Genomic DNA, 112,388 nt, shown 5'->3' with positions numbered 1-112,388 from the left:
TTTCTTCATTAATGTTGATTTTCCTTTATTACTGCTCAGTATTAATGAATGTTGTTGAAAGCATTGTTATTGCATGCATCCTCTTTCATCTATTCTCAGGCTGCTCAGATCTTCCCGCCCTCTATTTCAGGCTGCTTTGAGGTATGCTTTTTGAGGTTCATTCTCACAGACTATCAATGCATTTGCTTCTTTCTGAAAATTTGTTGAGCCTTATATGCAAATAGTGCCTTCTGTCTGGTGGTGTGTCCACTTTTGAAAGTATTCCTCCGGTGAGATTTAACTTTATGCTGCTCTGGTGTCCCTTAATTGCCGTCCAGCGGTTAAATGGTGGAAAACCAACTACTGTAGGAGAAAGTAACAGTTCAACCTGTCATTTCAATGACAGTTTCTCATGCCTTTTAAAGAAAAAGATTAGAAAGGCAACAGTGTGTTGATGTGGTGAAGTTATGGTACGTTAGGCCTTTTTCTTAGTATACCATATCTGGCAAGAACCATCATGCTACAAGGCCTTTTGTGTCTCGGATTATAGTCACTTTGGGCTATCTTCCTGGTGGAAGTTTTTTTTTTTTTTTTTAAGAAATGGTAAAATGGACTGCCGGGGGGACATAGTATACTACTGTATTGAAGTTATGGTACGTTAGGCCTTTTTCTTAGTATACCATATCTGGCAAGAACCATCATGCTACAAGGCCTTTTGTGTCTCGGATTATAGTCACTTTGGGCTATCTTCTTGGTGGAAGTTTTTTTTTTTTTTTTTTTAAGAAATGGTAAAATGGACTGCCGGGGGGACATAGTATACTACTGTATTGAAGTTATGGTACGTTAGGCCTTTTTCTTAGTATACCATATCTGGCAAGAACCATCATGCTACAAGGCCTTTTGTGTCTCGGATTATAGTCACTTTGGGCTATCTTCTTGGTGGAAGTCTTTTTTTTTTTTTTTTTTTTTTTAGAAATGGTAAAATGGACTGCCGGGGGGACATAGTATACTACTGTATTTAAACCTTGTGGGAGTTAGCACAAATATTTGGAAAAATCCTACAAGTCATTGGAAAATCCTGTAAAATTGTAGGATGAATGACCAGTCAAAACAATTAATGGATACTGAACTTCAAATTTTCGTTCAAGGGGTTTCATTAACGGAGCTACAACCTTTAGTGGTCTTGGTGCTCGGTAACTTTCCATGTTTTACATCTGATTCTGAAACCAAGAACACTGGCAATTTGAAGCTGGTCGCTGCATGTTAATATTCTCTAAGACTATGCCCCAATAGCATATAAGAGTATTAACATGTATCGATGTCCATATGGCCTCCTCTAATTAGGGTTTATATATTTTTCATATAAATAGATCATTTAAACAGAGATTCTATATAAAAAAATGCAAGTCTCTTATATTCATTTACAATTAATTAAAAAGTTATTAAATTATAGTAAATGAATGAAGTGTTGCAAAAATTAGCATGGTTCCCTTCACTTCTTCAGACCCCTCTCCTAACAGGGACATGTCCACCATGGCATTAACTAAAAGCATCTGTGGTTTTAATTCTTATTATTATTGTACTGAAAATAAAGATCCCTGCTACAGCCCTAGATCACGGCTTTGTATTTAATGCTCGTGTGTTCAAAAAAACAGCTGAGCCTCCGCCGGCCATGGTCCTGCGCCGGCGCGCCGCCCATATGAAATTATGCAGAATTCAACCCCATTTGGTTTGGGAAAGGGGGGGGGGGGGGGGGGGGGGGGGGGGGGGGGCTTTTTGATGTTTCACTTCAGAAAATTGAAACACGAATCTGTCTTTTAATTTTTGTGTCCGAAAATTATATCTTATTTAGAGTAAGTAGAAATTTTCGGCATGCTAATGTTAAGAAAATTAAATTCTTATATAGAGAATATCAAATAAAAAATGTTTTCACATTTTTTTTATGTAGTTATTTGAAATTTTTATTGTTTCAATTACATTATTAAAATTTGTATTTTTGAGTTAATTTTATTTTTATATTATATTTTTTTGTGTGATAATTTAATTTTTTATTATATTTTTAAGTCAATTTAATCTGATTTATATTTTGTTATTTTATTTTTTTGCAAATGAAAGTATAGGGAATAAATTAATTTTAAAAAATAAATTTAGAAGTGTAATTGAAATAATGAAAAAATTATATTGTCGCAAAAAAAAATAAAATTAAAGTATAAGGATTAAATTAATTTAAAAATTATATTTAAGAATGTAATCGAAATAATAAAAAATTTAAGTAATTAAATATAAAAAAAGGAGAAAGTATATAAACAAAAATATGAATTTAGTCTATAAAAATTATGCAATTTTTCTAGCAGTAAAATAATGAAGCGATTTTGGTCATTCACTTTTTAACATTTATACTTTATCCAATACTATATAGCTTAGGCTTGCTAAATAAATAAAGAGAAGCTAATAATTCAAGTACGACTTGGCCAATGAGTTTTCAAACATATTGGAACTACCATTTTTCTTTCAATAATTCGATCCACCAAGCAAATAACACACACACACACACACAGAGACATATTGCCTATGCTCATAGAACATGTGGCATAGCCTTTGTGTTGTGGGCAGGGCTCCATTGTTTTCAAAATTCCCATCTGAAGTGAAAGCAAACACAAAAAGGCAACACAATTGATGGTCCAACCATTGCCATATGTTGGATTGTCTGCTTCATTGGCTTTATTGGATCTCTACGGGAAATGTTACGGTTATAAAGGTGGCACGGGTACACTGGGGGCAATCAAATGCTGTCACTTATAAAGGTGGGCAGTTTTTTAACTTGGATAGTCATTTTTTTTATATTTATTTACACTCTAACCCAAAAATTTTAAGATAATTATAATATAGTCCCTAAAGTTTACAAAAATGTAAGATTCTAAAATCACACAAATGTAAAAAAAAAAAAAAAAAAGAATGGCAACATCACTGCCAAGATGGGTTTTTTCCTATTTGCCGACCATGGAAGAGAGAGAGAAAGGGATCATAATTTGGGTTCAAATCCAAATTTGGTTTGGCTTGAAATTTGTTTCGGATTTGATTTAAAGATCAGAGAAAGAAAAAAAAAAAAAATTGTCAATATCAACATCCTTTGTATTGAAATTTAGATTTGTTTATAGAGATTGATTTCTCCAAAAAACCGTCACTGGCAAAAGAATTCGGTGATCATCATCAGCCTTAAATCAGTATTTTCTTCTACTTCAATTTTTTCTTTTTCTTATATATATTATATCTATGTATACACATACATACATATATATGACTAACTTGGTTAGTCAGTGTTTTTTGTTCTCTTAATACTTTTTTAAGCAGATAAAGGTGTAATTTTTAGAAAAAGTCTGAGGTGGTAGTAAAATTGAGAGAAAGTGTAATTTTGAGAGGAGATGGGGGGCAGTATCATTAACTGGTTGAGCTGGTCACCAATGGCCATCATTTACCAAAATCAATGGCTCGGATTATTTGTAGTCCATCCAAATGGTCAACATTGCAAGGTATTGGTACCCTAGCTGGGTACTCATGTACTCATTCCTGAATATTGTCTGCTAATATATATATATATATATATATAAAATGCCCTGTCATTTAAAAAAAAATGTTTGTCTTATGAATTAGGTCGGACAAATAATAGAATGAACAAAATCCTTACTAACTTTTAAAATTATTTAACTATGTCGAATTAAGTGATGAATTATTTAGTGACATCCTCAAAATATATATTTTTTCGTGAATATAAGTAGATACATGATATGTATAAATTTTCTATACTTATTATGACAAATAAGGTGATAATTGTCATTTATTATTTATCATGTGAATCTATGTCGTTTGATTCGCAATAAAATATTAATCACCTTCTTAATAACAATGCATCCCGTTGTCGAATAACCGAATAATTAAAGGCAATTATATGACCATATATACACATGCACTATTAAGTTCAAGCTTTAATGTAGAAAATAGAAATTTCAACATTATACTAAAAAACATGCATAAATTTCATATAAATGGTACAATTTATGTAAATTTATTAGTCAAAAGTGTGATAACATGTAAATTATAGGGTACTAATCCAATTTAAGCATAACGAGTTTTAAGTGCAATAGTTTAGGGGTAGAAGTGTCACCTACACAAAAGCCCAGAACTTCCTTTTTCAATCTGCTGCTCACCGTCGGCGATGCTCTGGCACTTTCTGGCCATCTCAAATGGCTCATTTTCACATCAGAAGCTTCGATCCCTGCAGCATTGCTGATCATCGCCGTCGTCAACCACCTCCCGTCGTCGAAAATTATCAAAGAAAGCTTGAAACGTAGCCACCATATATAGCTTCTTCTTTGGCAACAAACCGATCGCGGGATCAATTTTTTCAGGCACCAAAAGCCTTGGTTTTCCTTCATTTTCCTCCTCTTTTCTTCTCGCTCTTTCTCGCTTGATGCATCCAAAACTAAAGAAAACCTTGACTTTTAGTCGAGTTTGGTGACCCCAATATGCCACCACCATTACTGTCGCCACCTAGCATACACTGCCGCTATCATCACTGCTGGCCATCTTCACCTGTGCAGTCCTTTTGCCGCCCAACCATGCTTATTCATTACGACCAACAAATCTAAGTGATTGAAGAAGCTTAGATTGTCTAGTTTTGGTGAACCTAATAACATGCCACCATCTCCTCACCAATCACCTCTGCCACTGTTTGTTCTCCCCTAAGACCTCCATCGTCATTGTCAATCACCTCCGCCAGTAGCTGTGTATCGTCCTTTCGCTGCCCATCCATGTTTGCCCGACCATTCCTCAAATCAAAATTATTCTAGTTTTGCATACATATACAAACGACACAGTCAGATTTTTTCCATGTTTAGCTTGATTTGCTTTGGATTTCTTATAGATTTTCTCAAAGTTCTGCATATCGTTCTTGTATATATAGCCGATTGTGATCAAATTTGAGTGATTAAGGCTCAGATTCAATCGAGCTTGCGTATTGTGCAGCAAACACTTCATTGGTTTCTACAATTTCGTTTTATTAATTATTTAGTCAATTTTTAACCTCCAATATATCTTATTGCTTGTCATGCCATCTACGAGTGTTGTAAAATAGTTCTATCTAGCTCCAATTCCTTTTTCTCGGGATTTAATTATAAGCTCAAAGTGGCTTACTTGAGTTGTTCATTATGTCTTAACTTTTTCACAATCTCCTAAACTCAATATTTATAATTTAATGGTTAATAGTGAGAGTTGGATGTACCATCATGCATGTTCTCGATTATCCCTAGATATGACAACCATTTTTCGATTTGTTTCAACCTGAGACCATTCGGACTCAAATAACTTTTAATTTGTGTGACAATTTTCAACGAACTTGAGTCCAAATCTAAGGTCGCAAGAGAACAGGGCCAACAAAGTGTGACTGTTGGTTGGTGGAACATATATATATATATATATGTGTGTGTGTGTGTGTGGAGTAAGCAAGTATTCAAATGCCTAGCTTGAATGTTAAAGAACCCTTGACGTTTGCAGAAAGTGAGCCATTTTTTCAAAAATATGATTTTCATCAGTTTTAAGTTAAATTATTATGCTTGTTTCCCCATATTTTATAGTTTTATAGGGAAAAGTAAACCCAAATTTTTTAGACAAAATTCCCCTTTTTAGATTTATTGCCAAAAAAATAAAAATAAAATCCTAATATTATAGTACTTCGTTAATACTTTAAATATGCTACTTTATTTTGGTATACAATATGCAATATGTATTTTATTATATGTAATACTATATATTAAGATAATATTATATATATTATATAAATAAAAATACATAATAAATATTATATAATCATAGATATATAATATAATATATTATTATTACTATACAATAACATAATGTGTATTATTATATACAATAATACATATATATTGATAAATGATATATTATATCATAATGTATTTAATATATTGCAAAAATAAAATATATAATAGATATTTTAAATATCTCTTAAAACCATGAGATTTTATTTTAACTCACTGGGGGTATATATTCTCCAGGTTTTTAAGTACTTTCCAATAAAAATAATGTCGAAAATACTAAACATAATAATGTTAAATTCTTAGGATTTCAATTCATATTTTTTCATGCATACCAAACACAAAAATGTTTTTTTTTCTTTTTATAAAAGCGACTCCTCGCAATGACAGTTTCAAACCTCGTATTCTTAAAAAATAAAAATTGAGAAAACAAATTAACACCACTAATTTAGACTATAAAAATAGTCATGTCATGTCATCTTATGTTTTCAAATATAAAAGAAAATATCCAACAACGTAGTTTTTTTTTTTTTTTTTTTTTTTTTTTGGGGGGGGGGGGGGGGGGGCATGATTTAGGCTATTTGTAGACCTTGGAAATGTAGTTGTAGTTAACTCTAATAGTTTTAGATTAAAGAATAGTCATATATCATCTTCATTAATAACGAACATCGATCCTTTCATTTTATTTTTATTTTTACTTTTTTTTTGGGGGGGGGGGGGGAGGGTGGGGGGTTTCATTTGGTAACATAGAAAAAAGGATGTGTTTTCCCGCAAAACAACCATATATTGTGTATTTAATTGGCGTGGAAAAATAGAATAGAACTGATCTCTATACTTAAATGGGGTACCTTAAATATCAGTTACAGTTTCTGCACTCCCTTTTATGAGAATAATAATACCTTTTTCTCTCCATAAATGATCTCTCTCTGCCGCTGATCAAACTGACCCAGTAATTCAATGCCATTCAGATATATTACGTACACATATATGCAGAGAGAGAGAGAGAGAAACTTTAATTGTTTTGCCTACTGCAAGTCAATTAAGGTCTGGAGGAAGGAATAGAAAAGTCATCTTCTTCTCATCTGCTGGTTTCTGTCTAAAATTTTGTCATTTAATGGAGGTGCATGCAATCCAATACTGAGGATTGGAGAGCTAGGTATCATTGCATGTTGCCAACTTAAGCAGCTCGTGTCGCTTCCCATGTTCTCTTTTGGCCTCACCTGTGTGTGTGTGTGTAGAGAGAGAGAGAGAGAGAGAGAATTAACAGTGTTGCTGAGTATGGAAGAAGCAGAAGAAGTAGTAGTACGACAGTGAACGAGGCGTGGGAAAGGGAAGTCACAATGGCAGTTGTATATTGGCAGGATTTAGGGGACCAGATTGAGACCTTTCATTTCTCTCCCATGTACCCCTTCCTCCCCCAACCGACAGCACCCCCCTCTGTATATCTCTCTCTGTCTCTCTCTCTCTCTCTCATAGTGTTCATTGCTTGCACCCTAAAGCGCAGTATGGAAGAACCTCGCAGCTCTCTTTCTCAATACAGTTTGTTCCACATTCATGCATAAAAAATGTGGAAAAGTGCTCTTTTTTTATGATCTCAAATCTGCACTTATGCATGATCGAGTTTCATATACGTACACAAATATATATAATTGGGTATAGTTTAATTAATGAGATTAATTGTGATTTTTCTGTCATTATTCACGCGATGATAGATATATAACTGGGATTTTGCTAGAAACATACATAAACGTTCTGTGCAATTAATAATGGTATTCTTTTCCAAACTGCACCAATCCATTGATCATCTCGGGCTACTCCATTCTGTCCACTGTTAATTTTCACCCGAAAGGGAATCTTATATTATATATTATAGAGAGACGTACATACAATTGTCTTAATTTAATATCACCAACAGTAACCGTTTCTCTTCCATTCCCCCAACCAACCCCCCTCTATCTTTCAATTTAACACTGTTTTCTTGCCCCCAAAAGTGAGGGAAAAAGCTCCACAAAAATCTTTCTCAATTTCACTTTAATTCACCCTCAGAAGAGGACTAGAAAGCTGGAAACCCTGCCTCTCTCTCTTGTACCACACTTCTCCCTCTCTAGTTGTGGTCCAAACCAACTGTTCAGTCTAAGATCAGAAGACCCAGTATAATATATAAATATATATATATATATATATATATTGCAGAACTCTATGGGATAAATTGGAAGTGAAGAGAAGAGAACAAAGAAAACAACAGAATAGCCAAAAACAAAAACATGGATTGGAACGGAAACCTGCTGCTAAGACCCTCTCTGGACAATTCCTTAAGCTTTCTCCCAACTTATAACTACGACAACCACTACCCAGGTAACCCCTATCACTTCACTTCACTTCTCTTGTGTCTTTCTTTATTTGTTGTCATGCATTAGGAAGCGGCTATTTCAGTTATATAAGAACAAACATTCGCTCTCTCAGTATATATTAGGCTAATATATATAGGTAGACTTCAAGAAAATGTCTGTACAAATCAAAGAACTGGAAATTTTTCTTTACAGTGTGATCTCAGTATATATTAGGCTACTATATAGGTAGACTTCAAGAAAATGTCGTACAAATCAAAGAACTGGAATTTTTTCTTTACAGTGTGATATATATAGACACACACGCACGCACACTTATATCCTCTTTGGGTCTTCTCCATTTTTCATCCCGATATATAGCAATGAAGAATCAATATTATGTGACCCATGTGAGATATATATAATCCGCTTTGATTTAAAGGTATCCTCGGACGTTGCCGCACGATTTTTTCTTTAAAAGGGCTCACTTATTAGTCACAACTCTCCTCTACTTTGTCCCATATTGGATTATCCCTTCCCATCAGTATTATAGGAAGTCATTTTACATGGAGGGAGAGCTAGATTAGATATGGGTTTATATAAGCCAATTTGGTGGTTGCTTCTGAATTTGCAGGCGTAGAGATGAAGTATCCGGTGGGGGGGGCGCTGCCGCACATGGTGGTGACGGGTATAGGGAAGAGCAATAGTGGTTATAGCGGGAATGAGGAGCAGAAGAAGAAGAAGAAGAAGAATCGGCTGACGAGCGAGCAGTTGGAGTTATTGGAGAGCAGCTTCCAGGAGGAGATAAAGCTGGAGCCGGAGAGGAAGATGAGGCTGGCCAGGGAGCTGGGGCTTCAGCCTCGCCAAATAGCCATTTGGTTCCAGAACCGGCGCGCCAGGTGGAAGGCCAAGCAGCTCGAAAGGCTCTATGATGCTCTCAAGCACGACTTTGATCTTGTTTCCATGGAGAAGCAGAAGCTCCAACAAGAGGTCCTCTCTCTCTCTCTCTCTCTCTCTCTCTCTCTCTCTCTCTATATATATATATATATAACCTAGCATACAAGATTAATTACAAACACAAGGTGCCCTTGTTAAAGAGAGAGAGAGAGTTATAATCTTGCAGAGCTTTTATGAAAAAATTATAGTTTCCCAAATTGTTATCTTAATTAGTTTTAGTTTAGCATGAAAATGATATTCTATATATTTAGGATGTCTATAATTAATATATGCAATTGTGCTTCATTTTAATTTTCTTCCAAAGTGGGGTGGGGATATAATAAAGAAGTCGTTTTTGTATAATTAAATTTGGATTAAATATCACTTCTGTTCTGAAATTTTAGCTGAACTAGCTAGCCATATCTTTTACTGCAAAATTAAAATACATAAAAGAGATTAAATTATACAACTCCAGTTCTCTCACTATATAGTCTATATTAATTAATTCCTTTCTTTGAAGCCAAATTTTATGATAGTGATTTATAATTATAAAATGGTTACTATTTTATTTTTTTTGTCCACAAAAAATTAGATAGCAAAAAATACAAAAATCCCACTAGAAATAATCTGGTACATTTTTGAGTCTATTGGTTTATTTTTCTTTATAAAAAAAAAAAAAAAAACCCTTTTTTAGTTGCAAGAAGAACGACCTCAGTATTACATCAGTAAAGAAAAAGAAATTACTTCTTTCAAGCTTTTTAATTTCTTGCTTTTTGTTTGCATTTAGCATTACTATTATTCTTAAAACAAGAATTTGCTGCATTAATTGGAAGTAAGTGGGGCTTACTGTAAATTCATAAAATGGATCATATATATACAATTAATTAGATTTAGACCTTGTGTCACCAAACTTTTCAAATTAGTGACCAAACTTTATGAACTAGTGACGTCAGATTCTCCTAACATTGCAATTAATATTTTTACTTTTTTGGAACACATGCATCTTGCATTCTCTAACGTTAAGTAGCTTACGATTATTTCGATCAAAGGTGGAGGAGTTGAAAGCTAAGATGAAGGAGCAAGCTTTCAAGAGCCGGCAACCCACCGAAATCTCCATTGAAGAGACAGTCGACAGCGCATCGGTGGAAAATCGAAACTCCAGGAAACCCGAAACAAGCCATCGGCAGACGGCTAAAGGCGACTACATTTTCAACGTCGAGGACTACAATTCGGTGATGCCGCTCCCTTACTGGGGTGCTGTTAATCTGTCCTCTTATCCATGAAAGGCTGCTCTCCTGTTCATAACAATAACTTGTAACTTGTCTTAATTAGCTACTTAATTAGTTTAGAAATTAGGTTAGTTATTTGACTTCTAGCAGAAATTAGGTCGACAGAAAACTCAAATCTATTGTATTACGCTGCGGCAGGCAATGAGCTCTTGGTGAGGACCTCCAAAGGATTGTTTGTTGGTTAATCGCTGATATATAACTTGGAAAATGGCTACTTCGGCATTTCATATTACTGCCATAAAAGGGCTTATGATTATAGACAGACACTTCTTGTTTGTGTAGTTTATTAGCTCACATCTTTTACCAGTTTGACGCATTCATGCTTTCTGAGCAAACACAAATACTCTCGTAATGACTGCAAGAAACATATAAGACGAACACCCACGTGTTTGTTCTACAGTTCCCCTCATCTAAACTTTCGTTACAATTCCAGTACAATTATCCTCCCTTGTCCCAAACACAGTATCACCACCACATCCACGGCAGCACTATTAAAACTAACATATTTGTTAAGTTATATAGTCTTCTCTCTACATGCCCAGTCCATCCATATCATGTTCTGGAATACTATCTTATCTGACATTATAGGTTAACTTAATTATCAAATCACTATCTACCAAATCAAAAGGGCAAAAGGATCTCTTTTCTTGCTGAGAAGAATCCAAACATGAATACTGAAATTAAATCAGTTATTCTAATTCTCTTTAAGCAAAAATAAGTAGAACTGCAAATGCAACAAACCTTTCACTGACATAATACTGAAAATCTTACAAGACCCAGAAAGAAGCATACATCCTACTCACTACTATGGTCTAATGAAGCACTCGTTCAACGCTTCCCTCCGCCACCTCCAATTTTAGGGCCCTTTGGTGCAGCACCCTTGGGAACATTTCCCCTGCTTCCGGCCTTTTGTGCCTTGGACGTCACTTCTGCTTTCTTCGCCTTCTTTTCATCTTTTGTTTTCTTGATCCTCTCCTTAATTTCACTGCACAAAACAAATTAAGTCAAACAAGAAGACAAAACTAATAAAATTCCTCAGAAGCAACACAAAAGTAGACGTGAATCGGAAATAAACTCTGGAGTGCCCATAAATTAAATAGGTCATCTAACAAAACTAGTAGGTAACAGTAACATACCGGAGCGCAGCTTCCCTAGCTGCATCTCGGACTTCAGGCTTTTCAGTTCTTTTCTTCTGGATAACTTCCAAGGTTGCACCCACAATGGATCTGGAGTAAGGCTTCTTGGTGGCACGGCGCCTCTTCCTTACAGCTTCCTGGGCAATATCCTGCAAATGACAACAGACATAGTTATGCATAAGCATATAAGCCAGAAGCAACAATGAAAATGGGTTAATTCTCTCTGTTTTCACGAAATGCAAACCACGTGGACAAACACCCATCTTAATATCAACTAAGAAGCAAGTCTCAACAGGGACAAAACCAGCCACAACCACTACTGATGGGAGGCCTGTTAAACAAAAACACATGCACAAACACCCATCTTAGCGTCAATTACAGAGCAAGCCACAACAGGATCACGCCCAGCCACAAGTACTAGTCACAGAAAACCTGTTGAACAGCATAGTCTAGCTCTAGTAATGTACCTTGAATAGAAATGATGCCTATAACAACTAGTTATCCCTACCGCTCAGTACCTAATATCATATGGCTTCAGCTCATAGTGGACAAAGCGCACTAAGGCATATATTAGTGCTTGGGGCCCAGGCACGAGGCCCTCGGGGCCCATGCTTGAGGCACGAGGCGCTTGGGGCCCAGGCATGAGGCACAAAGCAAAACACGATCTTTAAGCACACATGAGGTGCACATTTATTCAAAATGCTTATAAAATACCCATACACTATTCTTTTCAGTATGTACATATAAGGAGATAGATACAAACTCAAAAAATCATAAATGACAACTAACCAACCCTACAAAAAAAAAAAAAAAAAATTAGTTTCTTTTGCAATTAGTTTCTTCCAACTGCAAAAGAGACTAGAGGGAAGAAAAAATTATAGCAGAACACATGCAAAAAAAACAATTACAAGAAAACAATTAGTTTCTTCTAATTTGTTTTGCAATTAGAATTAAAAACATACAGCATAACACACAGCAAAAAGGTTCCAAAAAACAATTAGTTTCTTTTAAATTGCAAAGGAAATTAGATGAGAAAGAAAAAAATTAGTCGATCACACAATGAAAACATTTGTTTATTAGCAATTAGTTTCTTCTAAATTGCAACAGAAATTAGAACCAAAAAAAATTAGAGTAGAACATAGCGAAAAACAATTACAACATAGAATTAATTTCTTCTAAATTGAAAAAAGAAATTAGAAGAAAGAAATAAAAACGAAGCAATGTGCAGACTGTAGTTCTCTAGCAAGTGAACATCTCTTACACCGCTAGGTTTTGCCTCTCACCAATATACAAGAATATGCAATCAAATCCACAAGAAATAAGATATAAGATGACAAATGGACAAGAAATAGAGTTTTAATACACATATATATACAAGGAATGCGCCTCAAGTGCCTTGAGCCTTGCGCCTTGCATGAGGCACGCACCTCATGCGCCTAGGCAGCACCTCAAGCATGGCACTGCGCCTCAGTGGTGATGAGGCTCCTCTGTGCACGCCTTTGATGACTATGCTGCAGCTATCTACTTAACAATGATTTTTAACTGAAAACACTAGGCAGAAAAATATATAAATGAAATTAAACAAATTTAACTTGCCTTCTTATGCTGCTTCCTGTACATTGCTGTCCAAGTAAGTTTTGAAGGCTTCAGTCTGTTGTGGAAGTACCTCTTGCATTTTGAATTGGCAAACAGGAAAACCTAAATAGATCAAAGCAAGGCCACAAGTACTCAATAATGAGTAAGGCAAGAGAATAAAATGAGAACTAATTGATTTTGCTTGCTAAATGAACTCAGACCCAAAGATCAGTTCAATATTACCTGAGAATCAGCACGAACGAATCTGATACCCTTTCCAGGGTATATCTTGGCTCCACTGAAACGACAGAGTTCAGTCCTGAAATGCCACAATTTAAGACAGGTAATGACTAGCAAATTCAGAGCACAGGTGTCTTACATCCCACCAAAGCTCAATTAACCCAAGAGGGAACCATGTTGAGCATGTAGCAGATAAAGAAAGCAATCATGGATTAAAAAACTCAAAGATCTTTAGTACAGTTGACAATAAACCAAATAAGGGGCAACCTTTGACATTGACATAAAACTAATCCACGGAAGTCAACCATGAGGCATCTCCAAATTGTACCTGGTAAACTTGACCCCATTTAGACTACAACCAACAAGGTATATACAATAAATTTGACTAACATGTTTGCAATTTTTCCTGGACGTGGATGGATAAACATCACAATAGAGTACATCAACTTTAACAAAATGTCTTTTATGAGTGAATAATTATTCAAGTAAAATCATTTTTAGCTCATGGTAAAAAAACCTAGGTAATTTTGATATGGGTTACTAACGTAATGTACTGAAAAGTGCTAAGCAGTGCAGCATAAAAATGTAGGCAGGAATCATTCATATTATGGCCAATGAACGCATTCTAAAAATATATTTTCAACGATTTAGACCTTTCCAGGCTCAAGATCAGCTAAAAAACATGTAAATAACTCAAAACATCTATTGATGATGGAGCTCCATTAAGTAGTGGGAGCACATGTTGCTAGAAAACTAATAGCTAAACAACCATTTCATCCATCAGGTGGATATTAAAGCCAGCCACTCTACCTGCCTGATCAATTTCTTCACTCTCCATTGTCTGTCGCCACTCCATAACACTGCTAACGACTCCGCTCAATTCACTAGAACATTTCCCAATTAATTGGGTTGGCCATATCTATCCATTTTTTTAATACTTTGCTTTATGAGGTTACAATTTCAACTAAACTGCAACTTGACAGTACCGACCTACTACTGACAGATCCTTCAACACACGATCAGTTTAAACGGCTTCGTATCCATTCCGTATGAGTTGAACTTTCTGAAATCAATTCCTTTCTCAAAATTACATTAAATCCGATAAATAGCAGGTTAGGAACAACTAGTGTATTTGTTATATATCTCAAAACTGTTGCATCAACCAATCACACACAGATAATCTAACAGAAATAATACATAAAAAACCACGCGTAATCAAACGACGGGAAACATAAGCAAATACTCTTATGAGAACGTATAAACATATACAGAGAGAGAGAGAGGGAGCAATAAAAGACCATACTTGAGAACCATGGCTACGGATGTCGCTGTTGTCGATCTTCCTACTGTGCCGAGTCCTCTGTTGGGCGAACCCTAGAGAATGAAACCCTAATCCCATTTATATAGATTCTGCGGACATCAATAATTGGCCCCCCTCTAACAGAAAATCTACGAAAATGCCACGGGTATACCGCTGTTTAGGCCTGTCACTGGGAGGGTTGGCCCAAGAACTGTCGCTGACCCGGAAAACTTACGAATTCTTTAATCTGTGTTCAGAAAATTCAGAACATAAATAAGAGAGCTTAATAATTTAGGGTTGAATTAGTATGTATTTTTATAAAATAAAAAATAAAAAATATCTATATTTTTTGTAATTTAGGTTATTGGTTGAGACACACTTTATAGTTCAGAAATGTTAAACTAGTCGATGGTTTAGTTTTTTTTTTGGAAGAAGACACTCCTTAATTACTAACTCAGTTAAATTAACTAAATTATTTAATTAAATTAAAATAAATCTTCGCTAAAACAAAAATAAATAAAATTGTTGGTTGGAGCTGTCGTCAATGATAGTTCCAACTGGTCGCTAATGGGCTCTAGTACACACACACATGAGATTTTAAGTAAAAATACAATATGTTAAAATTAATGTATAATTTTATTTTAATAATATATGTATAACTAATATTAATATGATTGTAAACAAACACAAGAATCAAAGTAAGTAATTACTTAAATTTATAACTTTCGTATTATGATATCATAATAGAGTAAAACAAATTAAACATTGAACATATATCAAGCAATCGCACTGAACAATCCCACGTTGAAGCAAATCAAGAAGTATTGAAACAGTCTCTAGATCACAGATCAAGTGATTGGGTCATGATAAGTTGGGAATGATGACCGAAAGCGAAAGAACAACAAGTTTTGATGCATGACGGGAACTTTGAGATTTGAAAACACAAAGAATTGAAAGAAGAAAAAACAAAAATAAACACTAGAGTTTGGAACTTATATTATATAGTGGTGTCTTTAGCACTATTTTCTATAATTTGTAAAATGCTCTTAAACGTTTTGTAAATTACAAAAAAACCCAAAAAATGCTTTGGATTGTCTTTGTCATTTCTGAAATGGAAAACAATTCGAAAACACTTAAATGGCGTCTTCGAGCCGTTTCCATGCTTCATGGTTGTTAGACATTGCTAACAAAAGGCTATAATCGATGTTAACAATAGTTCCAACGAATTAATTTTTTTATTTTTGTTTTAATTTTGATTTACTTAAGATTTATTTTAATTTAGTTAACATTTAAATAAAATAATTAAAGTTAACCTAATGAAGTCAGTAATGATGAAAGTGTCGTTGCTAAAAAATAAACTCTAAAGATTAGCAGAAGTATTTTCAAACCATAAGATATCTAACCTAATAACTTAAATCACAGGCGATTTGACTTCATTTGACTCTAAAATAAATAAAGATAATATTAACTATTGATGCCCCTTGAGGCCTAATAAGTGTGTGTGTGTGTGTGTTTTTTTATTCATCTGGGTATCTGAGTTTTGCCTAATTAATTTTTAAGAACAGATAATCTTCATTTTGATATATTTCTCGAGTAAATTTAGATGCAGATACAATTTATACACATTTAAAGTTGAACATTCGATGTAATTTATGTAGAATTTGTCTTACAACAGACACAATAATTTTAATTTTCAAATAAACGCACTAATTCAAATCCCAATACTCTATATAACATTTTAAATGTTTTATCATTGCATCATGCTCGTGGGGCACAATAAATGTATTTTGACTTTAGACAATATATATTTAATGTATAAAATTTTAAACTAATTAATTATCTTAAAATGTGATCTATATATCATCAATTAATAAGATTGTTTTAAAGTTGAAAATAAAGCATAATAAATGCACATTGCATGAAAATAAAATATAATTTTTATACCTTAACATAAATTTTTAAAATAAATATATATTGATTAAAAGCGTACAAAATAAGATTAATGGGATGCCTGTGTGCTGTGTAGGGAATCGGTGTTTTATATTTTTTATTTTATAAAAAAGTTGTAAGGTGTAAATAATTATACAAATAAATTTATTTAATGATTGTCATTTCTTTTATTTTTATTTTTGGTATTTGAAGGAATTTGTAAAATATAAATAAATTGTATAGAATTTTTATAATAATAATAATAATAATAATAATAATAATAATATTTTTTTGAGCTTCTTTCTCTAAAAAATGTGAAAAATATTATTAAGAGAAATTTGTATGGTTCAAATAAATTCACTAAAATTAATAAGTGAATAATAAGTGTTTATAAAAAAAATATTTTGAAAACTTTGAAATTGTAAAATAATATTTAAATATTAATAATGAATTATTCTGTACTTTTGAGGACCGCCGGGAAGGAAGGGAAGGGAGATTTATAAAGTTAAATGGGATTTCTGTTATTTTTGATAAGTTAAAGATATTTCATGTCGTTTTACTAAACTTGAGGCGTCATGGGTGCAATTTACCAATAAAACCAAGCAAAACCCCGCAAATATGGTTCCAAGTTCTCGCATTTCAAACTTCTTCAAACACCTATCGTCGTTTTCTCGGAATTCTACCGATCTTCATTGGAATCGAATCATCGTTAAGGACTTGAATCTTTTGTGAGGATCAGAATCAAATGGATGAAAAGAATGTGAGTCTTCATCACCATGGGGCGGCGGAAGTGGGGGAGGAGGAGAATGGGATCGGGAGCAGCGACTGCACGTCGGAGGGCGAAGGGACTGAGGAGAATGAGATCGGGAGCAGCGACTGCACGTCGGAGGATGAAAGGACGGAGGCTTACCGATGGGGCGGCTATGACGCCGTCCGAGTCGGTGACACCTTCAAGAGCGGCCAGTATGTTGTTCAGAGCAAGCTCGGGTGGGGATTTTTCTCCACCGTCTGGCTCGCTTGGGATACTCTCAAGTCCGTACGTCCTCTCTCTCTCTCGCTTCTAACTGTTGTTTCAGAAATGCCTCGACTAGGATCTGAATAATCTGATTGCTTGTTTCTTCTGTCAATTATTCTTAAAATCTGTGCTCGGAACTTGGATTTCTGGATGATAAATGAAAAAACGGAAAGCGGAAATATAGGAGGAACAAATGAATGAATTGATGCTAGAGTTATTATTTATTTATTTTTCTGGTGGGTGAGAAAATGAGAACCAAATGAGCTGGAGTTTTGCCAAAGAAAAAAAATGGTTATTTGACAAAGAATAATGATAATTGTGCGGATATTTTTGACGGAATTAATGGGCGGACTGGAAGATTGTTTGATCGGCATTTGTTTGATTGCTGAAGCAGTGGAATAAAGAAAGAGGAAGGAAGTTTCTATATGTTCTGTCTATTCCTCTGTTCTAAGAACTTGAGAGGTAAACCCAATTGAGCGCGATGCTGTTTTGTGCTCAGCTCAGTGGAACTGTTAATTTTGCTTTGATGGATCTTGTCGTGACAATGTATAGAAACGAGAAGCAAACAAACAGATAAAAGACAAGCAAACCCAAGATTTACGTGGTTTGATCACAATATGCGATCTACGTCCACAGGGAGAGGCAAACAAATTCACTATGAAGAAAACGAAGTAATACAATCTCTTGATTTCTCTCATACCCAGAAACCCTGATTACACCCTTAATCCCTTTTCACCTCACACCCTAATTACACGAATGAGAATATATATATATATACATATCTGGAGATTAGGGCTGCTCCATACTGCGGGGGGCCCAAGCCCTCCACTACCACCACAACTCTCATGAAAAATTCACATTTGGATTTTGTTCCAAATTATCCAGGCTGGGTCAAATAATGGGCTTCATTCTGGAAATTAAGACATACTTCAACAGATCCAAAATAATGAAGCCTGTATATCAGGTTTTCTTTGTTTAACATATGGGCAGTGCTTTTCTTTCTATTTAGTATGAAACAAAATCTGTCTGGCTTTGGACTTCCCAGAGCAGGGGGGAAGTACCAGTGAAATCCTAGCCAAAATGGTGTATGAGATTTGATGTTTACTTTCTTCATCTTTTTCGTCTCTGCCTCTGCAATCGAGTGATGAGCTGGACCACGAGTGAGTGTTGCTTATTATTATTATTATTATTATTATTTCCTTAGTTTAATGTGTATAATTTATGAACATTGCAGCGGTATGTAGCGCTGAAAGTGCAAAAGAGCGCTCGGCATTACACGAGGGCAGCAATGGATGAGATTACCATCTTGCAACAGATTACAGATGGTGACCCAGATGATAAGAAGTGTGTAGTGAAGCTTCTGGATCATTTTGAGCACTCAGGTCCACATGGACAGCATGTTTGTATGGTTTTTGATTATTTGGGGGATAATCTACGTACACTTATCGAGTACACAGATTACCGTGGGCTTGGGTTTCCTATTCAAAGAGTCAAGGAGATATGCTACTATATTTTAGTGGGTTTGGATTACCTGCACAAACAACACTCAATCATACACAATGATTTGAAACCAGAAAACATCTTGTTATGCATGATTGATCCATCTAAGGATCCTAGATGTTCTGGTGTTCCTCTCATTCTTCCTCCTGCCAAAGCAAATATGTTGTCAAAAGATGATGGGATGAAGGGCGAAGGGAATGGAAATCAATTTCATAAAAGAGGAAGCCAATCTGCAAGGCAGAATCTGTTGGCATTGGTTGATCTCAAATGCAAATTGGTTGACTTTGGTAATGCTTGTTGGACTTACAAACAATTTACAAATGTTGTTCAAGAGGGGCCATATTGGTGTCCTGAGGTCTTCCTGGGGTCTACATATTCTACTTCAGCAGATCTCTGGTCTTTTGCTTGCATCTGTTTTGAGCTTGCAACCGGCAATTTTCTTTTTGATCCTTATGGCGTTGACAAGTTAGACCGAGATAAGGTATGGATGTGTTGCATTTCCTGTTACTGTTTTTGCCATTGTCTTCTTGTTCCCTTAAGTTCTTAGTTACTTGAGTCCTTCATGACATGCAAGTAGGGCTGCTGCGTAATCTAAGTAGCTTGACTTTGATGCATTTAGACACTTGTTTGAACTAGTTTTGTAAAGTACCAGCATTTTTAGATATATTATGTTTGAGCAGGTGTTTGCTCAGCTTGGTTTCCTTGTAAGCCTGGGCTCTTATTTTTTCAAAAGGTTATGTAAATTTTGTAATCAGTTGTATTTTTCAATCTTTCTTTGATATATTGTTTACCTTATTGTATTTTTACAATGTCTTCTTTATTTATTTATTTTTTGGGCATATTTTATTCTCACGTATCTTTTATATAACGTTACATTTTTCTTCTTTATATTATGAGATCTTATGATCCTTGATCCAAGCATGTCAATCCTGATTTTTGGCTCTTAATTTTGAGGTTTCTCTTCACGAGCTCTCACTCTGTATCTTATAAAAGCTTGGCAGGATTAATTACTGGTAGTCAGAGAAGTTAGTGCCAAAACCAAGGACCGTCCAATCATGGGTGGATAGTGGCTGGGAGTCCCCAACTGAAGTGAAAATGAAAGATATGTTTAAATCCTTCTTACACTCATGGGGTTGGGCTTGTCCATGTAGGTTAAAACATCAGTTTTGGAGGATTTTTCCTTTTTGTTTCTGGTGGCTCATTTGGTGTGAGAGGAATAAAAGTTCAGATGTGTAGACAGATTTTTTACCTTAGGAGAACCGTTATTGTCTTTTGGGTGAGATTGGGGATCTTCCCCCGTTCTAGAGTTCTAAGTTCATTTTTAAACCATTTATTGTTGTATGTATCCCGTGATTTTTTTGTTTTGTGCTTCATTTGCCCCTTTAAAGTGGTTTTCTTTTCGATTGACACTTTTACTTGAAAAAAGAAATGTTGAGATCCCTTTTCTTATTACGTTTCTTTAGTTTTTTTTACTAAATTCATGTTATGTTTCTGTCATGCCAAAAGTAAGAGGATAAGGGATAGGAAATGGAGGTTCCATGAGCGTGAATATTTACAAGAGAGTGTTGTCCTAGGTTGAAAACCAAGCCAAACACTTGTTTAAGCAAGTTTTATTATTCTTTTAACTTTTGTTGTAGCAAACAGTCATTGGAAACTTGGGTTATGTTTCTATCACTTAAATGAATTAGACTTTTGAACTCAATTGGAACCATGAAAGGAAACCTTGGGTACTTCAGGCCCAGCCAGCAGTTCGCAAAACTAGAACCACAGTGGCAGAACTGGGGGGTTCCTGTTTGGAACACCGCATCAGCCAGGGATTGTCTCCTGTGTCCTCTCACCCAACCCCAATGTTTCTGTTTGACACAACAACAGTCTTATTTAAGGAAATAGTTCGGTTGGAGTTTTAGTTTGAATTTTGTATCTGTAGGAAGTCTTAATTCTGTAAACAAACAATCATGCAACTCGGTTTTTGTTGATCAATATCAATTCCTCTCTTGACAGGACCACTTAGCATTGATGATGGAACTTCTTGGAAAGATGCCACGAAAGGTAAAAGTATCTTCATAAATCATAAGTTCATAACCATCAGAAGTTGGTTACACTAGGCTCTTAGCATCTTACTTTTGGTATGGTGAGAATTTTATGTAGGCTGCATTGGGGGGCCGTTATTCCAGAAATTTCTTCAACAGGTATGGTGATCTAAGTCACAGCCGGTGCTTGCGTTTCTGGCCCCTAAATAAGGTCTTGATGGAGAAATACAAATTTAGCGAGCAAGATGCAAATGACATGGCTGACTTCCTGGTTCCCATACTTGATTTTGCCCCGGGTAAGCGACCAACAGCAGCCCAATGCATACTTCATCCATGGATTAGTTCAGGCCCTCGCCTTTTAGAGCCCTCAGTGCCATCTCCTCAATCTCAAGCTGCTGGTACTGCAGATTCTGAGAAAAAGAAGCGCCACAAAGAGTAGAGGGAAGCCATGGAAGTCGAAATGGGGAACATGGCCAGAAAACAGGTTAAGATTCTCAGTCTAGTATATAGCAAACAGTCAAAGGCATGTTAACTAATTTAAGATCTTTGGCTTAACTTATATTTCACCTTTTAACAATAAGGGAAGCTTAAAATATACCGTACTCATTCCAATAGAATTACACCAAGTAATAGAACACTTGAAACACTTGAATTACACTAATTTGTAGTCCTTTCTTTGACGCCTTCTTGTTGTCTATTCCGATCTTGTTGTCTTCTCCTTTGTTCTTTGATCTTCTTTCTCCTGACTCTTACTTTGTGTTTGTATTTTTAGTTATGGGAATGAACCTATTCTTTACCTTGTTAATGATGGGCTTGCAGTCCTCATAGTTATGGGAATGAACCTATTCTAATGGTTGTGTATTTCAAAAGAAGTACTTGACTTTTTTTTCTTTTTAATAAAAGTTGCTCTTGTTATTAGTTATGATGTACAAAAATATTTTAGTGGCACCATTTTAACGTTTGAAAACATTTTTGAAATGCCAAAAAGATTAAAAAAATTTGTTGGGTTCTTTTTATAATTTTAAAAATATTTTATAATATTAAAAATATGTCCTTAAGATGTTAAAGGTTGAATAAGTTAATTTTTTTAAATTTATTTTTTATTTTTAAAAATAAGTAAAATTTTAAATTCATTATTTGTATTAAGTTTGATTATTTTTTTAAATTTATTATTTATTTTTAATTAATAAATCTTAATTCTATAAAATTATATTTATATTTATTTAAATACATTATGAAATTTATGTTTATTTTTTATTAAATAATTATTTTTATATTATAAATTAATAAAAATATCGTCATTTTTAATTTATTTTCTTGTATTTTAATTTTTTTATCTTTTTAAAAATTCAAAATTATAGCATTGACAATGTGATAAAAAACAATTAGTCAATTATGATTTAAAAAAAAACAAATAGTTAAATATAGATAAACTCATAAAAGAATATTTTAATTACCATTTTTTGGTTAAAGAGAATATAATTTTAAATTTTAATATATACTTATTTGATAATATTATTATTTTTTTAAAAAAATACTATTAGTATACCTTTATGTATACTTTAGACTACATAAACGTGTATCAATGATAAAAAATTTTCTCATAAGACGTATAAAGGCGTGTGAGGCGCATGTGAGACGTGAAATATTTTGATTATAGTACTCCCTTATATAGTTCAAGAAATACAAAAAAGTTGTACATTTAGCATTATTCTTTCTTTTATCTCAGCAAAAAGAATACTTTAATAAAAATATTTGTGGATTTTAACAGAAATACTTTTCCTCCCGAATTGCTCTCCTTCCATTGGACCCCGAAAACCTCCAATATAATTCCGATAGTCTCGAACTCAAACCCTAACAATCCGAGAAAAACTACAAGTAGAACCCCCAAATTTTCTTCCAATTTCTCGCTGTCCAAACGCCGATTGTCGTTTTATTCGAAATTCTGACGATCCAGACATCGATCTTCATTGCAGTCGAATCACCGGTAAGGGCTTTGGAGTCTTCTGTGTGGGATCGGAATCGGATGGATGAGAAGAATGTGAATCTTCATCACCGTCGGGCGGAGGAAGTGGAGGAGGACGAGGAGGATGGGAGCGAGAGCAGCGACTACACGTCGGAGGACGAAGGGACGGAGGAGTACCGCCGGGGTGGCTATCACGCCGTCCGAGTCGGCGACACCTTCAAGAACGGCCAGTATGTTGTCCAGAGCAAGCTTGGCTGGGGACACTTCTCCACCGTCTGGCTCGCTTGGGACACTCTCAAGTCCGTACGTCCTCTCTCTCTCTCTGACCTTTGTTTCGGAAGAGCTTCGACTTTGATCTGATTGCTTGTTTTCTTCTGTAAATATTCGATTACTTTTAAAAGATATGCTCGGAACTTGGATTCCTGGACGATAAAGAAAGGAAACCCAAAAATATAGGAAAAGCAAATGAATGACTTGATACTAGATGAAGAAAATGAGAAGCTAATGAATTATGAGTAGGAGATTTGTCAGATAACCTTTCTTTTATTTGTATCTGGTTTTAGTCCATAAAAATGAAAGTGTCAAGTGGTGTTTTCCTTTTATTTTTGTTTCCCCTAGACAAATCGAAGTTCCAGACATAGCACTAGTGGCATGTGTTTTTAGATTGCCTTCTTTGGTCACTTAGGAAATTGTGGAGTTTGCAAATGAAGTTTCCAGTTTTCACTACTTTGATTGATTGTTTGATCAGCATTTGTTTGATTCCTGAAGCGGTAATGAGGGAAGCGGAAGGAGGTTTCTGTATATTCTGTTATTTCTGTGTAACAAGAACTGAGAGGTGAACTCAATTGAGTGCGAGGCTGTTTTGTTCTCAGTTGAGTGGACTGTTAGTTTTTGCTTTGATGGTTCCAAGATAATGAATCTTGTGTACAAGGTTTTCTTTGTTTAACACACGGGCGGTACTTTCTTTCTATTTGGTACAAAACAGAATATGCCTGGTTTTGGACTTCCCAGAGTAGGAAGTACTTTTGAAATCGTAGCCGAATGGTATATGAGATTTGAGGTCTACTTTCTTCATTTTTCCTATCTGTCTCTGCAATCAAGTGATAAGATCAAGCATGAGCGAGTTGCTTTTTTGTTATGTCTTCCTTAGTTTAATGTGTATAATTTATGAACATTGCAGCGGTATGTAGCCCTGAAAGTGCAAAAGAGTGCTCAGCATTACACAGAGGCAGCAATGGATGAGATTACCATCTTGCAACAGATTGCAGATGGTGACCCAGAGGATAAGAAATGTGTAGTGAAGCTTTTGGATCATTTTAAGCACTCAGGTCCAAATGGACAACATGTCTGTATGGTTTTTGAGTATTTGGGGGATAATCTACTTACACTTATCAAGTACACTGATTATCGTGGGTTGCCTATTCAAAGAGTCAAGGAGATATGCTACCATATTTTAGTGGGTTTGGATTACCTGCACAGACAACTCTCAATTATACACACTGATTTGAAACCAGAGAATGTCTTGTTGCTATCCATGATTGATCCAACTAAGGATCCTAGATGTTCTGGTGTTCCTCTTATTCTTCCTAACAGGAATAGGTCTGTTTTTGAGACTAGTATTGCCAAAGATGTCAAGACATCCAATGGGGATTTGACAAAGAATCAAAAGAAAAAGATAAAAAGAAAGGCCAAGCGTGCTGCTCAGGGTTGTGTGGGGAAGGAAGCTTCAACAGAATCTGGGACAGAACCTGAAACATCTGGTGGTGTAGAAATCCCTAACAACTCAAATTCAAATGTGGGTTCTGCAGAAGACCAGCCTGCTGGTTCTGTCAAAGAAAATATGTTGTCGAAAGAAGATGGGATGAAGAGCAGTGGGAAAGGAAATCAAGGCCATAAAAGAGGGAGCCGATCTGCAAGGCAGAAGCTGTTGGCATTAGTTGATCTCAAATGCAAATTAGTTGACTTTGGGAATGCTTGTTGGACATACAAACAATTTACAAATGACATTCAAACGAGGCAGTACAGGTGTCCTGAGGTCATCCTGGGGTCTAAATATTCTACTTCTGCAGACCTTTGGTCTTTTGCTTGCATCTGTTTTGAGCTCACAACAGGCGATGTTCTTTTTGATCCTCATAGTGGTGACAACTTTGATAGAGATGAGGTATAAATGTGTTTCCACTCTTGTTTATGTTCTTTATCCTTGTTCCTGTCCATTTCCCTTCAAGTTCTTAGTCACTTAAGTCCTTTATGACACGCAAGTGGGGCTGTTAGGTTTCCAATCAGCTTGAGTTTGGATCATTTAGTCACTTGTTTGAATGGTTAACAAAAATACAAGCATTTTTTGATATACCAAGCTTGACCAAGTATTTCTTTGGCTTGGTTTGCTTATATGCCTGGCTCTTTTTCAATAGTTTATGTGAATTTGTATTCAGTAATATTTTCTATTTGTTCTTTGATTAATGTTTAGCCTATTGTATTTTTGCAATGTCTTCTTTAGGGTTTTTTTGGGGGGGGACATATTTTAGTCTCGTATATGTCTACTTTTTATTCTCTCGCTAGAGGTTTGCATTAGGAAGGGCATCTAGTATAAAATTTTGCCTCGTTCTTTTGCATGCATTTTTATTGTCAATTGGACTTTTAGAAGTCAATTGACCTTATGAATATTATAGCACTGATCCTAGCTTGGTTAGGATAAGGTGCAGTTGATGATAATGTTGATATGTCTTCTTTTAATGGATTTGTTCATATATAACATTAAATTTTTCTTCTTCATATATTTTATGAAATCTGATGATGCTGGATCTGGTCACATCAACCCCTAAAAATCCGACAGTAAGATCCTGTTTTTGAGCCTTATCTTTTATGTTTCTCTTCACGAGCTCTCACCATTTATCTTAAAAAAGCTTGGTAGGAATGATTACTGGTAGTAAGAATCTAGTGCCAAATCCAAGGACCATCCAATCATGGGTGGATAGTAGCTGAGAGTCTCCAACTGAAATGAAAATGAAAGATATGTTCTAATCCTTTTTGCTCTCATGGGGTTGTGCTTGTCCAAGTAGGTTAAAACATCAGTTCTGGAGGATTTTCCTTTTTGTTTGTTCTATCTCATTTGGCATGAGAGGAACAAAATTGTGTAGGCAGGCAGATATATATATATCTTTATCTTAATAGAACCGTACTAGTTTTTTTTTTTTTTTTGTGTGAGATTGTATCTTCTCCCTCTTGCTAGAGTTGTAAGTTCATTTTGTAAATCATTTTTGTATGTGTCCTCATAAATTTTCTTTGTACGATGTTTGCCCCTATAAATTGACTTTCTTTTCTATGCGTATTTTCACTCAAACCAAAAAATAAATAAAAAAACTGAAATCCCTTTTCTAATTGTGTTTCTCTCATATGCCAAAAGTAAGAGGAATAGGGATTAGGGATAGGAAATGGAGGTTTAGTGAGCATGACTTGATGCATAAATATTTACAAGAGAGTGTTGGACTGTGTTTAAAACCATGCCAAACACTCACTTAAGCATGTTTTATTATCCTTTAAGTGCTGTTGTAGCAAACACATATTGGACACTTGGGATATGTTCCAGTAACTTAAATTAATTAGACTTTAAGAAAATAAGTTGGACCTCAGTATAAAACAAAAACAATTTATTTTTTTACCTATTAATTCTTTTTCATTTAGAAATTTCAACTTTAGGGAAGTTGATAACAAATATTTTTAATTTGTTTGCAAATAAACTCTCTGAACAGATAGTTGCAGTTTATGTTTGCTTGTCTTTCCTAATTTATAGTATGTGAGAAACAATTTCTACTATAATGACAATAAATTATGCATTTATCATCATACAGGAAAATAAATATTTGTTACTATCAGTTATTTGCATTAATATGTATTTATTAATTAATCTGTCCCTGCTATATTGAATTGTAATCCCTTTTTGGTTACCATGTTGGTGCATTATTGTCATGTTATGTCATGTTCAAGTGCTTTCTTGGTGGCAACATCGTGTTGCTTGCCTTTTCATTTTGATGCAGATTGTAGGCTTGCCTATTATCCATTACGATGTCAGACAAATGTTTGTTAGCAGTGCGCTCTCTCTCTCTCTGTGTGTGCTTAATGGGCAAATTGGCAAAGAATTTACTCCATTATTGTTTTTTTTTTTTTTGGGGGGGGGGGGGGGGGGCAAGAATCTGTATGGACAACAATGGAGCAAGAATTTCCTCAGGAGTGTGCATTAGAGTTACCTTGTGAGATTCAATATGATGGTGGGGGTTAAATTTGTCTCACGGGCTAGTCATTGAGTGGTTTCTTGAATTGGGGTAGCTGTTTCATATGAAGTTCGTCGTTAGTTGTATCAGGTGTATGCTCATGCCATAAGTGTTAGGATTCATCAAATGCTTATGCTAAAGGACAGTAGGACTAAACTACAACTCATATATTCTTTAGAATAAATATTTCATTTGTTTGATGAAATTGCTTTTATAAACTAATCGGGGCCCTTATATCCAAACACTAGGAGCCTTATCCATACATCAGGAGTCTTATGCTTAGTTGCACGTTGAACTATACTTTTTGGATCTTTAACATGTTTTACTAGGTGTGTGTCAAATTAGACGTGTTGGAACACATATCCCAAGCGGGAAGTACCCATAGACGTAGTTTACAAATTTAGAAAAGTTCACTTAACATTATTGGTGAATATCTACCTTGCTGAGGAATATGGTTTATGGAAGAAGATGGGCTGTTGTGGTTTGGATGTAAAGTAAGCGTGTGTGTGGTTTGAGAAACCTCTTGTAGGGGGTGATGGGTTTCTTCATAACTGCGGTGAAGGGAATTCAGGAAGACAATGGAACATGTGCATACAAGCAAGAAATGAGCATGAGCATGGTTTCATGAGTTTTCTGCTGCACCTTGGGTGTCTTGTGTCAGGCCAGAGTAACAGTTCATTTTTAAATATAGGGATGGCACACAGTTAAAAGGGGTAGTTGTATGAACGTCAGGCAGAAATCTGGCAGCTATTTCTAGTAAGAGCAACAACCTGCCTCTCCCTCCCCCTCTTCCCTCTCTCATTAGACTCCAAGATTAGGTTGGGTCTTTTTGGCCTGTTCACCATTTATGAAGGGAGGACTGCAAAATGCTGCCGCTTCCTCTCCAATGCTTGGTCATTCCAAGATTAGGGGGAGGCCAGGGCTCTGCTTCTGTTCAGAGTATTGGCGTGAATTTCAGTTGAATCAGTTCTTACATCATTGGTAAGGATGTTTTTGATGCGGAGTAGGGTGTGCAGAGCGCTTGGAAGAATGTGCAGGATTGTGGAAACGAGCAAACTGGGGTAATAGTTGGGCGGTAATGGGTTGGTGTCATGGGGTTGGTAATTGCAAAGAATTCAGGCTGATCCCGGGTCCTCTCCTTCTCAATCATAAGACAGGATCGTGATATTTGCATGAGAAGGGGTCTTACAAATCTTACTATTCTTGTAGTTCAAGATTTTGATCTCTCTCCTGTTACAGCTGGAAATAGGGGTTAAAGCATGGCGTGGTGATGTATCTTTGATTTAAGATAAATTTCCTCTGCTTTCAAAGTTTCGCTTGTTTTACAACTAAGATCTTTGAATTACACATGATTTTGCAAGTGAGCTTGTTCGCTAAATCATAATTAGTTGCACTTATATCTAAAATGTTAATTTAGAAAAGAATTCTTTAAGTTGAAATGACTCGTACAAAATCTATTTTGACACAATACGTAAGCCTGAACATTTACCATTTTACGTACAATTTTTTGAAGGTTATCTGCATTCTTTTATGTATTAAGCAATTAATAAACTCACTTTTTCCAGTTTTTGTTGATCAATATAAACTAAATACTCGCTCTCTCTCTCTCTCTCTCTCTCTCTCTCTCTCAGGACCACTTAGCGTTGATGATGGAGCTTCTCGGAATGATGCCACGAAAGGTAAAGAAGTATCTTCATGACCATCAGAAAGAAGTTGTTTTCACTGGGCTGTTAGCATCTGACTTATGTATGGTGAGAAATTCATGCAGATTGCACTAGGGGGCCGTTATTCCAGGGATTTCTTCAACAGATATGGGGATCTAAGGCACATCCGCCGCTTGCGTTTCTGGACCCTAAACAAGGTTTTGATGGAGAAATACGAATTTAGCGAGCAAGATGCAAATGACACGGCCGACTTCCTGGTTCCCATACTTGATTTTGTCCCGGAGAAGCGACCAACAGCAGCACAATGCCTGCTTCATCCATGGATTAGTTCAGGTCCTCGCTTTTTAGAGCCTTCAGTGCCATCTCGTCAATCTCAATCTGCTAATACTGAAGATTCAGAGGAAAAGAAGCGGGACAAAGAGGAGAGGGAAGCCATGGAGGTCGGAATGGGGAATATCGACATCAATACAGACTCCAAACAGGTTAAAGATCCTGAGGTAGCCATAGGAAGTTCATCGAGGTAGGCTGACCTATCTTCTGTTTGCAACCTCTTGATCAGCGGTTCGATTCTTGCAAGGCATGGTTTCTTCCGGCATTAGTTTGGACTGGCATTCGGTTTCGGGATAACTGGTTGTGTTCTAGTAATGGGTGGGACGCCAAAGGAGACATTGCCTTAATGCAGCTAGATGCTGTGATTGATGGGAAAAGTGAGAGCCATTGCCCTAATGCAATAGGTGAGAGATGCGTGCCGGGAAAATTCCGATGCTTGGTGACTTGTTTGTAAAGGGATTCATCTGCTATTATTTTGGAACTTCTACTTATTCTGAAACTGTTTTACTGAACACTTTCTATCTGGTCAAATATTGCTGTATTTTTATGTGAGGTTTTACTTCTCACATAAATTCCAGTATTGTGTTTACCTTAAGTGGCAATCTGAGCGTTTCCTGGTTACGTTGCTTTTTGGAAACAACTTGGTTATGGTACACACTTAATAGGCATTCTGAGATGTGCCCCCGTCGCTCAATGGCACCCCAGATGTTCGATGAGAATGTACTGAATAAGAAACTACGAGCAAACTTGTGAGAAAAGCACGTACCAACGGCCGTGTATTACTACCTCAATTGAAGACACTGGACTGGGGATAAATTCACTGGGTTCGTCGTGACTTCATTTAAACATTCTTGATTTTACATAACCCCACCCATCAGTAACGAGAAAGGGGGAAATCTCATATATCAGTTGTCGCCCCGGCCAACGTTGTCAAAACTCATCCTCGTCGTCGAGGTCTGAGGTTGCAGCTTCGGCCGGGTGTCTCCTCCACGTCCACCAGCACCTTCGCCACCTCCGCCCTCTTGGGGCCGCCGTACTCGCTTGCCGAGCGGGTCTCCTTCACAATGTCGGTCGGCATTGTGAGCTTCTCCTCGATGGCCTCTTCCACGCTGCCCTTGGCACCGTATATGTTGCTCCTTGCTGCCGTGCCCCTACCACCCAGTTCAGCAAAGTGCGCTCGGCAGTTATAAATAGAAATGATGATTACCGATGAACTAGAATTCATATATTATTATGTAATGGGATAACGGCTTGATTGTTTTGGCAGTACCTGTTGGCTGTAGTTTCCCAGTCTGCCTCGGCTCTCCTTCTATCTTCATCATCGTATTCGTTTCCCTCCTGTTGCAGCTTCAGTTCCTGCAACTTCCTTCCGGCTTCATACTCGGTGTCAGCCCCAACTTCTCCACCCTTGTAAACAAAACGAGAAAATTCCACATCAAGTACAGGAGCCCCTTAGCTAGGTTGCAAAACAAGATAACATTAGATGCATTAGTTTTGTTTTGTTTTCTAGGTCCCACGGCTCCTAAACAAAAATGGATTTCAAGTTTTGGGAACTCGATTAGGATTTTAGAAAAAAAAAGAAAAAAATTAATTGATTTTGAATACCACTTCACCTCAAAGGCCAAAATCTCTCTCATAAACTATCAACGTGTAATTTAACTCTTTGGAGTGGTGTTGAGAGACTGACCTCGGAATGGTCAGCCGCCTGATCCTGATATGCCTTGTGCTTTATCTCTTCCTTCTTTCCACTCAACACATAATCCATGGCCGTCTGGCCGCCAGTGACGGCCTCCTTGGCGTGCTCGAAAGTGCCGGCGACCGACTTGTAAAGGCTTGCAATGACGCCGGATTTTTGCTCCGGCCGATATGATCAGACTCCATCTTAACTTCTCCATACCCACTCCTTTCTCTATTAGAATCACTGACGTCAGATGCTCCGTCCTCCTTTCCCTGCAATATTGATGATGCCATTACCATTAGCTGCTGCAATCTTCAAAACAAAAGCCAAACATTTGGAGAAGAAGGATGTGGGTTGATTGAATTTTGTGGAGGTGACACGTGGAAGAGAGTTTATTACGTGTTTGACAGGTGGCAGCTGGGTATGGTTGATGGACGCTAGGCTCGCCATCCATCTATATCATACAAATTCTTTTTGTAAAAAAATATTGTAGCAGTGAGATGATGATATATACTTTTATAATCTGTTACCATATCATAAAAGTTTTCTTCAAGTTTAATCATTAAATTGATTTTTTTATTTAACTAGAAATTAATAAATATATATTCCAAATTAAAAGTTATTATTTCCCTCCACATTAGGTGAAATTCGTTTTCGCATTTATGTGTTTTGGAAACACTCTTACTATCCCTTGTGCTTCAATTCCGTGAACATCCTTTAATGGAAATTAAAAAAAAAAAAATCATATTATCCCTCTTTATTAATAATAAAGTATATATATATATAGGGTAAATTACAATTTTTTCTTGACATTAGATGAAATTGGTGTGTTTTGGAAATACCCCTATTACCCTTATATGTTTCAATTTTATCAATATCATTTAACAAAAATTAAGAAAAGACTATATTATCCATTCTTATTAACAAATTATATATGATTTATACAATTTCGTATGGATTGTATGATAATTATATATCTGTAAGTTGTTTAAATTTATTGCATCATCTTTTAGTATAATATTTTATATCTTTTCATCAAAATAAATTAATTAGATACTGTAGTAATTAAAATATATATAGACTTACCAAAATTTGGTATAATTAATATCATATTTAAGTATTTCTCATCAATTTTTTTGTTTTTGTTTTGTGTATCTTTTTCTCATTAAGAAAAAAAATATTTATTCTATTTTATCCATTTTCTTTCATAAGATTAAATATTTATGTGTGTAAAGTTTATCTATAGATTTTTTCTTTAATTTTTTTTTTCAAATTTAAGTGTAAAGTTTAAATCTTGTTAATATAATTTTTTTTATTTTATGTTTTTACAATTTTTTTGATTAAAGAGGAGGGCATTTATGAGATTATTGGTAATTTATTTTGGGATCCATTTGTCATGTCAACAATTTGCTAGCATATACTAATGGAATTGGAACATACCATGCCATGGTAATAGGGATATTTTCAAAATTACACAAGAATGTGATTACAAATTTCACCTAATCTTAAAGAGTAAAATAGTAATTTACCCTAAAAGATTATTTGGCACAAAGGATTGGATCCGAATCTAGATGTAAATTTAGGCCTAAATTAATTCTCATCAACATTAGGTCATGGGTTCAAATCCAATCGCCTATGTGATATATCATAATCATTCATTAGACTGATAAATAACTGTTTATATGTGACACAATCATAACCCTTTATCGATTTTATAATGGGCTTGTACGAAACGTGAATTTCAAGAGTAGTTAAGTAGTTCATTAATTACATCATTATTGTATCACTTTATCCCAAATCTTGCTAAATTGACTCAATTGTCTCAACACATAAAAAGAAAAATATAGCCTTGCCCTCATTTTACAGCCAAGCAAGTTTCTAGGCAAACTCAAGATCAAGTACAATTTTAAGAACATCTCATAATTAATCAAAGAAAATTAGTCAGAAAACACAATATAGTTGAACGAATGTAATAGTGATCGACTCCAAAACATCATTGACTTATTTTGGATGTGAATCAGTTATGTGGCTTCCTCAACTCTTTTGCACAAGATATATAATACAATTGGGCCTAAATAAAATATGATAAATTTGTATTAATTAGATATATAGCCAATAAACAACCAACATAAAAGTTTTGCATCTGTTCATGAATTTTAAACAAAATATCAAATCATACATATGGTTGAAATGAATTTAATTTCAATAATTTTTTATTTATTTCTTTCATAATTTTAAAAAATAAACAATTTATTTCATAATTATATATACAAAAATATAATCATTTGAATAAATATCTGGGGGCAATGCATTAATTTCTGGCTGGATCTTCTCCAATCTTATATATCTAATATATATGATGAACCACAAAGAAGAACAAACAAACTGTGTACAAGCCCTAGTGTTGTCTCTGTTCATAGACATTACACATTCTTCTACAACATTAATGATACAACTTACCAAATGAAATAAACAAATTATTTCAAGCTTTGATCGAGTTAGTAACTAGGGATTCTCATGCTTATAATATTGGGTTTTTCAATTAATGTTCATGAACCCTAATATTTGGGGTTTTCATTAATTAATGTTCATGAACCCTAATATTGAGTCTCCTAAGCCAGATAGAATGAAGAATCATATGGAACACATCAAACCTCTTTGGAGGCGAATTAACCTCAAAATGCCTCCTCATTTGCAGTCCCCTCCTTTGCATCTTCAAATACTGGGTTGAAGAAATACCCATCAGAATTCTCTTCAAGTTTGGGATATCCTCCACTGCAACTATCACTGAGAAAGTCTCCCAGTTGAGAACGTCGCTGAATGGAATGACATAATGGTCCTTGATAAGCACTGGAACACAGCCCATGTAAAGGCCCTCCACCATTCTAGGGCTGGCAACTTCGTAGCCGCTAGGGCAGATGCAATACTTGCTTTTTCTCATCATCCCGTAGTATGAGACGTTCTCTGGGAGGTACTGGTGCACTTGGACATCCGGGTCCTTGTTTTCCCAGTGCTCCAGCAGCACCGGCCGGATGGGGCCATGGATGCCACCTGTTGGGATTGTGAGATTTCTATGTGACGTGACTTTGAACCTAAATTTAACAATTAAGGTTTGGTAATACATGCAAATTAATTATATATAGCACCCACCCGCATAGAACACTAGGACTGGGCGGCGGGACGGCGGCGGGCCGCCGAGGATGCCCTCCGTGGTGCCCGTCGGGAGGTGGATTTCTGGGATGGAGACGTCTCTGGCGGGGTTGAATTGCTCCGAGGTGTTGGCGTTGCATAGCGCTCTGATGGAGTTGTTGTATAGGTTTGGCACTGCAAAGGAGATTTCAGGCGCCTGCGCAACGCAGTACACATTGATTTCATTTGATTCTAGAGTCTACCCAGACCCATAAAACCTAAACATAATTTTCTTACCCAGTCATGGCAAGCAAGGATGAAGTGATCGGCTCCTAGGCTTCTGTTCCAGTAGGGATACTTAGCGGCAATGAGATTGACATAATCCATGGCTGTGTTTTTCATGGAAGACCAGTCATGGGAATTCACCACGTAAACAACTTGAGTGATCATGGTGACACTGAAGGGGAGGAAGAAAACATGGGCTTCCTCAGGATCCCAGGTCCTGAACTGGCTAACCTCCATGCTCTGAATGAACAATCCCTCTATTGCATATGCGTGCTTGCAGGGGCCGTAATGAAACACTGGGGGCTCTCCTTCTTCGTAGATGAACACCTTCAATTGCTTCTCCATTTCCAAGTAGCTTCTGCACTTGGAATAATAATTAATGAACTCTAATAATATATATATATATCTATATATATATATATATATAGAGAGAGAGAGAGAGAGAGAGAGAGAGAGAGAGAGGTGATGAAATGATGATTAATTAACCTGAGAAAGGCAGTGGCCTTCCGGTACATTGGGCCTTTAGGGAGGTAATTATCAAGATGAGGATGATCCTGCTGCTGCTGCCGCTGCCGCTGCATCTGGTTGCTTCCATGGCTGGAACTGGAAGCAGCTGCAGCTCTTATGGCAGCTCGAGCACGCCCAAGGCTAGCTTCAATCCTCTCTAAATTAAAATTATTGCTGTAATAATTACCCTTCCGGGAACTTGCACCCACTGGAGGGGAGCCATTAATCACTGAATTAGGAACAAAGCTTTGAGGTGATCTGTTCATGCCGGCAGTAGTACTAATAGTACCGTTCCACATCTCTTCCTTCTCCCCAACCTACTTAATTAATAATTAAACATGTTATTTGATATAAATTTTATTTATTTTATACAATAATTTATTTTATGAAATGATCAAAATTAAATATAATAAACAAATCTTAAAATGAAGTATGAACTACGAAGTACATTATATCATAAGGTTTAAAAATGAATTATTTATATATATGAGATTTTTTTGATATTTACATGTACTTAACAAGTAAATGCCCAGTTGTAAGGACCCAGAAGAGGGAAAGATTCATCCAGAGAAAATTTCCTAATAATATTAGAAAAACGAAAAACAAAATCTTTGTGGAATTAATTAGCAGCATCTCTAATTTCTTTCTTTCATTATCGATCGAACAACATTAAATTATAACCCCCAAAAGCATCATCACAATTTAGAAAGGATTAGACGAGAGAGGAGATCGATGAAGGATTAAATGTAAAATTAATCTATGCGCTTGATTGATGTCAGAATTAGAGATGGGTTCCAGCTTACTGGTGGTTGAATCCGAGAAGAAGAAGTAGAAGAAGAAGAAGAGCTGTTAAAAACGCCATCGTTTGATGTAGACGTCGCGTTCATTCTCGGAGTTACGGAAGATCTCCATCGCCATGGATTGTAAGAAGTAGCGAACATCCAATTGAAGTAGCTCGTCGAACTCAGTAAAGCCGTGGACCCAGAAACCAGAATCAGTGACAGCGTAACGATCAGCAGAAGCCTCGAAGAAGGCGACCACCGCCACCCCCATCTTATCCTAATCAAATCCCTCATCCCTCTCTCTCTAGACAACGCAGAGTTTCCTCTCTCTCTCTCTCTCTCTCTCTCTCTCTCTCTCTAGCATGTGTGTACTGTGTACCTTGCCGTTGATGGGATTCGAGGATTCTGCGTTACTTTCTCAGTAAATGACGGAAAGTTCTTGGAGTGCTGGGAGAGAAAGGTTCCAAAAATGGTATTTAGAAACAATTTTTTCTTAATATTTTATGCAATATTTAATATTAATAATTAAAATTCTATTTAATTATAAGAAGTTTAATTCATTTAATTAATTTTTTTATATCAATTTTTTTTTTTTTTTTGGTTTTCATCTATTTTTTTGGATTTTGGTTTTTACTATAGGACTCTCAATTGATCCCCTTTTTATATGTTCACTCATATTAATCTAACTTACCAATAATCTCTCTCCCATCTTATAATTAAGAACGTTCTTTTGATAAAATAATAACTATAGGTCAATTGGGTCAGCCTGCAAGCTTGACTCGAAGGGTTTAGATTGTCTAGCAATGAAGTCATGTTTGCACAATCCATTTTATAGCTTTAAACCATACATCATTGAATTAATTTAATTTGTACTCAATTCACAACATTAAATCTTGTCAGATTCATGGTTTCTCAGTCTCATAGACTCGAATATTGAGTCTTCTAAGCCAGATTGAGTGAAGAATCATATGAAAGACATCAAACCTCTTTGGAGGTAAATTAACCTCAAAATGCCTCCTCACTTGAAGACCCCTCCTTTGCATTCTCAGATACTGTGGTTGAGAAATACCCTCCAAAATCTTCTTCATGTTTGGAATCTCCTTCACTGCAACTTCAACTGAAAACGTCTTCCAATTTAGAACATCGCTGAAAGGCTTAACGTAATGGTCTTTTATCAAGACTGGAACGCAGCCCATGTAAAGGGCCTCCACCATTCTAGGGCTGGCAACTTCATAGCCGCTGGGGCAGATGCAAAACTTGCTCTTTCTCATCATCCCGTAGTAGGAGACTCCTTTCGGAAGGTATTCGTGGACTTGGACATCTGGGTCCTTGTCCTGCCAGTGACTCAGAAGGATTGGCCTGATCGGGCCGTGGACCCCGCCGGCGAAGAAGACAAGAATAGGGCGTTTCGATGGCGACGGGCCGCCGAGCAGGCCCTCTGTGTTGCCCTCTGGGAGGTAGATTTCTGGGATGGAGACATCTTTTGATGGGTTGAATCTTTCTGAGGTGTTTGCATTACACAGAGCTCTGATGGAGTTCTTGTACAAATATGGTACTCCAAAGGAGATCTCAGGCCCCTGTCACATTTTGAGAGTTATGATCAGTTATTATATAAGACATGGATACTTATGGATGGAACACCTCTGGGGTGGTAGCACAGGTGACACACGGGAGTTGAAGTTCTTAGGAAAAGGTTCCATGTTCAAGTCACCTATTTGGGAGCATATATGGTTGGTCGCCAATGATGTCCCCACTGGGTGTCCCAGGAGAAGATCAACTAGAACTCACCCAATCATGGCAAGCAAGCATGAAGTGATCGGCCCCTCGGCTTCGGTTCCAGAACGGGTGTTTCCTTTGAATCACATTGACATAGTCTCTGACAGTGTTCTTCATGGGATCCCAGGCATGGGAATCAACTTCATAGACATAATGAGTGAGGCTGATCACACTGAAAGGCAAGAAAAAAACATGGGCTTTTTTAGGATCCCTAGTCTTAAACTGGCTCATCTCCATGTTGTGGATGAAGATCCCTTCCAAACCCAGTATGCCCTTCGAGAGGCCATAGTGAAAAACTGGAGGCTCTCCTTCCTCGTACACATATACCTTAAAATGTTTCTCCATTTCCAAGTAGCTCCTGCACATTCAAGCAAGCCTTGGAATTATTGTTGTCTTATCAACACACTTTACTAACGTATAGACACCAAATTTCTAATTCCAGAACACGAGAAATTTTATAACATGGTCTTGATTGGAATGGATCGTGAAAATGCAACTCCAAGAAGTAAGATCGATGCATGAAGCTAATTTTCCAACTAGTGCAAGAATATGGTATCATTAATGCATAACTTTGTGCATAAAAAATTCATCAATTAGAAAGAGTACTTAACAGTACCCAACAAGGAAAGAAAGTAAGATTTTTTGGGAGAAGGATTCAAGTTATTAGCATATAAGCTTTTATGAGCTTTCTTCCAACTGGCATTTGCCTGAAAGTGAAGGTTAATTTGGTGGTTCCATGCTTACTTGTGATGGTAGTATTAATTATTTTAGTACAAATGATTTTTGTGGGTATTTTAGTTAATTCTTATTAACAAGCTATGTTATCATTATATATGTTGGATCACCTTTATAGATTAGGATTAATGTTTAAATTTTAGTGTAGCCTCCTTTATATTGGACTCTATGCATTAGTCTGAGACATTGTACCTTAATACTTTAACCCTTTCATAGCCAACTTTTACAATGGATGCTATAAAAAAACAATCTGATCACTATGTTATATTAACATTCTTAATGTATGATCATTAATTAACAATCTTTTGAGTATTTTCATTAGTTCTACTAACTCTATGCCTACTAAGGCTTCTTGTAATGAATTTCTTGTAAATTTTGAATTAGAAGAAAAATATTTGTATTTGTTTATCATCAGTTTTAGATGAAACTGAAACGAAAATGATGTGATCTTAAACAATTTTCACCGAAGTCATGTAACAATTGCATCACTCCAAAACCCAAGATACGAACAATAGTAGAGAGGAGTGTACATATATATATATACCTGTGAAAGGCTTTGGTGTTCCAATAGATTGGGCCAACTGGGACATATTCAGGGTCCTTTTGTGTTTGATTTCCATTTTTAGCTTCTCTTATGGCAGTTCGAGCTTGCACAAGGCCTGCTTCCAGACTCTCCAGAACATTGCCATGGCTTTTCTGTGATCTTGCCGATCTGATGGGGAACGGTGTATTCTCAACCATGGAAGGAACAAAGTAAGATCCACTTTTACCAACATTCAATCTTTCTTCCTCCTCTTTTTCCTGCCGACAGATTAACAATTGATCAACAATCTAAGGATCCAAAGAGCTGCTTTAATTTCTTTTTTCTTCAGAACAAAAAAATAGGTTAATAGCAACAAAAAAAAATTCAAACATTTTTGCAAATTTACAATATAATCCAATTATTTCAATTTTGATAATTAGATTCTAATTGATTTAATTGAGTGCAATGTTATCCACCACATAAAATTGATTTAGGGAGAGTGTTCCACTTGACGTGGCACCAACATGCACACATAAATAAATAAAAAAATGTATCTTCATTGTTGTGGTCCTTGTTGCCGTCCACAACCATCAGCCGCATCAGTTGCAGTTCCGACCATTACAAATATATGTTTCTCTTCATGTCTTCGATGGTCATCATCGTGTTGTCTTTTCTCTCTCTTAATTAAAGACAACCATCGCAGTTGGAGAAAAAGAACAGGCAGCCGCAATAGTTGTCTTCTCTCTCTCAAAGACAACCATCGTGGTTGGAGAAGGCAAATAGGTGGTCGCGATGGTCATCTTCTCCTATTTGTCTTATTTCTCTTTCTCTCTCAGACGACCATCGCAATTGGAGAAAGTGAACAGGTAGTCGTGATAGTTGTCTTCTCCTATTCGTGTTCGTCTTCTCTTTTTCTCTCGAAGACGACCATTATGGCCAAATAAGACAAACAAGCGATCGTGAAGGTCATATTCTCTTGTTCATCTTCTTTCTATTCATCTTCTCTCTCTCTCTTTCTTTCTCTCGAAGACGACCATCGTATATAGTCGAAGAAGATGAATAGGTGACTATGATGGTCATCTTCTCCTGTTCATCTTCTTCTTGTTCATCTTGTCTTTTTCTTATTCATCTTCTCTCTCTCTCAGACAACCATTTCAACCAAAAAAGATAAATAAGCAACCACAATGGTTGGAAACTGCAACTGATGCAGTCAATGACTACTACGAGGGGCTGATAGCAGTCAATAGCGGCGACGACAATAGCAAAGATACATTTTTTCTTTTCTTTGCTTATATGCACATATGTATTCTACATAAATTATTAATATATTACACTTGGTATGCCACCCCACATAGAATACACATTCCCTAAATTGATTTTACATAGTGGATGAAATTATACTCAATTGAGTCAATTGGGATCTAATTGACAAAATTGAAAGTATTATATTAGATTTTAAATTTGCAAAAAAAATAATTTTTTTTTATTATTAGCCCTAAAATGTACAATGATTTTATGTCTCCATTGTGATAAAACTCTTGCTAGTTGCAAGATTCTCGAGAAACAAACCCACCTAAGAACAAAGCTTTAGTTGTATTTCAATAGGTTCAGACAGAAACTTTTCTGTTTCCTAAATGGTATCTCATTCAAAAAATCCTTTTTAACAAGTCATCGAGGCAGTATCCTAGTCATCATACGAGAATCCTAGTACCCGATTTACGTACGCTTTGTTTAAGCAAAAACAAAAAAAAAGAAGAGAAAACCCCTCTTTTTAATCAAAGCAAAAAAAAAAAAAACCCTAGAACTAGCGAAAGAAAATAAAGGGTCTTACTGGTTTTTGCGGATTGAGATTTATCGCCTTCCTGTTACTCCTGCTAGTTTTATCCATAGTTGAAGCTAGCAAAATAGGAGCCTGAGAAGTGGATCGCCATGGCCATGGAGAGCTTGGAGAAGTGAAAGCCCAATTGGATTTCTTTCCACCCCAAGGAACCACCAAGCCAACCACCAAAATCAATGGAATTATAAACCTCCAAAGCTTTGAAAACGATGATGATGATGAGCACCGCAAAGAGAAATCTTCCACACAGTCTCCCATGTCTCTAGCTAGTAGCTAGATCTTATCCACACACAAGAAGCATATGCTATTCTATTATTTTTCTTAAGCAGTTGCTTCAGATTTTGTTGTATTTCTTGCTTTTTCTGAGAGAGAGAGAGAGAGAGAGAGAGAGAGAGAGTTGCGGAAAGAACAGTCCAGGGAACCGACCTTGTTTTCGTCCATGAGGTAAGGATTCATCCCACGCAGATTACGATTTTTGTCCTTTTCTTTTAGCTAATATATATTGAAGATAAAATTATAAACCATAAAAAAGAACATGGAGAGGGTGGGATAGGCCATATAGAGGCCAACCAATAAAAGATAACAAAAGATAAAAGGGACTCGACAATAAAAATTTAAGAAAAGCAAGCAACTTCAGAGACAAGAAAACTAATGGTTGTGAAATGAACACTCATAAGTCATAAGAATTTGCTCATGAACAAAGTGGCTACCAAGGAAGGGCTCAAGAAATGACCTGAAGGGTTGTAGCCCTGACCAAGGGAAAGGAAATGACCCTAAAAGTCGATGTTCTTAGGGTAAAAGGAAACCACCAGATATGCTTTCTCAAAAGCCAATTAGTGAAAGGTCAAAGAGAGTTGCATAACCAACAAACAAGCAACAATAACTCAATCGAAAGATAATAGTCCCAAGAAGCAAATAACAAAGAAAAACATAAAATCCCTAAAATAAACAACCTCTAGGCTCAACCACTTGCTATGGAAGCTCAAATAAAAATACAAAAACAAACCCTTCTCTAGCATCACCAACGGTTGAGCAAGGGCCAAACACAAACGAGGTTTAGGATCGACCATTAACCTTCGATAAGCCGAAGATGGGTGAAAGCTTTATCAAGTTGTATCAGGGTCCCATGGTTTGGACAACAGTAGAGCCTCTATTCAATTCGTCAAAATCACAAAGGGAAGAATCAACAACAATAGTGTTTCTTGGGAAAGGAACCAAATGCGAGTGCCTTTTCTAAAACTAGCAATTCAAGCAGAAGAACCAAATGATTAAGGAAGAAGGGAGTTCTTGGTAGATTAGGCAGTGGTGGTTTGGGATAAAGACTTACCTATAGGGTTTTTGGATTTTAGTATGGAAGAGCGGTTTTGGTCATATCTAAGAGAGAATGGGTTATGTGAGCATTAGGGTGAGGAAAGGGGAGAGATTTGGGAGAAGGAATTGGAAAGAAGTTGGGAAGAACGACTAAATAAGAGGGGCATAGATTTAATTAAAAAGAGAAGAGAAAAATAAAGAAAAAATATGAGTATTTGGAGATGTAAATGAAATAAGGTGATCTTAGAAGTATAGTAGCAATCGTCAATGTAACATTGATTGTGGAGACACACTAGGTGAAGTGAGTTGCTTCAATGCAACGAGAAGAAAGTGAGAGAGTAAATCAATACTCAATTTTACTTTATCTTAATTTCATTTCTATTATTATAAAATTCAAAATCGATCATATTAACTAAAAAATCATACCGGTGGTTGGTTTTGATGGCAAATATATATTGTCCATCAAACAATAATATTGCTACCAAAATGGGAAGTCAAGCGGGACAATGGTGTTCGACCATGGTCACGAGTTTAGCACAATAGGGAAAAGGTATGTGAAGTAGCCAAGCAAGAAGGCTCCAAACGTCGCGAGGGGGGAGGGGGGAGAGCGATTTTGTTCACTTCTTTAACGGGGTGACCATCACCCTCACTGTTTATGTGAGGGTGAAAAGTAACGGAACGTTCCGTTACTTTTCCAGACCGTTCCGTTACTTTTCACCCTCACATAAATAGTGAGGGTGATGGTCATCCTTGTTAAAGGGGATGAACAAAATCGCACTCGGGAGGGGGGATTTTTACACAAAAGTGATAAATGGAAGTGCTCACCCTAAATCCATGTAGGGGGCCCTTGAGCAATCAATAAACTACCTTATAGGTAACAATTGAAGGGTTTGGCCAAGTACCTATAGTTCTGGGCTTCCTATAAATTACCAATAAAAATTACAAAATTCAAACTCCTCTTCCACTCAAACTTATTGGGCTGCTCCCTCCTTGATCAATCTAATAAGGAATGCGAATGTTCAATCTTCTGAGCCATATGGAATGAAGAATCATGTAATAAGACATCAAACCGCTTGGGTGGAAAATTAACCTGAAAATGCCTCGTAACCCGCAGGCCTCTCCTCTGCGATCTTTTGTACTGTCTAGAGATGCCCGAAAGAATTTGCTTCGAGTTCTAGATTTCCTTCACCGAAACTTCAACTGAAAACGATTTCAAGTTCAGTATGCCGCCAAACGGCGCTACGTAGTTGATCGTTGATCAGCACGGGAGTTAACGCAGCCCGTGTAGAGCGCCTCCGCCGTTCTCGGGCTCGCTACCTCGTAGCCACTGGGACAGATGCAATACCTGTCGGGAACACCGATCGATACATACTTTCTCTGAATATTCTTCTTAATTTATTAAATAAAGATGGATCATACTGGTGGCGGGATTCGAACGGATTCCGCTGCAAGCGGCGGCGAAGAACACAGACAATTCAATTGCATTACATGAATTAGGATTTGAAGATTCGAGGGTACTTCTCCACTTAAACCATTCTTCTTTAGAGTTTAAAATTTTAATTCAATATATATATATATATATTTGGCAAACATAATCTATAATTGTAAATGTTATTATTTTATATTCTTAAAATTATATATACATATAATTTCTTATAAAATATGAATTTCGTTAGATCGTTTGGCAAAGAGAAAATTTAAGAAAAAGTCCATGACACCCTTATATTCACATATTAGTGTCCATTTCTATCTCAGAAATTGTTTTATATTAATTTTTTAATTGAGAAAAAGAAAAAAAAATAATAAATGCATAACTAAATATAAGAATTACGTAAATTAAGAGTACAATCATCAATCTTTCGTTCTAAGGAAATTGTCACCTTAAAAGGAGCCCGTGTCACCTCATAGTCAAAGAACAAAATAAGGAAAGTGAGATGTGTGATTAGTATGTCATTTTGATTATCTTTTTTATGAAAAAAAATTGTATAAAAATTTAATTGCCCTATATATAAAAATTTCAAGAGACCCAAACCTTCAACATTATTCATCTATGATTTCAGAGTTTAATTACCATGACCACATCATTCAATCCTTCCAATGTATCTCTCATATCGACTTCAATGTAAGAGCCATACTGTGTAGCATTAGAGCATATCCCCACAGACCCTGCATTGCAAAGCATGGAAGTTTCTATTGTTCCAGTGCCACACCAAACCCTCCTAGATTCGAAGAACCCTGAAAACAGAGAGTTTTGAATAATGAACTTGGGATCAGTTCCCAGTTTCTATCATAAATATTACCTGCCAAGAAAGAAGTTTTCCCGGAAAATTTTACCATTCTCAGTGGGTTTTGTGATCAAGTCCAGGAGAGGGTGGTAGATATCCAACACCACAAGTCTGAGACCAGGAAGGAGGGTCTGCCAGGTTTAGGATGTGCTGTTGAGCTTCTTGTTGAAGGAGACATCATCTTGGTTCATCCTGACAAGGCATTGGTTACTCCCTGAGCCAAACAGTGTGATGGGGCAAGCACCCAATTGGTGGTACGGTTGTCACTCCAATTTTCCTCACTCCCAGCCTATACAAATTTTGTCACAATCGGTAAATGTTGATGTTTATTAAGAGAGATTCTAGCTGTGTCTGTAATATATATATATATAAATGAGAATAATAAATTTTGATAGCAATGGTATGGTTTCTGCTCTCTCATAATTCTTGCAAAGTCAGAGCCTCAAGCTTTGGGATGGAGTTTATAAATGTATTTGGATTTAGAAGAGAGGAGAGGATTATTGGGAACTAACCTGGACAAAAGAAGAGAAGGATCTGATGAGAAGGTCTGAAAACTGATCAGGGGAGAGGGCTTGGAGGAGAGGATTGAAGTAGTAATTGTTTGAAGGAAGTCACTGCTCCCAGCACTCAATAGGTGGATTCCATTCGTCTTGGTACCCACCAATTCGTCTTGGTACTCCTTGTAGTATGCCAGCTGCTGGCTCAGTGAAATTGCACCCTACAGAAACAATATTCATCGTACTCTAGTTGGTTAGCTATATACATCTGTTTGATGTGCTGTTGTGTTCATAGAAAGTGGGGTAAATTATATTTGACATTCTTGAGATTTGGGGGGGAAAAATACATAATATCTTTCACTTTTCAGAAATTATACTAACGTATTATTAAAAAACTATATCAAATTGCCTCCTGAAATTAAATTTACAATACATAGAATACTCTAATTTTGAATGATTTTTCACCAAAAAGAGACTAGGAAAATTTTAAATTCTCTAATTCTAGTGTGATTTCGAAATTACACTAACCTAATATTAAAAAACTATATCAAATTGCCAGTTAGTGAAAGGAAAGTGATATACATGCCAACTTTGTTGGAGTGACCAGGTGAAATACCCAATTTATCCCTTAATTTAGCTGACACAGTCACGTCGAAACTTTTTTTTTAGCAGAGGGGGAGAGCTTTTTTGTCATTTACTTTACTTACATAGAACTGTGCTGTGCCGTCAAAATAACCAGAGGCAAAGTTGGCGCCAGTCAAGAGGTTCTTTCCATTGGCATCCTGGCTGAGGTAAGTTGGGGGGTAGGAGCTGAAACCAAGGTACTCGGCTGTGGCCATCATCACATAATAATTCTACATGTAAGTATGTGTTAACAATTTAACATTTGGAGAGAGAGAGAAAGAGAGAGAGAGGGAGAGAGAGATTACCAGTGAAGTCAGTGGCAAGCTTCCCATTGCAGAACCTGCCAGTAAGTTTGTGGGTAACAAACTCCCTGCCATGAGTAAGGAAGTTGGCCTTTATCATTGTATTCAGGTTGTTATTGTTTCCCACATCTACCACTGAGTCCCCAAACACACACAGCATCGGAACTATCTGCCCCTCAGCCACTTTCACAGCCACCACCGCAACCCCAATAATAATGAACACACTCAACATGCAAAACCCCATTTCTGAAAACCACACCCAGAGTCAGAGAGAAGAGATACAAGAGTTACATATATAATAACAGAAAGTGAATAATAATGGAAGTGGACGAGGCCAGACTGAGAGAACTTACGCACAAAAAGAGGCCTTGCAGAAATAACTACTGCTGAGAGGAAAGAGTTTGCATTCAAGGCCAAAAAAAAAGCTGCTGCATAAAGCTAAAATAAAGTGCCTTTCGAACTCGTCCGTATGCTTGTGATTCTGAGTTTGTTTTCAGAAAAATGATAACAGAATTGGTTCGGGCCTTTGCCAATCTAACTAGAGAGGCTCAAACAAGTTGTTGCTGTAGTGAATCACACCATGCACATTGCATCCATCCAAAACCAACAGCCTCTGCGTGATTTAAAAGAGATAGTCTAAAGAGTAGAGAAAGGGCAACTATATATAACATAAATATGTAACACTAAATCTCCAGACATTTAAATACAAATTCCATTCCCAGAATCAGGTCACTGGCATATTTCGATCATCCAGATTCAACAACTGGCAGCAGCTAATCTTCAGAAGGATCGATCCAATCTCTCAAATTACAGAGTTGTGCAACAAAGAAATATAAGAGCAGTTGCACAATACCATCTCTTATAGGTCAGTGATGACAAAGCAACATAAACACAGGAATATATAGATCCTCTCAAACATGAGGATTGATATCAGATTGAATCTTTGAGAAAGTATAGACAGCATTACGATCTTCTCGCAACATATTGGACTAATACACCGCCTATTAACTAGTACGCATACATCAGCTGAAAAACCAGATAACACCCTCAGCTCCCTTTGCTTACACGAGTGAAGAAGAAGGCCTAATTAGAGAGAGAGAGAGAGAGAGAGAGAGAGAGGATAGTACAAAAGAATTCCTCCCTCATTTTGACCAAGAATGTGGAAAATCTGCATCTTTTTCAGAGTAATATCCTTGTGGCACCGACTGATTTAACACAAGGAGATCTACCTTAGTTATAGTGCGTTAAGAGATGGAACACTTCATTCCCGCTCTCCACTACATAATCTTCATAACCAAGTCTATCAGCACAAGCCCGGAGCTCATCCATCTCAGCACCAGCAACTTGGATTCCGACCAATACATTAGCACCCTTTTCACCCTGTGGACAAGAAAACGAATAAAAACAATGATTTGAATACATGTACTGAAGGAGTAGTTGATCGAGCCCAGATGATAAAGAAAAAAAATATAAGAATGAGCTCTACCTGTCCTCGGTAATGGAACAAACTAATGTTCCGTCTTGGACTGAAAGCATCCAAAAATTTCATCAAAGCACCTGGCCTCTCTGGAAAGACAAACCGACAAAGCAGCTCATCCTGAACACTGGATTGGCCCCACATCTAAAAAGTATCTAACATTTTGGAGTCAAACATAATATTGCAATGAGCAGTATTTTAACCAACTGATTTCTGGTTAAAGATGGAAATGTAATTTCTTTCCGCCAACTTTCCGGGCCCATTCTATTAGGTACACTACAATAATAGCCAAGAAAACGGGGTTTTCCTTTTGGTTTGTTAGGGGTGGGAGCAAGGAGAAAACTGTATTTAGTGAAGGCATGATAAAGAAACCATCATGAATCAAATTTGAACTTTAGTACCTGATGAGATCCCAAAATCAATTCACTGAAACTGAATTCAAACAGTCCGATTACAAGAAGAATTGGGCATTCGAGAGGCCCTTCACTCTCCCAAAACTCAATACAAGAATGATATCCCCCTCTCTTTCATTCCCCCCCCCCCCCCCTACATATTCTTCCCCCGCTCCTTCCAACTGAATTCTGTTACACGTGCTTGCTGGGTTGTCACAACCCAGCAATTTCCCTTCCCTGCCCTTACGCAACATGGCTGGCTGTATGCCAGCAATCCAATTTACCCCCTTGCCCCTACCCCCTGCCCCTTGGACCTTCTTTGGTAAGTCAAGAAAACTGGGGGCCTATCATTACTCCCCCCCCCCCCCCCCCCCAACTTTCACCTTGTCCTCAAGGTGAAAAAAAGGAAATTGCTGCTGGATTAAGTGGTAAGGTTCCCAAGTAGCTTCCAATGGGGGTAGCCCTTTCCATTGTATGAGCACCTCGAACTCTTGTAAGTTCTTTCCGGATCTTGATCGCACTCCCAGCATTGCCTCCGGTTCCACCAACATCTCAAGGTCTTCAGTAAGCTGTTGAGGAAGCTCCACATTAGCTTCCAATGCCCCTCTTGCCTCCCGTAGATGTGATACATGAAATACCGGATGAATTGGACAATGAGATGGAAGTTTCAGCTTATAAGCTACTGGACCTACTTCCTTCTCAATTTGAAATGGACCATAATAGCGGGCAGCCAACGATTTTTGTCGATAGGGCCTTAACTTCAAATAAACCCAATCCCCCTCCTTGTACTTTACCTCCCTTCTTTTCAGATCTGCCCTCTTCTTCATCACAGCTTGTGCTCTCATCAGTTGGGTCTTCAATTCCTCAAGAATTAAGTCTCTCTCAACCAGCGGTTGTTCCACCATTGAAACAGGGGTGGTTTCCTTCTCAAACCTCAATAAGTGTGGTGGTTCTCGCCCATACACTGCTTGAAATGGAGTCACATTGGCAGCAGTGTGGTAGGAGGTGTTATACCATAATTCAGCCCAAGGTAGCCATATGTACCAAGCTTTCGGTTTTAAGGAAGCAAAACAACAAAGGTAGGTTTCTAAAGTTCGGTAAAGTACCTCAGTTTGCCCATCCGTTTGAGGGTGATAGGTTGTGCTTGTAGTCGAAAAATCTCCTTCCAAAATTTGGTCATGAAAATTTTGTCTCTATCCGATACTATGGACCTTGGAATTCCATGAAGTCTCACCACTTCTTTAATAAAAATTCCAGCCACCTCCCCAACTGTAAACGGGTGCTTAAGCCCAATGAAATGCCCGTACTTACTAAGTCTGTCCACCACCACCAAAATGGAATCCATCTTGCCCGACTTCGACAACCCTTCAATGAAGTCCATAGCAATGTCGTCCCAAATTTGGGTTGGGATTGGGAGAGGCTACAAGAGTCCCCCGGGGGCTAAAGCCATATATTTATTTTGTTGGCAAACCGAGCAATCCCTTACGTATTTGTGTATTTCCTTCTTCATTCCCTACCAACAAACATTTGCTGCTACCCTCTTGTAGGTTTTTAGGAATCCAGGGTGTCCCCCTATGCTGCCATCATGCCCCTCAAGAAGTAACAATGGAATGAGAGTGGAGCCCTTAGGTAAGTATAGCCTGCCCTTGTAAAGGAGAAAACTGTCCACTAGCTGGAAGTTAGGGTGTGAATTAGAATCAACCTGAAGCTCCCAAATAAGTTTTTGCAATCTTACATCAGCCTTCAATTCATTGGCTAACTTATCCATTTGGACCACTTTAGGCATTGTTAAGGCCATTATTTGTGCTGGGTGGCAGATCCTAGATAACCCATCAGCAGCCTTGTTTTCCAATCCGAACCGATATTGTATCTCAAATTGAAGCCCCAACAATTTCACCATCCATTTCAAGTATTCCGGACTCACTACCCGTTGTACCATTAAGTATTTGAGACTCCTTTGATCTGTTCGTACTACAAACTTCCGCCCTAACAAGTAATGTCTCCATTTTTGGAGAGCAAACACTATGGCCATTAATTCCCTCTCATAAACAGATTTTTTTCTCCCCAACAGATTGAAAGCATGACTGAAATAAGCAATAAGCCTTTGCTCTTGCATTAATACAGCCCCCATACCTTGTCCCAATGCATCAGCCTCAATAACGAAGGGCTTCCCAAAGTCCGGTAAGGCTAAGACGGGTAGGGATACCATTTTAGCCTTAAGTTGTTGGAAGACCTGCTCGGCTGTCTCGTCCCAAAAGAAGTTATTCTTCCTCAACCTCTCCGTTAGTGGCCTTGCTAACCTGCCATAATCCCGCACAAATCGTCTATAATACCCCATAAGGCCAAGGAACCCCCTCAATTCCTTAACCGATGTAGGAGTAGGTCACTCTAGCATGGCTTGTATCTTACTTTAATCAGCTGAAACCCCGAGATGAGATATAATGTGGCCTAAATATTCGATTTCCAACTGTCCAAAGATGCATTTCTTCCTGTTGGCAAAGAGCTGGTTGTTCGCTAGTACCTTTAAGACACAACGTAGATGATGTGTGTGCTGTTCGAAATCCCTGCTATACACCAATATGTCATCAAAGAACACCAACACAAAACGTCATAAATAATCTCTAAAAATATCATTCATCAAAGATTGGAAGGTGGTTGGTGCATTTGTCAACCCGAATGGCATTACTAGGAACTCGTAATGTCCGTCATGAGTCCGAAAAGCTGTCTTGGGAACATCTTCCGACTTAATTCTAATATGATGGTAACCAGATTTTAAATCGAGCTTGGAGAAGACCCTAGCACCATGCAACTCATCAAGTAACTCCTCTATCACAGGTATAGGAAATTTATCTGGTATAGTGACCTTGTTCAAGGCCCCTATAGTCCACATAGAAACGCCACCCTCCATCCTTCTTTTTAACCAACAAAATCGGACTTGACAATGGGCTGGAACTAGGCTGTATAATTCCAGCCGCCAGCATCTCTCCCACCAGCTGCTCAATTTCATTTTTTTTGCAAATAGGAGTATCGGTAGGGCCTTACATTCACTGGTGTGGTTCCCAGAACCAGGTTAATAATGTGATCCTTCCTCCTGCAAGGTGGTAGCCCCTCTGGTGTCGAAAAAACCTTCTCAAACTCAACCAACACCCCCCCTAGCACCTCTGGAACTACCTCTTGAGCTTCTTTGATCCCTGTTGCCATGGTTCCCAACTCTAACAGCATTCCTTCCCCATTTTCCCTAAAGGCCTTCGCCATTGCCTTCAAGGATACCAAGGTCTTACTCAAGCTAGGGTCCCCTTGTAAGGTGACTGTCATGCCTCCTACCTGAAATTTCATTGTGAGAGCCTTCCAATCCACATTCATTTTACCAACAGCCGCTAGCCACTTCATCCCTAAAATCACATTTGAACTTCCCAAGTCCAGAGGTAAAAAATCCTCTATGAGTTGCAGATTTTGGAGATTAAGCTTCACTCCCTTGCAAATTCCAGCCCCTTGCACTGCTATTTCCGTCCCCATAATTACTCCATAACCAGCTGTCTCCTCCCTTGGTAATGCCAATTGCCGCACCAGCTCGCTTGCTATGAAGTTATGAGTTGCCCCACCATCTATGAGCACCACCACTGGCTGCCCCTCGATGTCTCCTTTGAGCTTCATAGTTTGTGGTGAAGTCAAGCCCACCACCGAATTCATGGAGAGCTCAATTACCTCCCCATCCTGTCCCGGCTCTCCTACTAACTCTTCCAACCTTTCATCCCCTTCCACCTCTTCTACCTCTTCATCATATATCATCATTACTTGCAGCTCTTTGTTTCTGCACTTATGGCCTATAGTATACTTCTCATCACATCGAAAACATAGGCCCTTATCTCTTTTTGCCTTCCACTCCGCCTCACTAAGCCGCTTGAAGGGTGGATTACCCCCTCACCCATAGGTTTGTGGCCGATTTGGGTTAGGAGGATGGATTGTTGTTAGTTTTTGGGGCTGTTGTGAGGGTGGCAGAATTCCCCCTCTTTGGAAAATTGAGATTGGGTTTGGCCTAGCCGATCCCTTGTTTGAACCTGCTCCAACTGCCCCTCCCCGAACCACTTGATTCCGCTCCTCTATCCGTTGGGCTAAGTCCATCATCTGCCCCAAACCCCTTGGCCTCAACACCCTCAACTCAGCCTTGATTTCAGGTTTTAACCCATTTATGAAATGCCCTTCTAGCATGGCTTCCGCCAAGTTTTCAAGGGGGGATGCCAATGTCTCGAAGCATTGGCGGTACTCCATGACAGTTCCCTTCTGCCGAAGGGCTATAAACCTTTCCTCAACAGAGCCTTCTTGGGTGGGTTGGAAGCGACTTCTCAACAGAAACTTGAAGTCCTCCCAGCCTCTAACCCTTCGCCGTTTTCCCTCCCATTGGAACCACGACAGAGCAGCTCCCTCCAAACACAAAGCCGCTACATCTACCTTCTCCTCATCAGTCATCCCCGTCACCGCAATATATCATTCGGCTCTGAATATCCAGCCGTTCGGATCGTCGCCTTCGAAGAGAGGCATCCCTAAACGTCGCCCCTCTGATTTCCGGCCTGCCAGCTCCCATCGCCACCACCTGTCTCGGCACGCCGTATTCCCACATCTGGGGTCGCCTCGGAATCTTGAAAGAATTCCGTAGGCTGGCTTCCCATCTTCTCCTTGCTTTTCTGCTCCCATTCCTGCTCTTCCCACTCGTTCTCATCCATGCGAACTGCTCCAACAAGTTCGCAACATTCTTCTCCACCGATTGCATCTCACCCCTCATGGCCTCCACTCCCAGTTGCATGCCTTCCATCCTCCCTTCTATTTCTCCTACTCGGTCAGTCAAGTTCACCATCAAGATCGGTGATGCTCTGATACCAAAATGATGAGATCCCAAAATCGATTTACTGAAACTGAATTCAAACAGTCTAATTACAAGAAGAACTGGGCGTTCGAGAGACCCTTCACTCTCCCAAAACTCAATACAAGAATGATATCCCCCTCTCTTTCATTCCCCCCCCCCCTACATATTCTTCCCCCGCTCCTTCCCAACTGAATTCTGTTACACGCGCTTGCTGGGTTGTTACACAACCCAACAATTTCCCTTCCCCGCCCTTACGCAACATGGCTGGCTGTTATGCCAGCCATCCAATTTACCCCCTTCCCCCTACCCCCTACCCCTTGGACCTTCTTTGGTAAGTCAAGAAAACCGGGGGCCTATCAATACCATCTGACTTTAGACAGAAATTGAATACAAGCCTGAGCAACTTCATATTTAACATTGCCTTCACCAGACCCAGGCCCCAGCAATTTCATATTTAAAATTGCCTTGATAGAAATTAGTTTTAATTTCAACCTCAAACAAGATACAGAGTTTCTGCAGCACTATTTTCAATCACATGACATGGGTTGCAAATTTCTAATATAACACAAGAAACAAACGTACTTACATGTAGTGTTAGAATTGCGGTTACATTAGGATAAGTTTCCTAATGATAAGATAAATGTTATGAATTTGTTTCAAATTCATTAACATTTGAATTTTAACAATATAATGGGATAAATAATTGGAATTTGAATTAGATTCAAATTCCTATAAAGATATATCTATCTATATCTATGTGATACTTATAAATAGACATAGAGTCTAACGGAAAAACAACGACAATCAGAATCAGTTTCTGATCACTCATATATTGTCTTCGGTATCACCATTCGAGCCTTGGGCGGACAAGGGGTGGACGTAAAAGAAAGCTTTTATAGTTTTCTACGTCGGAGGTTGTTAGGCAAATCAAATTCGATTATTCCGCTGCAATCCAGGTATTTTTCATACCGTTTGCTATTTATTCAAAAGTTCTATATGTAGATATACAAACATGTATATAAAAAGCCCACACAAAAGACATCAGTTTAAGCATTCTCTGCATTACTATTTCACAATGTAAGCAGTTAGCCACGCACAATTATCCAGGTCCAAATAGCCCAAATATGTCAAAAGTGATACTCTTGATAGATCCGAATTCTGGAATTTCTTATAGTTATATGATAAAAAGAATGACAGCCAAGGCCATGTCATTTTCCTTACACGTCAGGGGAAAAACAAAAACCCAAACTCTAATTATACTGTCAGAGTTGTAAAGACCAGTCATTATTATTATATCCCTAACTTTAGTTGCCCCATGCTAGGAAAAACAAAATAGTTCCTCCAGTTTGGGATCTTACATCTTCATTTTGGTTACCAACAAACATAATTATTACGTCATATAAGCTTGCAGAATATTGCCTATGTTCCATTTTGATAATGTGCAAGTGAATAATGTTTTTTTTTATAAAGAAACTATAGAAACACCTATGCCAGTGGGTGCAGATACTCTTGGCACTGGGTTAAAAAAATCATTTAACCCTTGAACAAAGTATTCAGCACATGAAAATGAAAAGGAGACAAACTAAGAAGCTTACAAGATGCCGTAAATGATCTTTAGCCAAATCATTGTTAGTAAGATTAACAGTTTGAAGCTGAGAAGATTGGTGGAACCTCTTAGACAAGGCATGGAAAATAATGGCCTTACAAAAGGCATGGTCATATGAAGATGATTGGAGAACTAGAATCCATGCAGCCAACCCCACCTAGTAAGATTAAGGCTTGGTGTTGTTTTTGTTGTTGCTCAGAGGGCTTATATTAAAAAGAGAAGAAACTGCAGAAACAAGGAGTTTCCTACAAACTGATCTACGATTTTTTACATACACAGAAAAGTCCTTGCCTGTACAAAACCAGAGCTTCTTCCTTGTCGGATTTGTATCTATATTTGAATTCTGTAATATTCATTGGCCCCACCTGCCAAACAAGTTCTACAGGTTCATACTGTAAACAAAGACAGAATTAAGCACAGTAGTGACCAATGGTTCAGGTAACATACTAAGTCACAGATTGTTTGAAGCTCCCAGGCACCTCTGGCAGGAAAGTTGCAAGAACAGCTTCCCGTTGCCTACCAACATCTGCAAGTCCGGATACCAATCTAAGTCTATTAAAATTCATGTTTGCCCCACTGGTTATTGCCACAATGTTTTCACCCTTGAGGCCATAATATTTGCAATATGCTTCAGCTCCAGCAAAGGCAATAGCACCAGCAGGTTCTAAAATGTTTCCATTCTCCTCAGGCATATCCTGCAACACAAGCACAAAATTTGTGATACCTAATAATTAAATTTCTCTACAATTAAAGTCTTAGCCAAAGCCAAATGTTGGAATGACCAAAGGGTTATCTGTTGCAAACTTTTTACGTTTTAGCCTCATTAATAATGTGGTCCACTACAGTGGATGTCAGTTGCATGCGTGCTATAAACATCATAGAATATGATTTGAGTAAAGGGAAAATCACCTGAATCCAAAAACCCGCACATTAAACCCGCAAGAGTGTGATCCATCCACCTAGGTGCTAGATTACATTAGGATCAAATTCTTCCTTTCAGATGCTATTGCAACAATTCTCTACCTACCCTAAGTGGCTTTGGGCCTTTGGCTAAGCTACTGGATTTAGTCCCTTTTAAGTGAAGCCAGTTTCTCAAGCAATCTTTAGCCCATAACTTTTTAATATTTTTTCTGCAACTCACATGAAGTCACGTGAAAGGTTACAGTGAGCCCAAACCCTAGTTTCCATGTGCTTACATGTAATTACCCTAGAGTGTCATGTACAAGTCACTTAAATAGACAACGGTACTACATTTGAACATTAAATAGATCAGATTGATTGACCCCGAGATCATGGAATAGAAAATAAGCAAACCAAAAGTAGATTCCAAAAATACTAAGCCCTAAACTACATTAAGCTGCCAAGGTTCCTTAATTATGATGTTAATCAAGGAAAAATGCATACACAGAAATGCACGGGAGCTGTAAAAAAGAGATTGCAGATAACTGATGGAAAAATACAAATTTTTCTCACATCCATGGATATAATATAAAGGTAAAAACTGTCATTCTCATTACTGATAACTCAACAATGTCCAAGTGTAAGCACCAATAAGAAATGTAGAAATATGATGAAGCCAGGCTAACACCAGCATTATATAGCACACTGGTTAAAAATAAAAGACAGCTTAACAAAGAAACAAAAATAAAAGTCAAATAGAAAAATAATATTCATCTCACATGATAACCCCATACGTAAGAAAAAACTTAATGGCAAAGGAAGTAATGCTGCAATGGTCAATGCATAACTTCAGGTAGATGATAAGATCTTCCTTGAAAAGCAAGAAGGCTAGCCATGTACAAATATAATATCATGGGAATAATGGTAATGCAATCAGTTTCTGCATTATCCAGCAACTTGACGATGATAAAAAGAACTGAAACCAAACTGCAATAACAGCACTAGAAATTGCTGCGCATGAACTCATGCGCAAAAGAAACAAAAGAGAAGAATACACAAGCATAGGACCATGGAAAGAAGGATTACCTTTATAGATGCACATATGGCATCACGGCTAGCAAGAACTACCCCATCTATCAATTCCCTGCATAAACGGAAAGTCTCTTCCCCGACTACTTTAACAGCTACACCATCTGCAAAACCACCCACTTTGTCTAGCATGATTCTCTGACCATGATGTAGTGACAATGCCATTGCATTTGCATCAGCAGGCTCCACCCAAATTATCTTTACCTGTGCAAAACATGAAACAGTCCTCTATATGAATTTATTTGGCAAGAAAAGGGGTTCCTGATAGAGGCCAAAAAAAAGAGAAAAAGTACCTGATGAAATTTGATTTACTTTACTTTTTATTTAGATGTTTGATTTTTAGCTTTTATTTTTAGTATATTTGTTTGGATAATTGTAATTTGAAATTCTATCTTTTTGGTTGAACTTTAGGCTCTAAATGGGTATTACTGATGCAATCAGGATAAAATTGTTGATTTGGAATAATTATTGAGTTCTCCCTGCTGACAGTTTTGATACAATATTGATTCTTGCCATGTCGAGCAGCCAAGGATAATTTTAATATCATATTGATTGGTATTGTTGCGTGACTATCAGCTACAAAATCAACAGCATGATTAATTTCAGGTCCATTAACCTCCTTCAATGTTATACATATACAAACATGGTATTACCCGTTAGATGTATAAAATGAACTGTTTGTATTACACTTAAGTGTACAGTATAAGCATATATATATACATACATTTACTTAAAAGATCAATACACTAATACTCCCTTACTTATCTTATTTAACACTCATTCTCAAGTTGGAGCATATATATTGAGCATGCCCAGCTTGGTACAAAGATAATTCACACGAGACCCTCTAAGCGACTTGGTAAGTAAATTAGCCAGTTGATCATTGAAACCCACATATGTTGTAACTATATCCCCAGAGAACACATTTTCTCTAACAAAATGGCAATCAATTTCAATACGTTTGGTTCTCTCATAAAACACAGGATTAGAAGCAATATACATTGCAGCTTGGTTATCACAAACCAATTGCATGGGCTTAATCTGCGTAACTCCTAACTCCTCAATTAATTGTTTCAACCACACTAGCTCACATGTTGTTACGGCCATTACCCTATATTCAGCCTCTGCACTGGATCTGATAACAATAGTTTGCTTCTTACTTTTCCAAGAGACTAGGTTTCCACCCACAAATACACAATATCCAGATGTGGACATAGTTCTGAAAGGCGCAAGGCGCAAATGGTCTTGGAGCCTGAGGGCGAGGCGCAAAGGGTCTTGGAGCTTGAAGCGCGAGGCGCACGAGGCGAGGCGCGCCTTTGCTAAGCAAGGTGCACCTTTTAGAAAAAAAACTCAAAATCTTGTAAAATCATAAAAAACTATCAAATTATCAATAATAACACATGCATATCATTAATGATTCATTTTCTTCAAATTCTAAACTAACATAATCAAAGTTGATTCATTCATTATGCAAATTCTAAACTAGAAACATCATCAAAGTTCAAACTTAAAGTCTCAAACTCAAACAAGTACCAATCATCATGCAAAGTTCTAAACAAACATATAAACACTATAAGTCCACAATCAATAAAGAAGTTTTAATCAATCATCATCAAGGAGATCATCAACATCAAGATCAATATCTTCATCATCCCCTTCAATCAAGAAAATGTTTTCATTTTGAAAAATGTTATTTTTCTAAGTCTGGAAAATTAGCGCATTATAAGGAGACATATAAGAAAATGTTTTTATTTTGAAAAACTATCTTCCGGTATTTTGATAGCTAATATTCATTGTTGTTAAAATAATTTTTAATGAATTTTTCAAGAAATAGTAGGTATGTATTTTGGGGGTGGTAAAATCGTTAAATCCTGAGTTTGTATTAAAATCAAAATTCTATTTTCTTATTCTTATGGATTTTGATTTTTTAGATATTTTTATTGAATACAAATGGGGGGTACTTTTTTATTTACATTTATGTATTAAAGTAAATGGAAGGTAAAATATAAATAAAAAAAAAATGTGAACATTTACTTGTATACATGTTGGAACTGAGAAGAGGGGAGGAATTTGGCTGCTTAGATTTTAATTAAAACCTAGATTTCATACCTAGGTTTCAGAGGCGTGCCTCTCGCCTCGGCGCCTCACCGTGCAAGGCGAGCGCCTCACTGAAATTGCCTCGCCTCGGCCTAGGTGAGGCGCTAAACTGGCACCTTGCACCTAGGCAAATGCCTAGCGCGCCTTTAACAACTATGGATGTGGATCTCCTATCACTAGGTGATCCTGCCCAATCAGCATCCGTATATCCCACAATTTAACTGTGCCCATGATTTTGATACAATACACCCCGACCAGGGGTAGCCTTAATATACCGAAGAATACGAATCACTGCATCCCAGTGACTGTCACAAGGTGAATCCAAGAACTGACTTACCATACTCACAGCAAATGAAATATCAGGACAAGTGACTGTGAGGTAATTAAGTTTCCCAACTAATCGACAGTAGTGCCTAGGATCAAAAAGAGGCTCCCCCTGTCTCCGTAACAGCTTGATATTTGGATCCATAGGGGTATCTGTAGGTTTACATCCAAGCAATCATGTCTCTTCTAGCATATCCAAGGCATACATCCTTTGAGAAATATAGATGCCTTGCTTTGACCGAGCTACCTCAATACCCAAAAAATATCTCAAAGGATCCAAATCCTTAGTCTGAAACTGTTGGTGAAGATGTGACTTCAATTCAGTGATACCAACATCATCATCCCTTGTAAGTACTATATCATCAACATACACCACTAAAAGAATGTGGCGGCCAGACTAGGAACAATAAAAAACAGAATAATCAGCTTCACTTCGAGCTAACCCAAACTTAAGAACAACTGAACTAAATCGACCAAACTAAGCTCAAGGAGATTGTTTTAAACCGTATAAAGATTTTCAAAGGTGACACACTAGCCCAGACTCCCCCTGAGCAACAAAGCCAGGAGGTTGCTCCATATACACCTCCTCCTGTAAATCGCCATGGAGAAAGGCATTTTTGATGTCCAGTTGATGAAGAGGCCAGTGAAACATAGCAACAAGGGACAAGAAAAGGCGAACAGAGGAGATCTTAGCAACAGAAGAAAATGTATCGCCATAATCAAGACCAAAAACCTGAGTGTATCCTCTGGCAACAAGGCGAGCTTTAAAACGATCAATCCGGCTATCAAGGCCAACTTTAACAGTGTAAACCTAGCGGTAACCAACAGTAGACTTACCCTTGGGAAAAGGTACTAAGTCCCAAGTCCCAGTAGAATGTAAAGCAGACATTTCTTCGACCATAGCAGCCCACCACCCTGGATGGGAAAGAGCTTCAAGAACAGATTTAGGAGGTGAAACAGAAGATAAAGAAGAAACAAAAGCAAAATATCCAGGGGACAAATAATCATAGCTAACAAAATGGGAAATAGGATGGTGAGTACCTTTACGAAGAGCAATAGGCAAGTCAAGATCAAAAGTCGAAGGCAATGGACCAGCGGAGGAAGAATGAATTGGCACCAGGGATGAGTCAGGAGACGGCTCCCACGGACTAGCGACAACAGTCGGTGCTGGTTGGGCCATGAGTTATGGACGCCATTGATAGACCTGAAGATCAAAGCGATCAAGGCGAGAGACAAAGGATGGTGGAGATGGTGAAGACGTTGGAGATGGAGATGATGTGAGGTCAAGAGAAGGGACAGGCAAAGGTAACCTAGCAGACACAGAATTGGAGATCACAGACAAAGAAAAGAAATAAGGAGATGACTCAAAAAAGGTAACATCCGCTGAAACAAAATATCGAGTTAATTGAGGAGAGTAACAACGATACCTCTTTTGAAGGCGAGAATAACCCAAAAAGACACATTTGACGGAACGAGCGGATAACTTATCACGACCTGGGGCAAGATGGTGAACAAAGCACGTGCTCCCAAAGATACGAGGAGGAAGAGAATATAAGTCAACCTGAGGAAAAAGAATGGAATGAGGAATCTAGTCATTAAGGACAGAAGATGGCATGCGGTTAATTAAGTAACCATGCAGTTAAGACAGCATCGCTCCAGTATTGAAGTGGAACATGCACATGAAGAAGAAGCGTGCAAGCTGTCTCAATTAAATGACGATTCTTACGTTCAGCTACCCTATTTTGTTGTGGGATTCTAGGACACAAAATCTGGTGAAGAATCCCATTGGATGCCATATAAGATCTAAATGGGAGAGACAAATATTCAAGAGCATTATCACTACGAAGAGCACGGATAGGCAAATTAAATTGTGTTCTAATTTCAGCACAAAATGTAGTGAAGACTGAAAATAACTCTGAACGCGTTTTCATTAAATATAACCATGTAGTCCGAGAGAAATCATCAATAAATGTTACAAAATAACGAAAACCGTCTTGTGAACTGACACGATTGGGACCCCATACATCTGAATGGACTGCTGAAAAAAGGGAACTAGCACGTTTATTAACTCTACTTGGGAAAGAACTACAACTATGTTTCACAAGTTGACAAGACTCACACTCTAAGAAAGAAATACTAGAGAGACTGGGAACCATCTTCTTGAGATTGGGAAGAGATGGGTGCCCCAACTGACAATGGACTTGTAGTGGGGAAGTTGTTGTTGTGCATGCCACTAAAGAAGTAAGGAGAGACAGATAGTAAAGACCGTGAGACTCAAGCCCCATGCCAATCGTCTGTCTAGTCCTCCAATCCTACACAAGAACAAAATCAGACAAAAAAATTATAGAGCAATTAAGACTGCGAGTGAGTTGACTGACAGAGAGCAAATTAAAGGTACATTGTGGTAAATGTAAAACAGATGATAATGGTAAAGTAGGAAGAGGTAATGCGGTACCGATACCTGTGACTGAGGCTTGAGAGTCATCAGTCAATGTAACAGGAGGTAGAGACGGCCAAGTTTGAACATGAGATAGGAGAGAACGATTACCAGACATGTGATTGGTGGCACTAGAGTCGAAGATCCATGGGCCAAGAGAAGATGAAGACTTAGTAAAGCAGGCAGTAGGGTTACCAGTGTTAGCAAAGGATGTGACAGGTGAAGTAGCCTGTTGTGCTGTCCGAACTGAAAAAACTGAGCATACTCCCCCCGGAGATAGTCACTGGTGAGGAATATAGATGCCTGACCCTCTGAAGCACCCACAACCATGTTAACAGTACTAGTTGTGTGAGGTGGACAACCATGTAGGCGATAACAAGTCTCTCTAGTGTGACCAAGGCGATTACAATAGGAACACTGGGGCCAAGGACGACCACCACGATCGATCGGAGTCGTAACAAGGGCGAAGTGATCTCCAAATACGGACATGCCACGATTACAATAATAGAAAAGGCTCTAAGTAGTTTGGCAAATACCTCTATCAAAGGAGGAAGAGAGGCACTACCGAAAATCTGTGTCTTAACTGAGTCAAGTTCTGGTCGAATTCCATGAAGATAGAGGATAGTAAACATTTGATCACGTTGTTGCCATTGTTTCTTGATATCGGTATCAAAGGGCATCAACTCGTTAAAGTCGGTAATAGAAGCTTGAATCTTACCCAAATATGTGGTCATATCCAAATCAGTCAGTCGTAAATTGAACAAATCACCAATCACATCATAAATACGAGTGATGTCACTAGAATACAACTCACGAGCCCGAGTCCATAGGGCACTACACTCTTGAAGAGGTCGAAATATCGGCATCAAGGTCGGCTCAATGGTCTGCCACAATAAACTCAATAACTGGGCATCCATTTTCCGCCAAAGAGGTTGATCGCCCTTAAGAATAGTTGAAATAGTCTTCGATAAATGATCCTCAATGCCATGACCAAGAAACCAAATTTCAACTGCACATGACCAAGCGGAATAATTCTGTCCACTCAACTTTTCCGTGGTAATAACTGGTGTGCCCGAAAAATGGGGAATGGTCACAGGTGTGGACATGGTGGAGCGGCTTGTGGATGAAGAGTGAGCTGGAGATGAATCCATGATGCAAAAAGAAAAGCAGATCTAGAGCAGATTAGATTACCCGATCAAAGAGAAGGAAGAACAGATCTGGAGCAGATTGGATTACACCACTAAAGAGAAGGAAGAATACATCTGGAGCAATGGCAAATCTGAGCGCACAAAAGCTGAAACTGTCACCGGAGTTAAAGACTAACGACCAGAGCTGGAGTCGCCTGAGGATGGCCGGATCTGGACAGGCACGGCGAAGGCGACGAAGAGATGACCAGGACAGACTCGGCGACAATGAGGGCAAGATTTGGAGGCGGCCGGAAAAAGATGGCTAGATTCGGGCAGGCGTGACGAGGGCGCAGGCGCGGGTGCGGCGACGACGAAGGCGAGATCTGGGCGCGACCGAAGAAGATGGCCGAATATGGAAAAGGAGAGTCGCGATAGCCGGATGACCAGCGAAACCAGCGGCCGATGAAGAGGCAGACGGTGATGACGACGGCGAGCGAAGCGACCGGCAATGATGGCGTCAGTTGACGGCGATGGCTAGGGTTAGGTTAGGATTTGTGCTCTGATATCATGTTAGATGTATAAAATGAACTGTTTGTATTACACTTAAGTGTACAGTATAAGCATATATATATACATACATTTACTCACTAATACCCCCTTACTTATCTTATTTAACATTACCCATAGGTCCATTCACATTTAATACTTTGATTTATTTTATATTTATGCAATACAATCTCAAGTCAAATATTCTTGCAACTTTATTTCTCACTTCTTCATCTTACACCTCTCAATTTGACTTGAGCAGTTCTTCACCATGGTGATAAGGCCCCTGTTCGTCACACCTACCAACAACATAAATTGAAAGGAGATGCAGGGGCAGCTAAGGAAAAAAATACGGGCAAAAGAGTCACATATAAAGGCAGGCAAAAGGGAGAATAACCAACTCCAGTGGTTGCAACAGAATATGAGATCCATATAAAAGGCAGGCAAAAGGGAGAGAGAGGGGAGCTAGAGAATTCAGAAGAAGTTTTGGAAGAGGAGGTCCTCTTAAATAGGCCATTATTTGTTTTTTTTTTTTTTTTGGGTTCGTTCATGGCTTTGTAAACGGAGACTTTTATCGTTTTGATTGTGAGACTATCATTTTGGTATCAGAGCATTGATCCATGGGGGTGACTGTCTCTAAAAGAGTGGGTGAGCTAGAGGGAAGATTGGAAAGTTACCATCAACAGATGGAGGGGTGCATGGAGGGTCTGCAAGAGCGATTGGAATCAATGAAAATTGAATTATAGAGGGTGCAAAATATAGAGAAGAACATGGAGGTGATGCTGGACCACTTCAATCTCTTGATAGCGAAATGGTAATAACAGGAAAAAGAGAGGAAGGGAAAGCACGGTGGGGAATACAACCCTTCGGATTCCTCTTTATCAACTAAGTTATTGCCGAATACGAGAGGGAGGAGTGGCGAAGTAGGTAGTGGAGTTGATGGAATCTAGAGACAGGAGACCCACTATAGGCGCTTGGAAATACCAATTTTCGAGGGTGACGATCCGGATGGATGGGTTTTTAGGACTAAGCGATACTTTGTTGTAAATCAACTGACAGAGACTGAGAAATTGGAGTCTGTAGCTCTATGTTTTAAAGGAGGAGCCCTTTCGTGGTTCCAGTGGGAACAAAGGAGATGGAGAGTGAGAAGCTGCGAGGAGCTAAAGGGGCTGTTGCGGAATCGATTATGATCTACACAAGAAGGCTCCGTGGAGGAGAGATTCCTAGCTCTTCGGCAATGGGGATCCATCAAGGACTATCAGTTTTCCTTCGAGACATTAGCATTGCTAATTGATGATATGCCCAAAGCTGTATTGGAGGGGCATTTCGTTAATGGGCTCAAACCGGAGATACAAGTTGAAATCAAAGTGTTAAGGCCCGCTGGACAGGAGAATATCATGGATATGGCCAAAGAATTGAGGACAGAAATCAAGTGCTCCAAGGAAGCCGTATTGGTTACAACCCAAGTAAGGTGACGACACCCTCGGCCTTAACCCCTAATATACAGTGAATTCCCTTATCTCCACCTTTGAATCCTCCCAAAACTACAACAGTTAGCCAAACTAACCCCTCCCAGTCGTTGGCCACCGGAAAATGGAACACCCCACCCTTCAAATGACTGAGTGAAAGCGAGCTGCAAGCAAAGCATGCGAAGGGATTATGTTTTCGTTGTGATGAGAAGTACTCCATTGGGCATAAATGCAAGAACAAGGAGTTACAAGTGATTGTCATATATGAAGAGGAAAGGGAAGAAGAAGAAGAAATGGAGCGAGCCGAGGCAGTGAAAAATTCTGTGAATTTGGAAGACACAATCAAGGTGGGAGAAATGGTGGAGTTATCATTGAATTCAGTAGTGGGGTTAACACCTCCACAGACGATGAAGGTTAGGGGGACAATAGAAGGCAAAGAAGTCTTAATCGACAGTGGAGCTTCTCATAACTTTAAAACAACTAATTTGGTGCAAAAATTGGGGCTATTACGAACACAAACTCGAGGTTACAACATGATCATGGGCTTGGGCATGGAGATACAGGGGGCTGGAGTATGTAAGGGAGTGACCATGTCGTTGCAAAATGTGGAGGTAGTTAAGGACTTCCTGCCATTAGAACTAGGAAGCTCTGATGATATTCTTGGGATGAAGTGGTTAGCCACACTTGGGGAGACACAGGTGGATTGGGGCTCATTAATTATGAAGTTTAGAGTGGGGGACACGACTATCACACTGCATGGGGGATCCCAGCCTCAGCAAAACGTTGGTGACCTTAAAGTCGATGATGAAGGCATTTCGTGAAGGTGGGGAAGGAGTGCTTTTGGAATTGGGAAGTTTGATGGCTTAAGTAATAGAGGCAAGGGTCCCTGACAATCTGCAGGAAGTGTTAACAGAATTTAAGGTCATCTTTGTTGACCCGTGTGGACTGCCCTTACATCGAAGGCAGGATCATGCTATCATGCTACAACCTAGGATTTCTCCGGTGAGTGTGAGACCTTATTGTTATCCCCACCTCTAAAAAAATGAGATTGAAAAGCTAGTTCAAGAGATGTTGGCAGCAGGGATCATTAGGTCGAGCATTAGCCCATTTTCCAATCCCATGTTGGTCAAGAAGAAGGACAGTGGGTCGCGATTTTGCATGGACTACAAGGTTTTAAACAAGGTAGCTATCCCCAATAAATTTTCAATCCCAATCATTGAAGAACTCTTGGATGAACGAAATGGGGCTGCATTTTTTCTAAGTTAGATTTGAAATCAAGATATCATCAGATACGAATTGCACCTAATGATATTCCGAAAACTGCTTTTCGCACGCATGAAGGTCATTATGAATTTATAGTGATACTATTTAGATTAACAAACACACCTGCCACATTTTAGTCCTTGATGAATGAGATTTTTAAGGAGCAATTGAGGCAATTTATTCTCGTGTTTTTTGACGATATTCTGATATACAATAGAACGGTGAAGGAACATCAGGATCACTTACGTTGTATGTTGGGGATATTAGCCGAGAACAAGTTGTATGCTAATGCAAAAAAAAATGTCAATTTAGACAATTAGAGATTGAATATTTGGGGCACATCATTTCGCAACAAGGGGTGGTCGTTGACAACTCAAAGATTCAAGCAGTAATGGATTGGCCCAGCACTCGCTCACTGCAAGAACTCTGTGGTTTCTTGGGGATCACCGGATATTATCGCAAGTTTGTGCGGAATTACAAGAAATTACCTTAGCTGTTGAAGGAGCGTCTTCGGAAAAATAATTTCTATTGGGATGAGTCATCCAAGCAAGCTTTTCAGTCCTTAAAGGTAGCCATGACGTCTCTGCCCGTACTTGCTCTACTTGATTTTTCAAAGGAGTTTGTGGTGGAGACTGATGCATCAGGCATGGACTTGGGGTTGTATTCATGCAGGGCCAAAGATCGCTTGCCTTCTTTAGTCATGCCTTAAATCCCAAGGGTCGGAATAAGTCGGTCTATGAGAGGGAATTGATGGCTATTGTGTTCGCAGTACAAAAATGGCGACATTACTTATTGGGGAAGAAATTCATAATTTGGACTGATCAGAAAAGTCTAAGATTTATGATGGAACAACGACTAGTTAGCTCGGAATGTCAGAAACAGGTGGTGAAATTGATGGGCTACAATTTTGAGAATCAATATCACCCCGATTTGGAGAACTGTGCTGCTAATGCACTTTCCCGGCTTCACTCCTCTATCACACTAATGGCCCTCACCATTCCTCAAGTGCTACAGTTGGATCAACTAACAAAAGAGGTGGAGGAAAATAGTAAATTTCAGGAAATTATCAGAGAGCTCCAAACTAACCCTTCCAGTAAGCCAGAGATTATTCTTGGGTGGATGGACATTTATCGTTCAGAGGGAAGTTGCTTCTCCCCCAGGTTCGACATTGATTCCCTTCGTGCTGAAGGAAGGTCATGATGGACACATTGGAGGCCACTATGGGTTTTTGAAGACATACAAACAAATATTTGCTAATGTGTATTGGGTAGGAATGAAAAAAGAGATCCACCAGTATGTCTGCCACTGCTCTGTGTGCTAGCAAAACAAATATGTGGCTCTCTCCCCCGGGGGCCTGCTTCAACCACTTCTGATTCCACATCAAATCTGGGAGGATGTGTCGATGGACTTCATAAAGGGGCTTCCAAAATCAAGAGGAATGGATTCAATTCTGGTTGTTGTGGATCGGCTTAGCAAGTATAGGCATTTTATTGGGTTGAAGCACCTATTTTTAGCCACCAACATAGCAGGCATCTTTGTCAAGGAAATTGTCTGGTTGCATGGGATCCCCAACTCTATCGTCTCGGATAGAGACAAAGTCTTCATCAACCATTTTTGGAAGGAACTATTCCGATTACAAGGCACCAAGCTGAATAGAAGTACAGCCTACTACCCCCAGTCTGATGCTAAATGGAAGTCCTCAACAAGACTTTGGAAACGTATCTCAGATGTTTTGCCTCCTCCACACCTAAAGCGTGGTACAGTTGGCTTCCTTGGATAGAATATTGGTATAATACTTCCTACCACGTTTCCTCCCAACTAACTCCCTTCCAAATAGTTTATGGGCACGAACCTCCCCACTGCTGTGATCTGAGAAGGGTACCACAGTCGTCTCGGGGTTGGAGCAGTAGTTGTTAGAAAGGTATTTGATGCTGGAAGAGTTAAAAACCAAATTGTTTCGAGCTCAGGCAAAGATGAAATACGTGGCAGAAAAGAGGAAGAGGGACATCCAATTTGAGATAGGAAACTTGGTATATCTAAAAATCTAGTCGCATAGACAAAAAACCTTAGCTTCCAAGCCAAATGAAAAGCTATCACGAAGGTTTTATGGACCCTTCACAGTTGAGAAACGAATCGGGAAGGTGGCGTACAAGCTCTCTCCCACCCTCTTGTGCCATCCATCCCATATTTCACGTCTCTTAGCTATATAAGGCGGAGGGAGCATTGCAGGTGGCTTCCACAATCCCTGACCAATTAACTGCAGAGCTAGAAATGGTGGTAGAACTAGAATTCCTACTGAGGATAAGGTCTAGCACTAGAAAAAACTTGAGGGGCCTTGATGTTCTAATTCAATGAAAGGGGTTGCCACCCCTGGAGGCTACTTGGGAGTCATACCATCAGATACTACATCAGTTTCTTGAGTTTCACCTTGAGGACAAGGTGAATCTCATGGGCGAGAATAATGATAGGGCCCTTGTTCATCACACCTACTAGCAACATAAATTGAAAGGCGACGCAGTGGCAGCTAAGGGAAAAAACACAGGGGTAAAAAAGTCACATTCGGTTGGGGGAGAATAACCAACTAACATGGCTGCAACAGACTAGGGAATCCATATAAAAAGCAGGCAAAAGGGAAAGAGAGGGGAGCTAGAGAATTCGGAAGAAGTTTTGGGAGAGGAGGCCCCTCTCAAATAGGCTATTATTATTATTATTTTTGTTTGTTCGTTCATGGCTTTGTAAACGGAGACTTTTATCGTTTTGATTGTGAGACTCTATCAAATTGTTGTTTCTATTTAAATGATTCAAGGTCTATCTTAAGAGCTTCAATTGTTATTCCTATTGAAAATAAGGGTAGCTACTCAATTTCTAGATTTCTCTAGTTTCAAGTATTTTTGGTTCATTTTTCTGGAGATCTACAACTAGATAGGATGCCTTCTGTCCACTAGTTGTTATATGGATGGAGAACAATTTGGAAGATTCCCCCCCCCCCCCCCCCCCTCATTTTTGCATGTAGGAGTAATATTTCACAAGTTCCCTAAGCATAGGCCAAAAGAAAAGTAGATGCCTCCGATAATTAAAAATTAATCTAACCTTCCTAGCTTATTAATTTCATAAAATACATTCTCCTTTTCATTGTTCAACCACTGGTTGACCTAAGGACAAAAGGCTAGAACAAGCTTAACAATGTGAATACTAAGATCCCTCACAACATAAAGATAAATTTCAAAATCTCCCCAGCCTACACTAAAGATTAAGTTTTCCCCTTCCTCACATAACCCTAATCTTCTAAGAATATGAACATGCATAAACACAAATACGTATACACATTCAACTATATGAATGGCAATTAATTGAAAACCAATTCCTCTTTTCCAATTCTAGTGACCCCCTTCTTTTCCAATGATTCCTATTGTCAACCATTTGTTGCATCTATAGAGTGTGCTCTGGATCAATACAATACCAATCTAATAAGGCAGATGAAATGTCTTTGCACCCTTTCATATTAGGGGTGCATACCCACTAGCTCTGTAATCCAATCTCTTCAGACGATGTCAATTATGCCACCATTTCCCCATTCCACAAATCGAATGACTCAAACAAAATCAAGGACCGAGAAGTCAATGAGCTAGTTTGATGATGGGTTGCCTCAACTGCCAAGAAGCTCCTCCAACATACCTCCTCGCCTCAAAGAACCACCCACACAACCCCCCACTCCCCACACAAAAATAAATAAATGTCGTAAGTTCTAGCCTCAATTGTTCTACGCAATTTGGACCTTATTTTTGGACATTGTAAACTATAGTAGACAAAACAAGAAACCATATCAAAAATGAGCTCCATGTTGCCCTATTGCATTGCAACCATAAGAAGTTAGTCTGATTCTAAAAAAGATACAACAGCTTGTTCATGATGATAATATTTCATATATGAAAATTTATGTAAGAAGAGGCAAATACAACATACAGGCACATAGTCAAAACAAATGAACTTGAAATTCTAAACCTAGCTTGCAAATATATATATATATATTTCAAAAACTTCAAGGAGCTTATAACATGATGGCAAAACTTCCAAGGGAACAACTTGAAAGAGGGGTCTTTTGCGCATTTGCTGGAAATCATGCCCAAGGTATTGCATTATCAGCTCAGAGGCTTGGCTGTAATGCAGTGATTGCGATGCCTGCTATGACACTAGAAATCTAGGTTAAATTATGTTAATTGTTGCTTTTCCATGTTTCTAGTTCCTATTGTATGTTATTTAGTTTTGAAGTTATGGTTAGTTTGTTTATTTCTTATTAATATCCAGTGGAAGTTAGTTGAGAGTTTGGGTGCCATAGTTGTTCTTGTGGGGGATTCATACGATAAAGCACAAGCATATGCTAAAAAATGTGGTGAAGAGGAGGGACACACCTTTGTCCCTCCGTTTGATCATCCAGATGTTGTCACAAGACATGAGACAATTGGGATGGAGATTGTGCGTCAAATGCTAGATAAGTTTTATGTGATATTTGTGTTGGTTGGAGGTGGTGGACTTATAGCTGGTATTGTTGTCTATATAAAGAGGGTTTCTCCAGAGGTGGGAGAAATTATATTTGTGCTAGTTTAAACATTTTTTCCCCCTTATTTTTTTTTTGATATGGCAATTTGAGTTGCAATTTTGTCTTTTTATTCATTAGAGCCAAACATGTTCTTGGCTAAAGAATATTTTCATTTCTTTTTAATGATTTTGCATTCTTCTGTTGATTTTCTCAGAGCAAAAATTTGGCAAATAAACATTTGCCTTATCTCACTTGCAAAAAATAAGAAAAAGGGAGAAGACAAAGCAACAAGAAAAGCACTGTTTATTGGAAATTATAGGGTGGAACAAACCCTATTTGAAGTTCCAAAAGACTTCAATAAGATTCAGCAAGAATCAAGGGAGAGTTACAAGCTGAACTACATAAGCAACATGCAAGAATCAAGGGCCACACCAAAACCAAGGTGTGGCTTTGGTTTTCTCTCAAGCTTTTCCTATCTCCATAGCTTCAATTCCAGCAAGAATTAAAAGGAATCTAAGGTAAGTTCTAACCCTCTTCTGTTCTGAACTCTTGAATCCATGTATCTTTGAGACTATTCATGAGAAAAACCCCATTTTTGGTAAATGGTTCTTGCCTATTGCCTATATAGTTCAGCTTGTAACTTTCCCTTTATTCTTGTTGAATCTTGTTGAAGTCTTTTGGAACTTCAAATAGGGTTTGTTCCACCCTATAGCTTTGTCTTCTCCCTTTTTCTTATCTTTTGCAAGTGAGGTAAGGCAGATGTTTATTTGCCAAATTTTTGCTTTGAGAAAATCAACAAAAGAATGCAAAATCATTAAAAAGAAATGAAAATATTCTTTAGCCAAGAACATGTCTGGCTCTAATAAATAAAAAGACAAAATTGCAACTCAAATTGCCATATCAAAAAGAAATAAGGGGGAAAAAATGTTTAAACTAGCACAAATATAATTTCTCCCACCTCTAGAGAAACTCTCTTGATATAGATAGCAATACCAGCTATAAGTCCACCACCTCCAACTGGCACAAATATCGCATGTAACTTATCTTGCATTTGACGCACAATCTCCATCCCAATTGTCCCATGTCCTGCAATAACATCTGGATGATCAAACAGAGGGACAAAGATGTGCCCCTCCTCTTCACCACGTTTTTCAGCATATGCTTGTGCTTCATCGTATGAATCCCCCACAAGAACAACTGTGGCACCCAATTCCTCAACTAACTTCCACTGGATATTAATAAGAATAAACAAACTACCCACAACTTCAGAACTAAGTAACGTACAATAGGAACTAGAAACAAGGAAAAGCAACAATCAACATAATTTAACCTTGATTTCTGGTGTTGTAACAGGCATCGCAATCACTGCATTGCAGCCAAGCCTCTGAGCTGATAATGCAACCCCTTCGGCATGATTTCCAGCAGATGCGCAAATGACCCCTCTTTCAAGTTGTTCCTTTGGAAGTTTTGCCATCATGTTATAAGCTCCTTGAAGCTTGAACGAGAAAACCTACAAACATTTCAGCAAAGCATAGATTTGTCAGCAGCCATCATGTTAAAGCTCCTTAAACTTGAATGTGAAAACATACAACTGTTCAGCAAAACACATATTTTATGTCACTTAGCACTTCCATTTCAAATTCTTCTAAAAACATAATTAAATTAGTTATACAAGAACATATAATAGAGGCCAAAAATGGCTGGCATATGGTGAATTTAAGCCTGATTTAAACAACATAAATAAACGAAGCAGAATGTAAGAATGAAAATTTGCCAGGCACCGGTAGTTCAATAACAAGCCATGAAAATTTTCCAAAAGTTTAACAAACCTGAGTGGATTTACGAAATTATTTCCAAATACAACTGGCTTACTACTCAATTCTCTAATCCAATCTATCTTCTTAAGTGTACTAAACACACAAGTTCTACCAAGAGTATGTGAATATAAAGTTTCAGAAAACACAATTTCTGGGATGTTTTTCGTGAATAAATTTGAACACTTGAAACCGTGTTCAAAATGCAAGAAGTTGAAGTCACTTTTTCAAAAAAAAAAATAATAATAATAATCAATTTCAAGACACCACCTGAAAATAGGGGGATTCATTTAATAAAAACTACTAGTCCAAAAATGATTTCCCAAACCACTTCAATTTGGAAAAGAAAAAAAAAAGCTCAGAATTATCCAATCACCGTGTCTAATAAAATTCAAATACATAAGCTTGGCCTCCTGCATCACTATGTCATTTGTTCGAGCACAGGAAGCCCCAGCCCATCATAAAGAGCTAGAGTCACATCCGACATAATTAGCCAAGCATCAGTAGCCCGTAGACTCCCCAAACTAGTCCTGGCACATCCTGTGCAGCTAATGTAATGGAAATCCATCAGAGAAGCCATACTGATGGCCTACCCAGCCCCAGTAAAAGCCATCCAAGCGGCTGCAAGGCAAATCTCATGCTAGCAGGCACCGGCCGGCCACCAGAAGTAGCCAGAGGCAAAAAATAAAATAAAATTTAATCAAGTAAATCTACATAAGAATTCGCACTCACAGGACAATCACCAGTGCTCAAGTTCGGGCACCATACCTTCTTCTCAGCTACTCTGAAACTTTTAGCTTCCCAAAAAGTCACTTAAATGAGCTTACATTAGGAAATTTTCAAACCAAACTTTCAATCTATCTCGTGAAATAAAATTTTCGAATGAGAAACCAGAAAAGAAATAAACTCGATTTAAGAATCTAAGATGATCTCACGTTGCCAGTGCCAGTAAGGATTGTACTAACATTAAACTGAAAGGATATTATTGCAGAAAATCGGAATTTTATGCACATTACTCAATCTCGAAATCAGACGAAAAAAGTTTTCAATTGTACATTGAGAATCTATAAGTGTAGATGACTCACAGGCTGCAAAGTGCAAATCCTCCCTCTTCAGCCAAATAGTCTCCCCCAATCTCTCCGACAGCATCGGCGCGAACTGCAATTGCAAGTCGACCGCGACGTCGTACACCTTCGACGCGAGTATGTTCGACAAGTATTCCATCGCATTGGGAGTGCCGTGACCGCCGTCCTCTACACCGCGGTCCGGCACCACGCCGAGGAAACCCGCGGGGTACTGCAGTGAATCGGAAGACACCGACAACAGCGGCGGCGGTGACGGAGACATTTCCAGCTGCTTCTGGCGCGAAGCAACCTTAGGTTTGAGGGAGATCTCGGGCGTCTGATCCGACAGCGTCGCGCGTATGAACGGCTTGATTTTGCCCCTCCTGATTTCATTTGTCGGCGCTCTGATTTGGCTCGCCAATTCCGCCCGCCGGACCGGCGGCTGTGGAGGAGCAAAACACAGAGCCTTATATCGATGCAAAACCCCATTTCTGAAAACCACACCCAGAGTCAGAGAGAAGAGATACAAGAGTTACATATATAATGACAGAAAGTGAATAATAATGGAAGTGGACGAGGCCAGACTGAGAGAGACCTTACGCACAAAAAGAGGCCTTGCAGAGATACAAGAGTTAGCATTTTCCAGGCAAAAAAGCTGCTGCATAAGAGCAACTCACAGGCGGTTGCCATGCTAATTTTGAACAGTATTATGGCATTTTTAAATTATAAATATGTGAAGTAGTTAAAATAAGGGTATTATTTTAATATTTTTATATTTTTATTAAAAAAATATAATAATTAATTAAAAAATAAAATTTAAAAATTAAATCAAATTAAATTACAGAAATTAATATATATATATAAGCAAAGCAAAGAACCTATTTAAATTTTAACAATTAACTAAAATAAAAAAATATTTTAAATTAAAATAAATTATATATATATATACCACTTCATCCTTCCCATTTCTCTTCCCTTTTTGTGTCTATTTTCCCTTTCTCTTTCTCTATACCCCATTCCCCTCCATAGCTCGCCCCTCACCCTCGGTCGATCATTGCTCGTGGCTTACCCTTGCCGATTGCTGCCTCGCCCTCGTCAACTCTTTCTTTGATTGTTCGCCTCGCTCTTGTTTGTTGCTTCTCTCGCTTCATTGCTCGCTAGTGTCGCTATCTTGTCTCTCTAGCCCTCCATTAGTCGTTGCCTCTCTGGCTCTCTCACTCCGTCGCTCGTCTCCCCTAAAAACCCCTACTTCAAGTAATCTATATATTTATAGAAGTTGAAATAGAGACGTTGAATTTAACCATTAGAAATGGCACCTTTCCTTTTTTCTCTCTCCAGAATTTAAAAAATTAACACTCAAAAAGATTATTGTCATTTTGTAACTTTAAATGTCATTCTCGTTGGAGTGGAAAATTTTCAATTTAGCAATTCATAGGGTTAACACCCTAAATGGCACTTCTTTTTAGAGTTGCTCTAAAGTTAAATAAAGTATCTTTTGAACTCGTTCGTATACTTGTGAATCTGAATTTGTTTTCAGAAAAATGATAAGTGGATTGGTTTGGGCCTTTGCCAATCTAATCAAAGAAACTTGGTGTTTAGTCAAAAAAAAATTTGTTTGAATTCGTTCTTTAAGTTAATTAAGTTGAAGTTGAGTCTTAACTTTAAAGTTTAATTTGTAAATGAATCAAGTTTAATTTCAATAAAACTTAACTCGTTAACTTGTGAGTTAGTTTTATTAAAAGTTCGTGAACAGTTTGATTAAAAGTTCGTAATTAAATATAATAATATATATATAATATGTTAACTATACCCCCCGACCACAACAAACACACACACCACGAATCCCATTGTCTCTGCTCTCTCTCCCCAATAAACCATTTTCCTCTTCCTCTGTCTCCTCTCTTTTTTTCCTTCCAGCCTTCCTTTCCCGTTGCTCTTCTTCTCGAGCAATCCATTTTCTTTCGTAAACACCCACCGTCCGCGGTTTGCCTACAGTGCATTCTCTGATGATGCAAGCCCTAGCCATGTCCTACCAATTCAATCCGTCTGCTCGCCGGCTGCATCACTCAACGGCCACCGCCATTTCCGTCAGCAGCTCTACCTCTGTGGCCTCTTTTCCTTTCGTCAATTCTCTACAATGTTGCTATCTCCATTCTCCGTATCTAGGTCCCTCTCCATCTCTCTGTATTTATGTGTGTCTCTTTCCAGATCTGAAATTTTGCGGCAGAATGATTCCTTTTTGAGCTTGTAGTCAATAAGTTGCTTAAGCTGTTATTCTGTAAATAAAAGAATTTATTTTTTTATAAAAATTAATTGTTGTACAGACACAGAGATGCGCAGTTTTACGTTTTTTTTTGTCATTTTTATTTTCTTGAAATGATCCTTTACAATTAGAGGTGGCGAGCCAGAGCTCAAGTCAAAATTTCAGGCTCGACTCAGAGCTTGAGCCTGAGCCCGAGATTGAGTCAGTATGCCGAGCCCGAAACTTGGCTCAACTCGGCTGGATTACAACCCTGCACATTGCAGCCATCCAAAACCAACAGCCTTTGCGTGATTTAAAAGAGTCTAGAGAGTAGAGAAAGGGTAACTATATATAAGATAAATATGTAACACTAAATCTCCAGAAATTTAAATACAAATTCCATTGCCAGAATCAGGTCGCTGGCATATTTCGATCATCCAGATTCAACAACTGGCAGCAGCTAATCTTCAGAAGCATCGATCTCATCTCTCAAATTACAGAGTTGTGCAACAAAGAAATATAAGAGCAGTTGCACAAAACCATCTCTTATAGGTCAGTGATGACAAAGCAACATAAACACAGCAATATATAGATCCTCTCAAACATCAGGATTGATATCAGATTGAATCTTTGAGAAAGTATAGACAGCATTACAATCTTCTCGCAAAAAAAGAATTCCTCCCTCATTTCGACTAAGAATGTGGAAAATCTGAATCTTTTTCAGAGTAGTATACTTGTGGCACCGACTGATTTAACACAAGGAGATCTACCTTAGTTATACTGCATTAAGAGATGGAACCCTTCATTCCCGCTCTCCACTACATAATCATAACCAAGTCTATCAGCACGAGCCCGGAACTCATCCATCTCAGCATCAGCAACTTGGATTCCGACCAATACATTAGCACCCGTTTCACCCTGTAGAAAAGAAAACGAATAAAAACAATGATTTGAATACATGTATGGAACGAGTAGTTGATCGAGCCCAGATGATAAAGAAAAAAAATGTAAGAATGAGCTCTACCTGTCCTCGGTAATGGAACAAACTAATGTTCCATCTTGGACTGAAAGCATCCAAAAATTTCATCAAAGCACCTGGCCTCTCTGGAAAGACAAACCGACAAAGCAGCTCATCCTGAACACTGGATCGGCCCCCCATCTAAAAAGTATCCAAAATTTTGGGGTCATACATAATATTGCAATGAGCAGTATTTTAACCAACTGATTTCTGGTTAAAGATGGAAATGAAATTTATTTCCGTCAACTTTCTGGGCCCATTCTATTAGGTACACTACAAGAATAGCCAAGAAAAAGGGGTTTTCCGTTTGGTTTGTTAGGGGTGGGGGCAAGGAGAAAACTGTATTTTGTGAAGGCATGATAAAGAAACCATCATGAATAAAATTTGAACTTTAGTACCATCTGACTTTAGACAGAAACTGAATACAGGCCTGAGCAACTTCATATTTAACATTGCCTTCACAAGACCCAGGCCCCAGCAACTTCATATTTAAAATTGCCTTGATAGAAATTAGTTTTAATTTCAACCTCAGCCAAGGTACAGAGTTTCTGCAGCCCTAGTTTCAATCACATGACATGGGTTGCAAATTTCTAATATAACACAAGAAACAAACGTACTTACATGTAGATGTACAGACATGTATATAAAAAGGGCACACAGAAGACATCAGTTTAAGCATTCTCTGTCATTACTATTTCACAATGTAAGCAGTTAGCCACGCACAATTATCCAGCTCCAAATGGCCCAAATATGTCAAAAGTGATATTCTTGATAGATCTGGATTCTGGAATTTGTTATAGTTATATGATAAAAAGAATGGTAGCTAAGGCCATGTCATTTGACTCATTTTCCATACACGTCAGGGGAAAAACAAAAACCCAAACTCTAATTATACTGTCACAGTTGTAAGCACCAGTAATTAGTATCATATCCCTAACATTTTAGTTGCCCCATGCTAGGAAAAACAAAATAGCTCCTCGGGTTTGGGATCCTACATATCTTACATCTTCATTTGGTTACCAACAAACATAATTATTACATCATATCAGCTTGCAGAAGATTGCCTATGTTCCATTCTGATAACGTGTAAAAAAATAATGTTTTTTTAAAAGAAACTATAGAAACACCTATGCCAGTGGGTGCAGATACTCTTGGCACTTGGTAAAAAAAAATCATTTAACCCTTGAACAAAATATTCAGCACATGAAAATGAAAAGGAGACGAACTAAGAAGCTTACAAGATGCCGTAAATGATCTTTAACCAAATCATTGTTAGTAAGATTAACAGTTCGAAGCTGAGAAGATTGCATCCGATCAATCATCGCTCTAAGTTCAGAAACGGTGTGGAGTCCAACACTGCAAGCAACCAATATAAAGTTGTGATTATTCTTGTATTTTCTTTTCACAAGTGCCTGATGTGAAGATCTAAATGTAAAAGAAGTTTGCTTAAAAACCTTCAGACCCGATCAGTTTAACTTGGTCAAAGAAATGAGCCTAGTAGTTTCATGTAAATAAGCTAAACTAAGAGGGACCGTATTAAACTTGGTGGAACCTCTTAGACAAGGCATGGGAGATAATGGTCTTACAAAAGATATGGTCATATGAACATGATTGTAGAGCTAGAATCCATGCAGCCAACCCCACCTAGTAAGATTAAGGCTAAGCGTTGTTTTTGTTGTTGCTAAGAGGGCTTATATTAAAAAGAGAAGAAACTGCAGAAACAAGGGGTTTCATACAAACTGATCTACGATTTTTTACATACACAGAAAAGTCCTTGCCTGTACAAAACCAGAGCTTCTTCCTTGTCGGATTTGTATCTGTATTTGAATTCTGTAATATTCATTGGCCCCACCTGCCAAACAAGTTCTACAGGTTCATACTGTAAACAAAGACAGAATTAAGCACGATAGTGGACCAATGGTTCAGGTAACATACTAGTTCACAGAATTGTTTGAAGCTCCCAGGCACCTCTGGCAAGAAAGTTGCAAGAACAGCTTCCCGTTGCCTACCAACATCTGCAAGTTCGGATACCAATCTAAGTCTATCAAAATTCATGTTTGCCCCACTGGCTATTGCCACAATGTTTTCACCCTTGAGGCCATAATATTTGCAATATGCTTCAGCTCCAGCAAGGGCAAGAGCACCAGCAGGTTCTAAAATGCTTCTTTTCTCCTCAAACATATCCTGCAACACAAGCAAAAAATTTGTGATACCTAAAAATTAAATTTCAATCAACAATTAAAGTCAATGTTGAAATGATCAAAGTGTTATCTGTTGCTAAATTTTATGTCTTAGCCTCATTAATAATGTGGTCCACCACAGCGGATCTCAGTTGCATGTGTGCTATAAACATCATAGAATATGTTTCGAGTAAAGGGAAAATCACCTGAATCCAAAAACCCGCACATTAAACCACAAGAGTGATCCATCCACCTAGGTGCTAGATTACATTAGGATCAAATTATTCCTTTTAGATGCTATTGCAACAATTCTCCACCTACCCTAAGTGGCTTTGGACCTTTGGCTAAGCTACTGGATTTAGTCCCTTTTAAGTGAAGCCAGTTTCTCAAACAATCTTTAGCCCATCACTTTTTAATATTTTTTCTGCAACTCACATGAAGTCACATAAAGGTTACAGCGAGCCCAAACTCTAGTTTCCATGTGCTTACATGTAATTACCCTGGAGTGTCATGTACAAGTCACTTGAGTAGACAATGGTACCACATTTGAACATTAAATAGATCAGATTGATTGACCCCGAGATCATGGACTAGAAAATAAGTAAACCAAAAGTAGATTCCAAAAATACTAAGCCCTAAACTACATTAAGCTGCCAAGGTTCCTTAATTATGATGTTAACCAAGGAAAAATGCATATACAGAAATGCAAGTGAGCTGTAAAAAAGAGATTGTAGATAACCGATGGCAAAATACAAATTTTCCTCATACCCATGGATATAATATAAAGGTAAAAACTGTCATTCTCATTATGTTAACTCAACAATGTCCAAGTGTAAGCACCAATAAGAAATGTAGAAATATGATGAAGCCAGGCTAACACCAGCATTATATAGCACACTGGTTAAAAATAACAGACAGCCTAACAAAGAAACCAAAATAAAAGTCAAATAAAAAAATAATGTTCATCACACCAGATAACCCAGTACATAAGTAAAAACTTAATGGCAAAGGAAGTAATGCTGCAATGGTCAATGCATAACTTCAGGGAGATGATAAGATCTCCCTTGAAAGGCATGAACGCTTGCCATGTACAAATATAACATTAAGGGAATAATAGTAATGCAATCAGTTTCTGCATTATCCAGCAACTTGACGATGATAAAAAGAACTGAAACCAGAAATTGCTGCGCATGAACTCATGCAGCAAAAGAAACAAAAGAGAAGAATACACAAGCATATGACCATGGGAAGAAGGATTACCTTTATAGATGCACATATGGCATCACGGCTAACAAGAACTACCCCATCTATCAATTCCCTGCACAAACGGAAAGTCTCTTCCCCAACAACTTTAACAGCTACACCATCTGCAAAACCTCCCACTTTGTCTAGCATGATTCTCTGACCATGATGTAGTGACAATGCCATTGCATTTGCATCAGCAGGCTCCACCCCAATTATCTTTACCTGTGCAAAACATGAAACAGTCCTCTATATGAATTTATTTGGCAGGAAAAAGAATCCCTGATAGAGGCCAAAAAAAAGAGAGAAAAGTTCCTGATAGGAAATTTGATTTACTTTAATTTTTATTTAGATGTTAGATTTTTTAGCTTTTATTTTTAGTATATTTGTTTAGAACCACCCACACAACCCCCCACCCAACCCCACCCCCACCCCCAAAAAGAATAAATAAATAAATGCCCTAAGTTCTAGCCTCAATTGTTCTACTCACTTCTGACCTTAGTTTTGGACATTGTAAACTACAGTAGACAAAATAAGAAACCATATAAAAAATGAGCTCCATGTTTCGCTATAGCATAGCAACCGAAAGAGGTTAGTCTAATTCTGAAAAAGATACAACAGCTTGTTCATGATGATAAGGCAGATTTTTATTTGCCAAATTTTTTCTCCAGGAAAATAAACAGAAGAATGCAAAATCATTAAAAAGAAATGAAAATATTCTTTAGCCAAGAATATGTCTGGCTCTAGTGAATAAAAACACAAAAGTGCAACTCAAATAGCCATATCAAAAAGAAATACAGGGGGAAAAATGTTTAAACTAGCAAAAATATAATTTCTCCCACCTTTGGAGAAACCCTCTTGATATAGGCAGCAATACCAGCTATAAGTCCACCACCTCCAACCGGCACAAATACCGCATGTAACTTATCTTGCATTTGACGCACAATCTCCATCCCAATTGTCCCCTGTCCTGTGATGACATCTGGATGATCAAACGGAGGTACAAAGGTACGCCCCTCCTCTTCACCACGTTTTTTAGCATATGCTTGTGCTTCATCGTATGAATCCCCCACAAGAACAACTGTGGCACCCAATTCCTCAACTGATTTCCACTGGATATTAATAAGAAATAAACAAACTACCCATAGCTTCAAAACTAAGTAATGTACAATATGAAGTAGAAACAAGGAAAACCAACAATTAACATAATTTAACCTTGATTTCTGGTGTCGTAACAGGCATCGCAATCACTGCATTGCAGCCAAGCCTCTGAGCTGATAATGCAACACCCTGGGCATGATTTCCAGCAGATGAGCAAATAACCCCTCTTTCAAGTTGTTCCCTTGGAAGTTTTGCCATCATGTTATAAGCTCCTCGAAGCTTGAACGAGAAAACCTACAAACATTTCAGAAAAGCATAGATTTGTCAGCAGCCATCATGTTAAAGCTCATAAAACTTGAATGTGAAAACATACAACTGTTCAGCAAAACACATATTTTATGTCATCTTAGCACTTCCATTTCAAATTCTTCTAAAAACATAACTAAATTAGTTATACAATAGACGCCAAAAATGGTTGGCATATGGTGAATTTAAGCTTGATTTAATCAACATAAATAAATGAAGCAGAATGTAAGAATGAAAATTTGCCAGGCACTAGTAGTTCAATAACAAGCCATGAAAATTTTTCAAAAGTTTAACAAACCTGAGGGGATTTAACTCCGAAGGGAACGTGAGCTATACATTTTATCGACGCATAAGTTCAAATAAAATAAGGCAAGCATTAAAAAAGATGAAAAATCATAAGGCGGTGGGACCGGATAATATACCAATAGAAGCATGAAAATGCATGGGAGAATAGGACATCTCCTGGCTAACGAAATTATTTAACGCGATCTTTAAATAAAAAAAGATGCCAGATGAGTGGATGAATAGTACTTTGGTTCAAAACTGTGAGATATTCAAAAGAACAAAGGAGATACTCAAAACTGTGAAAATTACAGAGGAATTAAGTTAAAGAGCCATACCATGAAACTCTGGGAGAGAGTAATAGAGCAGAGGCTCAGAAAAGAAACAGAGGTCTAAGAAAATCAGTTTGGTTTCATGCCTGGTAAGTCAACGATAGAAGCTATATATCTACTGAGACGCCTAATGGAAAGGTATCGGGATCATCAAAGGGACCTGCATATGATGTTTATAGATCTAGACAAGGCCTATGATAAAGTCCCTAGAGAGTATTATGGAGGGTTTTAGAGAAGAAAGGAGTCCAAATAGCCTATATACAAGACCTTAAGGACATGTATGATGTATCACGGTGCAAAGACAAGGGTCAGAACATGCGGAGGGGATACTGAACCGTTTAAAATTACAATGGGACTGCATCAAGGTTCTGCACTAAGTCCATACGTATTTGCTTTAGTAATAGATGAACTCACTAAAGACATTCAGACAGAGGTGCCATGGTATATGCTATTTGCAGATGACATAGTGTTGGTGGATGAAACAAAAGAAGAAGTGAACACTAAACTTGAGTTGTGGAGAAACAATTTAGAATCTAAAGGATTTAAATTAAGTAGAAAGAAAACAGAATATATGGAATGTAAATTTAGTAAGAATGCAAAAGTGGAGAATGTTATAATAAAATTGGAAGACCAAATCTTACAAAGAAAAAACAATTTTTGATATTTGGGATCAGTGATTCAAAAAGATGGAGAAATTCACGAGAATGTCACACATAGAATTAAGGCAGGTTGGCTAAAATGGAGAAATGCATCGGGAGTGTTATGTGATGGTAAAATCCCATTAAAACTGAAAGGAAAATTCAATAGAATAGCTACAAGACTAGTCTTGTTATATGGCTCAGAATGTTGGGCAGTCAAATACTAACATGAGCAAAAGACGAGCGTAGCGGAGATGAGGATATTAATATGGATGTGCGGCCATACAAGAAAAGATAAAATTAGAAATAAGATTATTCGTAATAAAGTAGGAGTAGTGCCAATCGATGAGAAAATGAGAGAGACTAGACTAAGATGGTTTGGTTATGTGAGAAGGAGACCAAGAGACGCTCTTATGAGGAGAGTTGATGAAATGAAACAATTAGTCAAAAAAAGAGGTAAAGGCAAACCCAAGAAAACTTTGGGAGAGACATTAAAGTTTGATATGAAGTGTATGGACATAAATGAAAATATGACAAAAGATAGAAATACATGGAAGTTTAGAATTCATGTATCCGACCCCACATAGTGGGATAAAGGCTGGATATGTTGTTGTTGTTGTTGTATACAACTAGCTTACTACTCAATTCTCTATTCCAATCTATCTCCTTAAGTGTACTAAACACAAAAAGTTCTACCAAGAGTTTGTGAATATAAAGTTTCAGAAAACACAATTTCTGGGATGTTTTTTGTGAATAACTTTGAACACTTGAAACCATGTTCAAAATGCAAGAAGTTGAAGTCACTTTTTCAAAAAACAAAAAATAATCAATTTCAAGACACCACCTGAAAATAGGGTGATTCATTTAATAAAAACTACTAGTCCAAAAATGATTTCCCAAACCACTTCAATTTGAAAAAGAAAAATAAAAGCTCAGAATTATACAATCACCATATCTAATAAAATTCAAATACATAAGCTTGGCCTCCTGCATCACTATGTCATTTGTTCGAGCACAGGAAGCCCCAGCCCATCATAAACAGACAAGAGTCACATCCGACATAATTTTGCCAAGCAAAAGTAGCCCGTAGGCTCACCAAACTAGTCCTGGCACATTCTGTGCAGCTAACGTAATGGAAATCCATCAGAGAAGCCACACGGATGGCCTACCCAGCCCCAGTAAAAGCCATCCAAGCGGCTGCAAGGCAAATCTCATGCTAGCAGGCACCGGCGGCCACCAGAAGTAGCCAGAGGCCAAAAAAAAAAAAAAAAAAAATTAATCGAGTAAATCTACATAAGAATTCGCACTCACAGGACAATCACCAGTGCTCAAGTTCAAAAATGGGCACCATACCTTCTCAGCTACTCCGAAACTTTGAGCTTCCCAAAAAGTCACTTAAATGTGCTTACATGAGAAAAATTTCAAACCAAAGTTTCGATCTTTCTCATGAATTAAAATTTTCACAAAATTTATAAAAATCGAAAGAATCACGGAAGTATAAGACAATTTTGATTTCTCGAATGAGAAACCAGAAAAGAAATAAACTCGATTTAAGAATCTAAGATGTTCTGACGTTGCCAGTGCCAGGACTAAGCATTGTACTAACATTAAACTAAAAGAATATTATTGCACAAAATCGGAATTTTATGCACATTACTCAATCTCGAAATCAGATGAAAAAGTTTTCAATTGTACATTGAGAATCTATAAGTGTACATGACTCACAGGCTGCAAATCCTCCCTCTTCAGCCAAATATTCGCCCCCAATCTCTGCGACAGCTTCGGCGCGAACTGCAATGGCGACTCGACCGCGACGTCGTACACCTTCGACGCGAGTATGTTAGTCAAGTATTCCATCGCATTTGGAGAGCCGTGGCCGCCGTCCTCTACACCGCGGTCCGGCACCACGCCGACGATTCCCGCGTGGTACTGCAGTGAATCGGAGGACACCGACAACAGCGGCGGCGGTGACGGAGACACTTCCAGCGGCTTCTGGCGCGAAGCAACCTTAGGTTTGAGGGAGATCTCGGGCGACTGCTCGGACAGCGTCGCGCGTATGAACGGCTTGATTTTGCCCCGCCTGATTTCATTTGTCGGCGCTCTGATTTGGCTAGTCAATTCCGCCCGTCGGACCGGCGGCTGAGGAGGAGCAAAACACAGAGCCTCCATCGATATATATATATATATATATAGAGAGAGAGAGAGAGAGAGAGTTGCAGCGGTGGAGGCAAGAAGAAGAAGAAGAGAGGTAATGGCCTCGCGTTGTGTTCGTATATAAGAAACCGAGAGAGAGAGAGAGAGAGAGAGTTGCAGCGGTGGAGGCAAGAAGAAGAAGAAGAGAGGTAATGGCCTCGCGTTGCGTTCGTATATAAGAAACCGAAGCGCAAGGTCGAGGGTTTTGAAGGGGAGTGATAAAACTACCGATGGGAGTTTAAGGGAAGCCTGAGAGATGGTGACACGTTATGACTCTTATTAGTCGGAGTCAAGCAGCCAGCATGGAATATCAAAGGGTACGTGAAATCCGTTGAAAATATAAACAAAAAAGTTACAAAAAGATTAGAAGTTTTACCCCTTGCTTGTTGGAAAATGCTACACTAACGTAGAGTTAGGCAATTTGATGGACAACTCATAAAATTACAAATTTATCCTCTACCTTTTCCTCCCAAATTTGTTATACTGCTTCCTCTGCTTCTTTTTTATACTCTCACTTTTCTTTCTCTCTCTCTCTCTTTTCATTTTCCTTCCCCTCTCTATTTTTTCTCCATGCGTGACTAAAGCAGTCGGAGGCGGTGGCGAAGCAGCGGGTGACCAGAGGTGATAGCGAAATAGTTGTGACCCGCGGGTGAAGCAGAAGCATTGATGGCAGCGACGACGAACGGGGATGGTAGCTGCGACAGTGATGACAGCAGCGACGAACTGTTATTATTATACAGTTCACACCCATATATACATATTTCCGCACATATGTACAAACACTATTTGTGTGTCCAAGTTCATGTCTTCGTGATTCATGCTCATTGTGTTTCGAAATTGAACAGAAGCATCGAAAGAGAGTTTGGGTTTTGGGCAATGCTTAGGTTGTCTCGACATATATGTTCATTTTCTCTCCACAACAAATTTTTCTTTCAAAATAAGTATTTGATTTTGGCTTTCCTCCGAAACTTGGCTTTGCTGGGGCGTCCAGTTCTTGTGTTCTATACTTATATTTTATTATTTTTTGTTTCTGGTTGAGTTGTTGAAACACATGTGAGAAGGCTTTGGGTTTTTTCTACGTTGCAAAGGAATGGCAATAGTTGTGGCCTGCAATAAATTTTTGTTTATAATTTTTAAAAACTTAAATTAACACATAAATATATAATACTGAAAATACAATTATTAAAATCAGCTGCCTTTGCCTTTCAGCCCTCGTTTACTTTCATCAGCATTTAATCGTCTATACAATTAAAAAGAAAAGAGTATTTTAGTAGTAATTAACCATACATACATCCATAGTGTTAAGTCCACAGAGATTCAATCTGATAGTAAAGATAGATCTTCTTGGGTAGCGGCTTCATTGCAATGGAACATACAATGCCAATGCTAGATTTAAAGAAACGGAGATAATCACCAAATTAAGGAGTAGAAGGTCATCACTATTTAGAAGAAATCAATATTAGGCCGACAAACACCCACTCATATATGTATACATACTTTCAGCTAAGTACAATAATACATTTCACTAATTAATTAAAGAATCAAAATTCAAACTAAACAGCTGAATACTGCAATTTAAAGTTGTCCATTACAACTAAATATTTACAAAATTAGACCGTCAATCAATTTCTTCTTTGTTGTTCTTTTTAATATATGCATATATACATACATACATTTAAGTGATGAGATGAACAATAGCTAAAACTTCCTTGCTCATCTCCTTCAAATGAAACAAAAGCAGGCCAGTTGAAGCCAGCACGCTGAAACCAACGAGAGCCACCTTTCCCAAGGCCAAACACGGCCTTGTGTCCATCAGCGACCAAAAACTTTGATGCCGGCCATTCAAAAGTAGCGAATGGCAGCGATTGAGGCTGCGTCGGAGGCGGCTGTGTCCATGGCGAAAGACGGCGGAAGCGGCTGCAGCGGCCACTACAATGGCGGCGACGGCGACGAACAACGATGGAGGAAGAGAGAGGGAGAAAGAGAAGAGAGAGAGTGAGAGTATGAGGAAGAAGAAGAAGAAGCAGGATAGCAAATTTGGGGGGAAAAAAGAAAGGACAAATTTGTGAAAATGAAAAGAGAGAGAGAAGAGTGTGAAAGTATAAGAAAGAAGCATAGGAAACAGGGTAACAAATTTGGGAGGGAAAAGTAAAGGATAAATTTGTAATTTTAGGATAGAGTTGTCCACCAAGTTGTCTAACTTTACGTTCGTGTAGCATTTTCCTTGCTTGTTAGGCGTAGACTAGGGTAGAGATGTCAGGCGGCTTGTCTCACAACCCAGCCTGGTACAGTGGTACTATAGCAGATGGGTCAGCTTGACTAGAAGTATGCGGGCCATGTTGGGCCAATGATATATGGCCCCCGACCCGATCCACCAAAATAGTCAGATCGAGCTCATAAAAAATATTTAAAAAATTAAAAATAAATGGCCCACAGGCCCGCCAGACAGCCAAGTCCACAGCCTAGCCCCGCCCGCCTTGGCCCATTTATTAAGGGCCACAAGGTCGTGCTAGGCTCCAATTTCTATTGCTTGACTTGACCTGGCCCACCTCGCCCACCTCCTTTGCTAGCCAAATTTAGCCCAACCACCAAATGGATGGGCCAAGTGGGAGGTGGGCCGGGCCCATTTGCCATCTCTAGGCTAGGGGCCGCTAAGTGGGCTAGTCGAAGTTATGATTCTTTTTTATATATGATTGTCTGAAAAATTATTGAAAGATGAATGTTTTGTATATTTATTTGAACAAAATAATATTTATATTTATATTTATATATAAGGTAGAGATAAAAAATAAATAAAATAATGATTAAAATAAAAATAATTTTCTTAGAAAATGTCCACCATTTGAGGGTTTTAGTTCTTAACACTTCCCATCAAGGTGAATAAATATTGATTAATCTTAGCTTGCTGACAAGATTTGAAAACTGTGGCGTACTCAATGATTTAGTGAAGATGCCGACTAATTGTTTTGATGTTGATATATGATAAGTCTTGACTACACCAACTTGAACCTTTTCTCAAACAATGTGATAATCAATTTTTATGTGTTTTATCCGTTCATGAAATACTGGATTAAAAGCTATGTGTAAAGCGGCTTGATTATCACAAAATAACTTAATTGGCTGTGAATGCTTTATTCCAAGATCATGTAAAATGTTTTGGAGCTAAGTGATCTCACAACAAACAGATGCCATGGATCGATATTCTATCTCTGCACTTGATCGGGAGATAGTAGCTTGTTTTTTAGTTTTCCAAGAAATGAGGGAATTCCCAATAAACACACAATAGCTTGTGCTTGACTTTCGTGTGTCTCGACATCGAGCCCAATCCGCATCACAAAAAGCATTCAACTACAATAAACTTGTGGATGAGAAAAAAAATACATTGTCCTAGTGTTTTCTTGATGTAGTGTAGAACTCTTTGTGCCGCTTTTAGGTATGGAACTTGGGGCTTGTCCATAAACTGATTGAGAATGTGAACGAAATAGACCAAGTCTGGCCTTGTGATGGTTAAGTAAATCAATCGTCCAACAAGTCTTTGATAAGAGAAGGGATTTTAAATACAATCGCCCTCTTCCTTACTAAGAGATAGATTCTGCTCCATTGGAGAATTAGCAGGCTTTACTGCCAAGTATCCCATGTTTTCTAATATTTCAAGTGCATATTTTCTTTGTGTAATAGCAATTCCTTATTTTAATCGAGATATCTCTATACCTAGAAAATATTTCAAGTTACCAAGATCCTTAAGCTTAAACTGCTACATGAGATGAGTTTTAATTTGTTTAATTTCTTGGAGATTATTACATGCTATAATGATGTCATCCACATAGACAAGAAGAGTAGTAGAGGAAGTACCATGGTGTCGGACGAATAAAGAGTGATCTGATTTGGATTGTATGAAGTTTGCAAGAGTTAGGACTTTGGATAGTTTGATGAACCACTTACGGGAAGCTTGCTTAAGCCCATACAAAGATTTGTGAAGCTTGCATACACAAGTCTCCCCATTTCGTCCGAAATCAGGAGGTAATGACATGTAAACATCTTCCTCTAGATCGCCATGGAGAAAGACATTGTTGATGTCCAATTGCTGAAAGTGTCAATTCATGGAAGATGCAACAACAAGGAGTAAGCAAACGATAACAAGCTTGGCAATAGGGGAAAAAGTCTCACAGTAATCAAAACCTTCAATCTGACTATAACCTTTTGCAACCAAGTGTACTTTATAGTGCTCGACAATGCCATCGAGATTAAATTTGATATTGTATACCCATTTGCAACCCACGGGCTTTTTGTTTGAAGGCAAAGGTTGGAGAGACCAAGTGCCATTATCATGGAGAGCACGAAGTTCTTCGATCATGACAATACGCCATTTAGGATCTTTGACAGCCTGAATAAGGGAGGTAGGTTCTTTGACTGCTGAAAACACAATGAATAGAAGAAAGTTGATCATAAGTAAGAACATGAGACAAGTGGTGAGGAATACCTGTGGCTGTAGTCAACACCGAGTGAGACGACGGTAGGGAGAGAGCAGGCAAGGAAGCTTCTACATGGTATTGTTGAAGGTAGCTAGGTGCTCGTGTGGGTTATCAGAGCCGGGTGTCGGGTGTAGGAGAATCATGTGGGGCATCAGGTAATGTCGCAATGGAAAGTTCAAAAATTGCAACATTTGGAATCTACAATGTAGAATGAAAGTGTTCCTTCATGACCAAAAGGAGCCGTTGAAGACATGATCGCAACAGCTGGTAATAGGCTCTAGCGACGAGTTCGTCCAGGGGGCGGCTAGCACCTGCAAACACTTCGACACTCGAATAAGTGAGAGAATAAAGAAATGACAGTGTATCAGTAGGTCAGAAGACAAAACATACATTGACTCTAAAAAGAGTTAGTTGATATAGGAGGAGGAGACGTCTTCCTATATGCATGTGTCGTGCATCTGTAGGTGATGGGACTGAATATCCGGCGCAGGTGGAGGCTCCCAAGTGGTGGTGGCATGGTGTCGATAGGACCCTGATTAATGTGGATGGAATCCGCCATTAATAAGGATGAGATCTGGGGCTGGTGCATAGATACCTAATAGAGGCTGCAATGATATTGCTACAAGCTGGTGCAGGGCCATGATGGGGCCAAGATTGAGCTGAGATTGGGTAGAGAGATGGGCCGAGATTCAGCCATGAGGAAAGGGTCAGATTGGGCAAAGAGATGAGCCGAGATTGGGCCATGAAGAAGGGGCCATATCACTACAAGAAAAACAGAATTTAGCAACGGAAAAATCCGTCGTTAAAATATCAAAATCCATCACTAAAAAATTTAGCGACGGGTAGCTTCCCATCGCTAAATTTTAGCGACGGGATTTAGTGATAACACAAATTAACTGATTAAAAAATAAAAATAAAAATTGTTTAAGAAATTAAATATTATTTTAGTGACAGAAAATGTTCTGTTGCTAAATAGCAACGGAAAACTTTCTATCGTTAATACACAATAAAAATTAGAATATTAAAAAACTTAAAATAAATTAGAATTAGCGACGAAAACAATTCTATCTCTAATTAGCAACGAAAGTATTTTCGTCGCTGACTTTAATTTAAAAAAATAATAATAGCCCGTACTGGAAGGACACGCACGCATACCCTGCCTTGCAAGAGCCAGGTGGCGTCACCTTGAGCCGCCATGTGTAGCGCTGGGATAATTTCCCCAGCACACTCATTTCTTCATTTCCTCAATTTCGATTCTTGGTCCCCCATGTGCGTGCATGCGAGCGCGCAACCATCTGAGCTGCGAGCCTCCTTAATATATACACTGCACATATTAGCTATATACTATACTTAGCTACCAACTATTTTAATTTTATTTTAAATTAATATTTTAAATTTTAAATCTTTTAAACTCATAAATTAATACTTAAAAAATAAATGTTGTAAATTTTAACTCAACTAATATACAACTTAAATGTTGTAATTAATTAATCTCTTAAATATTTAAGTTTTATTTGATTAAAAATTAGTTTAATACATATTTGTTATTATAAATTTTACAATATCATATCAATTTACATATTTTTGTTTTGTAAATAAAATACATAAAATATGCATTTAATACATTTTAATATTTATTTAATCTTTGTTTAATATATAATTAATAAATTTTATTTTTTTAATTTTTTTTCTTTTTTAACGATTGGCTAAATTTTTTAATTATTACTTTAATTTTTTAATTATTTAGCAACGGAATATTCTATCTCTAAATATATTTAATTTGAAATTAATTTTTCATTATTTATTTAATTTTTTATTAATTAGCGACGAAATTATTTGTCGTTCAATATATTTCATTTAATTTTAATTTTTTTATTATTTATTTTTTTATTAATTAGCGACGGAATATTCTGTCGCTAAATATATATAATTTAATTAAATAAAAAATATAAAAATTAGCGACTGGATAACGACAAATGAAAATGAAAATAAATTAAATTAAAAATTAAAATTTAGCGACGGAGTACATCTGTCGCTAAAAAATAAAAATAAATTAAATAAAGAATGCCAAATTTAGCGATGGGATTATCTTGTCACTAAAAAATAAAAATAAATTAAATAAAAAATACAAAATTTAGCGATGGGATAGCCCCCGTTGCTAAAAAATAAAAATAAATTAAATAAAAAATATAAAATTTAGCAACAGGATAACTCTCATCGCTAAAAAATAAAAAAAAATTAAATAAAAAATATAAAATTTAGCAACGGGAAAGCCCCTGTCGCTAAAAAATAAAAAAAAATTAAATAAAAAATACAAAATTTAGCAGGAGACAGTCGCTAAAAAATAAAAATAAATTAAATAGAAAATTAAAATTTAACGATGGGCCACACTCGTCGCTAAGAAATAAAAATAAATTAAATAAAAAATACAAAATTTAGCGACAAAGTAACACCCGTCAGTAAAAAGTAAAAATAAATTAAATAAAAAATCCAAATTTAGCAACGGGATAAACTCATTGCTAAGAAATAAAAATAAATTAAAAAAATTAATTTAAGATTATTTAGCGATGTAATATTCCGTCGCTAAATAATTTAATTTTAATTTTAATTTTTATTATTATTTAGCAATGGAATATTCCGTCGTTAAATTTAAAAATTTAATAAAAAATATTAAAAATTATTTAGTGACGGAATTTTCCGTCGCTAAATAATAAAAAAAATTAAAAAATTTGGCAACAAAATTTTCTATCACTAAAATTTAGTGACGGAATATCCGTCACTGAGCCGTCTTTATTTAGTAACGAAAAAAGTCTGTTGCTAAATCCGTCTCTAAATTACTGATTTTTTCTAGTGGACTGGATCCAGACGGTCCAGAAGGATTAGGTCGAAAGGCGTGGAAGTGGGCAAAGCTGGCGTCGTATCGAGTGAGGTCGAGTAGGAATCATACAAGACTAAAGGTGTTGTGGTAGGTGATGATTGTGTCGCGATAAGCGAGTTTGGATGGGTAGGCATTGTATTAGGAGGATTTGGATTGGCAAGTGCCGTGAAGGGAAAAATTGGATCGGTAAGGCCCGTGACAGGAAGGGCCGAGTGTGTTGGTGAAGTAGAGATGTGAGTAGTGGATGCATAAGGGAAAACATGTTCATCAAAAAGGACATCTCTAGAAATGAAGATTTTTTCGATAACTAAAGCATATACCCAATAACCTTTGATACTATAAGGGTAGTCAAGGAAGATACAATGAAAAGAACGAACATCAAATTTGCTTGGTTTATGGTGGTGGGTAGAGGCAAAATAGAGACAACCAAAAACACGTAAATGATCATAAGTGGGTGTTTTATAAAATACTACCTCAAATGGTGTTTGCCATGAAGAACAGGAGTTGAGGTACAATTGACAAGATAAGTGGCGGTTATGATAGCATCACCCCAAAAAGTTTTGGGAAGGTTGGCTTGGAAAAATAAGGCACATACTACATTGAAGAGATGTCTATGTTTTCGTTCAACAACACAATTTTGTTGTGGGTTGAGACACAACTAGCTAGATTGGTGAATAATTCATTTAGGATGATATGTGTTTAGAATGGTAAATTTCAAGGCCATTATCACTATGAATGATTTTGATGCAAAAATCAAATTGGGTTTCAACAAGGTTTATAAAGGTAAGTAAACAATTTCTAACTTCACATTTGTTAAGTAAGAGATATACCCATGTGCATCGAGAAAAATCATCTACTATAATAAGGAAGTATTTTGCCCCTTGTAAATTTGGGACATAATAACCACCCCAAATGTCAACATGAATAAACTCAAAACAAGATTTTGTGTTAATATAACTAGAAGGAAAATGTTGTTTGGTTTGTTTGGCAAGTGGACAAATAGAACAGTCATTAACAAAACCAGCTTTGATAGAGTCTAAATATAAAGAAATGGCTTATAGGTTTTTATTGGATGGATGACCAAGACGTTGGTGCCAAAGACGAGGATTGATGGAAGTGGTAGTGGTAAGGAAAACACGACACTTAGCATGCTTCAACTTGTCCAAGTAACAGAGTTCAGCTTGCTCAATTCCCATCCCAATAATCTTCCCCGAATATTGGTCCTGCACAAAACAAAGGTTGTTGGTAAAGGTTACGGAACATGAAAAGATTTGAGTCAATTTGGCTACAGATATCAAGTTGAGTTTAAAGGAAGGAACACAAAGCACATTATAAAGAACCAGTGAACTTGAAAATTGAATTGTCCCTATATGTGTGACTTGAGCAAGAGCATAGTTTGATAAATGAACATAACGATTGGTGATAGGTATACTACTGGTGAAAAAATGAAGGGAATAAACCATATGGTCAATGGCTCATGTGTCAAAGATCCATCGAATACCCTTATCATATGTGAGAGAGTAGAGAAGTATACATGAAAAGTTACTCACTGTTGATACTTGATTAGCAACACTAACAGATTTTGTTCAAGCAATGAGTTTAAGGAGATTATGATATTGTTCAGCAGTGAGGTTATAGGAGGAAAGAGTTTTTTCAGTCTTGTCATATTTAAAATCCATGTGATAGGCTCTGGGAAAATTGTTTAAGGGACATTTCTTGTCCCCTTGAGCATTTGCTCGCTTGAGCTTGCAACAAATATCGATGGTATGGCCTTTGTAACCACAATGGTCACGCTTAAGGTGTTGGCAGCAATTTGCAATGGTATGCCCAACAAGGTTGCAGCGATTGCATTTGAGATGTGGATTTCTTAGTGAGTAATTCCTGTTGAAATTTGGTGGTTTATTTTTAACAACAAATGCAACTGTATCTAATGTTTTCTCAATCACCTTTGAAGAGACATTTCGTTGTTTTTCATCTTGAATGATGAGGGAAAATACCTTGTTCACAGGCGGTAAGGGATACATGAGTAATATTTTCCCTCTAGCTACAATATAAATGGGGTTGAGTTTCATGAGAAATTGGCTAGCGTTGTGTTTGTTGGTATTCCTGCAATTGTTTTGCCTTGTTGCCATCAGTAGATGGAAAAGGGTTGAAAGCATCACGTGCATCCCACAAGTCTTTTAATTTGGTGTAGTAGTCACCAATGCTCATGTCCCCTTGAATGTATAATCTCTTGGTCAACTTGAAAAAGATGCACACTATTCGCATGAAAGAAATGTTCTTTCAATTACAGTCAGATCTTGGATGCACTGTTATTATACATCACACTTTGAGCAATGTTAGGTGAAATAGTGTTTGGGATCCAACCCTTGACGAAGAGATTGCAATGAGTCCATTGCTTGTGTTCATCAATGAATGTTGCTGAGAGCTCATGATGGATCTGTCTACAAAGCCATCCTTGTTCTTGGTGGTGAGAGCCATAAGCATGGCATGGCTCCAAAGGGGATAGTTGTTTTGTATCAATTGCTGAGGCACAAGAACCAAACCTGGTTGGTCAAAGTGATGGAGATAAAAGGGGTCGCTTAGATCATCATACATGTTGGAAGAGGACATAGTTGCCTTTGAAGTTTCATCATTCTTTGCCATGAAAGCTAGAAAAAATGGATGCTTGGAGTTGAATGGGTTACGGAGACTTCACAGATATGAAGCGAAAATAGTTGCGACAGTTCAGATCTGAAAACAACAAGATTTGAAACTGTGAGATCGAAACATGACTATGGGCAAGTCAGATCTAAGAATGGTAGCGGCCATAACAAGATCTGGTTATCGAATGTTGGATCTTGGTGAGCTAGCTGCAAAATTGAGCAGCGATGATTGAATCTAGTGAGAAAAGTGGAGGATATGAATGGTGGTTATTGGAGGAGACAACAACGACTGCGAAAGCTGCGCGCAGCAGCGGCCACCAGTGGAGCACACGACGGCATGTGACTGGTGAAGGCGATAGCGACAGTAGTGAAAGTTGAGGGCAATAGTGGTCAGGGGTTAAGTGATTAGTGGTTAATTTTATAAAATTTTTGTTATAATTATACCCTTCTTTTGATCTTAAAAATAGTTTAAATTAGATATTAATATATATTTTATGGTTATATGCAAGTTTAAATTGAAAAATTAATGAAATGAAATTTTAAAGTAAAATTTAATAATAATAATAATAATATATAAAATTATATATAATACATATACATCATTATATGCATTCATGTAATATATATATAATATAATATAATATATATATATGTGCCATGTGTAATATATATATAATATATAATTTATTAATAACATTAAATTATTTTTATTTTTTTTTTAGGCATGAAGAATTCAAGCCCATGAAGAATTCAAGTCCATGAAGAAATCAAGCACATGAAAAATTAAAGTCCATGAAGAATTCAAGCCCATGAAGAATTAAGGCCCAATTTGAGCAACCCATGGAAGATATTATTTGGAGAAGGTCCAAGGATTATTTTTAATCCTAATGAAGATTAAAAACCAATTTATAGAAATCTATTTTTATTTTTTATGTGAGAGCTTTATTAGGTGTGTTTTTTAGCTAAAATCCATTTAACTATTAGGTGGATATTATAGCTAAAATCCATTTAACTTTATGAATGCTTTATTAGGTATGTATTTTAGCTAAAATCCATTTAATATTAGGTGTGCATTATAGCTAAAATCCATTTAACTTTAAGTGTGTGAGTGCCCATTAGATATAATTATGTCTAGTTGAATAATTGAAATTGTGTGGTTTGTATTGCATCTTGTGGCCTATAAATAGATCACTTGATTGCATTTGTAAGTGTGATTATTATTCTTGAATCAAAGTTTAGTTGTTTCCTTATAATTCTCTCTTTGAGAATTGTTCTTGTTCTTTCCCCTTTTCTTTAGTATTCTCTCTTGTGATCTTACTTCCTTCCTTTCTTCTTTTAAATTCTTATGTCATTTATTATTACTTTATTATTCACCGCCTAAATGGCCGGTTAATTTGTGCCTTTAAATTTCTTGTCATTTTAATTCTTGTTATTTAATTATTCACCGCCTAAATGGCCGGTTAGTTTATGCCTTTAAAATTTCTTGTCATTTAAATTCTGTTATTTAAATTACGTCGTTTAAATTCATGTCAATTAACTTTTAAATGGAAATGAGTAGCTAAATCTAATCTTGGGTTAAGGCAAGGACAGTGTCTAACGCCAATGATTCCCAAAGAAAGCTGCGCTTTAAATAAGTAACATTAATTTAAATTTCAGTATGAGTGTATCTTAATTATTGAGAAATCACTAGGTTTGGATTGGAACGTAAGCCTAACTTAGAGCTTTCATGCCATGTATGAGAGTTACTAGAACTGGAAACGCTATCATACCCAAACCCAGATGATTACTTTAGTTGTTTTGTGTATTAATTGCAATTGAATTTATGGTGGTTGCTTAAATTAGAATCTCGCATATCATGTATGGGGATTGCTTAACCTAGAACTATCATCATCTCTAATTGCATTTAATAACAAACCCTCATATCTGAAATTAAATTAATGTTGCTAATCTTTTATGCTAAAATTTGGGAATCAACGGGTTGGCACTGAAATTGTCTTAACTCAAGTACTATCCAATTTTATATTCTCACTTAAAGTATTTATTTCAATTACTGCCTTAAATTTATTTCCTAGTATCTGTTGTTTAAAAAACCATAAAAAACCTTGTTGCCAATTTATCCAAATGCGTGTGTGCTTGTGTGACATTCTTTTTATTTTGCCATAAATAAATCTCTCAGTAGACGACCTGGACTCATTCAGAAAATATAAATTTAAATTTGGACTACAACTGCACTCGTACACTGACGAGTATAAACCTCTCACCTAAACAAAGAAAAAAAATATAAAATTTTTATTGTGTTTTGTTTTGTGTTTTAATTGCAGGGTGGGAGTGCAGTCATTAAGCACGCGATGGCCAGCAGCTGGTGAAGGCGGCAACAACAGTAGCGAAAGCTACAAGTAACGGCAACAGAGGCAGATCTAAAGAAGGCAGCGACAATGGATGGTTGCGAGGCGACAGATTTGGAGAAAACTGCGATAACGAAAGACTACAGGGCGTCAAATCCAGAGGAGACGCGACTGGATCTAAGGTCGTGGTACTCTATGAAGAAGGCTAATGCGACAATCAACGACGAAGACACGATGGTCGGTGATGGCAACGACAATGATGGTCAATTCTGGGTAGTGTGGTCGGATCTGTGCTAGTGTGTGCCGGATTTGGGTGAACGAGATGGCTAGCAAGAGACCCAGTAACGCCGTCTACGATTTGCTTGAGGTGGCGGCCGACCGCAACTGTTGATGGCAACAATGACTTCAATTGCAGCTGGGGAGGCCAAGAAGAAGAAGAAGATTCGACAACTAGGGTTTGTATTGCTCTGATACCATAAAAAAATTTTGAAAGAGTAATGTTTTGTATATTTATTTGAACAAGACAATATCTATATTTATATATAAGGTAGAGACAAAAAATAGACAAAACAATGATTAAAGAAAAAATAACTTTCTTAGAAAATGTCCACCATTTGAGGATCTTGGTTCTTAATATTGTCTTTTGTATCATAATAAAGCATTGAGACGAGAAATCTTTATTTATGTGTGATATGGTATATCTTTTCTATTACTAAGTATTATCACACTTCCCATCATATATGAAAATTTATTTTAAAAAAGATCAAATATGTAATATAAAATTCTTATCCTTCTTTTAGTAAAGTAGATTCATTAAAGGTATCGAAGTAAAATATTTAATATAAATACTATACCAATATATTATATTGATCACAATTTAATTATGTATGGATGTAATCTCCATGATCTTTTTATAAAAATGATTTCACAAAAAATATATTATCCTATTTTATATAAGTTAAAAGTCTATTTTAACTCTATTTAATATAAGATTTTCCTTTTTTAACACAAATCCTAATTGATAATAAATTATGTATATAAGTAATGCATCGTTAGTTTCTCACAAATGACTCCATAGTGTTGCTTTTTTTTTTTTTTTTCATTTGTTAAGCATGCTGATTCTAAGGTTGTAATCTAGTTGAGTTGAGTTTTGTTTAGGTCGAGCTTGACTCGAGTTAAAAAATGTGTTCAAACTCAAGTTTGTTAAGGATTTAACAAACTTCAGTTTGGTTTGCTAAAAACTTATTTATCATTTTAAATAAGTTTGAGCCGTCTCAATTAATATGATAAATGTACTTCTACTGAGTTGAACTCGAGCTCGAACTCAAGTTCGTCAAAAAAAAAATTTAAAATTAAAATTATTAAAACTATTTTTACATAACAAAAAAATAATAAATATAAACATAAATTCTCAAAACAAATACAATAACATTATTTAAATAAACATAAACATCCTTATCACAAACACGATATATAACAAAATACTAAAATAATAATAAAAAATATTTATTATGCAAGCCTGTTAACGAGCATGTTTATGAGTTGAGATTTGTGTTGTTTAAGCTCGATTCATTTATGAGTTGAGCTCTAAATTAGAGTTTAATCTCAACTCGTTTATAACACAAACCGAACACATGCTTACAAATAACTTGACTCATTTAACCCCTATAACGCATGTCGATATCAAGAATGTCACTTCTTCTTGTTTTTCATCCCATATATCATCATTTTTGACTTGACAATATTGCAACAATAGGGCCAGACTTCAATTATGAAATTTAAAAAAAATTATAAAAAAACTATTTTAATATAGTAAAGCCTCTGAGCTAATAATGTAATACCTTGGGCATGATTTCCAGCGGATGCGCAAATGACCCCTCTTTCAAGTTGTTCCGTTGAAAGTTTTGCTATCGTGTTATAAGTTCCTTGAAGCTTGAACGAGAAAACCTACAAACATTTCAGCAAAGCATAGAATTGTCAAAAACCATCATGTTAAAGCTCCTTAAAACTTGAATATGAAAACAAACAACTGTTCATCAAAACACATCTTTTATGTCATCTTAGCACTTCCATTTCAAATTCTTCTAAAAACATAATCAAATTAGTTATACAAGAGCATATAATAGAGGCCAAAAACGGCTGGCATATGGTGAATTTAAGCTTTATTTAATCAACATAAATAAACGAAGGTCGAACGATAACATCTCATTGTCTCTCTCCCTCTGTCTTTCTCTTTCTCCCTCCCACCCATCCCCCTCTCCAACCCCTCTCATATCATATACATATATACACACATATACCCATCATCTTTCTCTCTATATATAAGATATATATATATATGGATATATACAGAGAAGGTCAAACGGTGGCTGGTGGGGTTGATTACAGCAGCAATGTAGCCTGAAGCAGCAAGCGGCCAGAGGTGGCGGACGATGCAGCGAGCGAGGTGGGCTCGCAGTGGCCGATGCAGTGATTGGGTGCAGCGGTCGGATGCGGCGACACTTGGCGGCCAGAAGTAGCAGGGTTGAAGTAGCAGAGGCGCGAGAGGTCACTCGTGGCGACGAACGGTTGATGGCGGCGGCCTCTCTCTCTCACTGACCCACCCACTCACGGCCTCTCTCTCTCTCTCTCACATACCCACCCCCCTCCCTCCGTCGTTCGCTGCTGCGGCCAAATCTCAGTTGTTGTGTATATGTATGTATGTGTGTGTGTGTGTTTGTGATGTTTGCTGTGTATATGTATGTGTGTGTGTGTGTGTGTGTATTTGTGATGTTTATTGCGTATATGTATGTGTGTGTTATGTACGTGTGTTCTGCGTGTATCTGGGATAGAGTCTTTTGGTCTATTTCCTTGATTACAAATTGCGGGTTAAGAAAGGGAAAGATCTTCAGTTGTGATGATTGGCACTCCAAACCCTCAACCGGTTATGTGGCTTTCATAGTTTGTATGCATCTACTTTTTAGCTAAAGTACAGAGGGGTTAGGGTTTTCTCGGTGGAGTGTTTGTGGTCAGAAATTGGGATGTTGGAGTAGAAGATATTATTTTCAGCTGTTGTTGGTAATATATTTATGTTTGTAGTGTCTTAAGTTTTTGTTGTTTCCTTTTCTATTATTTTTATCTCTTTTTTCCTTTTCCGTTATTATTTCAATATTTTTCTGCACCTATTTCAGTAATTTTATCTAAGTCATCTGAGAATGGAATCTCTAATGGAAATCTCACTCTAATTTCGCTTTTCTGCTCTAACTTATATTGAGCTATGTTTGTTTGTTTGCATCCACTTGGGGTTTCGAAGACAATAATGGTTGGTGAGCTCTATTGAGCTCATGGGATTCAAAGCTTGCCGCGTTGTTTTGGTATGAGTAGCATATGAATGTTGTCTTTGGTCTATCGGGCTATTTTGAGTAAAAATAATTCCCTTTTCGAACCTAAATGGTGCTTTTTATTTGTCTTTATTAAACCATATATTGAGAGTAAATAAAATCTGTAATTGCAGATTTTGATAACTAATTCTCTCTTTTACTTCGTCTAAATTGTACTGATTTTGGTATGGTTAGAAACTGCATATTCAAAATCATTTTAACACATTCCTGCATTCATGAAGAAATCTATATAATAAGGAAGAATAATTTTTGAAAATACATTTTATTTATACATTTTATTTGTATGGTTAAGATGGATACATGAAAATATCAATGGTTGACATTAATTCTTTTTTTTCTTCCTATAATTCTTCTTCAGTCCCTAATTGAAGAAGGATTGTTGGATTAGACAAAGCTTATAGTCCCAATACGATTGGATTGCGTGCAATGTACACTATGAAGTATAGAAATCTCTTGAAAATTTCAATCAAAATATTTGAATTAATTATAATAAATTTATAGATATATTAATACATGTAAATAAACAAATTTTTGTCTCTTTTCCTTTTACTTTTCCTCGCTCTACTAACCTAAATTAGTTATTCATCTTTTCTCCCCTCCCAAACACCTCTGCTTCACGCATCCCCATGTTCCAATCTTTGTATTTATATCTTCCCACATAGGGTCAGCCTTTATACATGGGCTTACTTTAAAATTTTATAAATTGTCCCTTTATTTGAATTAAATTATATTTGGTTTCTATAATTTTTTTTTGTAATTGGAGAAAGATCTTTTGAGGTTAACCTTTTCCTTAAGTGAAGATAGTGTAAACCTTAATACATAATAATTTATATTAATTTTTTTGTTTACTATATTATTATTATTTAGAAGTTAGGATAAAATAATAATATTTGGGATAATGCAATTTCATTTATAATTTCAAAGCCTATGGGGAGCGTAGGTAAATAGGTCAAGTGGTGTAATGCATGCATACATACATATATAAGAAATGTTACGAGTGTGAAGGGTTTTAAAAATATATAAAATGTATGAGAGAAATATTTAAATGACAGAGATGAATTTTAAATGTATATTAATAGTTGAGATTGGATGAGATAAATGACGTTTCGGTCCATTTACTCCCTTATTCATTGTCTCTCTCTCCCTCTTTTTTTCTCTCTCTCTCTCACAGACCCACCCACTCATGCCATCTGCAAGTGCGACGGTGGTGAGGAATAGAGGGTTGACGGCGAGTGGAAGGCCTACGGGTGCGACAGTGGTGAGGGGCGGCAAGGACAACTGCTGGTGGGAGGCAATGACAATGATCACATCTTTTGGCCGTTGGTAGCGACCAACCCATCGCCCCTGATCAGCGGCGATGGGGGTTCAAGGAACCCCTGACCTACGAGCCCCCGACCGGTTGTTGTCAGGGCCCTTTCAAGCCCCTAACCAGCAATGGTCGGGGACTCCAAAATTTTTAAAATTTAATTTTTAAAAAAATCTATATACAAGGTCGAGGAGTCTTTTTCAATTTTTTTACTTTTTTTTTAAATTTATTTTTTAAAGCATTTAATACTTAATTTTTAAGTATTCTAAATATTAACTTTTTGAAATTTTTTAAAATATAATGTAAGTTTTGAAATATCATGTAAGTTTTAAATAAAAAAATACCAACAATATAAGTTTTAATGTATAATAATTTAATATTTATAATTTGACATGGATGATTCAATTCCAAAAGAAATAATTTTTTTTTTAAATCATTGATGATCAAATGTTATTTTTAGTATAAAATTTTATTCAAATAATGGTATCAAAGTAGGAAGTTTAATTCAAAATCTAATATTTTTATATTTAGGTGTTGAATCTTTGATATTTAAAGAAATGTAAAATTGGTTAATCTATCATATTAAATTACTAAAAGATACAAATATTCAAAACGAATTCATTTATTTTATTAATTCTATTTTTATTTTATTATTTTTATTTTTATTTTAGACACAATAAATTTTTTTAAAATTAAAATAATATAAAAATCAAAGAGTTCCCACTCACACATGGTCGAGGAACCCAAGGTTCTAGAACACAAGGGTTCTCGACCACTCACGATCAGGAACTCAAAGTTCTCTGACCCCGAACTGGGGTTCCTCCCCTGTTGATGGCCGCAGTCGACGACAGCTGATATGTATTGTTTGATATTTAATTTTTAAGTTAATTTGTTCAAATTGTAGAGTACTTATTGATATGTTTTATTATATAGATTTAGTAATTTTTTATTTTTATTTTAAAATATTAACAAGTATACAATAATTTTTATTTTTATTTTTTTTTCAGTGTTTATAATTTTTTTTTTTTACTTACTCTTATATTTTGATTTGTAATATTAATAAACATTATAAATCTTATATATTTGTTTTTTATTTGTGTTTCGTAGATAATACGTATTAATTATAACTATATCTTATTATAAATTACAATAAAATTATTTACGAGGCACGAGTATAGGCTAGTATATTACATATTCTACCCGGGGAAACCCACTTTCTCTGCTCTCTCTGTGCCCTATAAACCCTTTTCCTCTCCACCTCTCTCCTGTCTTTTTCGTTGCTCTTCTTCTCCAGCAGTCCATTTTCTTTCCTCATCACCCACCGTCCGCGGTTTGGCTGCAGCGCATTCTCCGACGATGCAAGCCCTAGCCATGTCCTACCGATTCAATCCGTCTGCTTGCTGGCTGCATCACTCACCGGCCACCGCCATTTCCGTTCGAAGATCTACCTCTGCCGCCTCTTTTCCTTTCGTCCGTTCTCTGCAATGCTGCCATCTCCATTCTCCGTATCTAAGGTCGCTCTCCATTTCTCTCTTTCCAGATCTGAAATTTTGCATCGGAATGACTCCTTTTTAAGCTTGCAGTCAATAACTTGCTTAAGCAGCTGTTCTGTAACAAAATATATATATATATATTTTTTTCTATAAAAATTAAATTCTTGTGCAGAAGCAGAGATGTGAAGTTTTGCGGGTTTTTTTTTTATCGTTTTTATTTTCTTAAAATATTTCTTTACAAATAGTGGTGGCAAGCCCAAGCTCAGCTCGTAAATTCATGAGCCGAGCTCGAGCCAAGATTTCAGGCTTGACTCGAGCTCAAGCCTGGGTCAGGTATGCCGAGCCCAAACTGAGCTCGGCTCAGTTCGGCTCGATTGAAGCTCTACATGCACATTACATCCATCCAAAACCAACAGCCTTTGCATGATTTAAAAGAGATTGTCTAGAGAGTAGAGAAATGGCAACTAAATAACACAAATATGTAAACACTAAATCACCAGACATTTAAATACAAATTCTATTCCCAGAATCAGGTCGCTGGCATATTTCGATCATCCAGATTCAACAACTGGCAGCAGCTAATCTTCAGAAGCATCGATCTCATCTATCAAATTACAGAGTTGTGCAACAAAGAAATGTAAGAGCAGTTGCACAAAACCATCTCTTATAGGTCAGCGATTACAAAGCAACATAAACACAGCAATATATAGATCCTCTCAAACATCAGGATTGATATCAGATTGAATATTTGAGAAAGTATAGACAGCATTACAATATTCTCGAAACATATTGAACTAATACACCGCCTATTAACTAGTACGCATACATCAGCTGAAAAGCCACATAACACCTCACCTGCTCCCTTTGCTTACACAAGTGAAGAAGAAGGCCTAGTTAGAGAGAGAATTAGAGAGAGAGAGAGAGAGAGAGAGAGAGAGAGAGAGAGAGAGAGAGAGAGGATAGTACAAAAAAGAATTCCTCCCTCGTTTGGACCAAGAATGCGGAAAATCTGCATCTTTTTCAGAGTAGTATACTTGTGGCACCGACTGATTTAACACAAGGAGATCTACCTTAGTTATACTGCATTAAGAGATGGAACACTTCATTCCCGCTCTCCACTACATAATCATAACCGAGTCCATCAGCACGTCCCCGGAACTCATCCATCTCAGCATCAGCAACTTGGATTCCGACCAATACATTAGCACCTGTTTCACCCTGTGGACAATAAAATCAATAAAAACAATGATTTGAATACATGTATGGAACGAGTAGTTGATCCAGCCCCGATGATAAAGAAAAAAAATGTAAGAATGAGCTCTACCTGTCCTCGGTAATGGAACAAACTAATGTTCCATCTTGGACTGAAAGCATCCAAAAATTTCATCAAAGCACCTTGCCTCTCTGGAAAGACAAACCGACAAAGCAGCTCATTCTGAACACTGGATCGGCCCCCCATCTAAAAAGTATCCAAAATTTTGGAGTCATACATAATATTGCAATGAGCAGTATTTTAACCACCTGATTTCTGGTTAAAGATGGAAATGTAATTTCTTTCCGTCAACTTTCTGGGCCCATTCTATTAGGTACACTACAAGAACAGCCATGAAAAAGGGGATTTTCTTTTGGTTTGTTAGGGGTGGGGGCAAGGAGAAAACTATATTTTGTGAAGTCATGATAAAGAAACCACCATGAATCAAATTTGAACTTTAGTACCATCTGACTTTAGACAGAAACTGAATACAGGCCGGAGCAACTTCATATTTAACATTTCCTTCACAAGACCCAGGCCCCAGCAACTTCATACTTAAAATTGCCTTGATAGAAATTAGTTTTAATTTCAACCTCAGACAAGGAACAGAGTTTCTGCAGCCCGAGTTTCAATCACATGACATGGGTTGCAAATTTCTAATATAACACAAGAAACAAACGTACTTACATGCAGATGTACAAACACGTATATAAAAAGCACACACAAAAGACATCAGTTTAAGCATTCTCTGTCATTACTATTTCACAATGTAAGCAGTTAGCCAAGCACGATTATCCAGCTCCAAATGGCCCAAATATGTCAAAAGTGATATTCTTGATAGATCTGGATTCTGGACTTTGTTATAGTTATATGATAAAAAGAATGATAGCCAAGCCCATGTCATTTTCCATACACATCAGGGGAAAAACAAAAGCCCAAACATAATTATTACATCATCTAAGCGTGCAGAAGATTGCCTATGTTCCAATTTGATAATGTGCACGCAAATAATATCTTTTTTTTAAAAGAAACTATAGAAACACCTATGCCAGTAGGTGCAGATACTCTTCGCACTTGGTAAAAAAAAAAGAATGATTTAACCCTTGAACAAAATATTCAGCATATGAATATGAAAAGGAGACGAACTAAGAAGCTTACAAGATGCCGTAAATGATCTTTAACCAAATCATTGTTAGTAAGATTAACAGTTCGAAGCTGAGAAGATTGCATCCGATCAATCATCGCTCTAAGTTCAGAAACGGTGTGGAGTCCAACACTGCAAGCAACCAATATAAAGTTGTGATTATTCTTGTATTTTCTTTTCACAAGTGCCTGATGTGAAGATCTAAATGTAAAAGAAGGTTGTTTAAAAACCTTGAGACACAATCAGTTTAACTTGGTCAAAGAAAAGAGCCTAGTAGTTTAGTGTAAATAAGCTAAACTAAGAGGGACTATATTAAACTTGGTGGAACCTCGTAGACAAGGCATGGGAGATAATGGCCTTACAAAAGATATGGTCATATGAAGATGATTGGAGAGCTAGAATCCATGCAGCCAACCCCACCTAGTAAGATTAAGGCTAGGTGTCGTTTTTGTTGTTGCTGAGAGGGCTAATATTAAAAAGAGAAGAAACTGCAGAAAGGTTTCCTACAAACTGATCTAAGAATTTTTACATATACAGAAAAGTCCTTGCCTGTACAAAACCAGAGCTTCTTTCTTGTTGGATTTGTATCTATATTTGAATTCTGTAATATTCATTGGGCCCACCTGCCAAAAAAGTTCTACAGGTTCATACTGTAAACAAAGACAGAATTAAGCACGATAGTGGACCAATGGTTCAGGTAACATACTAGTTCACAGAAAAGTTTGAAGCTCCCAGGCACCTCTGGCAAGAAAGTTGCAAGAACAGCTTCCCGTTGCCTACCAACATCTGCAAGTTCTGCTACCAATCCAAGTCTACCAAAATTCATGTTTGCCCCACTGGTTATTGCCACAATGTTTTCACCCTTGAGGCCATAATGTTTGCAATATGCTTCAGCTCCAGCAAGGGCAAGGGCACCAGCAGGTTCTAAAATGTTTCTTTTCTCCTCAAACATATTCTGCAACAAAAGCACAAAATTTGTGATACCTAATAATTAAATTTAAATCTACAATTAAGATCTTCGTTCAACCTACAATTAAGGTCTTAACCAAAGCCAAATGTTGGAAAGATCAAAGTGTTATATTTTGCAAAATTTTTACGTTTTAGCCTCAATAATAATGTGGTCCGCTACAGTGGATCTCAGTTGCATGTGTGCTATAAACATCATAGAATATGATTCGAGTAAAGGGAAAATCATCTGAATCCAAAAACCCACACATTAAACCCACAAGAGTGCAATCCATCCACCTAGGTGCTAGATTACATTAGGATCAAATTCTTCCTCTCAGATGCTATTGCAACAATTCTCTACCTACCCTAAGTGGCTTTGGGCCTTTGGCTACGCTACTGGATTTAGTTCCCTTTTAAGTCAAGCCAGTTTCTCAAGCAATCTTTAGCCCATCACTTTTAATATTTTTTCAGCAACTCACATGAAGTCACATGAAAGGTTACAGTGAGCCCAAACTCTAGTTTCCATGTGCTTACATGTAATTACCCCAGCGTATCATGTACAAGTCACTTAAATAGACAATCATACTACATTTGAACATTAAATAGATCAGATTGATTGACCGCAAGATCACGGACTAGAAAATAATCAAACCAAAAGTAGATTCCAAAAATACTAAGCCCTAAACTACATTAAGCTGCCAAGGTTCCTTGATTATGATGTTAACCAAGGAAAATGCATATACAGAAATGCAAGTGAGCTGTAAAAAAGAGATTGTAGATAACTGATGGCAAAATACAAATTTTCCTGACATCCATGGATATAATATAAAGGTAAACATTGCCATTCTCATTATGATAACTCAACAATGTCCAAGTGTAAGCACCAATAAGAAATGTAGAAATATGAAGAAGCCAGGCTAACACCAACATTATATAGCATACTGGTTAAAAATAAAAGACAGTTTAACAAAGAAACCAAAATAAAACTCAAATAGAAAAATAATATTCATCACACATGATAACCCAGTACGCAAGAAAAAACTTAATGGCAAAGGAAGTAACGCTGCAATGGTCAATGCATAACTACAGGTAGATGATAAGATCTTCCTTGAAAGGCATGAAGGTTTGCCATGTACAAATATAATATTAAGGGAATAACAGTAATGCAATCAGTTTCTGCATTATCCAGCAACTTGACGATGATGAAAAGAACTGAAACCAAGCTGCAATAATAGCACTAGAAATTGCTGTGCATGAACTCATGCAGCAAAAGAAATAAAAGAGAAGAATACACAAGCATATGACCATGGAAAGAATTATTACCTTAATAGATGCACATATGGCATCACGGCTAACAAGAACTACCCCATCTATCAATTCCCTGCATAAATGGAAAGTCTCTTCCCCAACAACTTTAACAGCTACACCATCTGCAAAACCTCCCACTTTGTCTAGCATGATTCTCTGACCATGATGTAGTGACAATGCCATTGCATTTGCATCAGCGGGCTCCACCCCAATTATCTTTACCTGTGCAAAACATGAAACAGTCCTCTATATGAATTTATTTGGCAAGAAAAGGAGTTCCTGATAGAGGCCAAGAAAAAAGAGAAAAAGTTTTTGATAGGAAATTTGATTTACTTTAATTTTTATTTAGATGTTTGATTTTTTCGCTTTTATTTTTAGTATATTTGTTTGGATAATTGTAATTTGAAATTCTATCTTTTTGATTGAACTTTAGGCTCTAAATGGGTATTACTGATGTAATCAGGATAAAATTGTTGATTTGGAATAATTATTGAGTTCTCCCTGCTGATAGTTTCGATACAATATTGATTCTTGTCATGTCAAGCAGCCAAGGATAATTTTAATATCATATTGATTGGTATTGTTGCGTGACTATCAGCTACAAAATCAACAGCATGATTAATTTCAGGTCCATTGACCTCCTTCAATGTTATACATATACAAACATGGTATTACCCATAGGTCCATTCACATTTAATACTTCAATTTATTTTATATTTACATTTTGCAATGCTGGAGTAATATTTCGCAAGTTCCCTCAGCGTAGGCCTAAAGAAAGGTAGATGCCTCCAATAATTAAAAAATAATCTAACCTTCCTAGCTTATTAATTTCATAAAATACATTCTCATTTTCGTTGTTCAGCTGCTGGTTGACCTAAGGACAAAAGGCTAGAACAAGCTTAACAATGTGAATATTAAGATCCTTCACAACATAAAGATAAATTTCAAAATCTCTCCAGCCTACACTAAAGATTATGTTTCCCCCTTCCTCACAAAACCATAATCTTCTAAGTATATGAACATGCATAAACACAGATACGTATACACATTCAACTTTATGAATGGCAATTAATTGAAAACCAATTCCTCTTTTCCAATTCTAGTGAACCCCTTCTTTTCCAATGATTCCTATGGTCAACCATTTGTGGCATCTATAGAGTGCTATCTGGATCAATACAAAACCAATCCAATAAGGCAGATGAAATGTCTTTGCACCCTTTCATATTAGGGGAGCATATCCACTAGCTCTGCAATCCAATCTCTTTAGAGGATGTCAATTATGCCACCATATCCCCATTCCACAAATCAAATGACTCAAACAGAATCAAGGACCAAGAACTCAATGAGCTAGTTTGATGATGGGTTGCCGCAATTGCCAAGAAGCTCCTCCAACCTACCTCCTTGCCTCAAAGAACCCCCCACCCCACCTCCCAAAAATAAATAAATAAATGCCCCAAGTTCTAGCCTCAATTGTTATACTCACTTCTGACCTCATTTTTGGACACTGTAAACTACAGTAGACAAAACAAGAAACCATATAAAAATGAGCTCCATGTTGCCCTATTGCATAGCAACCGGAGGAGGTTAGTCTGATTCTGGAAAAGATACAACAGTTTGTTCATGATGATAATATTTCATATATGAAAATTTATGTAAGAAGAGGCAAATACAACTTACAGACACATAGAACAAATGAACATGAAATTCTAAACCTAGCTTGCAAATATATACATACACATTTACTTTGTCTTCTCCCTTTTTCTTATCTTTTGCAAGTGAGATAAGGCAGATGTTTATTTGCCAAATTTTTGCTCTGAGAAAATCAACAGAAGAATGTAAAATCATTAAAAAGAAATGAAAATATTCTATAGCCAAGAACATGTCTGGCTCTAGTGAATAAAAAGACAAAATTGCAACTCAAATTGCCATTTAAAAAAGAAATAAGGGAGAAAAATGTTTAAACTAGCACAAATATAATTTATCCCACCTCTGGAGAAACCCTCTTGATATAGACAGCAATACCAGCTATAAGTCCACCACCTCCAACCGGCACAAATACCGCATGTAACTTATTTTGCATTTGACGCACAATCTCCATCCCAATTGTCCCCTGTCCAGTGATGACATCTGGATGATCAAACGGAGGTACAAAGGTGCGCCCCTCCTCTTCACCACGTTTTTTAGCATATGCTTGTGTTTCATCGTAAGAATCCCCCACAAGAACAACTGTGGCACCCAATCTCTCAACTGACTTCCACTGGATATTAATAAGAAATAAGCAAATGAACAACAGCTTCAGAACTATGTAACGTACAATAGGAACTAGAAACTTGGAAAAGCAACAATTAAAACAATTTAACCTTGATTTCTGGTGTCGTAACAGGCATCGCAATCACTGCATTGCAGCCAAGCCTCTGTGCTGATAATGCAACACCTTGGGCATGATTTCCAGCAGATGAGCAAATGACCCCTCTTTCAAGTTGTTCCCTTGGAAGTTTTGCCATCATGTTATAAGCTCCTCGAAGCTTGAACGAGAAAACCTATAAACATTTCAGCGAGCATAGAATTGTCAGCAGCCATCATGTTAAAGCTCCTTAAACTTGAATGTGAAAACATGCAACTGTTCAGCAAAACACATATTTTATGTCATCTTAACACTTCCATTTCAAATTCTTCTAAAAACATAATTAAATTAGTTATACAAGAACATATAATAGAGGCCAAAAACGGCTGGCATATGGTGAATTTAAGCTTGACTTAATCAACATAAATAAACGAAGCAGAATGTAAGAATGAAAATTTGCCAGGCACGGGTAGTTCAATAACAAGCCATGAAAATTTTCCAAAAGTTTAACAAACCTGAGTGGATTTAAGAAATTATGTCCAAATACAACTAGCTTACTACTCAATTCTCGAATCCAATCTATCTCCTTAAGTTGTACTAAACACACAAGTTCTACCAAGAATTTGTGAATATAAAGTTTCAGAAAACACAATTTCTGGGAAGTTTTTCGTTTGAACACTTGAAAACATGTTTAAAAAGCAAAAAATAATCAATTTCAAGACACCACCTGAAAATACGGGGATTCATTTAATAAAAAGTACTAGTCCAAAAATGATTTCCCAAACCACTTCAATATGGAAAAGAAAAATAATAGCTCAGAATTATCCAATCACCACATCTAATAAAATTCAAATACATAAGCTTGGCCTCCTGCATCACTATGTCATTTGTTCGAGCACAGGAAGCCCCAGTCCATCATAAACAGCCAGAGTCACATCCGACATAATTAGCCAAGCATCAGTAGCCCGTAGACTCACCAAACTAGTCCTGGCACATCCTGTGCAGCTAACGTAATGGAAATCCATCAGAGAAGCCACACTGATGGCCTACCCAGCCGCAGTAAAAGCCATCCAAGCGGCTGCAAGGAAAATCTCATGCTAGCAGGTACCGGCGGGCCACCAGAAGTAGCCATAGGCAAAAAATAAAATAAAATTTAATCAAGTAAATCTACATAAGAATTCGCGCTCACAGGACAATCACCAGTGCTCAAGTTCAAAATTGGGCACCATACCTTCTCAGCTACTCTGAAACTTTGAGCTTCCCAAAAAGTCACTTGAATGAGCTTACATTCGGAAATTTTCATACCAAAGTTTCAATCTTTCTGATGAATTAAAATTTTCACAGACTTTATTAAAATCGAAAGAACCACGGAAGTATAAGACAATTTCGATTTCTCGAATGAGAAACCAGAAAGGAAATAAACTCGATTTAAGAATCTAAGATGCTCTAACATTAAACTGGAAGGATATTACTGCAAAAAAATCGGAATTTTATGCACATTACTCAATCTCGAAATCAGATGAGAAAGTTTTCAATTGTACATTGAGAATCTACAAGTGTAGATGACTTACAGGCTGCAAATCCTCCCTCTTCAGCCAAATATTCGCCCCCAGTCTCTCCGACAGCTTCGGCGCGAACTGCAATGGCGACTCTAGCGCGACGTCGTACACCTTCGACGCGAGTATGTTCGTCAAGTATTCCATCGCATTGGGAGAGTCATGGCCGCCATCCTCCACACCCCGGTCCGGCACCACGCCGAGGAACCCCGCGGGGTACTGCAGTGAATCGGAGGACACCGACAACAGCGGTGGCGGTGAAGGGGACATTTCCAGCGGCTTCTGGCGCGAAGCAACCTTAGGTTTGAGGGAGATCTCGGCCGTCTGCTCCGACAGCGTCGCGCGTATGAACGGCTTGATTTTGCCCCTCCTGATTTCATTTGTCGGCGCTCTGTTTTGGCTCGCCAATTCCGCCCGCCGGACCAGCGGCTGTGGAGGAGCAAAACACAGAGCCTCCATCGATAGAGAGAGAGTGAGAGAGAGAGAGTGAGAGAAAGTTACAGCGGTGGAGGCAAGGAGAACAAGAGAGGCAATGGCTGCGTTGCGTCCGTTTATAAAAAACCGAAGCGCGAGGCTACAGGGTTTTGAAGGGGAGTGATAAAACTACCGGTACGTGTTTTAAGGGAAGTGTGCGAGATGGAGAAACGTTATGAATCTGATTAGTCGGAGTCAAGCCGCCTGCACGGAACATCAAATTGCATGTGAAATCCGAGAAAAATAAAATAAACAAAAAATGACCAAAAATAAGATAAGAAATTTCATCTTTTGGGTGCAAAAGATAAAATCCTTCACTTAAAAGGTCCCTCGCACACTCTCCCACACATATAAAAGAAGTTAATCACGGAACATGATGGCCTCCAAGATAAGAGACATAATACATAATGCCTACAAGGAACCACCCCCATAAGATGATGAAATTCTCACACTGCGACTATCATGACTCAAACTTGCATTCTTAGATGCAATCTTCTATCTTGTGAACCATCTGTGCTATGTCCTAGTTAGGCGTAGGCTAGGGACCGACGAGTTAGGTTAGGCAGAGCTAGGATTATTTTTTATATATGATTTTTTTAATAAATTAGGTATTTTAGTTTTCATCATCTTATTTATTTTTTTAATAAATTGAATGTGGTTGTAAACTTATATATTCCTAAACAGACAAACAATCAGTCTACATTAAATAGTGTATTTTTA

General features: G+C 37.4%; 10 protein-coding genes across 14 annotated transcripts; 3 read left to right on the top strand and 7 right to left on the bottom strand.

Moving 5' to 3' along the window:
- Positions 1-7,917: 7,917 nt before the first annotated feature.
- On the top strand, positions 7,918-10,607 carry LOC127790756 (homeobox-leucine zipper protein ATHB-22-like). The gene is made up of 3 exons (XM_052320415.1): positions 7,918-8,165; positions 8,772-9,127; positions 10,123-10,607. The coding sequence occupies exons 1-3, from the start codon at positions 8,075-8,077 to the stop codon at positions 10,354-10,356; spliced, it is 681 nt and encodes a 226-aa protein (XP_052176375.1). The 5' UTR covers positions 7,918-8,074; the 3' UTR covers positions 10,357-10,607.
- Positions 10,608-10,976: 369 nt separating this feature from the next.
- Positions 10,977-14,707, bottom strand: LOC127790757 (60S ribosomal protein L24). Its single transcript, XM_052320416.1, has 5 exons — positions 14,617-14,707; positions 13,317-13,392; positions 13,095-13,196; positions 11,499-11,647; positions 10,977-11,347 (listed from the first exon to the last, which is right to left on the bottom strand). Exons 1-5 carry the CDS (start codon positions 14,625-14,627, stop codon positions 11,191-11,193), a joined length of 495 nt encoding a protein of 164 aa, XP_052176376.1. The 5' UTR covers positions 14,628-14,707; the 3' UTR covers positions 10,977-11,190.
- Positions 14,708-17,167: 2,460 nt separating this feature from the next.
- LOC127789949 (uncharacterized) lies at positions 17,168-21,866 on the top strand. The gene is made up of 4 exons (XM_052319064.1): positions 17,168-17,578; positions 18,792-19,538; positions 21,059-21,106; positions 21,206-21,866. Exons 1-4 carry the CDS (start codon positions 17,288-17,290, stop codon positions 21,524-21,526), a joined length of 1,407 nt encoding a protein of 468 aa, XP_052175024.1. The 5' UTR covers positions 17,168-17,287; the 3' UTR covers positions 21,527-21,866.
- Positions 21,867-22,871: 1,005 nt separating this feature from the next.
- On the top strand, positions 22,872-29,910 carry LOC127789947 (uncharacterized). Its single transcript, XM_052319062.1, has 4 exons — positions 22,872-23,356; positions 24,234-25,214; positions 28,953-29,000; positions 29,090-29,910. Exons 1-4 carry the CDS (start codon positions 23,114-23,116, stop codon positions 29,507-29,509), a joined length of 1,692 nt encoding a protein of 563 aa, XP_052175022.1. The 5' UTR covers positions 22,872-23,113; the 3' UTR covers positions 29,510-29,910.
- A 157-nt stretch (positions 29,911-30,067) lies between these two features.
- Positions 30,068-30,952, bottom strand: LOC127790131 (embryonic protein DC-8-like). The gene is made up of 4 exons (XM_052319422.1): positions 30,921-30,952; positions 30,833-30,837; positions 30,586-30,766; positions 30,068-30,466 (listed from the first exon to the last, which is right to left on the bottom strand). Exons 1-4 carry the CDS (start codon positions 30,950-30,952, stop codon positions 30,253-30,255), a joined length of 432 nt encoding a protein of 143 aa, XP_052175382.1. The 3' UTR covers positions 30,068-30,252.
- On the bottom strand, positions 30,587-36,820 carry LOC127789946 (probable glycosyltransferase At5g03795). 3 transcript variants are annotated; one of them, XM_052319060.1, is made up of 7 exons: positions 36,681-36,820; positions 34,894-35,234; positions 34,420-34,765; positions 34,144-34,339; positions 33,648-34,044; positions 31,003-31,265; positions 30,587-30,722 (listed from the first exon to the last, which is right to left on the bottom strand). In XM_052319060.1, exons 2-6 carry the CDS (start codon positions 35,211-35,213, stop codon positions 31,013-31,015), a joined length of 1,512 nt encoding a protein of 503 aa, XP_052175020.1. In that variant the 5' UTR covers positions 35,214-35,234; positions 36,681-36,820; the 3' UTR covers positions 30,587-30,722; positions 31,003-31,012. The 3 variants fall into 3 exon arrangements, with proteins under 3 accessions (XP_052175020.1, XP_052175019.1, XP_052175018.1); XM_052319059.1 differs by having other exon boundaries at positions 34,894-35,231; positions 36,681-36,819; XM_052319058.1 differs by lacking the exon at positions 36,681-36,820 and adding an exon at positions 35,718-36,390 and having other exon boundaries at positions 34,894-35,231.
- On the bottom strand, positions 36,524-41,782 carry LOC127789948 (probable glycosyltransferase At5g03795). The gene is made up of 4 exons (XM_052319063.1): positions 40,562-41,782; positions 38,752-39,008; positions 37,485-37,830; positions 36,524-37,273 (listed from the first exon to the last, which is right to left on the bottom strand). Exons 1-4 carry the CDS (start codon positions 40,823-40,825, stop codon positions 36,599-36,601), a joined length of 1,542 nt encoding a protein of 513 aa, XP_052175023.1. The 5' UTR covers positions 40,826-41,782; the 3' UTR covers positions 36,524-36,598.
- Positions 41,783-43,785: 2,003 nt separating this feature from the next.
- Positions 43,786-46,352, bottom strand: LOC127790344 (GDSL esterase/lipase At5g03820-like). The gene is made up of 5 exons (XM_052319810.1): positions 45,940-46,352; positions 45,590-45,832; positions 45,368-45,489; positions 44,676-44,881; positions 43,786-44,452 (listed from the first exon to the last, which is right to left on the bottom strand). The coding sequence occupies exons 2-5, from the start codon at positions 45,828-45,830 to the stop codon at positions 44,371-44,373; spliced, it is 651 nt and encodes a 216-aa protein (XP_052175770.1). The 5' UTR covers positions 45,831-45,832; positions 45,940-46,352; the 3' UTR covers positions 43,786-44,370.
- Positions 46,353-46,486: 134 nt separating this feature from the next.
- LOC127790130 (threonine dehydratase 1 biosynthetic, chloroplastic-like) lies at positions 46,487-73,279 on the bottom strand. The gene is made up of 12 exons (XM_052319421.1): positions 73,185-73,279; positions 72,611-73,080; positions 72,258-72,322; positions 71,968-72,114; positions 71,042-71,221; positions 70,670-70,939; positions 55,909-56,115; positions 54,378-54,617; positions 54,198-54,287; positions 53,912-54,016; positions 47,073-47,207; positions 46,487-46,966 (listed from the first exon to the last, which is right to left on the bottom strand). The coding sequence occupies exons 1-12, from the start codon at positions 73,277-73,279 to the stop codon at positions 46,817-46,819; spliced, it is 2,154 nt and encodes a 717-aa protein (XP_052175381.1). The 3' UTR covers positions 46,487-46,816.
- A 1,881-nt stretch (positions 73,280-75,160) lies between these two features.
- LOC127790343 (threonine dehydratase 1 biosynthetic, chloroplastic-like) lies at positions 75,161-111,764 on the bottom strand. Of its 3 annotated transcripts, none has more exons than XM_052319808.1 (9): positions 111,210-111,725; positions 80,487-80,666; positions 80,114-80,383; positions 79,290-79,496; positions 77,785-78,033; positions 77,628-77,701; positions 77,088-77,205; positions 75,856-75,990; positions 75,161-75,749 (listed from the first exon to the last, which is right to left on the bottom strand). In XM_052319808.1, the coding sequence occupies exons 1-9, from the start codon at positions 111,651-111,653 to the stop codon at positions 75,603-75,605; spliced, it is 1,824 nt and encodes a 607-aa protein (XP_052175768.1). In that variant the 5' UTR covers positions 111,654-111,725; the 3' UTR covers positions 75,161-75,602. The 3 variants fall into 3 exon arrangements, with proteins under 3 accessions (XP_052175768.1, XP_052175767.1, XP_052175769.1); XM_052319807.1 differs by lacking the exon at positions 111,210-111,725 and adding an exon at positions 83,656-84,305; XM_052319809.1 differs by lacking the exons at positions 75,161-75,749; positions 75,856-75,990; positions 77,088-77,205; ... (3 more) ...; positions 80,114-80,383; positions 80,487-80,666 and adding exons at positions 103,279-103,860; positions 103,967-104,101; positions 105,053-105,170; ... (3 more) ...; positions 109,282-109,551; positions 109,655-109,834 and having other exon boundaries at positions 111,210-111,764.
- Positions 111,765-112,388: the final 624 nt, after the last annotated feature.

The sequence above is a fragment of the Diospyros lotus genome, chromosome 14 (assembly GCF_014633365.1).
Source record: "Diospyros lotus cultivar Yz01 chromosome 14, ASM1463336v1, whole genome shotgun sequence".
In the NCBI taxonomy this organism is placed as follows: Eukaryota; Viridiplantae; Streptophyta; class Magnoliopsida; order Ericales; family Ebenaceae; genus Diospyros; species Diospyros lotus.
This window is presented reverse-complemented; position numbering and strand designations above follow the sequence as displayed.

What these genes read in the sequence shown, in the direction of transcription:
- LOC127790756 (XM_052320415.1), top strand. Translation starts at nt 8,075, where the DNA reads ATGGATTGGAACGGAAACCTGCTGCTAAGACCCTCTCTGGACAATTCC. An exon ending in CTACGACAACCACTACCCAG is followed by an intron (nt 8,166 to 8,771) that starts GTAACCCCTATC and finishes CTGAATTTGCAG; the next exon opens with GCGTAGAGATGAAGTATCCG. An exon ending in AGCAGAAGCTCCAACAAGAG is followed by an intron (nt 9,128 to 10,122) that starts GTCCTCTCTCTC and finishes TTTCGATCAAAG; the next exon opens with GTGGAGGAGTTGAAAGCTAA.
- LOC127790757 (XM_052320416.1), bottom strand. An exon ending in TCGTTCGTGCTGATTCTCAG is followed by an intron (nt 13,197 to 13,316) that starts GTAATATTGAAC and finishes TGATCTATTTAG; the next exon opens with GTTTTCCTGTTTGCCAATTC. An exon ending in ACAGGAAGCAGCATAAGAAG is followed by an intron (nt 11,648 to 13,094) that starts GCAAGTTAAATT and finishes TGTCATTTGCAG; the next exon opens with GATATTGCCCAGGAAGCTGT.
- LOC127789949 (XM_052319064.1), top strand. Translation starts at nt 17,288, where the DNA reads ATGGATGAAAAGAATGTGAGTCTTCATCACCATGGGGCGGCGGAAGTG. An exon ending in CTTGGGATACTCTCAAGTCC is followed by an intron (nt 17,579 to 18,791) that starts GTACGTCCTCTC and finishes TGAACATTGCAG; the next exon opens with CGGTATGTAGCGCTGAAAGT. An exon ending in ACAAGTTAGACCGAGATAAG is followed by an intron (nt 19,539 to 21,058) that starts GTATGGATGTGT and finishes CTCTCTTGACAG; the next exon opens with GACCACTTAGCATTGATGAT.
- LOC127789947 (XM_052319062.1), top strand. Translation starts at nt 23,114, where the DNA reads ATGGATGAGAAGAATGTGAATCTTCATCACCGTCGGGCGGAGGAAGTG. An exon ending in ACAACTTTGATAGAGATGAG is followed by an intron (nt 25,215 to 28,952) that starts GTATAAATGTGT and finishes TCTCTCTCTCAG; the next exon opens with GACCACTTAGCGTTGATGAT. An exon ending in TCGGAATGATGCCACGAAAG is followed by an intron (nt 29,001 to 29,089) that starts GTAAAGAAGTAT and finishes AAATTCATGCAG; the next exon opens with ATTGCACTAGGGGGCCGTTA.
- LOC127790131 (XM_052319422.1), bottom strand. Translation starts at nt 30,952, where the DNA reads ATGAGAGAGATTTTGGCCTTTGAGGTGAAGTG. An exon ending in TGGGAAACTACAGCCAACAG is followed by an intron (nt 30,467 to 30,585) that starts GTACTGCCAAAA and finishes ACTGGGTGGTAG; the next exon opens with GGGCACGGCAGCAAGGAGCA.
- LOC127789946 (XM_052319058.1), bottom strand. Translation starts at nt 35,990, where the DNA reads ATGAGGGATTTGATTAGGATAAGATGGGGGTGGCGGTGGTCGCCTTCT. An exon ending in AAGGCCACTGCCTTTCTCAG is followed by an intron (nt 34,766 to 34,893) that starts GTTAATTAATCA and finishes TTCCAAGTGCAG; the next exon opens with AAGCTACTTGGAAATGGAGA. An exon ending in TCCTTGCTTGCCATGACTGG is followed by an intron (nt 34,340 to 34,419) that starts GTAAGAAAATTA and finishes TGCGTTGCGCAG; the next exon opens with GCGCCTGAAATCTCCTTTGC.
- LOC127789948 (XM_052319063.1), bottom strand. Translation starts at nt 40,825, where the DNA reads ATGGGAGACTGTGTGGAAGATTTCTCTTTGCGGTGCTCATCATCATCA. An exon ending in ATCTCAATCCGCAAAAACCA is followed by an intron (nt 39,009 to 40,561) that starts GTAAGACCCTTT and finishes ATCTGTCGGCAG; the next exon opens with GAAAAAGAGGAGGAAGAAAG. An exon ending in TGCTTGCTTGCCATGATTGG is followed by an intron (nt 37,274 to 37,484) that starts GTGAGTTCTAGT and finishes AAAATGTGACAG; the next exon opens with GGGCCTGAGATCTCCTTTGG.
- LOC127790344 (XM_052319810.1), bottom strand. Translation starts at nt 45,830, where the DNA reads ATGGGGTTTTGCATGTTGAGTGTGTTCATTATTATTGGGGTTGCGGTG. An exon ending in ACGGCACAGCACAGTTCTAT is followed by an intron (nt 44,882 to 45,367) that starts GTAAGTAAAGTA and finishes TTGTTTCTGTAG; the next exon opens with GGTGCAATTTCACTGAGCCA. An exon ending in CCTTCTCTTCTTTTGTCCAG is followed by an intron (nt 44,453 to 44,675) that starts GTTAGTTCCCAA and finishes AAATTTGTATAG; the next exon opens with GCTGGGAGTGAGGAAAATTG.
- LOC127790130 (XM_052319421.1), bottom strand. Translation starts at nt 73,279, where the DNA reads ATGGCAACCGCCTGTGAGTTGCTCTTATGCAGCAGCTTTTTTGCCTGG. An exon ending in TCAAGAGAGTTTCTCTAGAG is followed by an intron (nt 56,116 to 70,669) that starts GTGGGAGAAATT and finishes TGTTTTGCACAG; the next exon opens with GTAAAGATAATTTGGGTGGA. An exon ending in TGTTCCATTACCGAGGACAG is followed by an intron (nt 46,967 to 47,072) that starts GTAGAGCTCATT and finishes TCTTGTCCACAG; the next exon opens with GGTGAAAAGGGTGCTAATGT.
- LOC127790343 (XM_052319809.1), bottom strand. Translation starts at nt 111,653, where the DNA reads ATGGAGGCTCTGTGTTTTGCTCCTCCACAGCCGCTGGTCCGGCGGGCG. An exon ending in TCAAGAGGGTTTCTCCAGAG is followed by an intron (nt 107,517 to 109,281) that starts GTGGGATAAATT and finishes TGTTTTGCACAG; the next exon opens with GTAAAGATAATTGGGGTGGA. An exon ending in GAAGCTCTGGTTTTGTACAG is followed by an intron (nt 105,171 to 105,587) that starts GCAAGGACTTTT and finishes GGTTGCTTGCAG; the next exon opens with TGTTGGACTCCACACCGTTT.